The sequence below is a fragment of the Xenopus laevis genome, chromosome 5L, assembly GCF_017654675.1.
Source record: "Xenopus laevis strain J_2021 chromosome 5L, Xenopus_laevis_v10.1, whole genome shotgun sequence".
NCBI classification, from domain to species: domain Eukaryota; kingdom Metazoa; phylum Chordata; class Amphibia; order Anura; family Pipidae; genus Xenopus; species Xenopus laevis.
In genome coordinates, this window is record NC_054379.1 from 101,033,906 (window position 1) to 101,178,084 (window position 144,179).

Sequence of the window (144,179 nt, forward strand, 5' to 3'; positions counted from 1 at the left end):
GTGAAGGAGATAGGAATTTAGGGGGATTGCTTACTTGACAAAAATAAATTAGAGCAGTAACTCTGCACTACCAATACAATTTATGAAGATCTCATTAAATATACAGTGTTCTGGGGTCAAGGTCTGGGAATGAGCTCACTGATCTCCTTTTCTGGAAGCCTGATATAAAGACTGAAAATAGTAAAAGCAAGATGCTCATTTTTCAATACGTATCTCATTAAATCCCCTGATTTCAGGGCATGAGAGGATATAGTACAGGTGAACACAAAACATTCACCCATTAAAAATTTAGCATGACATTTATTTTTAAATTAAAGCACATTTCATAATTACATTTTCAGATATAGACATATATGGTTTCTCTCTGACATACACAGATGTCTAATTGGCTGGGCTGACAGGAAAAGCAGAATATAAATACATTGGCTGCAACAGGTGGCCACATAGTCCAGCTGAACGAGCAAGGCAAAGGTGTTTTTTTTTCAGGAAATAGATAGGATTGCAACTTTACTTCCTATAACTAGAACATTTGGAGGAAGCAAATGTTATAGAACAGTCTTCTTGGGATGTAGAAATGTTGGCCTTTTTAATGAAATTTCTATTTGGCTCATATTCAACATAAATCTACTTTAAAGATATTTCCATCTAATGTTAGGTCTGTGAGACCACTAATACAATATAACTCTATGAAGCAGAAGTTAAAAGGGTGACTCCACTGGATAATAAATCAGAAAGGTAGAAAAATGTGCCGTAAGCACCCAGAAACCCAGGGAAATTTAATTTCTGTTTTGCTGTAAATCCCACTCGTGATGCACTCCCTTGATCAACCATCAATACTTTTATTCCAGCAAGTACTGTGAAATGGAATCTAGCTTTCCACAATAGATAAAAATGGCTTTTATAAAACTTCAGGAGATTTTATTCGTATTTCCAATACAACTTCATTTTTTCTGACTCTCTATTTATAAAGAACCTTGATATTGATTAGCCCACAAAACCAGTGCCAGATCAAACACCGCAAAATCCTTCCTGTGGGAGTATGAAGAACGTCTGTGGAACTTGTGATGGGTAAATTGAGGAAAGAATAATCAATATTTTCCTACCCTCTGGCAACTAAATAATTGAAAAGTTATTGAAATAATGGTATTAAAGGAGAACTAAAGCTCAACAAAGAATAAACAAGTACAATAAGTGTATGTACTTGCATATATAATAAAAATATATAGAATTCAACATTTCTAATCTTTTTTTCGGCTTTACGTCTCCTTTACAGCAACATTTACTAAGTCAACTAATTAATTACATTGACTTCAACATTGGACTGTATTTGTGAAACTTCACAAATAAGAATTTTCAATTCTACAGCACTCAATAGGTTTAATGTGTAAGGAACACAAAGCAAAGGTTTAATCTATTTAGAAAGGTTAGGCAAAAAGAAAAATAAATATAGATGAAAGAGGAAAATTAGTCCCACCCACTAACCAATGCATTACGTGTATGTAAATTGACAGGAACCGGCTAAATACAATCATAAAATACATGGGCCAATATCGCCTGATGATGCGGATGCTTAGTTTGGTCTTGGCCAGAACAGCAGCCTTGACCTTAGACAGATATAGATTGAGCTGTGTGACAATTCTATTGGTCAAGAACAGCATCAATGAACTGATTAGGTCAGACATAATCAAGCTCCCAATGTAAGCTGTTTATTGGTCCAGGTGATAAGTAAGCACATTAGCTCAATTTAGTCAATCAATTTGGGTTTCCACATTGGGCAAAGTTATGCTTGCTTGATAACTGCATAGTGTCAGCCAGATTTAGTTTCAGATGGATGGAACACCATCAAAGTCTTGTGAGTTGCATCAAATGTGTCCTGCATCAGAGGCTCTAGAATAAATGTTCCTATCAGAGAGGCAAAGAGTAGGTCTCATTTACCAAGTACAGGGCAGGGGTGCAACATAGAAAAAGAAAATCACACCCCCATTTTTCCTGCATGCACTCTCTAATAGAATGGAATACATTCATGAGGAAGAGGCTTAAATAAATCTCATTCCTTAATTTTTATATTATTTAGATGTGCAATGTAGAAAGCATCTGTGCGCATGGGATGTTAATAAGCCTACCACCTGTCATAATGGTAAGAACAGGACTGTATTGTGTAGCTATGGGGGGCAGCAATTCAAGCTGGAAAAATGGCTTACATACAGGTTACATTACACATAACAGATAAAACACCATTGTATTGGACAGGGCTTATCCATTATGTGTTAACTAACCGGTGCCTTTTCTCCTTTTTACAGCTTGAATGGCTGCTCACATTGCTACACAGCAAACATAGAATTTTTATCAGTGCAGGACGGCAGTACATTATATTGTAATAACATTGACACACTTTCATTTTTTGGTGTTACTGTTCCTTTAAATGACTGCACCCTGCACCAGAATGGAGAACAAAGACCTGCCTTTCTCCCGTGAATATGGTACTGCAAACATTCGGCACTACTGCATTCTTGAGAGGCGGACAACATAGTGTCAGTATAATGGGAATTCAATGGGGTTGTAATTTTGCACCCCTTCCTGCTCTAGAATATGCACCTGGGGCCTTTGTAAATGAGGCACTGAGTGTGAGGCTTTCATACAGGTTCTACATTACACTTTTCTATAACCAGCATTTGCCCATTTCTTATTTATAGAGAGAATTTCAAAGTGTGCTGTGAGAGCATCAGATCTCAAACAGAAAGAAGGAGTTAGATGCCACAAAAGCCAATCCATCACAATAATACAACTAAAAAGGCCCTTGAGCTGAATGGATATATCCTAACACATAATTCACAATGTGACAAATTGAATGATATCAATTTTTCACGCACTGAAATGTACAGAAAAGTGCCAGTCCCTCAACAGACAGAAAATTGCATTGTATCAGGGGCAAACAGAACAGCATCGATAGCAGTGTCTTACTGAAGGTTATGTAGAAAGTCAGTCTCGAAAAGAAAGTAACAGAAATAGCATTATGTGCTTTTGGGGAGGCATAAAAATCTCATAGAAAAAATTTATTCAAGGTATAGAAACAGTTGCAATGAATGGTTGTTGACTGAGACCAAAAGAAGTTCAGGAGGGGGGGACATTTTAAGGAAAAGCATGGGCCTCCGTTTATGCTACTGTAGGGCAAGCTAGAATGTGAAAAATGTCCAAAACACAAATGGCAGTTATGAGAAATTGCATCATATCCTGGCCAACATTTGTTCAGAAGCGCAGTGAACTTTAGGGCCAAATGTAATCTTGGAAAATACAGAAAGTACCATCCTTGTAATAAATTAAAAAAAAAAAGAAAGCGGCTCAAATCATAATGAGATAATAAATAAGAAAAGAGCAATGGTTGTTTTTTGCAGTGTATTGTGCTTTCATTATATGCGTTTCCTTTGTAAAAAAGACAGTGCTTGGTAAACATTTCAAAGACCAAAAAAAAGGAGGACATAAGTCACCTCAGATAAATGGCAAAACCTACTACGTAAATAAATTATCCACGATAATCAAGTGAAGCATTACAGGTTGCCAGCACATTTTAATTAATGGTACATTGCTCAGTGATTTATTTATTTTTTCTCCATTTTTATTATTAGGACACAAAACCGTTCAGTTAAATATAATTTTCTGTGTAACGCATCAAACATCCTGCTGGCCCCAATTATACACAGTGTATTCACATTAAAAAACAAAACATGAGCTGCCTATGAACAGAACATATTATTGCATTACAAGTATGGATGCACCGAATCCAGGATTCAGTTCGGCCAAATTCTTGTGCCTGGCCAAACCGAATCCAAATCCGAATTTGCATATTTAAATTAGGGGTGAGAAGGGAAATCACATAACTTTTCATCACAAAACAAGGATGTAAAAAAATGTTTTCCCACTTTTTCCTTTCCTGGCCCTAATTTGCATATGCAAATTAGGATTTGGTTTGGCCAAATGTTTCAGAAAGGATTCGGCCAAATTTGAAATAGTGGATTCGGTGCATCCCTAATTAGAAGGTATATGTTTCACTCAACCCCGTTAAAAATGATAGTCTGTGGGTGTAAAAATGAAATGTTTGGTCTCATGATCACTCACAGAATAAGCTTCATACTTTGTTTTATTATTTTTGAACAACAATCTTAAAATATTGCTAAAGGCACCACCACTTAAGGCTGATACAGTATGTGTAAGCTCTTCATTAAAAGGCCTAGATATCAATGCAAAGACTTGAAGCATATTAGACAGTTCACAAGCCTTAAGCTCTCTCTCAGTGGATTACATGTATTTGTAGCGTTCTCGCAATCTGCCATACATATACCTAACAGTGCATCACATTGATTTTAGGATTGGAAAGCAGCAACATTTACAATTGAACCAATATTTTTTAGCCCTTCCTGTATAATACACCTAAAGATCTGTCTTGATGCTTTGCTCCATTAAAAGGTAAATTCACATTCAACTTTCATTATGTTATTATAGAGATGGAACTATATTAAGCACTGTTTTCAACAGGTCTTTTTTTCCCATTATTATTATAAGGCTTCACAGGCTACATACCTTTTTCAGTCTGCAGATGAAAAGGATATGGTTGGTCCAAAATTCTCAAACCAGCAACCAAAAACCTGATAGATTGTAATGCTTCACATTTATTGTTCTACTTAAGTTTAATTGCTTATCTTTCACTTCATGCCCTCCTCTATACACACTTTAACTGGCCTTGCAAACAAATGCCTCATTAATTAAGCCCTAGCAATGGGATAACTGTTTAAGTTCCCAACAAGAGATAAAAATACTAATAAAATCAAAGAAAAAAAAGGACGAGTCTTATAATATCATGTTCTATGCAAACATTTTAAGGTGAACTACAACGCACAACTGAGTGGTGCACATAAAATAAACATACTTCTTGAATCAGTGCCATAAACAAATTACAACGACTGACATTTGTACCATCCTTTATGCTCTATTTAACAAACCAAAGCACATTTTCAAGCTCCTATACAGTTATAGTTATATTGTACACCAGTTAAGCTGCCAAAAAGTAAAAAAATTATAACTTTCACATAAAACTATAGAATTTCCACCAGTGTGTTGCAAAAAGGAACTGGTAATAAAATATCCCAGCAGTTAAAAAATAAAAGATATATACCCCAAGTAAAAGAATTAAAAATATGCAATAGTGTGTACCACTTGTTAAAAACATGATTGGTAAAATATAAAATTACAGCATTAATTTAGAGATCACAGGTGCAAGCATCTGACTGAAATAAGGCACTTCTGTCCAGTAAGCAGCACCTCGACAAGGTTACAAGGGAAGGGTGATGAATCATGTTCTGGTAAAAACAAAGGAGTGGATATGATCCTGGAAGCAGAGGAACATTTCAACAGCAGGGAAGACACAGGAGGTGAGATGTGGAAGTCTACACAGACGTGGTCACTCTGTCAGTGGCATTATTGACCTCGTTTTTGTTGGAATCCAATCCTTTAGCAGCATTCAGGTTCGAACGTATGTTTTCCACAGTCTTTTTCATGTTTTTAAGTTCCCCGGGGTGAGGAGTTGCCCTTCTCAACAGAGTTGCCTAAAAATAAACATCAGATCACAAAAATGAATAAAAATTACAACACTATAGCCTGTTTAGCATTACTCCTTGAACATTTATTTTGGCTATATACGAGTACAGGTATGGGACCTGTTATCTAGAATGGTCGGGACCTGAGGTTTTTCCCGGATAACCGATTTCTGTAATTTAGATCTTCATACATCAAAACCCAATGTGCTGGTTTTGCCTCGAATAAGGATTAATTATATCATAGTTGAGATCAAGTACAAGATACTGTTTTTATTATTACAGAGAGAAAGGAAATCATTTTTAAAAATTTGAACTTTTTAGATAAGATGGAATCTATTTGAGACACCTTTTTGTAATTCAGAGCTTTGTGGATAACGGGTTTCCAGATAATGCATCCCATACCTCTATTACCAACTAGCATTGATATAGTGGTTAAAAAATGGCTTGACAAAGGGGCTTGCCCCGAAACGTTGCACTTCTGGTAATAAAACTTTTGCAAGGTGTTCACCTGCATTCACAGCTTGTGTGCCAGTGTGCCTTTCCTCAGTTAAAAAATGACTGCCACTGGAGTGGCAATGGAATGCATAATAGAAAACATGTAATGTCGATTTAGGATGGATGACTATAGTAAGGGAAAACTTAAAAAGAAGGACGAGAGTTTAGGGGGGTAAAAATTAAGAAAAATTATTAGATTAGAATTAGATACCAAAAAATCATTTTATGAAAAGTACTGCTTATTGATAGAGATGAGCTGCAAAAACAAGGCCTAAATATGTACAGTTATGCAATAGTGCTCCTCTAAGATGGTTTTAAATACAGGTATGGGATCTATTATCTGGAATGCTTGGGAACTGGGTGTTTCCAGATGAGGGATATTCCTGTAATTTGGATCATCATGCTTTAAATGCTAAAAACATTTATAGATTAAGTAAACCCAATAAGACTGTTTTGCCTCCAATATGGATTCATGCAACTAAGACACACGCGAAGATTCAGGGAGATTTTATTGCCCAGCGAGAAATCGCCTCTTCTTTGGGCAGAACTGCCTTCCCGCCAACTAGAACCTAAATCGCCGGCGGGATGGCACTCTGAGTGCTTCATTTTACGAAGTCGCCTGAAGTCGCCTCACGAGGAAACTTCAGGAGACTTCTAAAAACAAAGCACTCCATGTGCCATCCCACCGGCAATTTAGATTTTAGGGGAGATTAGTCGCCCGAAGAAGATGCGATTTGTCACCGGGCAACTAAATCTCCCTGAATCTTCACGTGTCTCTGCCCTTAAGGTACTGTTATTATTACAGAAAGAAAGGAAGGAAATCATATAAAACATTAGAATTATGTTCTCTCCTATAGAGTGGACTCTATAGGAGATAGCTTTCCCATAATACGAATCCTTCTGGATAATGGGTTTCTGGATAAGGGGTCCCAGTTCAGCCTTAGGCTGTGGGCTGAAGGACTCTGCTGCTCTTAGCCTGTGTATTTTTTGCAGGCTGAGAGAAGTGGATCCTCTCCGTGTCCCTGCTCCATTTCTTTGAATCTGATCCGCCTGTGTGCCCAGAGATACCTTCTTTTGCATATTTGGGCTGACCCCTGGCTTCCGCTTCAGATGTATGCATACATGTCTATCAGATTTAGATTAATTGAGCAGGGACATTGAGCGGCTCCACTTCTCTCAGGCTGCAAAAATACACAGGCTAAAAGCAGCAGAGCCCTTGTGCCTACAGCCTTACTGCTGGGGACTAAACCCTTAATTAAACAAATGGTTGGAAATGCTGTACTTCAGATAATGAATTTACTGTACTAGTCCAGTGGTTCAGCAACAGTAATAATAAATGACTTTAGAGTATCCAGTAACTGCCCATCTTCTGATCTTTTAGGGTCAGTGACATCGCACATACATATTGTGTTTTGGTTTGCTGTTAAAAAGTTAAGCGCAAGGGTCATTGGAAATCACCAAACCATTAGAAGAAAATTAAGTCTGTCAAAGATGGTGCTACAGGGAGAATTCTTAATCAATTTTAATGCAGAATGAATTTTCTCTCTGAAGTAGAATGTGAATATTAAATGATTTCTAATCTTGTATCATGCATTTTATATAGTATACTGTGAGCTGGTCCCTAAGCTGAAATAACTGACAGTAAAACAGGAGCTGCACTAAAGAAGATAGCTATTGGGGGGGAAGGCACAAAGTGGTGCTAGTACAGAAATACAAAAAACACGGTATAGTATTTCTACCCTAATTTGTTTATTTTTTTGTCTTATACAAAAAAAAGAACATTTGTTTCTGATATTTATTAAATAACTGCATAAAAATATATAGCATACACACAAGAACGTTTACCGTTTCATCATCATCTTCTTCCTTCGTGTCATCTAAAAATCGTATGGCACTTATTCGGTTCATGGCTCTCTCATTCCAGGTTTCATCTGACATGTCATTTACTAAACTTTCAAAGGCCCCACATCTTTGTAAATTGTCTACAGGAAAATAATGGGAAAAAAATCAATAGAATAAAACGCTCACATAACTCCTATGTGCAGTTGCATTAAACTCCATTATCGTTACATTTTCTTTAATACAGACAGTTGACAAATTCAAGATCTACACTTGATATGATGCAAGCCTGAAACGCGTTAGGTTTCTGATCCTCTGCCCTTTTTTAAAAAAAGAGAAAAAGAGAAATTGTGAGCTGGAGCGGCTAAGTATATTGCCAATTGCAATGTTTACTATAGCTTTCACAACCCACAGAAACCAATAAGCAGGTATTATTTACTGGTCTGCTGGTCTAAAGGCAAACATTTGATTAGCTGGAAATTGGAAAACCCTTGTTTTAGCAAAGCAGGAGCTCAGGAAGCTGACCAGCAGATGAATACCTGGGAAGTCATTAAGTCCACCCAAGCAAGCGCCTTGCAATTCGTTTCTAATTAAACCTAATTATGTGTAAACTGGCTATCAGTGTATTTTACTATGCCATATTAATTTATTGCTTGGTGGAAACAGACAAAAATATATACACTTGTGGCTGTACAAGAAACAGGTCATTGTATTACCTTGGCCACTGGGCTCAGAAGGCATCTGTGGTAATAATACACACGTCAAGATTTTCTCACCACTCTCTGGCTCTACATCAGTTTGAAAAGTGAGCAGAGGCTGAGACTGGTTGTCGGACAACCATAACGCCTTTAACTTCAGTGAGGTCAAAGATAATGGTAAATGAGTCAATCTAAAAAGAAAGTAAAACAAATGTATTAGCATAACAAATAACTACAATCATTTAATATAATAATGCCATTAATGAAATATATGGGTCGTTTTTCACCCCACTCTCTGAATTGTGCTGATAAACTAGAGAAAGGCATCCCAAAACCCTGTAGTGTATTAAAAAAAGGTTAGAACTCAAAGTAAAATGACAGTCGAAACTGAACAATGTTTAGAACTCTATAGTACTGATTATTATATACTCTGAAAATAATATGGTTCATTGTCAGAGAGTGATCAAGGTTTTCAGGATTTTGCCATGAAAGCGTCAAAATCAAGGCATATCTCCCTCTATATACTACTGGATGTCTACCTTAAGAGAGAACTAACCCCCTCTAGGAACAACAGACCTTCTTAACTTCCATCACTCCACCAGTGTATTACATAGAATGGCTCCTCTATTTAAAAATCTGTGCCTAAAAGTAGTGCAATGGAGTTCCCTAGCGTCATCTTCTGCACATTCTCATCCTCATGCTGCACTGCATTTTACACTCAGGTTTTTAAATATGGGCACCTTTTTAACATGTGATGCAATGTTCTTCCTTATTTTGATTTTATTTTGTAAACTGCTTATTTTATCTACTCAATAAACTACCCAAATTTAAAAAAAAAAAAATATGGGCACCTTTCTATGTAATACATTGTGCAGTGAGAAAGAGGTGAGGGGGGCCAATGGAAGACATTTAATGGGGTCGTTTGATTCAAGGTGGGGTCTCCTTTAAAGGAGAAGGAAAGGTTTAAACTAAGTAAGCTTTATCAGAAAGCTCTATATAAATAGACCAGTAAACCCTTAAAGCAATGCTGCTCAGAGTCCTCTGTCACAAGAAACACTGCTTTTCTTTCTACTGTGTACACATGGACTCCTGTATAAGACTTCCTGTTTTCAGTTTAAACCTCCATGGCTTGCGCTTGAGCATGCTCAGTTTGCTCCTCTCCCCCTCCATGCTGTAATCTAAGCTAAGAGCGAGCAGGGAGAGGCTCAGGCAGGAAGTGATGTCACAACAAGCTAATATGGCAGCTGCTATCCTAAACAAACAGAGATAGTGTCTAGAGCTGTTTACTCGGGTATGGAAAGCATTCTAAAAAATAAAAATGGTGTTCTATCTTGGACTGTTGTGGCTAATCTGATGGCAATAAAGTGCCTTGGTAGCTTTCCTTCTCCTTTAAAGTAAAGAGTGCTGGTGAGGTAGCCTACTGCTCTCTGCTGCGATCTTGCTAAATACCTGGATTTACAAAACCTGATAGATAACAAGACTACACACAATGGGGCCAAATATGGGACTAAATATGAGCTTATCTTTGTGTTCAAAAAGGAAAATGTAAAAGACGTTAAATAAAATAAGTGCCTATATAATTGCTTTTGTTGGAATAATGCTGAAAAGACTTAAACATGGATGGGTTTGCATTTAAGAAATTTCTACCAGACTCAGAAAAGTAGTGGAGCAACGTTTCATCAGTGAGGATGTGACTGAAGAAGAGCAAACTTAGGCTCCTGGAGTGGGATGTTATCAGCATTATAATAATACTGACTGAACTTAGAATCTGCAACAAATCTCAGGACACTTTTTGACAGTTTGGAAATATGATTTTTACTCCAACAAGAGTTTTGTCTGGGGATAAAATCCTTGAAAGTGGGAAGCCTGCTCTAGAATACTGAGATAGTCTGAATCTTTATGACACAAGTCTTATATACAAAAAAGAAAAAAACACTTGACAGTACTTTTACCTGTTTCCAGCAACATCAAAGACATGCAGTTCAGTAGCCTGTGCGATTTCAGAGGGAATCCTAGACAATCTGTTTTCACGCACACAAAATACATTAAGACTGCAGCAACCACCAATCTGCAAAACAACATGGGCATAATATTGTTTTTCACAAAAACAGATAACACATAGATGCATAAACCCCAAAAGTCGGAAATAACTTAAAGGGTAACTAAACCCTGATAATAACTATGGCTAGAAATGTATTGAGCCAGCACAAAAGTTCAGAATCACTATATTAATAATGATCCAGGCCTTCAATGTTGTCACAGGAGTTTCCCATCTTGAACTCGCTTATGAGTAACACGCACATGCTAACTGTGCTTTGAGCAGCTGTTGTAGCTGCTCAAAGATATATATTTAGTATATTGTGCATCAGTCCCTAAGCTCGGTATCTGACAGCAGCACAGAGTATGTGCATTGGATCGGTACTGTGGTATCTTTGGTGGCACAGATGTGCACTGTTATGCACTGGGAAATTGACAAAATGTCCAGCCCCATGTCAGATTTCAAAATTGAATATAAAAAAAATCTGTTTGCTCTTTTGAGAAATGGATTTCAGTGCAGAATTCTGCTGGAGTAGCACTATTAACTGATGCGTTTTGAAAAAAACATGTTTTTCCGATGACAGGATCCCTTTAAGGAGGAAATCAAGGAATGAATTCCAACAGTAAGGAAAAATGTCTCAACCTCTTCAAAAAGAAGCTCAGATCCTACCTTTTGGAGCACTATATAATTTTCTTTTCCATTCTTGGCACTTTAAAGGAGAAGGAAAGCTACAAGATGGTTTATTTCCAACAGATTAGCCACAATAGTGCAAGCTAGAATGCTATATTTATTCTGCAGAATGCTTTACCATACCTGAGTAAACAGCTCTAGATCCTGTCTCTGTTTGTTTAGGATAGAAGCTGCCATATAACCTTGGTGTGACATCACTTCCTGCCTGAGTCTCTCCCTGCTCACTTACAGCTCTGAGCTCAGATTACAGCAGGGATGGGAGGAGGGAGGGGGGGAGGAGCAAACTGAGCATGCTCAAGCCCTGCCCTGGAGGTTTATGCTGAAAACAGGAAGTCTGATACAGAAGTCGATGTATACACAATAGAAGGATAGAAATGCTGTGTTTCTTTTGACAGAGGACTCAGAGCAGCATTACTTTGAGGGTTTACTGGTGTATTTATATAGAACTTTCTGATAAAGCTTACTTAATTTTAGCCTTTCGTTCTCCTTTAAGGGCCAATCCCTAAAAGTTTGTGCATTTCTGGCCTCCCGTTTTTAGCTTTCTATAGTATTCTATTACATACATACATACATACATACATACACAGAGTGGAGTTGACAGACACTACAACAAGCAGTTATTTGCCTAACCTGTAAGTGCTGAGGTCAGTGTGCCCATAAAGAGCCCTGTATTTAGGGCTCTGGATGAGCAAGTGATCTTACTGAAACCAGAAGAAAAACATTTGCATTGGATAAAAAGCTATTTCCTTCAAAATGATTTCTTTCACATCTATTTGACCAGTATTGAACTACACACCTGAAAAAAAGTATTTATATGTATATTTTTTATAAATGTGTGCATATTTACTCACCTCTTTTGGCAAAGACATTAATTTATTCCTATCTATGTTTAAATTGCACAGCTTCTTTAATTTCCCAATGCTTCTTGGCAATACCTGGTAATAAGAACAAAATTATTTCATAGTTAATAAGGTGAAGCACAGAGAAAATAGTATGGCAGGCCAGCTCCCAAATTACCACAGGACCAGCCACTTAATTAGCTCATAATTTGAATGGGCTTTATATATTTATCTGCTAAGGAGTGATCAGACCATTTCTGATAAAACCCTCAATTTACAGCTTTACAAAACACAATAAACTACCAACATATTTCACAGTGTTGTAAATCCAGTAAGTGTGTACACTGAATACAGTAAAGAGGACCCTCCAAAAGAGTTACAATCCAAAAGGAGAAATGGCTATGAGACACAGGGTTTGGGTATGTGGAAGATCAGGAAACAGCAAGGTGGGAGATATTGTGGTGTTAAGCATTGCATTTTGCAGCATATAGCATTCACTGAAACTATACTAGGCAGGGCCGGAACTAGGGGTAGGAAAAAGAGGCACATGCCTAGGGGGCTAAGCTTGGGGAGCCAGGCACTTACCTTATATGCAGCCTACCCTTAGTCTGGCAAGTATTACCAGTGGGTGTGCTCTGTGAAATCGAAGTGCAGGGACCGAAGTTACTAACGGCCAAATGGGTTGCCTGGGGCAACTGACAGACCTGGCCTGGCACTGATACTAGGCTAAATGTGTTTTAAGAGACTATTTAAAGAGATTGGAATATGAACATGGATGAAACATGGGAGGGAATTCCAGAAAAAAAGGGTGCAGCCCTAGCCAAGTCTTGAATTTGAATAATGCAAAGGCAATGAGGGAGTTGTTGAGGAGTAGCCCAGAAGTGTAGCAAGCAATTTGGTGAGCACCAGGAGATGGTTAACTTAGGGGCCGATTCATGAAGCTCGAGTGAAGGATTCGACCATCGAATGGGCTACTTCGACTACTACTTCGAATCGAACGATTCGAACTAAAAATCGTTCGACTATTCGATAGTCGAAGTACTGTCTCTTTAAGAAAAACTTCGACCCCCTACTTCGGCAGCTAAAAGCTACCGAAGTCAATGTTAGCCTATGGGGAAGGTCCCCATAGGCTTGCCTGAGATTTTTTGATCGAAGGATATTCCTTCGATCGTTGGATTAAAATCCTTCGAATCGTACGATTCGAAGGATTTAATCGTTCGATCGAAGGATTTAATCGTTCGATCGCAGGATTTGCGCTAAATCGTTCAACTTCGATATTCGAAGTCGAACGATTTTAGTTCCTAGTCGAATATCGAGGGTTAATTAACCCTCGATATTCGACCCTTCATACATCTGCCCCTTAATGTTAGGGGCCATGACAAGACAGTATAATAAGGAAAGGTGTTGTATTTGCAGGGAATGAAGTAACAGCAATGCCAATTTGTTCACTCTTATATTTTAGGGTCTCTACATGGCCTGGTGTTTTGAAAATCATATTTTGTATGCCTATGTTTACTCCGGAGTCTGAAAATCAGATATTGATCAGACCGATCAGTATGTTGATATGATCCCCTCCTGAAAAGATCTCCGTAGTCCCCAACAATGTTCCAATCTTTGAGGCCAAACAATCAGATCTCCTGTATGTTGAACTGGACTTCTGGAATCCATGCCATTCTTATCTGTCTTTTCTGTATTGACTTTACATGCCTTGCTTGTCCTGTTTGTGCCCTGATAAAACACAAAGTCTATTTTACCAGTATCAGTCTTATCTGGCTGTATTAGCTTCCTCCTTGGTGCTCACCAACCACTGGGTTTTGACACGGTAATGGTACAACATTCCAAAAAACAAAGATGTAATTGTCATAAAAAGTGGCTCTAAAAATATTAAAGTGTGGAGATGAATACCTGTGAAAATAGTAAATAAAGCTGCCCAGTGTTGAAGTCTGTGCTCTAGAATTCATTCTGCAGGCACTTAAACAAAATTAGTTAACTCTGTTGGTTAAAAGCCAGAATACTTGAACTGATTACAACTGTGTTGAATAGTGAGCTTGCAAGTAATGTTGGGCGAAAGAACATTGTTCTGGCATGAGTAATCCCCCAGCTATAAAAACAAGCCACAGAAACAGGAAAAGTACTGCCCAATTATCCATCTATGCCCTGAAAGGACACTGAATCGAACATAGCTTTTAGCAAGCACTATCTTTCTGTCAGAACAAATTATTATGTGATCATGACACACAAAGCAATTGGCTGTGATTGTACAGGGATTTGTTACATTATTATCTATGATCATTATCTAGGAGCTACAACATACACATATTTTCTACAAACTGTACTTACCAAGAGTTGGTTTTCTGTAAGGATTAGTTCTGTAAGGCTTTCGCATTCTCCTATACAATCAGTTAACTGCATTAGACGATTCTGATCGACTTTAAGGATAGACAGATTTTTTAATTTCCCTAGAAAATAAATATCGCTACATTTCAGAAACAGTAATGGAAATGGAGAAAATAAAAGATAAAGATGAGATGTAAATAAGCTCTATTTTTAAACATATCATTTACATAAGGCTTTCTTGCAATTTTAAGCCAGCGATTTTGTGTTGGCTAGCAGAACACATAGCTCATTCATCCATTCTGCAACAAAAGCAAATTCTTTGATACAATACATGCCTGCCTGCACGATACCAGAAAATAAGGGCACAGAGTCCTCTTGCAGTGAAAACTGCACCAGGACTTAGCTACAGATGCTTCCATATCTGTTTAAAAATGTAATACATATTTACAAAAAAAAAACCCAAACACATTTATCACATAGGAAACTGCCATTATTTCCTTGCATCACAAAGCCAAGTTAAGAAAAAATAATATAAAAATCTGTAATGTTTTTAACCATTTATGGATTCTAATTACTGTTATTTGCACTCTGCCTATGGAGAAAATTCCTGTCATTCCATGCCATTTACAGAAGATCTCTAACTTGTACCCACCCATAAGTTCTAATATGATTAAAAGTCCAATGAAAGGAGTGAAGGGAGAACATTCTTAGGGTCAGGCCACACGAGCAAATTCTGGGAGATTAGTCACCCTAGTGACAAAATGAAAATCGCCTGGGGGAAGGCACACACGGCGCTTCGCTTTCCGAAGTCGCCCGAAGTTTCCTCGTGAGGCAACTTCGGGCGACTCTGGAAAACAAAGCGCCGCATGTGCCCAGTTCAGGGAGATTGTCCCCCGAAGAAGAGAAGAATTTGTCGCTGGGTCTACTAATCTCCCCGAATCTGCTGGTGTGGCCTGACCCTTAAAGTCAATTATAATTCCAGTAGTTGGATAAACCTGTGTATTCTTTTGTTGTGGTATTATGTCTTTAAATGGAAAATAAACTCTCGTTTTTTTCATATTCCCGAAAGTTTTTCTTTAAAGTAGGAAAAGTAAAACAAACATGCACAGTGGGTAAATCAAAATGATCGCTAGATCTCTTGGACAAGAGCAAATGTTCTTAACCTTTGATCCAAACTTAGCTGCTTTATTGTTTATGGATTGATCCTCATGATGCTTTTTTAACATAACTACATTTTATTCTAAACAACAGAAAGTAAATAGAGATACAGAATACATTACAACAAATGTTAACCAAGCTGTCCCACTACTGGTCAGTGTGACCCCAACAGAATCACAGAATATGCATGGCACAGCTCCATATATATACTGATTTAATAAATCATTAGTAATATCTTTTCACATAGGTCTAGCTTCTATCAGAAGTGATTCTAGCGGTCTTACCAGATTCATGGTGTTTATATTATTTCATATCCTTTATCTATATATTGTAGTCACAATTATGTTATGTTTTTAAGAGAGATTTTCTTCATCATTTGAATCAAGACTCTGCTCCAGTTGAACTTTAAATCCTAGCCGTATATGCATGTGCACACTAAGGGACAGATTTATTATGGAACAAGTTGTGTTTTCCACAAACAATTTGTGTTTTCAAGGTTCTTTTTGGGTCAAAACTCTTTTTCAAGTAAAAAAAAAAAAACTACTTTTTCAAAAAAAGATTTTTTAACTTGCATTTTTTGAGATTTAATATACGCTGACCCCACAAATTGCTCAAATCTGAAAATACACCATCTAAAACCTTTTAAGGTTATGTAGGAGTCAATGGCAGAGGTCCTTTGAATCATTTGAAGATGTTAATAGTCTTCATGATGTTCAAGTTTTTTTAGGTGGGTTTCACTCAAAAACTCAATCAATTGGAGTGATTTGAGTTTTTTACCGAAAACTCGATCAATCAGAGTTCACTGATTCAAATTTTTTCCATTCAAGTTTGTCTTAAATAAGTAACCATTCCAGTTGTGAGTTCATTCTAGGTTTTAAAAAGCTCACATACAGTAGCTCTAAAATTTGACCTTTGATAAATAACCCCCTACAGATAACCTCATCATGAGCCTGTTAATCTGGCTGAATGTGTGGGAGGAAGCCCGAGTACCCATGTAGATACAGGGTGAGCATCCACACTTTTCAGTAAGTGCCTTGATACAGATGCATCCCTACAAATACTAAAAACTAAGCCAATGGCCGCCTTTAAAAATGCCTTTTTTCTAATTTTACAAAACCTGCCAGCGGATGATCTGTATATACAAGAAAATGAGATGGTTTAAAATTAACAAAAGCAAAAGAAATGACATCAAGCAGTTTTTAGAGTGTATGTGAAGTGGCTAAAAAAATAATTGTACACAATATTCCAAGTGGACTATGGTCATGGGCCAGTGCACATCTGTAGTAAACTTACCAATGCCATCAGGTAAAACCTCAATAGAATTATGTGACACTAGAAGATCTGTGAGTGACTTCAGGCCACTGATTTCTTCAGGAAGCCTTTCCAGTTTGTTTTCAGACAGATCCAAACAAAGAAGATTTTTCAGATTTCCTATTTCCTGCACCATAGAAAACAGAATAAAAATTTAGATAAAAAACAATGTTTGAAATAAGCATTGGCATGTCCTATTTTTCTAAATAGGTAAGGCAGTCTACATGGTGCCCTTTAGAAAAATGTGACCTTTGTGAATTCAACCCAACTCCATTTTCATGACTATCTTTCACCCATACACACCCGTACACATTACAAGAGATGGACGCAATGCAAATATTATTTAAGACAGGCCAACATTTGGGCTAGTAATTTCAGTTGGCCATACACTATGGGGCCAATAAATGTTTGTATTTGTACAAAACTTTGCTATCTATAAGCTCTCACAGTCATGCAGAAGTAGTGTTGCCACTATTTGCCAGCAGAGAGACCTAGCGGCGGGGCAAACCCAGCGACATCGGGGCGAGCAAAAGACATTGGTGGGTGAGTCGGTGTCCAATCCGGGGGCATGAACTCGACAATGGGAGAAGAGTTATGACGTGGCAATCACTGATTGACTGATCAATGTGCCATTCATTTAAAAGATCTTTCCAGATTTCCTAAATTGGAAATCCAGATAGGCACTTTTCACCACAGGACAACCAATGTTTCTTCCAATAAGGGTCATCTTCTACAATTTCACAACATGGATGGTGGAGGTCTTGTAAGTGGAAACAGATTTAGCAAAATAAACTTGCATGTACCTTAGTGGAAAAGGTCAACTCATAATATGAGGGATACCACAAACTTTAACAATAAAGAGCAAACCAGATGCCTGAAATTTAAAGACAGGTTCCTTTAAGATACCTTCTAATGATGTTCTAATCATTTGCACCTGGTGCACCTAATTTTAATCTCAGGTATTTAAGAAAGTGAAAAAGATAGGGTGTACTTTTTTGTGAAATCTGCATTTCTATTTATTAAAAGGGCAAATCAACCCCAAAATAAAAATTTGCTTTAAAAAACATAATTCTAAGCAACTTTCCAGTATACATTTATTAAACAATGCTTTTAAAGTCATTTGTAAGAACAGTTGCCCTTGAAACCAGCATTTGTTTAACCCCTGGTTGTTAATCCAGGGGTCTGTTAATCATCTGCTTTATTTTACATTGTATCAATAGTCTGAGTCCCCAGGGCAGAAAATAGAAAGGGACAAACACCGCTTTCAATAGCAATTACATATATAAATAACTTAAAAACCATGTTTAATAAATGTATATTGAAAAGTTGCTTAGAATTGTTTTCTTTTATATTATTAGGCACGTTTTTATTTTGGGGTTGGCTTGCCCTTTAAATTACACATTGGACAACAAAATGTAAATGTTACATATTTCTTATATCACATTTCTATATAAATATAAATAGATTTTTGAATTGGTTTTAAAAAAATAAAAAATTACAATATGGCGTACTTACTTTTTCACATGACTGTAGTTATATAAAGATCTACAAGTCACGTTTATTGTTATCACAATAAGGAGCCTATTTATTATACTGTGTAAAACTAATCTCGAAAAAACAAACAAAAGATAAAGCCAAAAAAATAGCAAATTTATTAAATTGTGTATGCCATCTGAATGCTGGAATTGACACAAGTAAAGGGATCCTGTCATCGGAAAACATGTTTTTCAAAACGCATCAGTTAATAGTGCTACTCCAGCAGAATTCTGCACTGAAATTCCCTTCTCAAAAGAGCAAACAGATTGTTTTTTATATTCAATTTTGAAATCTGACCTGGGGCTAGACATTTTGTCAATTTCCCAGCTGTCCCCAGTCATGTGACTTGTGCCTGACACAATAAGGAGCCTATTTATTATACTGTGTAAAACTAATCTCGAAAAAACAAACAAAAGACAAAGCCAAAAAAATAGCAAATTTATTAAATTGTGTATGCCATCTGAATGCTGGAATTGACACAAGTAAAGGGATCCTGTCATCGGAAAACATGTTTTTCAAAACGCATCAGTTAAAAGTGCTACTCCAGCAGAATTCTGCACTGAAATTCCCTTCTCAAAAGAGCAAACAGATTGTTTTTTATATTCAATTTTGAAATCTGACCTGGGGCTAGTCATTTTGTCAATTTCCCAGCTGTCCCCAGTCATGTGACTTGTGCCTGACACAATAAGGAGCCTATTTATTATACTGTGTAAAACTAATCTCGAAAAAACAAACAAAAGACAAAGCCAAAAAAATAGCAAATTTATTAAATTGTGTATGCCATCTGAATGCTGGAATTGACACAAGTAAAGGGATCCTGTCATCGGAAAACATGTTTTTCAAAACGCATCAGTTAAAAGTGCTACTCCAGCAGAATTCTGCACTGAAATTCCCTTCTCAAAAGAGCAAACAGATTGTTTTTTATATTCAATTTTGAAATCTGACCTGGGGCTAGACATTTTGTCAATTTCCCAGCTGTCCCCAGTCATGTGACTTGTGCCTGCACTTTAGGAGAGAAATGCTTTCTGGCAGGCTGCTGTTTTTCCTTCTCAATGTAACTGAATGTGTCTCAGTGGGACATGGGTTTTTACTATTGAGTGCTGTTCTTAGATCTACCAGGAAGCTGTTATCTTGTGTTAGGGAGCTGCTATCTGGTTACCTTCCCATTGTTCTTTTGTTTGGCTGCTGGGGGGAAAAAGGGAGGGGGTGATATCACTCTAACTTGCAGTACAGCAGTAAAGAGTGATTGACGTTTATCAGAGCACAAGTCACATGACTTGGGGCAGCTGGGAAATTGACAATATGTCTAGCCCCATGTCAGATTTCAAAATTGAATATAAAAAAATTTGTTTGCTCTTTTGAGAAATGGATTTCAGTGCAGAATTCTGCTGGAGCAGCACTTCCTATGACAGTATCCCTTTAACATTCCTTGCTTCAGACCTTGTACAATCCATCAAAGTCAACAGGGAAAATGTTAAGTTCCGGCCGAAGTCACTCTAAGAAAAACCAAAAATCACTGTATTTTCCCAAAGAATTCTCAAGTTGCTGCTTACAGTTACACCGGGATTTGAGAAACAATATGGTCACCAATGTCTGGCAATGTGCAGCAAATCAGAATGCCTTTTTTTTAATGTACACAGCATATATGTTTTTGTTGAATGATTAAAATAAACAAAAAAAAAAGCAGAATGCTTATTTTTCATTTCTGCCTCCAAAGGTGAAGGTTTAACTGCACTGCATATTCACTTACAGGAGGGCCACCTTAGAGAAAAATTGTCATAATATAATAGGACATACCGGAGGTAAATCTGCAAGCTGATTTCCATCTAGCCAAAGGTCCTTCAGTTTATATAATGATCCAATGGTCTCTGGCTGCAATGAAATATATGAAGTCAGTCATTATTAAAGAAATCAAAAACATGGCATATCATGTACCAGCAAGATTACATAAAGTACATTTCATCTTAAACAGAGCATAATTTTGAAAATACAGAAGACTATGGTCATAGAGCATGCCTAGTGCATAGGTAATGCCTAATGCCTAGTGGTTTCAAAATACAGATCTAAAGTTGTAAACCAGCTCACAGTGGTTTGTATAACTACTTTCAAGGAGTCCTTCTACTACCATTTCTTGGCAACAAGAAAAATACATATTTAATTCCAGAACATGGGTTTTGCAAGCACTATTGCATGGAACATAGGGTTAACACTGCAGCTAAAGTAAGGTTATCAGATGTTTAAAGTAAAATCCAAGGACATCAATATAGTTCAGAATGAAGAATGCATGTTACAAATTTCTATTTATGGCATGCCTGCTTTTTGGACATAAAATTCCATTTCAATTATAAACCCAAAATAAACATAACATGTTATTCTTAGCAGCTGCTATGACATTGCTGCTGCTTTTACACTGTTGCTGATTTCAATTCAAAAGCATCTCCCCTACTGCAGAATGGTGGGGTAAGTGAGCTAAAAAATGGGACTTTCTTGAGGCAATAGGACTAGGTCCAGAAGGGGACTCCCCGTGCATCAAGTTCCTGAAATACAACCTGCCCCCTAAAATAGAGCCTGATGGGAACCCTAAACTAATGGAGGAAACAAGAATATCAGAATAAAAGTTTATATAAAGTTTAAAAAAACTATTATATTTTGTCATGAAAAAAAAATAAAAAGATTTGTCCAAAGAACCTCTATCATCCTTGGAACACATGATAAATCTCTTAACAAACCAAGCTTGTATGGTTTAGTAAAAAATAATTCATATTAATGAAGATTCAAAGTCATCTTTTGCACCTCTATAAATGGATTATGGATTCTAGTTATAATAATACAAAATTTGCAGATCATAGCTAAATAGAAACGCAAAGCTCTATATTAGTACTAATATTGTTCTTAAGGATTATCATTATTATATAGTGAGTTAACTAATTACTAGCAGGGCAGTACTGAACACTGTTTTCACACTTCTGTATTTTGAGCCTTGAGATACATATATATAATAAATGAATATATGAATCCTGAAAAATTAAGTAAAGTGGTTTGCCAATCACAGAGCTAAGCTCACTAAGTAACCTGGGATGAATACCATCTGGCCCCGGACCTTTGTTTATCATAACATGTTATAGGTCTCTTTTGAATTTCCTCATGTGTGAACCAGAATTGGGACTATTAATAAGGAAACCTTCATTAACTGGTTCCTCATTTGGGTATATAGGATAAATTATATATATATATATTTGACGTAGTTGGCCAGCTTAAATATATTGCAATATATGGACAAACAATCCCTGTTTTGTTTAAAGGGTATGGCATTTTTTAGTAGCAGAATGCACAAAAAGGTCTGTCTTAAATATATGGGTTGAGTGCAGAGGACCTCTTGTATTTGTGTGTATATATATATATATATATATATATATATATATATATATATATATATATATATATATATATATATATATATATATATATATATATACAAAAATACTGAAAAGGTTTATTATTTTATTAATAAACACACAGGATTTTCGTACCTGCACTGGTAATATCCCCTCTCCTACCACATGCACTGCTGGTTAGGATTATCAAAGATCTCATTGTTCTCTTCCTCATATTCTAATTATATAATTATATGACCTGTAGTAGTCACATAACCTAAAAGCTAACTATGTCCATAAATATATTTAATGCTTTCCAAGTACCAGCTCTCCAGCTGTTGATGAACTGAAACCCAACATAACATCACAAGAAGTCAAGTTGGTCTAAATACCAGCAAGCTAGAGCCATATGGCTGTCATGATTGGTGCCAGAGATGGGCATAGTAGGAGGACTCCAGCACATCTTTCCTCATGTTGCAAGAGGGCTCAAAGTCATCAGAAGTAAAAAAGTTAGCAGTGCAGTAAATACGGTGGGGGTCATTTAGCAACACTGGCAAATGTGTCCATGGGCAGTACCCAATGGCAACCAAACAATTGTTGCATTCATTTTTATACCTGCAGCTGGCTGAAAAAAAAGCTATGGTTTACTGCCCATGGACAAATTTGGTCAGTGGTGATAAATGGGTCTCAATGTTTACACTCAAAGCACTGGGAAAAGACTTTAAGTCACTCTCAAGGGGCACAAGTCACCACTACAAAACAAAAAACGATGTCACAGAGGAAGCCACCAGAGCGGAAATAACTTTAATGAAAATGGAGAAACTTCAAGGCCTTGTTGCACTGCACTAAATTATATGGGAAGGGACACAAAATTCATATACCATGTCAAAGAAAATCCCGTTGCACTTTTTTCATTCCTTTAACATCAATATCAAAACAGACCAGAATGATGAATGCAACACATACACACATACACATACTGCTTACCAAATTATAAAGTTCATTGTTTCCTACATCAAGCTCTTCTAATCTATGCAGCTGTGCAAGTGATCTGCCAATGTATTAAAAAAATACAGTCAGTGTTAAGAATGAACTATTATTATTAATTATAAAGCACAATCACCTTCCATAAAATACTAGAGAGTATGGGGATACAAACACAAGACAGTTTATACATACAAACAATATCATCTCACTGAAGCAGACACACATTTGTTAAAATGCATAGTATAACAGGTACAGTACACAGGTATGGGACCGGTTATCCAGAATGCGTGGGATGTGGTGTTTTCCGGATAAGAGATCGCTCTGGAGTTTGGCTCTCAATACCTTAAGTCTACTAGAAAATCATATAACAATTAAATAAACCCAATGGGCTGGTTTTGCTTCTAATAATGACGAATTACATCTTAGTTGGGATCAAGTACAAGGTAATATTTCATTATTACAGAGAAAAAGGGAAATCATTTCTAAAAAATTTTATTACTTGGATAAAATAGAGTCTATGGGAAACTTCTGTAATTCAGAGTTTTCTGGATAACAGGTTTCCAGATAACCGATCGCATATATGTATTATTAAGTACTCCTCCCTAAAATGTATACAGGGACCCAGTCAGCTAGAAAAAAAAGTTGTTTTATAAAAGGAGAGAGGCAAATGACAATCTACAAAATGCTATTCGTAGATCTCATACTAGAAGTTAGAAAAAATTTTGAAACTGGAAAATAGGGCTACTATTCAATGAGTTTTACAAAGCAAGTAAGTGGGGATGCGAAAAGACCACTGCTTTACAAAATGCTCTTGTTTTTCATTGCTTATAAGGAGGAAATAATGTTAAACTCTTGCCTAGGGGCACCACTATATTTCCCTTGACTAAGCCAGTAAAAAGAACAGCAGCTCTTAACAGACAATTAAAATCTGAATTTTACCCAGTGCTTTTACTAGTGTGATAAGGTTGAATATTAATTCTTATTTGAATTGGGGCATGGGCTTGTCTTTTACTCATGCCAATGCACAGCTGGCTCACAGTATATCTAGGGACAAACAGAATTGTGGCTTAATACCCTGATGCCTGTAAGCACAATTTGAGCCTAAAGTTATAAAAGAAACATTTGTTTTCCCTTGATGTATCTTAATTAATGCATTTCCACAGAAATAAAATTACCAGAAATGTACTTTTAGGCTTGTCAATTCATTTAATATTGAAGCATAATGAGACTTCCAGCCAAGTAATGGTTATTGTAATACATGAAGTATCAGAAATCGTGTAGAAATATTACTTCTTCTCAGTCTACAAATTGTATTTAAAAGATTTTTTTGTGTTTTGTGACCCTTTCTAACATTGCTAACATGTTCTGATTCAAATTCATAACAGGTTGTGCTAGTAAATCCTCAAACTGTCACGTGCATAATTGGCCACCTTTAGAGAGGAACTTCACGATGCGTTTGGTGCCGACACGTCGCAATGAGAGGAAACGCATGTGATGTGTATGGAGAATCGCATGTATGAAAGTAGTTCTTACATGCGATTCTCCTTCACTTCCTGTTTCTTCACAGTGGAGTGGAGTTCCTCCCTTATACCTCAGGAAATCATATTACAATGGGGGCCATCTTGCACTGACTGCTTTAGTAAGAAATAATGCAGTGTAACTCATATGAACTTACTCTGGTAAAAACGTTAACAAATTTTCTCTTAGCTCGAGAGACACCAGGTTGGATAAACTGAAATGAGAACACAAAATTAAACCAGCACTTGGTTTTAATCAGACAAATCGGTTTGGAAAAAAGTAGGATGTATACATTTTAACAGAAAAAACCCCACACCGTTTTAAAGGGAAACTAAATACTAAAAATAAATTTGAATAAATGCAGAAAGTGCACCCCCAAATTAAGAATAATGAAAAGATATACAACAATCATTAAAGGTGCAGTAAAGTGTTGCACAATATGTTGGCGCTATAAATATACTTGATAATAATAATGATTGTTGAGTTAAAAAGGGCAAACAGGGAAACTGAGATTCTTCATGATTAAAACAATAGGCAAATAATATGTTCAGCGCAAGCCCTGTTCATTGAAAACAAGTTAAACAATGTATGAAGACCTTTATTTCAACAGAAACACTGTCCCTGATATCAAATTTACACTTTATTGTACAGGTATGGGACCTGTTATCCAGAATGCTTGGGATCTGGGGTTTTTCCGGATAACAAATCTTTTGGTCATTTGGATCTCCATATCCTAAGTCTAATAGTAAATCATGTAAACGTTAAATAAACCCAATAAGCTGATTCTGCTTCCAATAAGGATTAATTATATCTTAGTTTAGTATACAGAACACTCTCATTAATACAGAGAAAAAGAAAATCATTTTTAGAAATTCGGATTATTTGATTATAATTGAGTCTTTGGAAAGCAGCCTTTCCAAAATTCAGAACTTTCTGAATTCCGGATAACTGATCCCGTACCTGTACAGTATTTTGCTTAAAAAGGTATTTTTAGATCCCTGCAGACCGACCACATTTGCCTAAAGAAAGTCCTTTCTCTTTCTTCTCAAGAATATCAGGAACTGGTTGAGGCTGCTGCCCTGTTCTAACAGACAAGAAGCACTGCAGGGGTCAGAAAGCAATAGCTCCTACCTGTCTGAACTAAGCCCTGCTTTTAGGCTGTGTTCAAGAAAACAGAAACAAGTCTAAAGGGAAAAAAGTGTTAGGTTTGTGTTGACCGAAAATGTTTTTTTAATGTGGGTCTCCAAAATTATATCTTATTTATTTGTATAGAAAACAATGGTGACACTATGGTACATATTTGTAATACACTGTATTTGCTTTATACGCTTTTGTAGAATTCAACCCTCTATACATGAAAGTACCACTGTCTTAACAGAGACAAAACATTATCAATATTAAAAATTCTTCCCTATAATTCCCCCTTAAGCATGGAGAAAAGAATTGCTTACAAGTTTACAAGGTTAGGTGTGCATGAAAAAAACCTCACAATACTCATAAATCAAGTGCTATATCATAAGTGATCACCTTTTACATTGATCATACATAAGTGCTCATTTATGAATGAAAATGCAGTGTGCCATATTTTTTTTACCCATAATACAGCAAATTTTCCCATAATTCCATCACAATTGCAGGAAAGTCGCATCCTCTGCAACTGCTCCCAGTCCACTTAAAGAGATACTGACACCTGTAATTAAACTTTTTTTTACATCCATTATAATATTGGCTTTGCAAGCTACTTCTAACTTTGCCATAAAGTATTTGCATGATGCTTTTACATTACCTGTCTGATCCCCCATGTTCCTGTATGAGGGGGCTGCCATATTTGTGCAGCAGGAGTCCGTTAGCATTTGAAACTGTAACTAACAGGCTGAGATGGGACAGTCAGGTTGGCAAAGTCAGAGTGTCAGGCTTAGGAACTTCAACTAACAATTATATACAAAAACAAACCTCTCAGCAAAAAATGATCAACATGACCTATAGGTAACATTTAATGTACATTCATATGCTAAATTCATTTTTTAGTGTCAGTATCACTTTAAATGGGCAAAAATGCAACTTGTGTTTCAATGCAAGGTACATCTTGCAGTAAAGACTTCTTCATTGATCCCACTCTTGCGCCTATTGACCCAGTCTATTTCAACATTCAGGGTGGCTGTATCGCCAAGGTTCCTTTAAATCAATAGGCACCGTTGATCAAAAGATACACAATGCCAAACGTGTGTTTTTGGACACAAGTACCTTAAAGGAAAACTACACCCCCCCCCCGAACAATGTAGGTTTCTATAAAAAATACATTGCATAGAACAGCTTATGTGTAAAACCCTGCTTCATTTAAATAAACCATTTTCACAATAATATACTTTTTTTTAGTAGTATGTGCCATTGGGTAAACTTAAAATTGTCATTTTAAAAAATAAGGGCCACCCCCTAGGATCGTAGGATTCACGGTGCACACAAAAAAACCAAACATGTTAGGTCACATGAGCCAATTAAAAGACAGAGTTCTGTCTTTTGCTTCCACACTTCTTCCTGTTACAGTTAGAGTTGTAGTATTTCTGGTCAGGTGATCTGAGGCAGCGCACAGACCATCATGAAATGGTGGTTTAAGGAAAGAGATTTAAAAGAGCAATATTTACTTAAATATACATACCAGTTTGGTAAGATTCTTTAATATGTCACTTAATTCATTTAAACGATCTGTTGCTTAAAGTGCACCTGTCACCCAGACATAAAAAGCTGTATAATAAAAGTCCTTTTCAAATTAAACATAAAATCCAAATTCTCTTTTTTATTAAAGCATTCATAGTTGTTCTAAACTCATTTAAAAATCTTAGCTGTCAATCTAATATTGTCTGCCCCACCTCTATGCCTTAGGCATAGAGGCGGGGCAGGTAATTACTTTCACTTTCCATTCAGCACTTCCTAGATGTCACTGCTCTCCACATATTCCCCCATTCTCTTTACCATTTCATTGTGTAACCAGTTCATGGGGATGGACATCAGGTCCCTGATTCTGGTGCACAAACAAGGTTCTGAGATGATGCAAGGCTTGTCTTAATTACAGAGTCCACAAAATGGCTCCTGCCTGCTTGCTATCATTGAGTTCCCAGACTGAAGGAAACCAGATTCAAATAATTTATACAGTGTAATTAAAGTCCATTTTGCTTGACTAACGTGATGAAAAAAGAATTTGGAATAATTTTTTTTAGGTGACTGGTCCCCTTTAAATATTCATTTTGAGGGTAAAGTTTTCCTTTATTGAATTGTGTGTTAATATGCGCTATTTGTCGAGTCCATTTTAGTCCATTTTATTTTTTATTTGTCGAGTCCATTTTAGCTTTTGTAAATGACCCTTATGGCTTTTTTGCTCTAACAAGAACAGCAAATGAGAAAGCAAAACGTTTCTATTCCTATTAGTGTCCGATCAATTCATTATTTGAGCAGACAAGGAAAATGCTTCACTAGCAACATGAACTTTTATTCTGTCACTATTTTATTTTAATGGCAAATGTAAGAGAATTGCTATTCCTTAAAAGAAGGCTACTTCCATTTGAAAGAAGATTTTTAAAACGCACACTAAAGCACAGATTACATTTTGCAAGACTGGTGATTTGGACGAAAATCAGACTAATAATACCAAAATAAAATATATTTACAAGGAAAACATTATATTCCTAGTTCCAACATCCTTATGATCATAGATTAATCATATAAACCTTTCTGTTTCTTCATATGCTAAGCTTTTATCAGTCACCATAGTAACGGTCAGATTTTAAAAGGCTTTATTTGTAGTTAAATGGAGCACCAACAGTAAGACATTATCCAATACTGTATAATCTGCTTTAATCTTTTATATCCTCATATTATAGGACAATAGGACAAGGAAAAAAAAAACTATAAAAAGCTTACATTTTGGAACTATAGTATAATTACGAGAAAATCAACAAATGTAATTTTGTATATAGTATAAAGATATTGTAATGGTTGACCAAATGAGTGCTTTGACTCTGAGTGGTTCTCTCATAGAGAAAAATGCCATTTAAAGTTGTCTATGGCAGATCCTTGCTCAAGATAACAGAAAAGCTCCAATATGCGTTCAAAGTGTTACCTGCTTACTTGCACACATGTCTGGCTTCTGCAGAATGTTTCAAAAAGAAATAAAGTGGGGAAAATGGTAGGGATCTCCAAACCAGTATTTATCTTTGGTTATAATCACTTATTGGAACTTGAGATCCACAACAGTATTTGGGCATCCTGTGAAAATGGAATAATCATTCACAGGGCACTAAAGCAGCTATAGCTATTTGGGCAGAAGTGACTGTCGCTGGAGACAATTCGCCAGTGTTACCGCTTTCAGACACTTCGCTGATTTACGGGCACAGTCGTAACTTCGCTAGCGAAAAGAGAGCGTTGCTAGCGTTCATTCGCACTCTATCACCAGGCGAATTTTCGCTCTGGCGAATGGATGTTACTCCACAAACTCACTAAGATGCGGATTTTACTGAACGTTACCTCTTTCACCAGACTTGCCTTCGCCAGCTCAGACCAGGCGAAGTGCAATGGAGTGCACAGATCTTCCTCATTCTTCTGTTACTTATATCATATTTTTAGTGGAAAAAGTCCCAAAAAACGCTGACGTCTTTTCCTTTTTTCAGAGTGATAGTCCTTAAACAATTTTTTTGGGTAACCGGGTTCCCCAAAACATTTTCTAACATATGGAACATTAACTATACAGTGGGCTCATGTTTAGGGCATTATAACAACTCTATTTTCTTTTTTTAGGTTCCATGGACTTGTGTAATGTAATGTATTTGCTGCAACATATACGTCCATTCAACTTTATAGTTTTCCACCGTATGCAAATTAGCCTGAGTGAAGACCTCTAACGAAGTTTCGTTAGGCATAATTGAACGCTAGCTTGTGAAAGCAACAGATTATTTTGAGCAGCTAGGTCTCTTCGCTCTATAGGTCACTCAAATGGCTATATATACATACATAGATCATTGACTTCAGCCAAACACAGCATTTCTGATACACACAAGTGATTCAATTCTTGTAAATAAAGTGAGGAATATGTAAAATATGCTCATATCCAGCAACAAAATTAAATGCAAAGACCCAACAGCAGAAAAAAATACTCTAGAGCTTAAAAAAGAAATGGAGCACTCTCTAAAAAAGAGAAGCCATGACATGAGCCAGTGAACTCGTTTGTCTCCCACTGCAGAACATTGCTGATATTAGATAGCCCTTCAAACTTGTGCATGTTAATAGAATGTATGTACAGGTGTGGGATCTATTATCCAGAACCTCATTATCCAGAATGCTCTAAATTACAGGAGGTCCGTCTAACATAGACTCCATTTTGTCCAAATAATTAATTTTTAAAAATGATTGCCTTTTTCACTGTATTGATAAAACAGTACCTTTATCCAAACTAAGATATAATTAATCCTTATTGGAAGCAAAACCAGCTCATTTTAAATAATTTTCCAGAAGACAAATTACAGAAAGATCCAGAAAACCCAAGGTCTCAAGCATTCTGGATAACAGGCCCATTCCTGTATTAGAATAAAATATACTTTAGTTCATACTTGACTCAAAGTTAAAGTTATTTCTTTTCTAGATCGGCGATCAATAAAATCCAAACTTCAGTCCTTAAGCTATATTTAAGCATTTAAATAAAAAGGGAAAAAAACATGTTACCAGCTCTTTCACCCACACAAGACATTTTATTTATCTCTCTTAGTTAATTCTTAACTTCTACACAATGACATATTCTTTTCCCAGAGTATCAGGTATAAGTCGATATCAGCTTCATAAGAGGTGAGAAGTCATAAGAACAACTATTCACAGCCTTATGATCCACAGCCAATAATTCTCTGCAAGCATGATGTGAATGGTGGATATTCAACTGACATGTGTACAGGAACACTTCAACTGTAAATGTTATTTTACATCATAGGTTTATTTAAAGAGATATGGGTTATGTTAGAAAAAACCCCTGATAAATGACATTTGTAAATTTGAAAGGTTGGCTCTTGTGAGTAAGTATGGGAAGTGACGGCTGTTACTCAGATAACCAGCATACAGATATCTACCCTGCGTAACTCTTTCACCGACAGGAGAATTTTGCAATTCATTGACATTTAGAGCCAGACAATTTTGAAGATTTTGTGCTCTCACAAAGTTTTTTTTATATTTTTTAAATTTTTCTTTCAAAATCTGCTAGCACTTTTGTGCGATTAGACGTATATAAGACTATATAGAAACACCTAAAAAAAAGTATATCTGAAAGATATTGTATGTTTTGAAAAACTTATTTGGAGAGCCCCATGGCTCCCAAAAATGCCAATACTAAATATATATCATTTTAATGAGATTTCAGAAGCTCCAAGGAACACACTGCCAAATTCCAAGGAACTGCTCCAGAAATATGTTATGTAAAAGGCATAAAAAAGTCCATCCCAGAAATGAATATATTTTGTGGAAAATATATATTCTTGCAAACCCAAAGACAAATATGCCTTTCTACTCCAAACTTTCAAACCACGACGTTTTCAATTTTGATAGAAAATGGTCTTGATAAATACATGTTATTATATTTAACAAGGTGTTCAATAAATGCTTATGATACTAGTTTCATGGCAAGATGCTTACACCGGAAACGAAGAATGAGGAAACGGCACACAGAATAGAATGCAAAAGGGGATATACCCCTATGGATTTATTGTGTCAGACAGCACAACGTTTCGGGGGCAGGCCCCTTCGTCATGCTTACACCACCATAGTTCACGGAGGTGTGCGTCAGTCATATCAAAAGCTCTGAATAACACTGGCCTGTTTGACCAGCACTGTTAAAAAAAAAAAAGCAAAACATGAAATCTTGTTTTTACGTTGTCAAAAAGCATGATGAGAGAGCTCAGGCATGCAACAAAGGAAGTGAAAATACCTCTAATTTCCAGGTTGTGCCTAAAGGTATGCAAGGCTATTAGATGGGTTTCTTAAATAAATGGTGATTATTTTGCACTGTCCTGTCAATGGTTTCTTCCTGTGAGTGACTACTCAAGTTGTTGTCTACTAAACTCCAAAATATGCCCACAAACCTACAAGTAGACATTACACTGAATTCAAAACTCATTATACATATTACAAATAATTGACTTACAACAGCTTGTTTTTTTTTTTAAACAAAAATCTGCATTCCAACTCACACAACATTTACAGCACTAAACATACCACATACCATAAATGTAAAATTACAGAAAAAAAGCTTGGGAAATCTATACCACATGTTCACTCTGGCTCATTCATTAAATGAGTAATGGGTGTAAAATTATCTACCACCCGACAACACCACAACTTTGGTACCAGCATAATTACCAAGAGCCAGAATGAAAAGAATTGAGTTGTGAATTTAAGAATAAAAATTTCACAATGTGATATTGTTCTTAAGATTAATATTATTTATTAATATTATTAATAAAAGGCACTAAGTTTGCCCAGGAGCAGTAACCCATAGGAAACCAATTAGCATGTAGCATTTATTGGTCACCTGTTTAAAAGCAAACTTCTTATTGGCTGCTATGGCTTACTGCTCCTGGGCAAACTTAGTGTCTTCTATTACATATGGGGGTTAGTGTTGTTTATATAGTCCTGTTTTAGAGACAACAAAGGATTTTTATTACAAGAATACCCATGGATGAGCTGGTGAGTAGTTTTTGGAGTAACAAAGCCTGTATTAAATAACTGCAGAAGATAATGTACTCATGGAAGGAATATGACTGATCATAGCAAACCGAGTTGAGACTGTTGCCTGTAGCAAATATCCCATAAGCGATTTCTTGCTATTCTAGCAATTAAGGATAGACAGCCCATGAGAAATGTCCACAATTCAACCTTAAAATTAATTTAAAAACGACAGAACTGAAGAAGATTTTTAATTTTAACCAACCTCATGTTTTTATTTGACCTAGGTCAAAGCTGTTACAGTGCTGATAGCGTCTCTCTGGAAAGAGACAGCATAGTTACTAATGGGCAGAATGATGGCTCAGTGGTTACCAGTGCTCAGTTTGATTACAACCTGGCACTATCTGAAAAAATTGTTATGCTCTTTTCATGTCTGTATAACTTTCCCATTGGCCACACAATCGAAAAACCATAGAAGCATGTTAAATTGCTCCTGATGAATGTAAATGATAATCAGTCTCTGCAATGTGCAATCCAAGTACAATTAAAAGTTCTGTAAATAATCAAGTTAGTCTTTGCTATCCTGCACTCAGCTTCTATTTCCTTCTATTCTCTTCTTGCAGAAGTTGGGTGTCAGACAGATGGAAAATGGGGTGGGGTCTCTTTGTAAGAAGATTATTAGAGCTAACTCAAATAACCGATTCCAGCAGAAACAAAATCTAACAAAATAGCTGACTTTGGCACAAAAGAATGAGCTCTAATACTTCTTCAAACAAAAGGACCCGCCACAAGGCTTTATCAGACTGAACTGCCAATTAAAATCAGACTCCTGACTTCTACATGAAGACAGAATGAAGAGAGACAGATGTTGAAAGGGAGAGTAACAATTATTTTAGAGAATTTTTAATTTATTATATTTAGAAAATGTATTATTTCAGTATGATTAAGCTTATATTAAATTTTAATTTTCACAATAGTTCTCATTTAATGAAATAAAATGTGATTATAAGCAAGTTTCAAAAATACATTCATTAAATATGTATAGCAGATGTCAGTCTTGCTTACTTCTTCACAGTTTTTATTTATTAAAAGCTGGTTTCTGTTAAATTTTTTAAAATTTAAGAGCCACCAGGGCAAGACTATTAAAAAACAGACAGCTTCAGCAGGTGTATTTACAATTAACTTAAAGGAGAACTATAGCGAAAATTTAATACAAGCTTCGGCATACTGAAGTAAGAAACTTTCTAAATACAATTAAATATTCTGCATTGTTTCAGAAATAATCAAGTTTATTTTCATTATTCCTCTATCAGCATCTGTTCCTCTTCATTCTGTCTTCTTGCAGCTGTTGGGTGTCCGATATTCATTGACAGTTAGGTCCAATATATCTTATGGGGGGGGGCACCCTTTCCTATCAGATGTATTAGAGCTCACTCAAATAATTGATTCCAGTACAAACAAAACCTAACAAAATAACTGCCATTTGCACAAATTCTGCATGTAGAGAGACAGGATTTCTAGTGATTGAGATCTAATACATCTTCAAGGCAAAAGGAGCCCCTCTAATACATCTTCTAGGCAAAAGAAGCCCCCCTATACGATATATTGGATCTGTCAATGACCATTTTATACCCAACTGCTGCATGAAGACAGCATGAAGAGAAACGAATGCTGAGTGGAATAGTGAACATAAACTTGATTAAGTTCATTATTCCTCTCTCAGCATCTGTTCCTCTTCATTCTGTCTTCTTGCAGCTGTTGGGTGTCCGATATTCATTGACAGTTAGGTCCAATATATCTTATAGGGGGGGGGGCACCCTTTCCTATCAGATGTATTAGAGCTCACTCAAATAATTGATTCCAGTACAAACAAAACCTAACAAAATAACTGCCATTTGCACAAATTCTGCATGTAGAGAGACAGGATTTCTAGTGATTGAGATCTAATACATCTTCAAGGCAAAAGGAGCCCCTCTAATACATCTTCTAGGCAAAAGAAGCCCCCCTATAAGATATATTGGATCTGTCAATGACCATTTTATACCCAACTGCTGCATGAAGACAGAATGAAGAGAAACGAATGCTGAGTGGAATAGTGAACATAAACTTGATTATTTCAGAAACAGTACAGAATTCTAATTTATTATATTTACAAATTTTCTTATTTCAGTATGCTGAAGCTTATATTAAATTTCCATTTTCACAATAGTTCTCCGGTAAAAACCAATGAAAAGAAGTAATAAACGAATACTGGAAAGTTTCTTATACGGTAATTAAAATTTCTTTAATTACACAATATTTTATTATTTGGGTTTACAGCCCTTTAAGCAAATTTTAACATCTTAAAATCCTTAAGTTTCAGCAGTACACTTTCTTGCACAAAATCTCACAGCATCTGAGGAACAAACTGAATTAAAAGTGGGAAATAGTTTGGGCCTCAATCTAATCTGATTGTATCAGTTTTTTTAAGAGACAAAGTTAGGATGTAACCATCAATCATTTGACTTCAGTTTCTTACTTCAAATTGCTGCATTTTTGTGATAACATAATCAGACATCTAACACAGAAAGGGAATACAGGGCAGATGTTTTTACCAAAACTCAGACTTTAAAACTAAATTCAAACTTTATGTGATGACATCTCATTTCACTCTGTCACTCTATATTTAGATCATCCAGGACAGAATTTTCTCTATGTATAGTCACAACAATCCTAATATTCATAAGTAAATGTTCAACTATAGTGGGTCCATAAAAAAGGTGATGGAGTACCACCAGAATATTAAAAGTAAGTCTTCTGACTTTCTTGCCATGTTTATATTACTTTTTTTCTACATATTTTGTATGCAACACACCACCAACTAGATTCAAACAAATGGCAAATAACTGATCGCACGGTCATGTCATACTCACTTTCCAATATTTTCTGGGAGCACCTGAAGTGAGATGTCATTAATGGAAAGGCAAGTAAGGCTTGCAAGGTCAGGAAAACTGTCAGGCAACCTGTAGAAAAAAACAAAGAAAAAAGCCATTGTATTTTTCAAAATGCAAGTTTTTCTTATAAAATAATTGGTAGCAAATACGGGGGAGAATGAAATCTTTGCTGTACAAGATAAGGACATCAGAAGTAAAAAAATAAAAAATCCATGATCATTTAAAACCACTGGGATGCAAAAAGTAAGATCTTAATGAAATCTCATATTCTTATAAATAAGGTATGATTTTATTTAGAATAAATACATTCATACTATAATGAAACTTTTTTAAAGAAAATAAACCTGATATGAAGAGAATATATATTCAGAAAAAAATCCAAACATGCAAACCTCCCCCATCTACAGTATTTCATGGCCCAAGCATTCCAGAATATGAACCCAAACCTTGCACTAGAGCAGTGTAATCAATGTAAATAAAACAGGTGACACATATGTCTACAAAGGGCAATCTTCCTTTGGTTCTACCTACCTCACTTGCAGGAATGTCTGAAGAAACAACAACCTTAAAGGGATACTGTTGTGTGAATTTTTCAAATGCATCAGTTAATAGTGCTGTTCTAGCAGAATTCTGCACTGAAATCCATTTTTTTTTAAGAAAGCAAACAGATTTTTTGATTTCATTTTGAAATTTGGCATGGGGCTAGACATGATGGGCAGCTAACAAACACATTTGCTGAAAGATTTGTTTGCATTGTTAAAAAAGGCTTTTTTCTTGCTTGGGTGCTATTATCATGTCTACCACTAGGTGGGAGCACAACTTGAGGCATATTGAAGTACAATGAGAAGGGGGGAAACAATATCTCAAAGTGCTGGCTCCTTCTCAAAGCTCCAGATCAGGCGCAATGGACTGAGAGGGCTGCCTCCACACCAATATTACAGCTAAAAAAATACATTTGTTGGTTCAAGAATAAAATGTTAAATGGTAGAGTGAATTATCTGCAATGTAAACAGTTTAATTTAAAAATAAAAAGTCAACCAAAAATATTATGATAGAATCCTTTTAAAGGGGTTGTTCACCTTTAAATGAACTTTTAGTATGATGTAGAGAGTGATATTCTGAGAAAATCTGCAATTGGTTTTTTTATTATTTGTGTTTTTTAGTTATTTAGCAGATCTCCAGTTTGCGATATCCGCACTCTAGTTACTAGGCCAAATTGCCGCAGCAACCATGCCTTGATTTGAATAAGAGACTAGAATATGAATAGGAGAGGCCTGACGAGAGATGAGTAATAAAAAGAAGCAATAACAATAAATGTGTAGCCTTACAGAGCATTTGTTTTTAGATGGGGTCAGTGACCCCCATTTGAAAGCTGTCAGAAGAAGATGGGAAATTATTTCAAAACTATAAAAAATAAATAATGAAGACCAACTGAAAAGTTGCTTAGAGTTGGCAATTTTATAACATACTAAGGTGAACCACCCCTAAAAGTCTTGAGGGAGTGAGAAGTGAGTGACAATTATATTCATTATCGTGCATTCATCAACGACCTATGTGCAAATACTTAAAACATATATAGGATGGCAGGAGTGAGTGGGATAAGTGGGAGAGTGAAAAACCAAAGTCTTTATTTTAAAGAGGCTGAATGATCGCCTAGCTCCTATCCCACTAGACAAAGCAGGATGAAATAGCCTTTTAGGGCAGACACACACGTGGAGATTTGGGGAGATTTAGTCACCCAGTGATAAATCGCCTGTTCTCCAGGCAACTAATCTTCCCTAACTTCCGCTGGCTAGAATGTAAATCGCCGAAGGGATGGCACTCGGAGCGCTTCGTTTTCCTATGTCGCCTCACGAGGAAACTTAGGGCGATTTCAGAAAATGAAGTGCTCCGAGGGCCATCCATCCCACTGGTGATTTAGTCACTCTATATAACAGCTGGATGAAGGATTTCCCAGAAGTGACAAATGCCTTTTTTTTTTTATTCATCTGAAAGTAAAAACAGCAAACCGATTCTGTGAAAAAAATATTTGGCCCACATATAACATCAAATTAAACACTGTATATGTAGTCAAACTAGAACAATGTTGTAAAAGTGTTACCTGGTAAGTGGATTTCCACTAAAATCTGCTACTTGGAGTGCTTTGCAAAACGAGATGCTTTCAGGAATCTCAGGAATTTCTATAAAGCAACATTTAAAAATGTTTTTTTTTAAAAAAAAAACTAATGTACAAATCAAACACTGTAAAATGCATCCTATAGAAGAAAAAAAGGTGTGTGCAATAATTTTCTTCTATTCCTTTAAATGAACACTTCAATTTTATAATAAACCTGGCTGTACAAAAAAAATTTCAATGAAGGTGCTACTGCCTCCATCTATAAATTCAGTCTATATTAGTACACCATTGTGCTTAGACCACCAGGAACTGTAACTAACATTTTTAAGTGAAAAATAAAATTACACTACGCTCCAATAATAGATATATTCTTGACAAAGTTGTTATTAAAGTTATTTTGAATGCTTTATTAAAAATAAAATTTTTAGTTAATGTTCCTTTAAATATCACCAGACTTCCTACTGTCCTTTGGGCGACACACCAACACAATACAGTTATGGGACCTGTTAACCAGAATGCTTGAGACCTGGGGTTTTCCAGATAAGGACCTTACAGTAATTTGGACCATTAAGTCTTCTAAAAAGAATATTTAACCATAAAATAAACCCAATAGGATGGCTTTGCATCCAATAAGGATGAGTCATGTCTTGGTTTGGACCAAGTACAATGTTTTGTTTAATGTATTATGGAGAAAAAGTAAATATGTTTTAAAATTTTGAATTATTTGAATAAAATGGAGTCTATGGGAAATAACCTTTCCATAATTTAAAGCTTTCTGGCTAATGGATTTCCAGATAACGGATCCTATACCTGCATAGAGAATGTGGGTCTGAAGAGTAATTATATTGTGATTTTTGGGTTGTCGGTTTGATTCCAGTTTGATTGCACATATTTATACAATCACCTTATACCTTAGCAAGAGTATTAAATGACTTCATGTTATTACAACAATGATCCAAAAGCTGTTAAAAAAACTAGAACAGATGATTAAAGGTTTTTGTCTTGCATCAAATCTAATAATTGTAATTATATTTTAAAAAGTAAATAAAACCTATGTGCATGAAAAAACACATATCACTTCACCTGGCCTAAATATTACATGACATGCTAAATAATTGACTGCAAACCCCTAAAAATCTAATCCTAACTGGTTTATGTCTTACATGCACTATGAAGCAATAGAAAACAAACCAGGCTAGGCATAATCCTATCTAGCAGCTGCAGAGACTGATTGTCCGTATAGGGCTTCTTTCCCTGTTCTTGATTAAATTTGCTTTTCGACACTAATGAAACAAAGACAAACTATTATAACATAACATCACATGGTTCTGCATTATAGACAGTGTTCCTCTGAATTAAATACACAGACCAGTTTTAGAAACTTGTTTTGCATTTTAAAAACTAAACAAATAGAACTGTGCCTAGAAATATGACACGATCCCTTTTAAGTTATAAGGTATAGGATCCCTTCTCCAGAAAGCTCCGAATTACGGAATGGCTGTCTCCCATAGACTCCATTATATCCAAATAATCCAAATTTTTAAAAATGATTTCCTTTTTCTCTCTAATATTAAAACAGTAGCTTGTACTTGATCCCAACTAAGATATAATTAATCCTTATTGGAAGCAAAACCAGCTTATTGTGTTTATTTAATGTTTAAATTAATTTCTAGTAGACTTAAGGCATGAAGACCCAAATTACCAAAGATCCGTTATCCGGAAAACCCCAGGTCCCGAGCATTCTGGATAACAGGTCCCATACCTGTACAAAGTAAATCTATAACAAGGTTATACTTCAGCTAAATCAAATATAGATGGACAAATACAGGCTATATATATATATCTTTATTCTATGGAATTTGCTTGTTCCATTCAGCTGTAAAAGTAGCCTTTTCTGAAACTGCTCATCTAGTTATCAACATACTATATGTTTGTTGCATATATACTGTATGACTATGAATACAATAATTATTCATACCACTAGCCAATCAGACGCCTGCCAAACAATCTCAAAACCAGTCACTATCCTGTCCTCCTGCCGGTTTTAGTTATACCTGGGCAAAAGCATTTAACTGCCATTATGATAAGTGTTTCTAGGTGTTACTGAGTGTGAATGAAAACATGATGTTGTCATTAGATATCAATAAGTATGTTTCAGACTCACCATTTCGAGACACATCTAGCTCTACCAACTGCATAAAGTTTGCGATCTCTGGGGGAAGCCGTTGTATTTCGTTGTCGCTAAGGCCCAGTTTTCTTAACTTCACAAGTTGGAAAAATTGCTAGAGGGAAACAAAGCACATACATTTTTTTATAAATACATAGTTTCCCATGCATCAGTTTAAAGAAATGACTAACTTGAACTAAAGCTAACATTGCAGTCTTAAGTGTTTATTTACATGAATACAGTGCTGTGGAGTATGCTGCCACGTGTGCTGAAGGCTTTTAAAAGAATCACAGTGCTTTTGTTAGTACGGAAATATGGGATCAGTTATCTAGAAAGCTCCATATGGGAAGGACATCTCCTATAAACACCATCAAACAATTCACATTTTTAAAAATGATTTAGTTTTTCAGTAACCATAAAATAGTATCTTGTACTTTATACCAACTGAGATATAGTTAATCCTTACTGGAAGCAAAACAATCCTATTGGGTTTAATTAATGTTTGAATGATTTTTAGCAGCCTTAAAGGAGAAGTAAACCCCTTATTAAAAAAAAACCTACCCCCGCACCATACGTAGACCCCCATCCCTCCTCACACCAGCCTAGCTGCTACCCCGGGAAAATGCCCCTAACTTTTTACTTACCCCTCGGTGTAGATTCAGGGCATCGGAGTTCACGGGCGCCATCTTCTTCTCCGCGGTCATCGCGAAGTAAGCGCATGCACAGTTAGAGCAATCTTTGGGTTTTTGTCAACTGTGCATGCGCCGAAAGTCAAGAAAATTGTCGAAGTGACAGAAGACCCGATAAGCCCGAAGAGGATGCCGCCCGTGAACTCCAATGCCGTGAATCTGCACAGAGGGGTAAGTAAAAAGATAGGTGCATTTGCCCTGGGTAGCAGGTAGGCTGGGGGGAGGAGGGTCTATGTAGGGTAGGGGGGTAGCGTTTTATTTTATATTTAATAAGGGGTTTACTTTTTCTTTAAGGTCTAGTGTTCCAAATGACAGAAAAACCTCTTATCCAGAAAGTCCCAAGCATTCAGGATAACACTTATTCTGTATAACACTTACATGTCATAAAACTGGGCTGGTTCAGTTTTAAGTGACCAGGAGCACTGGCCTGGGGTATCAGGTAGTGGTTATAATAATTTGGTACTGTGGGGTACACACAATGAAAATAATATTTCTTAAAATAAAGGTACAGGTATGGAATCGGTTGTTCACAAATATCTGAATTAATGAAAGGCCATCTCCCATAGACTCCATTTTAATAGAATAATAGTATTGGAGATCCAAATTAAGGAAAGACCCCTCAACCGGAAAACCCCAGGTCCCAAGCATTCTGGATAACAGGTTCTATACCTGTAGTAACATTTGCAGTTGTTTACAGAAAAAGGCACATAAATCTTGTATACCAATTGTATATAACAATGTCACTAACTCACAAAAAGCTTCCTACAATGATATAAAATATAAAACTAAGTAGGGAATTTATTAAATGGGCTGTTCACCTTTAAATTAATGCTTAGTATGATGTATAGGGTGATATTCTGAGACAATTTGCAATTGATCTTCATTTATTATTATTTTTGGTTTTTCAGTTATTTAGCTTTCTATTCAGCAACTCTCAAATTTGCAGTTTCCACAATCTGATTGCCAGGGTCCAAATTACCCCAGCAACAATGCATTGATTTGAATGAGAGACTGGAATAAGAATAGGAGAAGGCTGGAATAGAAGATGTGTAATACAAAGTAGCAACAAATGTGAATCCTTACAATAGCATTTGTTTTTTAGAAGGGGCCAGTGAACCTCATTTGAAAACTGTAAACATAGCTTTATAACATACTAAGGGGTTTATTTACTAAACTCTGAATGCAAAAATCACTTTTAAAAAATCACGAATCCTTCGGAATTTATTTAACCCTGAGGATGGAAAAGTCTGAATCAGAAAATCTGGCATCTCAGACCTGTCAAGGTTGCATATAAGTTAGGGATGCACCGAATCCACTATTTTGGATTCGGCCAACCCCCAAATCCTTCATGAAAGACCGAACCGAATCCTAATCCTAATTTCCATATGCAAATTAGGGGTGGGAAGGGGAAAACATTTTTTACTTCCTTGTTTTGTGACAAAAAGTCACGTGATCTCCCTCCCCGTCCCTAATTTGCATATGCAAATTAGGATTCGGTTCAGCCAGGCAGAACGATTTACATATTTTGCATCGTTAATATAATACACAGGCCGAATCCGAATCCTGCTGAAAAAGGCCGAATCCCGAATCGAATCCTGGATTCAGTGCATCCCTAATATAAGTCAATGGGAGAAGTCCCAATGACTTTTTGATGTGCCCTGGGTTTCGTGCAATACCCTGAAATTTTCGGGCAAAAATCTGAAAATCGGATGAAAAATCCAGGAAAAAAATCTGATCTCCCTCCAAATTTACGGGAAGATGTAATAATAAATAAGCATAAAAAACCTGAGCATATGTGATTGGCGTTTGTAGCAGAAATATTGAGATAAATTCAGACTTTGATAAATAAACGGTATAAATCATATGCTATTTTTTGATAGAAGTCAGTATAGAAAGTAGAACAATTCTTAGGTGCTTTTAGAACTCACCAGTTATGAAGGGAGGTCCAGCTGCACCGCCCTGAACCCTCAGCTTAGGGAGCGGACCACTGTACAAAGAAGAAGGGCAGGCACTAGCAGAGACCAGTCTTCAAGGCAGGCTTGTCAAAACATAGAGTAGTTTATTGTAGAATTCAAGGATACAACCTCACCGCCTTACGCGTTTCATATCTCTCAGATATAGGTTTGCCTTTGATTAAGTATCTGAGAGATATGAAACGCGTAAGGCGGTGAGGTTGTATCCTTAAATTCTACAATAAACTTGTCTCTGCTAGTGCCTACTAGGGATGGGCAAATTTTTTCGGCTTGTTTCCCGCAAAAATGACGCCATAGACTTGTATGGTGTTGTGCGTCAAAAAAAAAAAAAAGGACGCGCGTCAAATTTTATTTTGACGCCCATACACTTTAATCGCCGCCAGCAACATTTCGTCTAAACGAAACGGGTCAAATTCGCCCATCCCTAGTGCCTGCCCTTCTTCGATAAATAACCCCCTAAGAATTAACTTAAAGGTTAACCATCAGTTTAAGAGTAAATTTAAGGCTTTAAATGGGCAGTCACAGTCCACCATTCCATTTCACTAGGTGCAAATATCTGAGCACTTTTACAGACACCTAACATGAACATACTTTGGGCCCTATTAAAGGGGTGGTTCGCCTTTAAAATAAAAAGCAATATTCTGAGACAATTTGCAAGTGTTTTTACTTTATTATTTGTGGGTTTTCTTTAGTTATTTAACTTTTTATTCAGCAGTTCTGGTTGCTAGGGCCCACATTATGCTACCAACCATGCATTGATTTGAATGAGAGACTGGAATATGAGTAGGAGAGGGTCTGAATAGAAGGAGTAATAAAAAGTAGTAATAATTAATATGTAGCCATGTTTTTTGATGGGGTCAGTGACCCCCATGTGAAAGTAAGAAGAAGCTAAATAATTCAAAAATTTGCTTAGAATTAGCCATTCTATAACATACTAAAACTAAACTTAAAGGTGAACCACCCCTATAATCATTTTCTTTGATAACACTCCTCTGTGTAAAAATCTTGCAAAAGAGTAAGCATTAGCTTGAAAATGCTATAGGAAAATATGGTGTTCATCTTTTACGGGGTTTTTTATATGGTTATTTAAACCTTAACAGATTCACCATTTATTTTACACAGCTTTTTACACCGTTTCTCCTGCATTAGTTGTTTTACACAGCATGAAAAATAGGCCCCTTTATGTATTAGCACCTTTGACCTTTCTACATAACACACCAGATTTTCCAGTGATGAATGAAAACAGGGAAAATTCACCCAAAACAGCAATAGGCCCAATGCATGAGTATACAAAAAGAGAGACTTTAATATCTAAATGCATATTTAAGTTAACACTTGCCAAACATGCAGCAATAAATACCAGTCAAGCCTCTATCTGCTATAAGGTTGACAAAAACTGGGCTGCCCAGATGAAAACCAGCTAGCAAAACGGTTTACTAGCCCTATAACCCCAATGATTCAAAAGCCTTCAAAAGAAGTCAGTAGTAGTTTGCCATCTTTTTTGAGTCAGCAACAATGCACAAGCTCAGAATGGTCTGCACGGCTGTTGAGAAACAAAGCTTAGGGATAGTTGGAAATTCTCAAGCAGAGAATGAGTTGTGTCGTAGAAGTTGCTGCTAAATGGCTAATTAATAAAATCAGTCTGAATAAAGCACCTACAAACTTTAGAAAAAACAATAATTTAACTGTAATCATAAATAGGTACAGCACAGGGGATAAACTGATGGATAGGCAATATTAACAATGCAAAATATGTAAATGTAATCAGAGCTGAAAATAGGGATAATATTAAGCATGAACAAAAATCTGCCAACAATTTAATTAGGACAAAATAACTGTTTTCAGTGCATGCTGTTTATTTAGCAAATTATGTACATGTCGTGTTCTTGTTTTCACAAATATACATATAAGCCATTAACTCTATTTAACCTTTACACTAAAGGAAAGCTTTTTTTTCTTCTGATACAAGCTGGAAATTGCATCCATCCTCCTCTGGATTAATCAGGAGCTTGGCAGGTTTTATTTGAACGAAATGCTGAACCTGATGGATGTGTCTTTTCCAATCTTAACTACTATGTATAATATGTAATTATGTAACTGACAGTGGAATATGACAGACATCTCTGGAAAAAGGTGTCACAACATAAATCTCCAAGGCTATACGTTTCTACTGTTAGCTGAATGGAATCTGAGTGGAGGTAAAAACAGATCCATGACCTTGAACAATGGCACCACTAAACAGTGACCTGAAGAGCAACAGTAAGAATGCACAATTACAATTTTCCATAAATATCTATTCTTTGGTTATACACTATACATATCCCTCTATTAAATGCAGTGGTTCCTATACCTTGGGGCTCATGCAACTGTCTCCCCATCCCCCGAAATCTTCTGCTTAAAGCAAGCAGTGATTGGCCAAAAGGCAATTTGGGTAAAGACATATAAACATGTTGGACCCCTACAAAAAGATTCTGGAAGCCAAATACAGAAACCCATTATCCAAAGCTCTAAATTATAAGAAGGCCATTTCCCATAAACTCCATTTTATCCACGTAATCCAAATATGTAAAAAATTATTTCTTTTTTCTCTGTAATAATAAAACAGTATCTTGTACTTGATCCCAACTAAGACAGAATTAATAATTATTGGAATCAATGCCAGCCTATTGAGTTAGTTTAACGGTTGCATGATTTTCCAGTAGCCTTAGGGTAAGGGTACACGCTAAGATTCGGGAAGATTTAGTCACCCACCGACAAATCGCTTCTTCTTCGGGCGACTAATCTCCCTGAAAAGCCTTCCCGCTGACATTGAAGTGGGTGATATTGGGCTGATCCGATCGTGGGCCCTGGGGCCCAACGATCGGATTGTAATGGATCCGATATGGGTGGGACCGCATAGACGCACAGATGCAGCATCGATTTGACGGGATAACCTGCCTGATTGAGATGTGGCCGCCTTTCGGCCAGATATCGATCAGGGAAGCCCATTGGATGGCCCCACACACGGGCCAATAAGATGCCGCCACGGTCTATCGGCAGCTTTTATCGACCCGTGTATGGAGGCCTTAAGTTGGAAAACTGGGCAGCAAAATGAGGTTCAATGTTTATAAATGCAAGGTTATGCACTAAATGGCAGTGTTGGGAGTTTCCTTAACTGAGAAGGATATAGGGTTTTTGTAGAAGTTGTCTAATTCTAGGCAGTGTCATTCTGTGGCAACTACAACAAATAAAGTTCTGTCTTGCACAAAAAAGGGCATAAACTCAAGGGATGAAAACATAATTATGCCTCTTTATAGGTCCCTGGTAAGGCCTCATCTGGAGTATGCAGTGCAGTTTTGGGCTACGGGGAAAGGGGTTTCGGCGCAAAACCCCTTCCCCTGTAGGCCCCCTCCCTCCGGGCAAATGCCCCGGCGTTTTGCGACGCATGCGCAGTAGGAGCATTTGCCAGTTCAGCTCTACTGCGCATGCGCCGAAAGCCACGAAGTTGCCGAAAAAAGAAATCGGAAAACTTTGTGACTTTCGGGCGCATGTGCAGTAGAGCTGAACCAGCAAATGCTCCTATTGCGCATGTGCTGCAAACACCGGGGAATCCAGGAAGACCGCACGGGGGAACATGGTGTCTGCGAACTCCATGGGAGAGGACCTGCGCCGAGGGGTAAGTAGCACCAGAGGCCACCCCTTCAGACTAAAAGAAAAGAACTTTCATTTGAAGCAATGTAGGTGCTTCTTTACAGTGAGGACAGTGAGATTGTGGAATGCACTGCCGGGGGGATGTTGTGATGGCTGATTCTGTTAAAGCTTTTAAGAGTGGCTTGGATGATTTCTTGGACAGACATAATATCAAAGGCTATTGTAATACTTAAATCTATAGTTAGTATAGATATGGGCATATATAATTTATATGAGGGTATGAAGGGGTGTGTATGTATGTATGTATGTATGTATGTATGTATGCTGGGTTTCATTTGGAGGTAGGGTTGCCACCTTTTCTGGAAAAATATAGGCCTTCCTATATATTTATCTTTTTTCCCTATTAATGACATTGAGGTCAACCATCATTTTTACTGGCCAGGCTGGTAAAATACAGACCAGTTGGCAACCCTATTTGGAGGGGTTGAACTTGACGGACTTTTTTTCAACCTGATTTTACTATGTAACTATGTAAGAAGCAACAGGGCATAGAATAGTAGGAGGAAGTCAGATACTAGCACTAGCATGACTGATTGATTTCCATGAAGCAGGAGGCAGAGGTCATGCAGTAAACACCTCTTTTATCACCTTCACAGTCAAAGAGAGAAGATGAGCTTAGGGTGGTAGCACATGAAGCGAGGCTTATGCCATCCCGCCAGCTATTCACGTTCTTATCAGTGGTAAGGCATTTCGGGGAGATTAGTCGCCTGTTCTAGCAAAGATGTATGGCAGGCGACTACATCTCCCCTTGTGGCACCACCTTTAGAAGAGAAAAGGGGTGGAGAAAATATTGTAAAACAACACATATTAAGGTGCCTATTTATCATGCTTTGTCAAACATTGGACACAAACATCACCAGTGATGTTGCCCAATCAAATTTTCGCTTTTGTTTTCTGACTTGTAGGGGACTGTTGAAATCTTATTGCTGATTGGATCACCAGGGATGTTTTTCTCCAATGTTTTACACAGCATGATAAATAGGCCACTAATAGTATAATTCCAGGTTAATGAGCACATTAACACATACTTTATTTTTAAGTGCTTGTGAATAATGATTCAGTCAAATTAAGAAACACAGAGCAATGCTTTGGAAGTGAAATTACAGCAGCCTCCTGAGCAGGATGTGACAGAGTAATAAGCAAAGCAAATAGAAGACCTGAGACAAACCAGGCATTTACAATCAAGGTCATAAAATATGCATAAGGCTAGGTACTACATAAGACATCTGTCAATGATGCTTACACTCCACCCTGGCACATTTACATAAACAGCATTTCCACAAAATCAGCACCTCAGCTACACCAAGGTCTATACAACATAAGTTTCTGTAAAATCAATTTCATTTATTCATTCTTAACATCATACTGAAAAGCAACAACCCATTTGCTCACATGATAGATTCAGTAGACCGTTATGAAAGCTAAAGTGTATACATGATGAAGGCCAACTTACAGCCAACAGAGCAGGAGAAGTGTAAGGAATAGAATGTGTGCTTTGCAGTAAATGAAAATTGGATCAAAGATGAGGAAATAAAACACTAAAGCTGGCCATAGACGCAAAGATTTGATTGTACGAATCTCCGGTTCGTACAATTTCCGGGCTGTGTGTGGAGTGTCCCGACATTTTTCGTGAGATGGCGATCGGTCGTTCAGTTGATCAGACAGGTTAGAAAATTTCTGTCGGCTGCCGATAATATCTCTGCGTGTATTTCCGATCTGACGATATAAGTGGGAGACTAGCTTTTGACGGACATAACTTTTGTACGATTGCTGTCAGGGGCAGAACGTCTAATCTGTTCCTTTACTACTTTATTTGATCTGAATGGTTAGTGGCAGGTCGGAGATTGCACAGAACGATCATTCTTCCGATATGACGGTAAATCTGCACGTCTATGGCCAGCTTTACAGTTGTCAACTACTGCAAGTCAGACAGAAGACACTGCAATATATATATATCTCAGTGACATCAGCATTTCATAACACAGGGGCCCAGCAATATGTTATAAGATTGTAAGCTTTTTTGGACAGGGTGCTCTTGTATTGTCCCCCCCACCCCCAGGTCGGCGCAAGAAGATTTGAAAATGCTCCAGAGGAGATAATAGAATTATTATTTTATATATTGTTAGCAGTGGGCAACCATGTTCCCCTACTTTGCAAACTTTGTGTGCAGAGTATTAATTATGCTTAACATGCAACAACTCTCCACTGTGCACCTTACGAGAGCCCACAATTTGAGTAATACTACTGATATGTTACATCATCCTGATTGCCACTGATAGCAGTGGTCAAAATGCTTAATATTTTTTCTAAGTTATTTTCCAGTGATTACATAATAGATGCAAAAAACGGAGCACCGAGGAGGCCAGTTGTTAAAAGTTTAAAAAAGTCAAAATTTATTCAGAAGATCCATTTAAAATCTCCATAATTACAGCAGCAAAAAAAACACTTAGGCCGCCCGTTTGACGCGTTTCGTGACTCCCTGCCACTTCATCAGAACAAATAAGATTCAGAATCTGAAATTTCCCACAACACAAAATAGTGAGTGTTTGTATAGGACAAATACAGAGGATATTTTTAAACATTGACATGATTTGTATCAGCAGAAAATACAAGCAAGACTTGCTTCTTGCTTCGTAGATAAATACACTGCTCGGTGCAGCATTGATATGTTAACTCTCATCATCACTATAACAGGCTGCTTCTGTAAGTGCAATAAAAGGAAATGTTCAGACAGACACAAACAATGAAAACTGTCATTTGAGGTTCACAGGGTTTCATGTGTGGCACCTATCACAAGGAATGAGATCAGTGTTGAGAATATACACAGAGAAATCTAGTACTTTGCCTTGTCTATATGTTATTTTGCTAAAGCATAAAGGCTCACATGACTAAGCACTAAAGATACCTTATCAAGAAATGTGGTAGATGGGAATGTGGGCAAGAAACTTTACATTGCTGCACGGCTGCCTGTGTTAACCGTTAGGACATAAAACTGGTCTTCGCTGAAATGCAGTACAGGTATGGGACCTGTTATCCAGAATGCTCTGGACCTGGGGTTTTCCGATAATGGATCTTTCCTTAATTTGGATCTTCATACCTTAAGTCTACTAGAAAACCATGTAAACATTAAATAAACCCAGTAGGCTGGTTTTGCTTCCAATAAGCATTAATTATATCGTAGTTGGGATCAAGTACAAGGTACGGTTTTATTATTACAGAGAAAAAATAAATAATTTTTAAAAATCTGGATTATTGGGAAATGCAAACTGTTTCTTTGCCAAAGTCAGTCACGTGTGTCTGCACCTGGGGCAACACAGTGATTCCAGCCCGATGTTTAGCCCATTCTGGAATTAGTCTAAGGAGCTATACAGTGCCTAAGGGTTTACATGACTCTTCTCAGAACAAAAAGAAAAAGAACAAAAGATCACAGTAACCATCACAATTTATTTGTGTCAGTAACAAATTTCATTCAGAAGACAGAATCCTTGCAGGATGTACAAAAACACAGCATGGTGCATCTTAAGCAGACAGGACAAGGAGATGATGTTGAAGACCCAGTTGCTAAATATGTTTCCCTGGAGTTAAAGGGGGCTCTGTCAAAATTTTAATGGTGTAGTCTTTACTACTATATTACACTGTGTACATTGCAAATAATTCTATTATGTAAGGTTTTAATTCCAAACTAATACAAGTTTTAATATTGATGTGTAAGCACTGGTCTCAATTTACTCTGCAGGGTTCTGTACTTTCAGAAGTTGCCCACACAGCACCATGCAATTCCATTCAAGCAGTTGTCACCTATTCCATCCTTATCTCCCAGTTGCAAAGGACTAAAGGTCCCCATAGACGCAAAGTTTTTTCTTGCTGAACGACCGATTTTAGCGAAGTCCGACCAATCCTTCGAAAGTATCGTGCGGTTAGTGGGATTCAAAACATTGTACATCTTACCATTTTTCGGCCAACATCTGTCAGGAAATTGATCGGCCAGGTTAAAAAATCTTTCTGTCCCAGTGCAATCTATCTATGTTTGCAGGGCCAAGCAGGCAGCTACCCTTTGTTTTCCTGGCAAATGGTCTTTTTAGTTGATGGACAATTCGTACGAAAATACAATCGTTTCGAGATAATCGTGGTCTCACGATGACGATCGGATCTTTTAAAAATCTTTACATCTATGGCCAGCTTTAAGGTCCCCATAGACGCAAAGGTTTTTCTTTGATAAACGAACGATTTTAGTCTAACGATAACGAAAAGATCTTGGCCAACTTTAACTTTTGCTCTTCTCTCTCTTATGCCTCACGTATTTCATCCTTATCTCCCAGTTGCAAAGGACTTAACTTTTGCTCCTCTCTCTCTTATGTGGGTGCTATTATCATATCTACCGCTAAGTGATATATTTGGGACAAGAACCTTCTGACAGCAAGTACAGTAGGTTCTTGCCCCAAAAACAAATGTTAGACTAGAGCATTTTAATAATCGCCTTTAGTAACAGTATTAACCATTAGGCCTCTGGAAAACTGGGCATTATGTCCATTTGTGGTCGGGGAGCTAAAATGCCTCGTTTTCACTCCTAATAATTTTAAACGAAACGCACTTTGAGAGAAGAACATTTAGCTGTAAAAACCTCCACCTGTCACGTCTACTTGTGCATCAGCCACATCACATTTTATATTATCAGAAGCTATGACAGAAAGGGCCTTTTTAACAACTGCTGGTTTTCCCTGAGAGCAGTGGAAGTCAAACCCCACATCCCCCATGTGCTGTATGTAGCTAGGTTTGCCACCCACTGGTAAAACACCTGCCAAGGCTGGTATTACAAATTTACCGGTAAATTTGTAATACCCTTCAAAAAGACCCCTCGGCCTGCCCACGATCCCCTGTAAACTTAAGCTTTTCTGACTTTGTCCCCCGTCTGAAAATTTCAGCGCCGTAGCCACGCCACCTTTTGTATCACGGCCCCGCCCCTTTTGTTCCCGCCCCCCACCGGCCGGTAAAACATTTGGGAAAAGGTGGCAACCTTATATGTAGCTGGCTTGTGGGCAAAATTAAAACATTTTAAAAGACCATTATCCTCCTACAGAATATCCATTCATATAACTTCTTTTCCTGCTTTAGGGGGTAATGTGTATCAAAACTTTAAATAGTCTACTTTATCTTCAAAAATCCTTATGCTCTTTTATATGCATAGTTTCATATGCTCTTTAGTCAAAAGTTACATGCAGACAATTGTTTTCTTAATTTTTTTCTTCAAAACCTCATCAGGTAAGCAGTCTTCACCATCACAAGCACAAAAGGGCTTTTGTAAGACAGGTGGCACCTTATCTGGCAATAGACGCAAAGATCTGATCGTATGAATCGAGGATTCGTACGATTTTCGGAACGTGTGTGAAGAGTCCCGACATTTTTCGTCCAGCGGAGATCGGTCGTTTGGTCGATTGGATAGGTTAAAAGATTTCTGTCAGCTGCGGGTAATATCTCTGCATTTATTGCCGATCATACGATTTTCAGAGGGAGACTCTAGCTTTGGTCGGACATAACTTATGTACGATTGCTGTCAGGGGCAGAACATCGGCTGATCTGTTCTTTTGTGCTTTATTTGATTGGAATGGTTAGTGGCAGGTCGAGAGATGGGGGAAATCCAATCGTATGATCGGATCTTTGCGTCTATGGCCAGCTTAAAGCAGCAAATATTTGCAGGCCTAATTGTATTATTATGATATAGGTATCCACCGAATCCAGGATTCAGTCTTTATCAGCAGGATTTGGCAGAACCCAAGTGCCTGGCCGAATGGAATCCAAAAAATCACTAGACTTTTCGTCAGGCCAACAAGGAAGTACATTTTTTTTAGTGCACGCAGTTCTCTTTCCCTGATTTACATGTGCAGATTAGGGTTTAGAAACGGTTCAGAATTCAGCCAACTCTTTCACAAAGGATTGGGCAGAATTCTAAAATAGTAGATTCCGTGCATCCCTAATATGATATCAGAAACGGGGTTGTTCAACTAAAGGCACACAGATCAGAAGTGGCCTTCCATGAGATTGTTTTGTTCCCCAGCATGCTCAAGTAATGCTCAGCCATAATGGTATAACATTACTGTTTTATGATAATTCATCTTATTGTAGATAATTGGCACAACAATATGGCAAATCTTGGACAGCACTGCCATATCACTATAATACCATTGGCATTCCCTGTACAAGGCATAAGTTAGTAAATGATAAAAAAGTGTTTATTGCTTCATCTGCATTTTTAGTTTGTAGTAAATTTGGTAGTACCTAATGATATGGAAGCATTTCTCCTTTCCATTTAAAAGGGAACCCCAACAAAACATAATAAAAATAAAAACGAATTTCTATTCTACAGGAAGTTTTCAATGATTTTAGTTATTTGTAAGTGTAAAAGCAGTTTCTCTTGGTCCCCCTCATCCCTGTACTGTTTGCCCCAACTCGTACCATTGAAACAATGTAGGGGTAGTTACCTATCTCCCAGGCAATACTACAATTGTCACAATTCCTTGCAAGTTATGAACATATCTATGAAGCAGGATCACAGAACCATGCAAGACATTGTGGTAATTGTATGTACTATATATATATATATATATATATATATATATATATATATATATATATATATATATAATTCAGTAAATGGACCCCTGAATTGTAACATGGAATTTTGACCAACGCACCACCATCAACAGAATCTGAACCGGGAGGAGTGCGTTCACTGTACAAACTTTGTATGTATATATATATATATATATATATGTATATATATATATATATATATATATATATATATATATATATATATATATATATATATATATATATATATATATATATATATATATATATATATATATATATATATATATATATATATATATATATATATATATATATATATATACACACACACATATACATTGTATGTGTATATATATATGAGAAACAATGAGTAAGCAAATTATCTTTTAAAAAATTGGCTTCCCATGTAGCAGCCAAGTTTTCAAGCTGGCTTTTCTCTAAACTGTTACAATTCAGACATTAGTTTAGTCATTTCTAGCAGTGGGACCTCCAAACCTTTGACAGCAACTAATTTATCAAACTGAAACAGCTGCTCTGCATCATAAGCAAATAAACCTTAGAGAATTAGCTATTCATTTATGAGGTTGTAACAGTTTCGAAAGGCACAAGGTTTAAAAATAAACTTAAAGGTGAAGTAAATTAATGGAGTTGGTTTAAATAAAAATGAACAATTATTTTTCTTTTTTTTTTTGATTCCTTAAAGATTGACATTTTTTGTATCTTTAGCTCATGCTTGGCATTTAAACTATCTGGTTGCTAGAAGAGGATTATTATCCAAGCAAACAGGGAACAGTTTTGAAATAAAAATAAACAATAAAAATTAAGATTAACCAAAAGCCATGCAGACAGTCTTTTTTTTTTTTTTTTTTTTTTTTTTTTTTGTTTCTGGGGTCAGCGATACCCAACTTCTGGCTTGTAAGTGCCAGACCCGGAAGGCAAAAACAAAATACAGGTATGGGATTCATTATCCAGAAAGCTCTGAATTATGGGATGGCTATCTCCCATACACTCATTTTAATCAAATTATTCAAACATTACAAAAAAATTGTTCTCTGTAATTATAAAACAGTACATTGTACTAGATCCTAAGGAAGATATAATTAATCCTTACTGGAAGCAAAACCAGGTTGTTGGGATTTTCTTAAATATATTTTTTTAGTAGACTTAAGCTCCCCATAGACGCAACGATTCTTCTTGCCGAACGACCGATTTTAGGGAAGCCCGACTAATCCTTCGAAATTATCGTGCGGTTAGTGGGATTCAAACAATTGTACAACTTACCATTTTTCGGCCGACATCTGTCAGGAAATTGATCGGCCAGGTTTAAAAACCTTTGTCGGTCCCAGTGCAATCTATCTATTTTTGCAGGACCCTTTGTTTTCCTGGCAAATTGGGTAAATTCGTACAATCGTTCTGAGAAGATCGTGGTCTCACGTGGTCATTTTTCGTCCCACGTTGAACGATAATATCTCTGCATGTATTGCCGATCGGACGGTTTTCAGTGGGAGACTGTCACCAGTTTGTCAGACATAACTTTCGTTACAGTTACACGAGTCTGTAATCAAGATGAATCCACAAGCATTCCACAAGCATTTTGTGATGGCAAATTTCTGGCAGTTTGAGTCAAGAGGGCCCACAAGACACATGTATGAGGTTTCCCTTCAGCAAAAAGTGCTGATGCGCAACTAATTAAAAAAAATAATAGAAAAAGAATTACTGCCAAGTGCCATTCATCATTGCATAACAGGGAGACATATGCCTGTAATCACTGAAGGTGTACTGCTGCTGCTAGAAGATGGATCAAAGAACAAATTTGTAAGAGGTTTATAGGATTTTCAGCTGATGAATTGTGCCTTTGATGTCCTTTGATGATGAATGCTTACTTTGAAAAGCATTAATGTACTCAAAGTATGCATATATGTAAATATAAAGCAGAGAGAAAAAGGAACTTCAGCATATGCAGTGCAATTGAATCCATGCAGAATGTATCAACACTGCAGGAAGATTTAGAAAAAGTTGCCACCTGGGTGCCGGCTGAGATTCAGCAGATAAGTTTCAATGCAGAATAGGCAAGATTATGCAGTTACTTTGCTCTGCCCACACTAGGGTTGCCACCTTTTCCTAATTTTCTTACCGGCTGGTGGGGGGACAAAAAAGGAGTGGGGTGTGATGTCAAAGGGGCGTGGCCATGGCGCGGAAGATTTCAAGAAGGAGGACAAAAGATAAGTTTACAGGGGATTGGGGGCAGGCCGAGGGGTCTAAAATAAAGCAAAGCCAGCACCACTGCTTTTATGGTAAATAAATAAATAAATAAATAAATAAAAACAGTATAATTTCACTCATTGTATATACAATCGACATCGCTGACATTTTTTTTTTTACTATAAAACCCTATGTACTGTTTTTATCTATCTATATATATATCTCTCTATATCTCTCTCTCTATATATATATATATATATATATATATATATATATATATATATATATATATATATATATCTCTATATATCTATATATCTATATATCTATATATCTATATCTATCTATATATCTATATATCTATCTATCTATCTATATATATATAGATAGATATACATACACACACACAAACACAGGTATGGGACCTGTTATCCAGAATGCTCGGGACCTAGTGCTTTCGGGATAACAGATCTTTCTGTAATTTGGATCTTCATACATTGTCTAGTAGAAAATCATGTAAACATTTAATAAACCCAACAGGCTGGTTTTGCTTCCTATAAGGATTAATTATATCTTAGTTGGGTACAAGTACAAGCTATTGTTTTATTATTACACATAAAATGATCTCCCCAGTTTCTCCTACTGGCTTGTACCTACTGAGAATGGACAAGCTTAATTTATTTTAGAAATTAAAATCATCTCTTGATTTAAAAGCTATTACTTAAGCGCTATTTTGTTTTTGAATAGGCTGGGTCTTACTCTAGCAAAAATTAGCTTTTCTTTCTGAGAAAGAGTCAAGTTTAATGTGAACCTATGGTCATGTCAACCCACGGTCCTCCTCCCCCTTTTTTTTCTCTATCCCTTTTGTGTGTTATGCGTTACTGTTCTTAATATGACATTATGTAAGATAATTACTAGTAAGTCATTGAATGTTCTTTCTGGAAAAATTTAAATAAAGAATTTTATTTATTTTCTTTAAAAAAAATTAGCTTTTCTTTCTGAAAGAGAGCCAGCTTCTTCAATAAAACACGGAGAGAGTTCTGCTATAATCAGATGGGAGTATGCTAGAAGCACAGTATAATTATTTTTGCCTTAATGATTCCAAATGCTAGGTTCATGATAATGCAACATGACAGACAATGTAATAGCATTATTTCCTCTACAGCTGTCACACATACTACTGAACTAATTCAGTACAGTCCAAAATACCTTATATTATTATAACAACTTCCTGTGCGGCACAAATCACAACAAAAAAATCCTTATTACATTGAAATAAGAAAAAACCTGTACCTGTAATACCTGTATTACAAAGGGCTAGTAATAAATAAGAATGCTTCTATGCATTTTCATGTAATATACTATTTCCTGTCCCTGGTACAAACTGCATGTTTGTTTTAGAGGCTCAAATATAGTTTATACAGATAAGCTGTTGTGTAGTCATGCGGTCAGTCATCCAGGTTGAAATAGGGCAATAGGGAACATCCACATATAATTCATTCTCCTTTAAAAAGTTAATTTTAAAGTTGAAAATGCCCTATTACATTTATTTCTGTATGACAGCTGAAAAATTAATCACAGGCCAGTCAAAAATGGGTTCTAGATTAAAATGCAACTATAATCATGCATAAAATAAAGTTCAAGCACAATAATTATGCAAAAATAATTACTTAAAGGGAATGTAAATGCAAAAAGCCAAAAACCAATTTTTACTTTCTTTAATGAAAAAGAAATCCATCTCCAATATACTTCAATTAAAAAATGTGTATAATTTTTATAATAAACCTGATGGTATACATTGAAATTTTTCTCTCTCTTTTTGTCCCACATATTGCATACCACATTTCTTACATGTGATTAGATATAACATTTTTTGTATTGCAATTGATATATTGTCCTGGAAAATAATAATGCAAGCCCCAAAAAATACAAACCTACTCAAAGGGGTAATTCAAATATAAATTATTTTTTGGATATGATGAAGATAGTTCTATTTTGAGATAATATGCTATTTTTTGCTAAATTACTTAGCTTTTATTTGTAACCTGTTTGTCTATTTGGCCATACATATCATAAGCAGAGTTAACCCGGCAAATAAAAAAAGATGTATATAGCGTAGAAGTAAAATAACCTGTCAATTACTTTCCTTTAGGGAAATGGCACATGGTGTGATTCCAATTGTTTTGGCTTCTGTGTGATTTGCAGTCCATGCAGCAAAATGCTCTGAATTGCCCTGCATTGACTTTAAGGGTAGGACTACATGGACTACATTTTCGGTGCGATACGACGTGCTGCAAAAAAAACGGCACATCGCATGCAATGGAAATAAGGTAAGTGAATGCATTGTCAGATGGTGTCGCAGCGTTGATCAGTCGCGACTGTCGGCTGCAGTTGCTGCGCCTGCATCAGACAGTCGTGTTGCATCAGATGAACGCTGCAACACCATCCGACAATGCATTCACTTACCTTATTTCCGTTGCATGCATGCTTAGCATTTTTAGATGCAGGGTATGCTGTAAATCAGGTAAAATTTCAGATTGTGGATGCGTTCCCAAGGATCAAGTTAAAAAAAACTGCTGTATAAGGAGGCATGGTGGATCCAGAAATTGGATAGTATGACTCTTAATGTGTTAAACATGGAATATGATCTCTCCTATTTTTAGATAATGTATCTGTTTTTTAATATGGTTTTATGGTTTCTCTTCTTTTACAGTATTTAGTGCAAATTAGGATTTGGAATTGGTTCAGTATTTGGCCGAATCGTTCAAGAAGTATTCAGGGGTTCGGCCGAATCCAAAATAGTGACCAACCAAAAAGTTGCTTTGAATAGTTTAATCTACAACATATTAATAAGGACATTATCACTGTAACAAGGTTTTTCATTTGCTAGCCGAGTTTTGGCCAGATGTTGATCGGGTTGCCCATCGGAGTGCCCCATACACTTAGGGTTGCCATCCGGCCGGTATTTTACTGGCCTAGCCGATAAAACACCTGCCAAGGCCGGGGCCGGTATTACAAATTTACCGGCAATGCAGTTGCCGGTAATTTGTAATACCCTTTAAAAAAAGCTCTCGGCCTGCCCCCAATTCGCGCAGAACTTACCTTTTTTTGCAGTGTTCTTGACATCGCTGTGATGTTGCTCCACCCCTTTTGCATCATGCTGTGTAGCCCTGCCCCGTTTTGCATCATGGACTGCCCCCTTTTTGTGCCCGCCCCCCACCGGCCAGTAATCTTTTCAGTAAAGGTGGCAACCCTACATACATTTAATTTGTCGACAGCTAATATCTGCCTGTGTAAAATGCCTTTGTGAAAATGCTCACACACTAGCACTTTTCTCTAAAGGTCCACATAGACGCAAAGATTCTTCTTTGGTGAACGACCGATTTCAGTCCAGTCTGACCAATCTCTTAAATTATTGTGCGGTTAGTGGGATTCGAACGATCATACATCTTACGATTTTTCGGCTGACATCTGTCAGAAATTTGATTGGCCAGGTTTAAAAATCTTTATTGGTCCCAGTGCAAGCTATCTATGTTGGCAGGGCCAAGCAGGCAGCTACTCTTCAGTTTTCCTGGCAATATCGCTTGAAATGGTCTTTTTAGTTGATGGACACATCGTACATTTAAACAATCATTTCGAGATAATCGTGGTCTCAAGATAAAGATTGGATCTTTTAAAAATCTTTACATCTTTGGCCAGCTTAAGGGTCTCAAAAATCACTTCTAGAAGATGATGCACTTTACTAGACTTCCTCTGCAGCAACACACACTTAACCTATGCAGTTATACCCCACCCCCTTTTTGGTTCTGATTTCCTAATAGATTTAAGATTTACAGGTCAGGGACCTCATTTAAATTGTGTACTGAAATACTCAACCACAGATTTATTTTAACTGTACAATGTATCATTACTGTATCCCTTGTGTTTACGTCTTGTAAAGCACTGTGTAAGTTTGTGGTTCTATATAAATACATACATACAAATCACTTTGCTTTCACGTTAATAGCCATTTCATTACTGTAACTCTGAAGAATAGACCTTAATAATAAATGCAAGGAATCTATGTACAGTGCCTTGCTAAAGTATTCAGAACCATGACCACTCATTTACTAATACAAACTTACAATGAAATGCTGTTCTCCGTGACAGGTTCATTTCAAAGCACTAAAAGACTATTTTAAGTGCACCAAAAAATTATAAAGATAAAAAACTGAAATATGATTTATTTCATTCTCACTATCTGCAGCAATAGTCATTTTTAGGATATTACCAGGTTTCCTTGAAATAGTCGGACACGTTCTCAGTTGGATTTAGCTTTTACAGGGCCATTTTAATACATTCACATTTCTATTCTTTAGCAGCTCCAATGTTACACTGGCATTATGTTAGAGATCTTTGTCCAGCTGAACAATTAATTCACTATTTTTAAGCAGACAGAATCAGGTAGTCTCCTAGTATTTCCCTATCTTTCTTTATGAGAAAAAAAAAAGCTCTACATTTCAAATTTTAGTGTGGGATTAAATACATAAGTAAATAGGGCTTTTGCTGAACATTTATTTGAAACAATAGGCAAAAGTATGTTTTTTGTTATGAGCAGATGGATTCCATTCCACGTAGAAGCCCTCTCTTTATACCCCTCCTAAGCTGCAGCCTGTTAGCAGCTATTAAGAGGGCTGCACACGTATTTCTTAGTTAAAACAATAGGAATAAAGTTAATTAAACTTACACTGAAAAGAGTGGTGACACACGTGAAGATTCAGGGGACATTAGTCGCCCAGCAACAAATGTTCTCTTCTTTGGCTGACTAATCTCCCCAAAATGCCTTCCCACCTAAAAGAATATGAATCGCCGATGGATGGCATACAAATGTAGGGGAGATTTGATAATGGGCAACTAATCTCCCCCAAATCTTCAGGTGTGCCACCACCCTAAAGAGGCAGTATTCCCCTTTTTTTTACAAAAGTGACATTTATCCCATTATATTTAGGCCCAGTGATAGGACTAGCAATTAGATTTTGCTGTAGCCCATATAGTATGGAAATATGAACTGTGTTATATAATAAACAAAGTATTCAGTCAACTTACTGAAAATGTTATTGCAATTTTAAGAAACGGTCTACTCTTCACAACAAAAAAATAGTAGGTCAAATCAATGTTACCAAACTGATCCAATTATCACTTCAGTCCAATAATCACTTCAGAAAACATACATCGCCAATCTGCATTTGTGAAAGAACATACACATAACTAAAAAAAAATGTTACTGCTATAGTACGCACGGTCTTGTTTGTTTTGTGTACTCTGCCCTGGAGGTTCTGATTTTAACACAATGTAGCAGAAGCCAGCTAATTAACAGACCTGTGAAGAATCATGGAAGACAAGGAGTGGATCTGCTCCTCTCAGCCAGCAAAAAAAAAAAAACCCAAGCAGTAAAGCCAACGCTCCCTGTGCCCTTAGTGTTAAATGTATCCAGTGACTGATCAGATTGCCAACATGGAGCCAACACTCCATGTGCCCTCAGTCTAAGAATAATTTACAATAACCCTGTCTATTCTCATTTGATAAAAAGCCAAACCATTCTTGAAGCTATCTAATGTATCTGTCAGTACGACTGATTCAGGGAGAGAATTCCACAACTTCACAGCTCTCACTGTAAAAACCCGTTCCAAATATTAAGATGAAAAAACTTCTCTCTTCTATTTGGAATGGATGCCCTTCTGACTGCTGGAAGGACCTACTGGTAAATAAAGCATTAGATTGTATAAATATTTAAGGGGGGCATATATTAAACTTAGTTATTTCCTTAAGCTCCTTTTCACCTCAACTCCAACTTGACCAGTCTTTCCTCATAACTCAAACTTTCCATACCCTTTAACAGCTTAGTTGCCCTTCTGTATCTGTCTGGTTGTTTCCATTCTCTGCATGTCTGGTTATTACTCCTGGCACAATGTGACAGCAAACAGCTGATTATCAAAACCGTTGCAGAACCAACTTCTGAAGCACTGTTCAATCAATTACATTAATCACAAGTTTAGAAACATCAAATATTTGTAATAATATGTACAGGACAGTTACTAAAAATTCATTTTTCACTATGCAAAAAATAAAAAAAAGATTTTGAGCTTCATGTCACCCTTTAAGTCTGACATCAACTGAAGCCTACAGTAGGTTTGGCGCAGCCATAAGAATGAAATTAAGCATGATATCTGACTTTGGGCTCATAATGGTCAGCAATATGAACGAAAGGCTGTAGGCTTGTTACACTGCACAGTATCAAACTATGAAGCTGGGCAATTGTTACTCCATTTGGATTAAACTCTATTTTCTTTCTAAAGCTGTCATAATGCATTCAGTAGCTAAAAGAACAAGTCTGAGCAAATACAAAATCACATTAATCCAGTCTGTTAGCATTGTATCCATTCCAAATGTAGCGTGCAGCTCAGTTTCGACCGTGTGTATAACCTGGATGTTTAGCCTGATTGGCTGACAATACAAGGGCATGTCTGAGCTGAGGAATTCCTGATTGTAGCTGGAACTGCCCAGATGCAAGGTTACAGGATCCCAGGTACTTTTTACAAAAACAGTCGTCATTTCTTGTAAATGTTTATACTACATAAAGGCAAGGCCTATGCCTGATAGCATCTACTTATACTGAAGATTTCTCAAGAAGTGTAAGAAAAAAAACCCCTAGTGTTCATTCCCCTCGTAGTAAGTTAATGTAATCTGCTGCAGAACATGTTATATACAAATAAAGTATATTAATATAACCACTCATAGGAAAGGTTGAAAAAAGAAAAGAAAAAAAAAAAACATTTTGCTGTACAAGAATCTTATAGGCCAAAGAACAAGATTTTGATTCAGTGTTGTACAGAAAGAGAAAATTGCTTATAATCAAAGTGAAGGAACTGGCTCATACCACTATAGAATGGATAGTTACCATCTGTTTAAAGACAAGGTCATGACAAGCGTTACTCATTAAACCAACTTCACTTTGCCACTTCAGCTTTGCAACCACCTTCGTTCCGCCATGTAAACAACCTGAACTGTGTAACCAGCGAGACAGATGGAGAGGGGGAAAAATACCAGGAAGAGCACATTGTAAAAACAAGATTATCACATCAGTCGTTTGAGGGATTAAAAAGAGGCCTAAATAAAACCCTGACTCCAGATGGACATTATTTTAACAAGACAGAAAAACTGAATCAAATTATTGACCTCTTCATTCCGTATTTGAATTTGCAAACATAACCACAAAGTATACCTGCCCCGGACAGATCTGAGCTAATAAAGTGTAACGTGGGTTGGACTCGTCCATAAAGTAAGAACACGTGAACTGTAAAATCCTCTGGATGACCCAATAACATGTATCCTGCTTCTAGTTAATCTAGTGGCTCGCCCACATAATGCTATAGATAGCCTTAATGACAATTACACTAGAGGAAAAGATCTTCAATAAAGCAATGTTTATTATAATTACTAGAGGTGCAATGACAACGTGCAAGTGGGGCCATAATGGACTGTACCATTTATACAACCAACAAACCAGAGGGGAGGAATAAATGCTGTGATCATTTTGTTACACAGAACAGTGTCCTCCCCTTTGAAGTCAATCAGTTTGGGTTCCCAACATTGTCCCTGAACACAGCCCATCAAAAGCAATTCCAATTCTACACGGGACTGGAGTTGCTCAATGACTCGCACATGCCTCTGGATTCCAGGAAGAAAAGTACAAGATGTCAATCAACAGAACATCCCATTGCAGGAGAAAGTCAATGAAGTCGCTGATGGGTGAAATGCAACAATGTAAGAAATGTCACGGGAAGAGCCTGTGGCGCTTCTGATAGACTGCCATCATGTATGATGATGCCACTGTAGCTGTCATGGGCATCTGGGAGTTGTAGTTTAAGAGCATGTATGGCGCCACAGGTGGCCTTCAATGAGAAGCTCCCCCCCCCGACAGAAGCACAGATGGAATGTCTGGCCTGGCGCACTTACCTTGGGGAGTTCCCTGAGCTGGTTGGCGTCCAGGAGCAGCTCCTCCAGACTCCGGCTGTACCTATAGATCTCCTCCGGGACTGCGAGCAGCGAGCGGTGTCTCTTATCCACGGACTCCACATGACGGTTACACCGCCACAAGGGAATGCAATGGAACATCCCCGGGCAAAGTCCGAACAGCGGGCACCCCCGTGCCTTGTGGTGAGCCCGCCCCAGCTGCGAGCAAACAAATCAGTCACTACTACTGGAGGAAATCTGCCGACCCCGACCTCACTGTCAGCATCCAACAACTTGTTGGGCTCCTCACTCCTCAGGTCACAAACACACATACACAGTGCACTCACAACGGCTCAGACTGCCCGCCCCTCCAGTGAGGGGGGTCACTACACCCGCTTGTCTGGCTTCACAGTGATTCGCACCTGCCCAGTCACTCACTCACTGCAGGTCACCGTCCTCTCTCACGGCTCCTAATCACGCGCCGCACTCCCGGAACTTCTTACACTGCGTACACTGAACAGGGAAAAGAACCCAACATGTAACCTTCCTCCCCCGGCTCCCCGGAACCAGCATAGAAAAGCATCTGCTGGAAAGGAGTGCCACTCACCGGCTCTGCTCTTCCCAGGCACCTCCGCCCTCACTGCCTAATTAGCAGGCGCTGATTGGTCATTGGAAGCGGCGCGCTGGGTGTGAGTGAGACAACCCTCCTTCCCTGCATGGGACATGCACCCGTGCATCGGAGTATCGGTCCCTTCGCTGTGTGCTGCCGTTGGTTCCCTTCTCTCTGCTACTGGCGCGCCCCCGGGCTCGTACACCTGAGCGTCTGGTCAGTGGCATTCTCCTGCTGTGCTGGGCGGCAGGGGCTCATTTGTTTATAATTGTTTCATTCGCCCCGGGAGACTTTGCTTCCACCGTCTCACAGCAGCACCTAGTTCTCCAGACATTGCTCCCAGCTGATAAGTTAGACACGAGGGAAAAGGGAGTCACAGGAAAGTTTATGAAGAGTTCACTAAAAGGTAATAATGGCATTTACACCACTCAACTATAGCCTGAGGTGATCACTTGACTTTTAAGAGCCACACTGGCATTGTCATTCCTTTGCCTGATGGCTATTGCAGGCCTCTGGGCAGCTGCACGCCTGTGAGAGAGAGAGACACACACTCACTCACTCACTCTCTCTCGTCATTTGTGGGACACAACACATTTGTTATTGAGTCACCTAAAGTTACATGAGTGCCTTTGAGAAGAAAGGGGTGACATTTAAAAAACCCAGTTCATATGTTATTAGCTAATAGAAAAAGTACAAAACTGTTGTCTTATTAACTAGTTAATTAACCATTTTAGAAAGAAGGAGGTGGGTGTTCACGAGGAAGCAATATGGATGTGGTTTTCCACCTCATATACGCTTTTATGATGTCTGAACTTACGTAGAAAATAGGGATGTACCGAATTTACTTTTTGGCATTCGGCCGAAAAGGTGGGAAAAATATTTTTTTAACTTCCTTGTTTTGTGACCAAAAAGTCACATGATTTCCCTTCCCACGCTTAATTTACATATGCAAATTAGGATTTGGTTCGGCCATGCACAAGGATTCAGTCGAATTCCCAACCGAAACCTGGATTCAGTGCAACCAGACAAGTGTTACACAGTTATTGCAAAATTGCAAACCTTCTCAGTTTCTTCCTTCTCATTAGTAGAGTGAAAAGCTGAAGGAAATTCACAATCACTGGGTGGTGCCAAAAGTTAAACACCCCCAGCAGGTCAGGAGTGGAAGTCAAAATAGGGCCTGACATTTCAAGAACACAGAGGCCCAAACACCCCCCCCCCACACACACACACACACACACACCAGCCCACAAAATAATGACTTGTCTATGACACCTTACAGAAGCCCTTCTGCCCCAGTAGCCCCCCATCTCATTTTCTGCTGATTCACTGCACATGCTTTGTGCTGCTGTCACTTACTGAGCTTAGGGACCCACTCACAATATACAGTACATATAGAATAAAAAAGTCACTGTATAAAGCTTAGTAATTAATATAGATAATTACTACATGGCAGCAAAGAAACCAATGCAACTAGTATCAATTTAATAATCATCCCTGTAGCATCAGCTTATATTACAGACAAACCTCATTTTTTGCTGGATAATTTGTGACAACCCTTAAGCTTAGCTTCTCAACAGCTGCTCAGAGCCCACTGAGCATGTGAGTGTCACAGACACTTTCCAAGATGGTGACCCCCTGTGACAAGTTTGAAGTCCTGGATCATTGCTGCTATTGACAAGCTGAAACTTTAGGCTGGTGCAATAAATTCAATATACAAAACATGCCATTTTTATCCCTATTCATTTTTAGGGTTTAGTTCTCCTTTAAGAAAAGCTTTGTATCTGGCAGGGGCAGCCGTCCCTTTCCATTATCAATATCTGATGGTTCTCCCAGACTTAAGTAAAAAATCTTTAAATTGATATTTGATGAGGAATTGTTTTAGAAAAGAAGGTGTAACAGAACCTAAAGGTAAATGCTATGGAATTTTGAGGTCCAGGAGGAAAAAACTTTTTGAGGACCGGGGGAATAGTGACATGGAAATAAACTCCATTTTAAAAATGTTTTTCTTCTCTGTTTTTGTTGTTTTTAAAGGCTAATTTACAAAAACTGACTTTATTTCACCAAAACCTTGAGAGTGGAGGTTGAGTTTGAATTCTGGTGGATTTCACTTTTACTCCAAAAAAAATGCTATCTTCTCTTTTGTGAATTCTCTCCATGACACCATCCTCACAACTAATGCCCGTCTTACAGGTTACAGAGCTTTGACTCACAATGGAGCAGCCATGGCCAAACCTAGAAAAAGATTTCCCGTAAATTTGGAAGAATCAGAAGCTATAGCCACTGTTATTATGCTTTCCACTGAGTCCTCACTTCCAGTAAATCAAGTACCAGTAAATCAAGTACCGTATATACTCGAGTATAAGCCGTCCTGAGTATAAGCCGAGGTACGTAATTTTACCTCCAAAAACTGGGAAAGCTTATTGACTCGAGTATAAGCCTAGGGTGAGAAATGCAACAGCTTCTGGTAAGTTTCAATCAAAAAATTGAGGGTTTCTGCTCCCATTGGAGGTGCCGGCGTCTCGTTTTTGGATGCCGGCGACCATTCTTGGACGCCAGCGAATATTCTTGGAGACTATTCCAATATTCTATACCGTTTTTGCTATTGACCCGATTATAAGCCGAGGTAGAGTTTTTCAGCATATTTTGGGGGCTGAAAAACTCGGCTTATACTCGAGTATATACGGTACCTGTAGGCTCACACAGAACTACAGTATTTTCGAAAGCGCAATAATCTGAAGAAATCGTCAATGCTAATATTTCACAACTCCATACAAATTTTAAACAAAGTATAAATACATTTTTTATGTTCCAGTTTCACAGAAAACATGCATTTTTTTGTTCTTCCCACCGCAGGAGAATACAAGAAGAAAAGGCAGTCTGTAGTTTTCAATGAGCTTGTACTCACAGTGGTGCAGGCAAACACATCAAGTTGCATTGCACCTGCATACAGGGTTTGCCTGCACCACAATGAGAACAGCCTCATAGAAAATACAGGCTTGCATTTCTTTTTTTGCTTTCCACCACAGGGGAAAGCATTAAAAACACCCCTAAGTACAGGATCTATTTAATTTCCTTTAACCAGCATACTTATCGAAACTTTACGAATTATTTTATGCATAATGTTTTTTACTATCCGCTTCAGATGTGTGGTCGGGTTATGGCTTGTGAGTGATAAGTCCAAAATGCAAAAGAGTGAGTCCCGGGATTGAGGTTCCCCCAAAGTCCAGAAACTTCTTTTAGGGCCCTCCTCTGCCCACACAAAAAACTTCACAGAAACAGACGATGTTGCTGTATCCATCAGAGGGGAGGGGAAATAACAGAAAGTTTATATAGTGTAGTAATTTCAATCCTATATAATAAAGTTGAAGTGTCTCTGCGTCCAGTCCCTGTGTCCGTGGGATTGCGCTACTGCGCATGTGCCCCACGGACCGTCTAGACTAGAACAATTCTGTTTTTATAAATGTTTGACTACATATGTTCTAGCGCCCGTTAATTTAACGGACTTAATGTCTAGTATTAAATAAAACACACCCACAGTGTCCTCCAATACTTATTAAAACACTCCTTCACTGTGACACAGAGAAACATACGATTGTGTATTACACAATTGTGTACAGTCAGTTTGGCACTTAGGTTTCCTCGGCGTCCCTTGGAACTTTGTGCTTTTTTTTAAAAAAAAAATCACGAGCGACGCTTCTCCAAATGGTGGGCGTAAACACGCTTGGCGCTTCTGGAAGTTGAGAGCATAATCACGCTAACGCATTTCGCCTATCGGCTTCCTCCTGAGCGATGACGTTTCCTGCTCTCTGCTGTTGGTTTATCTCCCATCGTTTTTTTCTTTTTCAACAAGTCCCTTCAAAAAACTTTATTTCTCTAAAACACTATCACAAGATTCTATTAACTCCTTACATGATAAAAATGAGACAATTTCCCTTATACAGATCACATTGATGCATATTATTACACAATATATTAAAATCAGTCTAAAATATACACTTACAGTTGCAATTGAATCACTTAAGAATAAACAATAAAAAGGATCTTTTCCATTAAAATTTTGACCCATTACTTTAAAATGGCGATGGGGGGGGAGGGTTTTTTTTGTTTTTTATTCTAAAAAGGCTCTAAGGTTAAAATCCACATTTAAACCTTGTGGAACCAAGGTTATTAACCTATGGATCCACCAACTTTCCCTTTGAAGGGTTTTTTTAACCAGATCTCCTCCTCTCCAATCTTTCTTAACTCTTTCAATTCCAACCCATTTTAGACCTGTTGGATTTTTGTTGTGCTTTTCTAAGAAATGTTTCGACACTAAGGGGCCGATTCATCAAGAGTCGAATATCGAGGGTTAATTAACCCTCGATATTCGACTGGGAACTAAAATCGTTCGAATATCGAAGTCGAACGATTTTGCGCAAATCCTGCGATCGATCGAACGATTAAATCCTTCGAATCGAACGATTAAATCCTTCGAATCGAACGATTCGAAGGATTTTAATCCAACGATCAAAAAATCACAGGCAAGCCTATGGGGACCTTCCCCATAGGCTAACATTGACTTCGGTAGGTTTTATCTACCGAAGTAGGTGGTCGAAGTATTTTTTAAAGAGACAGTACTTCGATTATCGAATGGTCGAATAGTCGAACGATTTTTACTTCGAATCGTTCGAATCGATCGAATTCGATCGAATTTAACCAATTCGATGGTCGAAGTACCCAAAAAATACTTCGAAATTCGAAGTTTTTTACATTCGAATTCTTCACTCGAATTTTGTAAATCTGCCCCTAAATGTTTTATATTTCCTTTCCTTATATTATTTATATGCTCCCCCATTCTCTCTCTTAATTTCCTATTCGTTTTACCCACATATTGGAGGCCACATGGCCACTCCAATATGTAGATCACATTATTCGTTTCACATTTTATTAAATCTTTTATCTCAAAATTTTCCCCAGATACCTTGCTTACAAAATTTTTTGTTTTTGTGCCAAATTGGCATGCCTTGCATAAGCTGCATTGAAAAACATCCCTGATATGTGTCACACTTTTTCTCTACTTTAGTCATACAGGTGTGTATTAATTTTTGTTTTATATTAGGGGCTTTTTGAAATATAATTTTTGGTTTCTTTGGGAGAACTTTTTCCAATTCCTTGTCCAAACTCAATACATTCCAATGATTCTCTATAATTTTACTAATTTCTTTTGACTTTGAATTATATTGTGTCACAAAGCACATATTGAATTTCTCTTCTACTTTAGTTCCTTGATATATTTATTTTTTATATTCCAACATTTTGTCTCTATCCTGTTTCCTCATGTACTCTAGTGTCCCTTGTATACTTTCTTTCCTATATCCTCTTTCCAAAAATCTATTCTTTAAGATTTTTGATTGTACATCATAATCTTTTATATTGCTACAATTTTTTCTTATTCTTCTGAATTGTCCCTTTGGGATATTTCTTATCCATTGGGGATCATGGTTACTGGAGGCTAGGATGTAGTTATTTGTGTCTACTTCATAAAGAAAGTTTGTGTCTGTAGTTTATTATTTTCAATGTATATCTATAAATCTAGGAACTCTATGTTCTTACTACTTTAGTTCAGAGTGAACTCTAAATTGAAGTAGTTCATTGATTTGTTGTAAAAATTTGTGAGTGCATTCCACTGTTATAAAAGTCAATGCCTGTTTAAAACGTGTTTTTCTTGATTTTCTTTCTGGCGTGTGTAGTGTACAAAGAAAATATCCTGCAGTTGCAATTTAAGTACTGCTAGAGTATAGACATAAAAAGCAAGTGGACAGTGTAAGGTAAGGGAATGTAGTCAAAGTTTGTGTAAACTTGCTCCTAAAAAGTACAAAAGGTAAAATGTCGCACTTACTATTTGATTGTTTTGTCCATTGCCCTTTAAACTAAACTCTACCATCTTTTTTGTGTGTCTAAAACAGTACCTACGCTTAACTTACACGTGACTACTTCACTTAAATCATTTAGCAGCCATCTTGTACCTCTTTCTTTATGCTATACGTTTGGAATGCTATAATAGAAATGTGACCAAGGGTGATTATTCAGAGAAAACACAAAACTTGAAAATTGCATAGACCCAGAACCAAAAAACTGAAAAATAGCAAAATTCAGATATTAAATTAAAGCCTTACAATATCTTCCAGAAGGATGCACATTCCTTTTTTGATACTTCTGGCGACTTTTCTAATTTCTGCTAAATTCTCAATAGATGAGTGTATCATTCTTGAGATATACATGGTTTATCAATTGGCTTCCTCAACCTAATATTGTTCCTACTGCAAACAACTCTTGCAGATTACTGACTCGTTCTTGCATCTGCCAGAGCAGACGATGGAATGGAGTATGAAATGGTTGCAACACCTAATACATGGATATATCCTTGTAAGGCCAGCTTTGTGCAGCTTGCAAAGTTCTAACTATAATAAACGATTGTGAAACTTCGTCATGCCACAACATCATTTCATGTTTTCACCTATCATCACATAGTTAACCAAAGCTCTAGCAAGCTGCAGAAAAAAGCTAATGTGAGATACATATGTTTGTCTTGCAATAAATACTGTTTGTAATGATATAATCAGTTAGAAAAGGCTGTAAGGTCAGAGTACAGCCACTGAGGGTATAATTCAGGTAACTAATCTAAAGCTGGCCATAGATGCAAAGATCCGATCATACGAATCATCGTACGATCGGACTTTCCCATCTCCCGACCCGCCACTAGCCATTCAGATCGAAGTCTTACCAGTCAGTTAAAGAACAGATCAGCAATGTTTTGCCCCTGACAGCAATCGTATGATATCTATGTCCAACCAAAGCTAGTGACAGTCTCCCACTGAAAATCGTACGATCGGCAATACACGCAGAGATATTATCGGCAGCCGACAGAAATTTTCTAACCTGTCCGATCGACCGATCTCTGCCGGACAAAAAATGTCGGGACTCTCCACACACGGTTCGAAAATCGTACGAATCCTCGATTCGTACGATCAGATCTTTGCGTCTATGGCCAGCTTAAGCGTTGGTATGACAAGCAGTCCATTATTTAGTGTCACTATGCACTACTTACTGCATTCACAATTTTTTTAGGGGTTATACATGCAACGCATGCATAACGTGCATGTATGTACAACTTATTTAATTAACCATGGTTTCATTATTTTCAATGAATTATGCATGTGTTGTACCTTTTATAGCAGCATGCTATGTAATATTGCTGTCATAATTAATGTGACATTTCAATTTATGTGTTTACCTTTTGTTATCACTTTTGTTTTTTTATCTGTCTTTGAATTTTCAGAAACTAATCTTGGCACTATCTTAAAGGAAAACTACCCCCAAAATGAATGCTTAAGCAACAGATAGTTTCATATTAAGTGGCATATTAAAGAATCTTACCAAACTGGAATATGTATAAGTAAATATTTCCCTTTTACATCTCTTGCCTTGAACCAACATTTTGTGATGGTCTGTCTGTGTGCTGCCTCAGAGATCAACTGACCAGGAATACTACAACTCTAACGGGAAGAAGTGCGGAAGCAAAAGACATAATTCTGTCTGTTAATTGGCTCATGTGACCTAACATGTACAGTTTGTTTGTGTGCACCGTGAATCGTACAAACCCAGGGGGTGGCCCTTTTTTTTTTAAAATGGCAATTTTCTATTTATGATTACTCAGTGGCACATACTAGTAGAAAAGTATGTTATTATGAAAATTATTTGTTAACACGAAGCAGGGTTTTACATATGAGCTGTTTTATACATTATATTTTTATAGACCTACATTGTTGGGGGGTATAGTTTTCCTTTAAGCATATAACTGTGTATAAGTTATTTTTTGCTAAACAGGACAGCCCTTTCCTTAGCACCAAGGCCATATTTACTTTATAGTGTAGGGCCATACTGGGCCGAAATCATCTTGCAGCAATATGCAGGTTGATTTCAGTCCTACCACGGGCAGAAGCCTCTTCTCTGTTCACTGGACCAATCGTGTCAGCTACATTAGGAATATACTCTGTCGATTTTGCAGAAGAAATGCAAGACTTTGCATTTTGCACTGAAATCCACTTGTTCGCACCAGAGCCAACACAATGGTTCTACATGTGAAAGACGAAGGAGATTTCTGCACAAGCTAGGAACTGAAATCGACTTTTGGCCCCAGCCTATAAAGTAAATATGGCCTTGGTGCTAAGGACATGGCCATAGCCATAAGCACCCAAGGGCCTGTGACTGCAGGCATAAAGGAGGGCCTATATGGTAAATAGAATTCATTCCAAAAGAAGAAAGCCCCTCCTAGGTCCTAAATTTGGAGGTGGAGCTGAGGAGAAAGGGATTGTACCTTCAGCCTCTATGATATGCGCAGTACTGCAGACCTGTCTGCACATGCATTGATTACAGGATGAGGGGGAGGAGCTCCGGTCCAGTGCCTACATCAGCATTGGTCCTTAAAGGAACTGTTTATTGTAAACATTAAACTGGGTAAATAGGCTGTGCATAATTTAAAAAAAAAATTCTAATATAGTTAGTTAGCCAAAAATGCAATCCATAAAAGCTGGAGTGACTGGATGTCTAACATAATAACCAGAGCACTACTTTGCAGCTCTATAACCTGTATCTTCACCTGTTAGTGGTCAGAGATTTGATCTGGCCACATGGGACTTAAAAAGCATTCATTTGCTTTTGAATCTAACCTGTGTGCTTAGGATCAAAACTAAAACTAACTAAACAGCTATGTCCCATGTGGCCCCCTAACTGACTATCTAACAGGTAAGAGAGATAAAAAGCCAGAAGTAGGGTTCAGACTATTCTGTTACATCTGTTCACTCCAGCCTTTGTAGATTAAATTTTTGGCTAACTGACTATATTGGAAACGTTTTTAGTTTTGCGTAGTATATCTGTTTTTATGTGGGTTTGTTTTGTGTGAAAGAAACTCTTGTACATGGGAGAAACTTACCTAAGCATTAGGAGAACATGCAAACTCCTTGCAGATAATGCAAGCTATTAAGACACAGTAAAAATTTAATACCGGTATATGTTTTGGCAAACTTCTGTTCTGTTGCAGAATGAAATGTGAAGTATACCTGTTTTACCTAATAAAATAGCAAAAAGTGTATTCTCTCTGTGTACTGAGATAAAGTGCCCATGCTCCAGTGCCTTAATATCAAGTTGCATTAACAAAAAAAATTTGATGAACACCAGCACTTCAATCTACTGGCAAGAAAAACAGTTGCTGTGATTTTCTAATGTGCCCTTTAGTTTGCTAGCACTGATTCTCAACATATCATATGTGCTTATTCGTTCTACCAATTGCTTTTGTCTTAGGCTTGTGGCACACCCTTGTGCATCCTAGGGGCAATTTTATTTACCCCTGTGCCTCTCACTGGACTTTTCATTCCCTTGATATTAACTGTAAGTGGCCCATGGTGATTTGCTGCATTTTACCATTACAATCAAAGTCAAATTGCTTCCACTATACCTGCGCTTTTTGAAGTGTCAGGTGCAAGCTGCTTTCTCACTTCCAAGGGAACTAACTACTGTAGAAAAATTCATGCTGCAGCCCTCCGAAATGGTGACATTTCTGTGTTTATTAGTGCCAAAGACTGCATTTTGCCATTCCAACTTTTCCTTAGAAAAGTCAGTGTCCATTCAAATGTCCCCCTTCTGGAATATCCCCTAGGAGGAGGACATGAACTGCCATATTATTTTTTTAAGCTGTTTATAATACAACGCCTACAAAATACTATATCTATACTACAGAAATACATGTTATAGACATACACCTTGCCAGAGAATTGATTAAAACCGTCTAAACTGGAAGCAGTCATTGAATCGAAACTAAGTTGGTGTGGAATAACGTATTTCATTTCTGTAATGGACAGTTCAAGAATTAAGCTTTCAAATACCAGCAGCCTGAGAGACCACGTGAAGAGATGAGCTATATTAATGATTTAGCCATCTATAAATGATACAATAGTTCTATTAAATGTGTCAGACCATTTTCAGTTTTTTGGCTCTGGCTCACACCCTGATTTTTAATATAAATACAAAATGCCATCCATTTTTTATAGCTAAACCACACTTCTTTCCGTATCTCATCAGAGTCTGCAGATGCATGAGCAGGAAGAAAGCCAATTAAGTATATTCCCCATCTTACTGAGGAATAGAACATGCAGGGTCAGATGTCTTAAAGTGTTCCTGATGTATTAGGCAGAAGTTTGTCATTTCATGACAAAGTTAAAAATGCAAAATAAATATTTTCCCCTAGATTTCAGAGAAAATGCAGAAGTAGAAATACATATCTGAAATGCTAAATGCTTAGGATTTTTGTAATCAGTAAGTGTATATAACCTAAACTACTTTTTTACCTGAGCAGGAACTAAGGAATGCAAAATAAATGCCGTACCCCCACACTTTTCTGTAAAGTGCAATTATCTTTACCACCACAGGTGAATGGTTTATAAGGAGCAATTGGCTGCAGTTTGGCATCAGTTGGTGCGACAGGGCTTGTGCTCACCCCTTTATACATATCCTTTGTACTGTAGCCTATATTTGTCTTGCATCTTAATATAGTAATATGCAGTCTCCTGACCAGGGAGTTAGACATGGAAAAAAATTTACCTCCCACAAGCTTGCTTAGAAATGGTGTGGGTTGAGAAATTTTCGACCCGCATCTGACCCTAACCAGCCCCCTCCCAATCCGCATCTGGCCTGGCCAGCTATTGCCCCCCTATTTATAGACCCGCCCCACAGTGATGTCACAAAAGGGGTGGGCCGGCCCGCACATCACTAGTGTGTAGGCTCTAATATCCTAAGTGTAAAGTGAGAACCTTGCCTCAGGCAGCAGTGTATGGCAATTTACCAGGGGCAGCAATAAGTGTCTGTTTTATTGTTTTTTTAAACTGGAAATTCATCTTTTCTAGTCCAGAGAGTGCACAGATGGAAAGCATGGGTGGTGGGGAGAGGCATTGGGAAAGGTTGCTTAAAGGAGAACTAAACCCCCCGCGATGTTAAGTCTCCACTGGCCCCTCTCCCTGCCTCCCCTCTGCACAGTCTTACCCCAGAATGCTGTCCCCTCTTGAAATAGTGACCACACATGCAGAATGAACGCAGCAGAGCTCACAGGCGCCATCTTCTCTTCAGTAATCTTTGTGAAGTGAGTGGCATATTGGTGCATGCGCTGTTGGAGCAATCTTCCGGTTAGTGACAACTGCACATGCACTGAAAAAGACAGAAATTGATGAAAGGGGAGGAAGAAGAAACGAAGATTACCGAAGAGAAGAAGATGGTGTCCTTGAGCTCCGGGACAACCTTGTACTGTATATGAGCAGTCCTCCCACATAGTAAGATCGAATCTGTTGATGCACCATACACTTGCAGAAATAGATAATAGCAGATTACATTTACAAACCTGCCCAGTCTACAAACTGACCTATTTTTTAGCACATGGATATATGTAGTGATTCTGGGCCTCCATACAAGTTCTGAAAATCATACCTCAGGCCAGAAGAGCTGCGGAAAAAAACTCCCCTCTTCATCTGCCATTGATTTTAATACTACTGCATAACAAAAACCCTATTGAAAACACATGAAGCAGGTTTTGGTATCAATACACTTAAGAGAGTGTTTTGGCAACAAGGTCAGTCTATCACTGCTCTGTGTGCATCAGATGGAGCGCCTTACTTCCATCCTGTAGAATAAGGTGGAGAAGGGAATTTGGTCAACCATTGTTCAGCATCTGAGGGCTGCAGCAGACAAAACACCCCATGTACTATGGGCCATAACCATTGAAAAAAGCTATGAAAAGGTTTACTGCTTTGGTAAAATGCATATGCAAGTGGTTTTATTTTATACATGGCCCCTATCGTATTAATCTGGTAGAAACCTGTTTTAATGGGGGTACTAGGTTGCTATTGGACATCGTAAATGCATGGGGATTAAAAGAGGGAAAACTATGGGACTGGGAGTTAATTCCATATTTTATATAAAGAGGAAGTACTGTCAGATTGATATCTTAAGTATTGTGGCTACTACAGAGGACACTATTTGGAAATGATTATGAGACTGATACAGAGGGTTAGTTGTAGAACTGGGGGCTAATTGTGGGTTTGTTAACTGATGGCCAACCACATATCAAACCAAATTAGAGAGATGGGCTGCTGTGGATGTTAATTCTAAAGTAACTAGAAGGGCTTCTGCCTCAACCTGTAAATACACTCAACATGTAGTAGCTAGGGTTGCCACCTGGCCGGTATTTTACTCGCCTAGCCGGTAAAGATGATGCTTGATGCCAATGTCATTAATAGGAATAAACGGCAAGAATATAGGAAGGCCGGTATTTTTTTCCAGAAAAGGTGGCAACCCAAGTAGTAGCTGACTGCAGCCTACCTGCTAAAAATAACCTTTGCAATTCAGTATTTACTGGAGCCCTCAGTGGTGCATTGATAGTGTATTTAAACCAATACTGTACTAATGTACAGAAAATCTGATTCCACTCCCCAAATGTTGCCTTAAACAGAAAGCAACAGTTCAACTTTCTCCACGGGATGGTAAAAACATCACGCCTGCCATTAGCCTAAAAGTATCCCCTAAACTTCATTACTGGCTGTGCTTTTCCTGTAACTAAGAATGTTTGATTTAGTTGCACTTGCAAAAAAAAAAAACATTGTATATTATTCGTATCTTTGATACTAGCAACCATTGTTAGTTATCCTTACAATACCTCTTGCAAGTAAATATTATTGTTTTGGAACATGAAACTCCAGCTCCTGATTTCCCAATGTACAAGGTAAATGTCAGGGAAGAGACAAAACCAATCTGTTGTACTGCCAGAGGCTGAACACACACTTGCGGAACAGGTTATCTTTGTCTGTTAAACTGTATTGTTCAGCCTCTCTGAATTTCACCAAGAGATAACTTTGACTAACAACATGAATATAATGGTAGATTGTCTTCCTATGCCTAACTGAGAAATTGCCATAAAGCAGAGCTCTCCATGAGAGCCATAGAAGTGTTTAAATTATATCATCATTTTATTATTGTCTGTTGTCCAGAATGCTCTGGACTAGGCATTTTCCAGATAAGGGATATTTTTGTAATTTGGATCTTTATACTTTGTCTACTAAAGAATCATTTAAACATTAAAATAACCCAACAGGATTGTTTCATCTCCAGTAAGAATTAATTATATCTTAGTTAAGATCAGGTACAATGCACTGTTTCATAGTTACATAGAGAAAGCAAATCATTTGAATTATTTGATTAAAGGAGAAAGAAAGTAGTTAATCGCTTGGGGTGCCAAATGTTAGGCATCCCCAAGTGAATGTATTTATTTACCTGAATTCCCAAGCCGGTTTTCCTATCAGCACCACGGAGCACTTCTCTTCCTTGCTTTATTTTTTTCTTAAAATCTGTACTACTGTGAGTAGATTCAACCTTTCATAAGATGTCATTATTCAAAAATCAGGGCCAAAACCTTCATTATCACCCCATAGCCCTGCTACAGGCCCCTTCAAGAAGTGGCTGAGTTTGACCCCACAGGACAAGCAGGCATGGCCTAGTATCACAGCCTAAAGTTGCTGAGTTCTGGGGTGTTATGAAATGCCTCACTTGCTATGGAGTTGCCCGAAGCCTTGTCTTTGTGCTTCAAGATAACTTTTTTTTAATCCTCAGTACAAGGCATTTACTGGGGAACAGTAATTTGTATGTATTATAAACATAGTTGCAATTTTTTTGGTACATAGCCCCGAGCAAGAAGAAGGAACAGACCCCTTTCAAGATCCCAGAGTGATTGGCCTTACTCAAACTAGCTGTACTTATTCCAAAAAAATGGTACAAACTTTTTTCTATACATGTATAGCAACCTCTATTCTCAACCAATATCCAAGTACATGTATATCTATTGGTTTGGGGATTGGCCATGCTTACGAACTAATTTGCCAATGCACCATATGTGCCAGTGTAAGGTGTATTAGCAGGAAGTGAAGATGGGCAACAGTTTCTCTTTACTTCTTGCTGTTCTGATCACTTGATATGTGTGCCCAAATGATCAGAACAATGGGAAGGCAGCCATACCTTGTAATGGTACTTCATATGATATCCATTTATCCAGCTTGTTGACCAGCTGGTTGGGTACTTTACAAGGTCAGGCTGTGTATGGGTGTGTTTACTCAGTAGATGTAGGCTTTGAACTGTTTGCTGCTTTCTTTCTTTAAATAAAATATACCATTGATCTTTCTACATTAACTTACCTCTATCAGTTAAGTTCACTTCCACTTTGCTCCCATTAATGCAGCCACACTGGCTTTTATAAAGGGGAAGGGGGTATACAAAGATTCTGTGCCGTTGACACTTCCCTAAGCTACAACAGATCCAATTGATATACCTGTGCAAATCTGAGTATAAATTATTCTATTTGTGCAGCTATCTCTTTCATTCAAATTTTTTTTAATTTCTGTGCTAAAATGTGTTTTTCTGCCATTTACTAAAGCATTTCCCACAGGGTTTTCACATAATTGTTTTCAGTCAATGCTGAAATGCTGAGATTTCTTTAAAAGACTTTACATTCTGCTCCATAAGTAATTCTTCTTAATTCTAAGGTCCCCCATACACGGACCGATATACCCAACTTACTGGCTAGTGTATGGGGCCCTCCGATGGGCTTCCCCCAATTGATATCTGTCTGAAAATCATCCAGATGTCGATGGGGCATGATTAAAAATCCAGTTGAATCAAGAACCTTATTGGTTTGTTGATGTAGTACTCAGTCCAACCGCCGGTTTTTCTCTCATTGTGATCTGATTGTTGAATTCCCACGATCGGATCAACCCAATATCCCCCACCTCAAAGTGGGCATATTGGGGAGAGATCCACTCGTCTCTGCATGTATGGCCACCTTTAGTAACAATTGTTTGCACAGAGATCCTACTGTCTGAATTGTCTATGTTTATGTATATGCAGGCCAGGATTGCCTCACCTTGGTTGACTTGGGTGACTCCCTTTTAATTATACCTGTTACACAAATACATTCATTAAAGAAAACTAACAACAACTAGGGGTCTGTGTGTGATCTTTATTTTTGATAACAACATACTCTTTCATATAGTCTGTGAGACTGATATTCTAGTCTTGTGCAAGTTTCAGTTAAAATCTTTATTTGGCAGAGAACCAGGGCTTCTCAGAATATTCATTTACAATGGGGGGGGGGCATAACTTTGTCAGATCAGGCTGGTGGTTAGCAGGGACACATTACGAGAGATCAAAACTCGAAAAATGTGTTGTCCGGATCTTCTGAAAATCCTATAATATAATATATAAATGATTTTATAAAACACTTATAAGTGCAGAGTCACACGTGGCGATTTGGCGAGATTCAATCGCCTCTTCTTAGGGTGGCTAATCTCCCCGAACTGCCTTCCCACCGGCTACAACCTAAATCGCCGGCAGGATGGCACTCAAAACGCTTCGTTTTCCAAAGTCACCCTAAGTTTCCTTGTGAGGCAACTTCGGAAAACCAGTCGATCCGAGGGCCATCCCGCCAGCAATTTACATTCTAGGCGACGGGAAGGCATTGCGGGAGATTAGTTGCCTGAAGAAGAGGCAATTTCTAAGGAAAGCAGCTTTTGCTTGTGTTGTAGCCTTTGCCTGTACCTGCCATCCTCTTTGACTTCTGTCTTGTGCAGTAGCCTGCCACCTGCTATGGTGGCCTTTATTTTACTCATAGCCTCAGTTTGGACTCTGTTTACCAGGTAAGGTTTCTACTCTATACCACTACAGCAGACTGCTCTTAGTCCCATCCACTGTTACCCAGCACATGAGCTCTAGTGCACTGCAAAAATCTCACCTAAGGCGTTCCAATTTAATCAATCTACAGCAAAATATTCCTCCATTAAGAAGTATAAGTGAGAGAGGGCAATATGAAGAACTTATTATTCTATTCCTCTTGGAGGGAAAGCCAAACAAGTGGCTTGAGGGATGGATTGATGAAGAAGCCCACTACTGGTTCAAATGTATCTTTGCCATAGGCAATTTCACAAGGGATTTTGGACAGTTTTGTCTAATTTCTCTAATCACCTTTCTTAATACTTCTGTATATGTTGACATGATGTGTTACCTACCCCTCTAATTTCAAGGTATCCTTGACCTGATGCTGTGCTTCAAAAACCCTTGTGCTTGTGGATACCTTCAAGCATAAATAGGTGAAAGATATTGGGAGTATATGTTTGGTCTCCCCAGTGCCAGTTACACCCACCATTAATATCCCAGCGTATGCCTCATTATCATCTGTTCTTGTATCAACCATACAGATTTCAGCTCCTTTATCAGATCTGTAACAGGTTTCTTTGTCAGCTGTTCAGCTTCCAGAACCTGTTCCAGCTTCTTTGCCAGTTGTCGTGCCTCCTGCATCTTTGCTGGCATCTCGGCCCCTGTCAGATTCTATGTCAGCCTCTGCTACTGTGCTGGCTGGAGGATCCCTTTCCACATATGTGCTTGCTGAAGGATAATGATTGACAGTGCACAGTTTCATCCTTTAAAAATATAATTGGTACAAATGGATGAGCCATTAATACCACACTTTGGCCAAAATATGTGTACAAATCATGGCTTTTTATTTGTTTAGCAGTTTGTTTCAAGTGGTTGATCAGTGCTTGCATGTCCTTGTCTAAATCCTAATAAAATCTGACTTACAAGAATACTATTATAAAAATACTTTACCCTTTTTAAAATGGAGTTCTAACTGAAGCTGGCCATAGACATGCAGATATATCCTTATGTCCGACGAATGATTGTTCATTGCAATCTCCCAACCTACCACTACCATTCAGATTAAATAAAGTAGTAAAAAGAACAAATCAGATGATGTTCTGGCCATGAAATGACAGCAATCATATGAAATTTATGTCTGACAGTCACCTGTTGGTATCGTCAGATAGGCAATACTTGCAGAGATATTATCATTATCTGACAGAAGTCTTCGAACCTGTCCAATCAACTAAACAACCAATCGCCATGACACAAAAAATATTGGGATGATCCACACATGGTCCGAAAATCCTACGAAACAAAGATTCTTACAACTTTATCTTTGTGTCTAAGGCCAGTTTATCAACTTTATTGGCAACATGGAAATCAGAGGAATATGCAAATAAACACGTGACTTTGCTTCTAGTCACTGGAGTTAAGTGCATTCACTTTTTCATTTTTAATTTAGGAGTTTATAAAGGTGTGTATTGTATGCCAAAAATAAATGTAAAAGTCGGTGAAATTACATTTTGTATTTATAAACCTCGGTTGATATATGCCATGTAATTTGATTAGAGAATTAAAACATTACAAATGAGTGTATTTATAAAGGTTTCTTTTATTTTTTACATAAAGTCTAGAGAAGTATTTGTTTTTACATTTTTATTTACATTTTTTAAACTTATTTTTACTCTTTAACACCTAAATTTAAATAGTATATTATGGAACTAAAATGGCAATTCACCTTTATAAACATTCCTCTTGATGTCACAGGAAAATGGTAGCCTTGTTTCCATGCTCAGTTTTTGTATTTGTGTGAAATATAGCCAAGCTACCATTCATATGAATAAACAGAACTGAGATTTAAGTGGGATCAATGATCACAGGCAAGAGGAAAGTGTTTGTGGGTTTTGTCTATCATCATTTTACCTCCAGAAATAATTGTCTGCAGACGTAACAAAAAGTGCCTATATAAGTTTTTTTAAGTGTATGCAATTGCTTATAAACTATTAAAATAAATCACTTTTCATATTGTACTTTAGGCAACCAAGAAGACACAACTTTGAAGTCCTGGATTTTCACTGTTATAAGAGTGATCTAGTTTAAATTCTTGGAGAGTACGTTATATTTGTCATTATCACAAGACTGCATTTGAAAGAATCTAAATGATGTTATTTTAAAGAACTACAAAAGACTGCTGCTCAATTGTCCCCTGTGTACTCAATAAATGAAGAGGCAATAGGTTAGTAATTTGAGAAGCGAGTCAAATTTGGAAAGATGACACCTGAGATTTAAGCTCAAAAAGCCCTGATTAAAAGTGATTGTGCTTGGCTTTTTCAGGCGACTGTTGAAAAGCGCATCGCCTCGTGTGGTTAGCACAGGCGTTTTTACATAGGCGCCCATACAAAACTGTCGCCTGCGCCGGTCGCGGCGCTTTGTCGCCGCGACCGCAAACGCGTCGCTATCTCCCCGTGTGGACTAGCCCTAAGAAGGTCTGAAACCCCATTACTGCCAAAAACTTTGCTTACCAAATAAAACAAGGTTGCTACAATGCATGCTCTGTACTATAATGGCTTAATATGGTCAATTTGTGCCCTTTTTTCTGTTCTTTTCTCTAGCTACTGTGGTAGAATATTCAAAAAAGTTGTTAAAAGGTACATTTTGCCTTTAATTTCTCCCCAATAGGACATGTGAGCTGCAACAGGGAATGGTTTCTCTGTGTAGAGAATTTTGCTGTCTGGCCCTGAAAGCTATAGTGTTCCGGAAGGAACAAGCAATCCAGACAATCCATTCCAGTGATCCAGTTCTCATATTGGAGCTCTCTTTCCACAGGAAGGCTGTCCTGTGTAAAGGTATTTAATTGTAGTTAAGTATTAGGAAGGTCTCTCTGAGTGGGGCGCAGAAGAGGAAGGTTACCTGTCTGTGTTAGGAACTCCCACAGTGGCTGGGGGTGCTGCCTGTCACTGCAAGGAGCAGAGGGAGATGTGACCCTCTGTGTCCTTAAAAACATTCAATAAAATTCACCTATGCCCCTGAAGAAGCCGCTGAGATAGATAGGGTAGATAGGCAGGTACTCCTGGAAAAATGGAAGGGAGGGGGTTACAGTCCTGATTGGGGCATACTTTCCTATTAGGAACACTTTGGTGATTCTGGTCACGCTGCAAGTTGGCACAAGACCATCCACTCGTCCACCTGAGCAATTTTATTGAGTGTTTTTAAGGACACAGTCCAGCACTGACGTAGTTAACGCAGTGGGTTTTGTTTGGTCGTGGGAAGTGTGGCACACTAAGGGTGTGTGTGGTTTTTAACCAATAAGTTATTAAAAGTTATGTTTTAAGCTATGGGGAACTAGTGTTAAGCTATCACCAGCACTGTTGATGGCGGTCTGAACTGGGTTGCTGGGAGTTGTAGGACAGGTATTCTGGCTATCAGGACACCTGACTCACACTTCAGTTGTTTTTTGATTGTGATATATTGTATTCAACCTTGCAGACCAGCTATCAAGCAAACATTGTTGTGCAGTGGATGCTAAATTGAACAAGAGTTTGCCTATATAAATCTGTGTTTTTGCCTGAATACATGGTGTCCCTGTCTTTATGCTCCTGATCTTACACTTATCTGCCTACCATAGCTAATTTCCCCCAGAAATTATGTGTACAGGCAGCCAGTTTGTCACACTACTTTTAAGCACATATTGGGCCAGATTCAAGTTGATGAGAAAAAGTCTGTGAAGGTTCTCATTCATCCAGGTATTTTTTTTTCTTTTTGCTTGAAGACATTCCGCTAGTCATCCGACTGGCTTTCTCAACTTTGATTGACCTGTATAAAAATATTTATGGTTATGTACCCTGGAGTCTTACTCCAATCTGCATAATCTGTTTGGTATAACCAACATGGTGTCAGAGACCTTATGGAAGTAAGGTGTTGATTGTATTAGCATGGCTGGAACTATGAGGTCTTATTAAACCGTCCAGTGCAAGATTCTCAAACAACATTGTATGTGGCAGACAATAAGGGACATATTTATCAAGGGTCGAATTTAAAAAACTTCGAAATACAAATTAAAAAAGAATAACCGAAATTAAGTCAAAGTTTTTTTTGGTCGAATAGTTCAGTTTTCGATCGAATAGGTCCGTATTCGGCCAAAATCGAATTTGGCCTATTCCCTAGTCGAAGTACACAAAAATTAGCTCGAAATTCTAATTTTTTTTCATTCGGAAATTCACCTCGACCTTTGATAAATCTGCCCCTAGATGTCACGATCCCCCACCTCTATTCAAACTTGATTTTTCCAAGTTCCCAAAAAAACAAAAGTTTTTTTCTCCTAAAATTAAATCTCTCCTATACATTTTCATGTAATAACCCATGTAATAACTCATGAAATAACGTTTCTCATTGATATGATAGTTTGTGTTTGTTATGGAAATACTGCAGAATGTGATCAGTACAGAGTTGTCATACATAAACTGACCTGATCTGAACTGTGCAGAGAGAGAAAAATCAAAGAAATACCACTTGCCCCTTAAGTCTTGTACTGTGTAACCTGTCCCACCGGTCGATTGGTCCCACTTACCTCTGGACGCGCTGAACAATGGGTTCGGACAGAGGACCTTCTGGCACGTTCACTTCCAGTGTGTCCGCGTCCAACACATGTGTGTCTGACACATTGTTCCAAATAGGAACTTGCACCTGCGTCCAATTGGACCCTAATTAACCCTTCTATGTGTCCATTGGTCCCATTTCCTGTCTTCCATTTTCCTCTCCTTGCCCAAGCTGGCTGCTGTGTACTCAGATTGGGGTGTTATACGTGTGGGGTCGCACAGCGTGGCATAAAGAAGGGGCCGCACAGCGTGCCATAAGGAAGGAGGCTCTATATTGCCATTACGGTCTCCGATGAAGTATGTTTATACCAAACGCGTCAGACCATAAGCTGATGTAGTTCTTCTTCTTTTTTAACGATGTATAAATAAGTGATTTTTTAAAAAAAAACGAATGCGACCGATTTGTGGCCCTGGAAGTGCGCTCCCATACTTTTGGATTCGATACGACTGATTGTCTCCTTAGCGACGGACTCAGGGCGGCAGCACCCGGGTCACATTACCGGAAGGGTAAGCCTATCCTTACTATTTTACATGTGGAAATGGCAGGCATTTGGGTACGAGTATAATCCTTTTGGGATATTAACAGGAGCAGGGTTTGGGGCATATTGCACCCGAACCACTATATTTGAACGGTGAACCAAAGGCAAAAAAGATAACTAACAAACTAAAAGGATAAAGCTTCATAGAAAATTCATAACTCCTCATAATTGATGTATGGTGTAATATTGTTTGAAAAAGTTTTCTATACTGCCATTATACTTATATAAACACACTTGAAACATAAACTAAACAGTAAAATACCAACCAGGTTTGGACTGAGAATCAAAATAGGCCCTAGCACAGGGGTGTCCAAACTACGGCCCGCGGGCCAAATGTGGCCCGCAATCCATTTTTAATTGGCCCGCAGCAAATTCCAAATGTATACCAGAATATGGCCCGCACACAGGGTCAGACTGGCCTACCTGGGCACTTGCAGCGTGCGCTGCGTCTGCACGCAGGGTTTGATTGCGCAGCACCCCGTGACTCCTCTTCCTGATGCGACTGGCCAGAAGAAGGACCCGACGCCTGTAGAAAACAGTGCGCTCATGCTTGCATGCATGTTTAGCACAGCGCAGCAGGGAGCAGCGATGGCCCTGAGACGGCAGCACATAAATATAATCAACATTTTATTGATTCGTAGCAGCCATCTTCCAAGAACTGCCTGGACAGGAGGGAGGTCGGCAGTGTGAGTGAGAAGTGAAAGGGACAGGGGAGAGAATGGTGGAGGTGGGTGAAGGGGAGAGGTCCAGTATGAAGAGAAGAGGGGAGTAAGAAGCTGCTAGGATGGGGAAGTGAAATTGGAGCAGGAGGTCAAGGGAAATAGGGCTCCATGATGAGCAAAGTGGGATTAAAAAAGCAGGGCCCACATCCTATTGTTCCAATGGGGTTAAAAAGCAATTGTAACAAAGCAACACAATATGTTGGACAAATGTAAGGGGCTACAAAGATTTGTACACAGCACTGAATACTATTTGGCCATGCCCTCGTTTGACTTTTTATTACTTATTTAGGGCCTAAATCACTAGTTAGCTACCTCGGAAAGGATATCGGTGTCAGGCTGAATGTCAAGATGAATGGTCGGCCCCAGCACATTTTCACCTCACCAAATCTGGCCCTTGTTGCAAAAAGTTTGGACACCCCTGCCCAAGCATTTCAATTACACAGAGAACCAAACAGCCCCCCACCAGCCACTAAATAATCACTGTCTATGGCATCTTACAGTAGTGATTTGCGGGCCGGCCTGGGACCCGTGGGTTCAGGCCGGATCCTGCACAAAATCTTCGGGTCGCAGGCGGATCTGCGTTGAGCTCTTCTTCCACTCTCCCCACCCGCGACCTAGCGCTTACGGCTTCTGGCGCCAAAATTTATAGACTTGATGTGGCATGGCTCTATAAATCGAGGGGGTACAGCGGGGCGGATACAGGTTGGGAGGGTGGGGGTTGAGAATTTCTCGACCCTCACACCATTATCTTAAAGCAACCACCCTGCCATTTGCCAGAACTCACAGATTGCCTGATACCAACCTCTGGAAATGTTAACTATTGTAGCCAGCTTTCCAGCAGCAAGTAGCTAAAGTGAGCTCTGTATTTTGTCGATTAGCGGCCACTGCACTTTTTTGCACAGGGCACTATTTACCCTAAGGCAGGCTGTTCACAGAGAGAGAGATGTTTCCTATATCTCAGCAGGCAGCTGAAGAGGGTGAGCTACACAAAGGGCTTTGTGCCATGATAACTTCTGTCAGCATTGATTATTTTTCTTTTAAGTATATGGTTTATATAGTTGACAAATTACAGGGAAAAGAGATGATTGGTAATTCTAAATGTACCTGTAGTGTTTTTGAATTAGACAGTCTAACATCTTAAGCCTATATCTCAGAAAGGAACTCATCAGATAGCTTGTCTTCAGAACACTCTGCATTGCAAGTTTGTTTTTTTCCCTGCTGAGAGAGTTCAGTGCCCTTTATTACTTGTTAATGAAGCATTGTTCTGGATGCACAGCTTGAGATCATTAAAACAAATAGTTCTAGTGCTTCTGTGGCTCTTTTTTTCTTTTTTGCAACACAGTGTGTTATTTAATTTGATATAGTTGCATAGTGATTTTGGGTTGAAGCAAGACCATAGTCCATCAAGTTCAATTTCTTTCTGTTTTACTTTATTTGGAAAGCAAATTGTAAGACACCATGAGAGTCTTAAGAAAGTTTAATTCACACTTTTGTGATAATAACATAATTATGATAAATAAATATTTCCTTATGTGGAGCTGGCCTGTTATGTTGAAGAATTCCAACTAGGGATGCACCGAATCCAGGATTCGGTTCGAGATTTGGCCTTTTTCAGCAGGATTCGGCCGAATCCTTCTGCCCAGCCAAACCGAATCCTAATTTGCATATGCATATGAAATTGCGTGCCTTTGTCAGAAAACAAAAAAGTAAAAAAATTTTCCCCTTCCCATCCCCTAATTTGCATATGGGAATTAGAGTTTGGTTCGGTATTCGGCCATATCTTTCGCAAAGGATTCGGGGGTTCGGCCGAATCCAAAATAGTGGATTTGTGCATCCCTAATTCCAACCCAAGGGTCTACTGCAGTTTATGACCACTACTGGGCTAGAGAATAAAATGCAACAACACAATCTATTTTGTTTTTTATTTTAAATGAGAAATATACAAAAGGGCCCCAACCACTCCACCAGATCCCCTAAAAGGGTCCCTGTTCCCTGAACCTGGGACTGAAATGATGGGTTGCAAAGCTGGGTTGTCACATCTGCTGCTGTGATCTCCAACAAGAAGCATGTTTGAAGGGTATACAGTCCTCTGTAGTTCTGTCCCTGAACAAGTCTGTAATAGCCTCAGATACCTAAAAGGATACTAAGAAAATATTTATATAGTTAATCAGGTTGAAAAAACCAAATTCCATCAAGTTCAACCCTTTCAAATGAAACCCAGCATCCATCCATACACACACAAACACAGAGAGCCCTATATACACTGACAAACTATATATACTCATACACTAACTATAGATGTTAGTATTTGTATTTAACCTGGGTTTTTTTGTTATGCACTTGTGACATACTGACATTCATAGCAAACCTTTCATTAAACTGCTCAGAAAACAAACAGCAGTTAAAAAGGACCATTATGTTGTGTTTGCTGACATGTAATACATAGTGTTCAGGAAGCTTGTAATTATTTTCTGAAAGGTGAACTGCATTACAACAGCCTTACAACAAAATACCATGGGACCACGTCACAGTAGAGTTCATTGCCTACAGTTTCCCAGCACTGAATCACGTAGAAAAACACATGAAAAGGAGGCTTCTGCCTACAGTGTCAACTCAGTGCCAGACCAAGTTCATTGCTAATTGATTAATAAAAGTCTCCAAAAAGTTAGCCTTTCCCATTTAATATATAAATAAGAAATAAATGTAGAATACTCATGGGGCAGATTCACTAAAGGGCAACGTGTCTGTCGCTAGCGAAAAATCAGAAATCACCTGACATTGGCAACTCACTAACAGGCATAGAGGACAATTCGCTAGCGAACGAGAACATCACTAGCGTTCATTCGCACTCTATCGCCAGTCGTTACTCTGCAAATTCACTAAGATGTGAATTTTACTGAACATTACCTCTTTCACCAGAGTTTACTTCACCACCTCATACCAGGCGAACTGATAATACGAAGCTAGATCTTCTTCAATCTTATGTCAGTGACATTATATCCTGTATGCCAGAAATGCATTAAAGTTGTTTACAATGGCGACTTTTCTTTTTTTAAAGCAAGATTGCCTTCAAGAGTTGAAATAATAAAGATATATGTGTGAACAAAGGTTTTTAAATAATTTGAGGGGCATGCCACATTTGTTTAAGATTGGGCTCATGTCTATGGCATTAGAGGATCTCTTCTGTCTTTATTATGGCTCATTGGACATTTGTATTAAAAAAAACATCACTATAAAGACGTCCATATGGTTCCCGTCCTATTCAAAATGACCTAAGCGTAAGAGTGCAAGCAAAGTTTCGCTAGGCAGAAATGAACGCTAGCAAAAAAATAGGCCAGCGTTTGGCTGCTGAGACGCAACTTTGCATTTTAGTGAATTAGTGTAGTGGTTACGAATTTGCGTCTGGCGAAGTGGCGCGGTGTGTTACCACTTTTGGAAGCTAACTGGTTGTTGGGGTGAGTGGAAATTTCAAGAGTAGTGGCAAGGAAACCAGGGACACAGTTTTGGCCTAGAGACAGAAGGTGTCCCCACCTGCCCGCCCTGGTTGGCTTTGGTCGGTGGTAGTCAGTTTAAAGACAATGGCACACCATGTGATTAATCGCCAGCAATAAATCTCTGCTTCTATGAGCAACTTATCTCTTGTAAAAGCTTTCCCATGGGCAATAATGTGAATCGCTGGTGGTAAAATCTCATGTGTTGCTTCAATCTCCCAAAAGAGGAAACTTCAAGAGGAAACATCAAACGATTTTGGGAGACTGAAGTGACACATGGGTTTTACTACCAGAGATTCACATTATTGCTGGTGGGAAAGCTTTTACAGGAGATTACCGTAGTTACCAGCAGAAGCAGAGATGTATCACTGGCGATTAATCTCCTGGTGTGTCATTGCCCTAATAGTATGGGCTTATTGTCACAGTTATAGGTTGGGCAGTGGGGTCCTTATCAGTGTGGGTGAATGAGGTTAAAAGCAGACGGCAGTACCACTTCAAAGGGCCTGATTTGCTGTGTAGGGTTCCATTGTTTTCTTCTGAAAATACCTGGAAGATTTTGGTAGCTGGAGACCCTGCATACCTATAGGGACCAAGATAAAGACAGCATATAAGGGTCAGGGCACGCAGGCAGATTTGGGGAGATTAGTCGCCCGTAGACAAATCTCCCGTTCTTCGGGGCAACTAATCTCCCCAAATGAACAATTCGTTGTCCGAAGTTGCCATCCCAGAGTGCCATCCCGCCAGCGATTTATATTTGTCGCCGGGCGACTAATCTCCCTAAATCTACCTGTGTGCCCTGACCCGAATGGGTATGGGCTTCCAGTGGTGATGTTGGTGTTGTAAGACTTCATTGTTGTGAGGGGAGCATCCTATAACCAAGGGCTGACAGAAACAGGCTACTTATCCCAGGGATTTTTATATCCATCTGTTTAAGTTGATTAATTGCTAATGTTATCAATTGAGACAAGTGACTCCTATAGTATTGTATAATGTCTTACTTACTTAAATACCCTTCCAACATCCTTCAGTACAGTATTAAATCTATAAGAGACATAAATAGACATAAATAGACTACACCACAAAATGTTAGAAGTGTTCAAGACTCTCTTGTTATAATAATAATAATATAATAATAAAATGCATGCAATGAATGCCAAATATTCATAGTTATAGGCATACAACAATTAATTAGCACCCTAGATTAAGGGAAACATAGAAGCTTTCTTAATTTGATTCTGGACTTGCCTGCAGATAAAGTGACTTTATCACTTTTACATTTGTTTTTATAAGGTTTTTTGAAGCATCCCCAATCCCTATGATTCTCTAAACTGTCACTGAATAGCAACAGCCAGGCTATATATGTTTTTGGCAGCACTTTTTTCCAGCCCCACTGTAACTGCTGTTCTGGATTTTTAGAGAAACACACGCACAGTTAGTTGTATGAGAACTCTACTAGAAGCTGTGTGTGTGTTTTGGTTCCATGCTTCTAAAGCCTGTTACTGACTCTGCCTTTTGTCCCGTGGTAGAAATGGACAAGGTTATGCTTTGTAGTTGATTTGATTACTGAGCCAGACTCAATAATGAGTAGTGACAGAAATCCCGTTGTTGTATTGACAGTATCTGTTTCGGATGAGTGAACTGTTTCCCATGCACGCAGTGTGGCTTGCCTGTTGCAGCTGTTGGTTTTGGGCACAAGAACTCATTGCTTTGGCAGTAATTTACATTTTTTAATGAACTGTTAGAAACCGTAACTTGTTTTATTTTTTCCAGCTAAATGACTGATTCAAATGATCAGTTAACAGATATGTCCATTCAGGTTCCAGTGTTCAGCAAGGATGTGTATCCTGATTAAACACCTGCACTTTATGTTTAATACAGAGAAAAAGGGTGGTTGGTTAATGACTAAAAGCAATATTCGTTCCTCCAGCTCTTGCTACTTCCTAATGTCCAAAATGCTTATATGCTGTCAATTCTGAAATCTGCCTTACTACACCATCACTCAGTGCTTTGTGGCTATCCTCCTGGTGCACTGGTGGATCTGTTCTGGCCTCTATTGCGGTTTCACACGTGCAATAGTAAGAATACCCTTGTATTAAGGACTAGCTCATGGTACTAAAACCTGTGGTTATAGGTGAGCATTTATACATATACAGCAAATAAATAAGTATACACAGTTATGGGGTAATGTATTAAATGGGTCTTAATTTTGCTACTTGTCTAGTAGCTCATAGCAACCAATCAGCACGCAGCATTTACTAGTCAGCCCCCTGTGAGTGCATTAGACTAATGTAAGAATTTTTATTACATATAAGGCTGAGATCCACACAGTTCCTGGAAACTTCATCACAAGGAATTTTTTTGGGCGCAAGTCTAGAATCACTATGCTCAAGTGGCTGGAGTAAAGTAAAGATTGTCACCTGAAGCAGTGGGAACCGGTTATTTGCAGCAATAAATCACTCTTCACTACTGGGTTATCTGACAGGACAAAGCTTGTACATGCCTGGAGAGGAGAGCTACCTGCCTGAATGTGAAATGTCAACCTTAGTGTTTGTTACAGGAGGAATAATTGTCTGGGGCTGTTTTTCATGCTAATGGCTGTTTTTCGTTATTTGGACAAAGACACCAGGTTCCAGTGAAATTCTTGACATGTCAAGAATCTTATTTTGTGGTAACAGTTTGGGGAAGAGTCTTACCTGTTTCCGTTTCCCATGCACAAACTGAGGTTCTTTCAGGGCCTCGGACTGGGGTGTCCAGGGCCTCCCACCCAGTTGCTATTTCCTCAAACCTGCCTCCCCCTCCCCTGAGGGATGGAGCTCTGGTTACAGGGGTCTTTGGTTACGTAGTGTATATTATAGAAAAATGCAGAATACACTCCAATAAGCAGTTTTGCAATTATTCCGACAGCTCCTGCATTGAACAAGGATCTTGTAGCTCAGTGGTTAATTAACAAAGCAGGAGGCTTCTCCAATCACAAGCCTTCTTGTATAGGATTCCATTCAATGCCAAGTCACAGTGTTTGGCTCCGAAGGGATAGAGCAGCATCCCCAAATCTTCAGTGAGAACCAATGGTCATGTTTATTGTGTTCTGCCTGACATGGCCACAATACTCCCCATTGGGTATATTGCAAAAGTGCAGATACTTTAATGATGCAGTATATTAATTCATGTATTTTAATTTCCCCGTTAATATTACAGGTCTTTATATCCCAAATGCTTTCCCACTCTGTTCTACTGTAAATACCCCTGAGGAATACAAGGGACATGTACCACAAACCTGAGAGGTGTCATTTTTGTTGGACTAGACACACACATATCTGTATCAGACATAATAAATAATATCCCATCATATGGCAGAAAACAGAGCATCATACCCTCTGTAAGCCTGCTTCCACTTGGCCACCACTAGCTCCCCGTCAAATACATTTAGGCACTACTTTACAACTGTTTACACAACCCTAATGGAAAGTAATTCTGAAGCAATAAACATTGCTAATTTGAAAATCACAGTTCTCAAGGGTAATTTCTGCATGGACAATAAATAGAATGTTAAGAATACCGAAAATATTTCATTTTATAGTAACAGACCCCCAAGGGGCATTTTTAAGATTCCCTCCTACCTACAGTATGCTTTTGTTGTCAGGGCTGCCATCAGAAATCACAGGGAACCGCACAACAACATTTGTCTGGGCCCCGCTTGCTACCCCTCCCCCACACATCAGTACGAAGGCCACACAAGACACAAGTGTTAAAACATTAAGTGCCCTCCTTAAAAAAACATTTGTGGCTAGGGCCCCTGATTGTTGTGTTATATCTCTGTTATATCATCTGAATTAGGGATGATCCTGCTTCTGTTATGTTTGGAGTTTTAACGTTACCTTTGGCTGGTGGTACTGTAAGATGCTTTGTCCTTAAACTATTCTGAAAACTTTTGACTGTAAAACAGCACTGTATTACTGTGGAAGACCAGTTTCAGACAAAAAACAATGGAGATTTATGCAAAGATGAAACATATAGCTGGGTCAAATATAGTTCTATAGCAGCCATGGATGAATGAAAAAATTACATAGTCAACACCAACAAAAAGAAGATTCTTCTTTTGTCCCTTCCCCCTAGGTTTGTGTGTTACAGGTATGGGACTTGTTATCCAGAATCCTTCCAGGCCCGGACTGGCAATCTGTGGGTTCTGGCAAATGCCAGAGGGGCTGCTGGTAGGAGGCTGTTTTGGGCTGGTAGGGGGCTGTTTGGGCCTCTGTGTACTTGGAATGGCAGGGCCTATTTTGACTCCAAGTCCAGGCCTGCTAGGGACCTGGGGTTTTCTGGATACTGGATCTTTCAGTCATTTGGATCTTGATACCTTAAGTCTACTAGAAAATCATGTAAACATTAAATAAACCCAAATAGGCTGGTTTTGCTTCTAGAAGGATTAGTTATATCTTAGTTTGGATAAAGTAGATTCTATGGGAGAAAACATTTTCATAATTTGGAGCTTTCTGGATAACAGGTTTCCGGATAACTGATCCCATACTTATACTGAGTCGGCTTGCATCTATTAAACCATGGCATGTGTTTTGGTGTCATAAGGGGCATGGAGCGCTCTATAGCAGAAATAATCCTCTACGATTTTATCATTCTCTATACAGGTATGGGACCTGTTATCCAGAATGCTCGGGACCTGGGGTTTTCCGGATAACGGATCTTTCCGTAATTTGGGTCTTCATGCATTAAGTCTACTAGAAATTCATTTAAACATTAAATAAACCCAATAGGCTGGTTTTGCTTCCAGTAAGGATTAATTATATCTTAGTTGGGATCAAGTACAAGCTACTGTTTTATTATTACAGAGAAAAAGGAAATTTTTTAGAAATTTGAATTATTTGGATAAAATGGAGTCTATGGGAGACAGCCATTCCGTAATTCGGAGCTTTCTGGATATCGGGTTTCTGGATAAGGGATCCCATACCTGTACAATAAATAGCAGAATGCTGTGCAGTAGAAGGTGTAAAATAATTCTTCAATTTCATTTTAAATTGCTGAATGTTATTGACCACACTATACTGTATGTGAAACAATGCAGTACTTAATAAATTTTAACTCTGCCACATCAGTTTGTATAATTATATTACACTCTTCTGTACATGGCACTTAATTCATGTGGCAGTTGGAATCCCACTACAACAGTCACATCCTCACTATGGGGCATATATATCAAAGCCTGCTAATAGAATTCACAGCTTTGTCTTTTCTGGTTGTCAGGGCCACAGGGGGGAGTAATTCACACATTGATAAATATGCCCCTAGAAAACACACAAGTCAACAGAGGGCGGTAAACTGTGACCATTATTTTCACCCTTTGATAAATACGCCCCTAAATTTGTCAGTATCACTTTAACCCAGACCAACCAAACCAGACCAATTTATCATCAAGCTTTCCCTGTTTTGTTTTGAGAGAGGGGGTAGAATGAAAACACAAATCTGATTGGTTGCTATGAGACAATGTCCAAGCACAAACGCAATTGAATTGAACGAGGGCCAATATCTTATTTTGTTCTAAAGCAGAATAAAATCAGTAATTGCCTGTGATTTTGGAGAACAAATACCTATTTTATCAGGGCACTAGCTTGCAGTTCAGACTGGTGCATTGTGACATCTAGTGGCTAGAATGTATATACAGCATATTTTAAAATGAGAACAAATGGAAGAGAGAAAATAGTAAATTATTAAAAAAAGGCATCAGGATGATTTGTAGCTTGGCTACAGTTTAGTCATAGTCATCTCTCTGCAGAATTATGACAGCTAGGAGATTAATAAGTGCAGGAAATAGGATATATTACTTTGTGCAGTGCAGGGAGATCATGTATTTGTCCTCAAATGCGTGTTCAAAGCAAAATCAGCATCAAAGAACCCTGATTTACTATGCCATTCTCATCTAACTTATTAAAGTTTCTAGATGATCTGTTAGTAACTTGGCTGAAACAAGGCAAACATAAACAACATAACATCATAAATAACATTGGGGTGAACATAAAAAATTGTCAATGAATGCATTCAGTTGCAGATCACCATCTATCACTATGAAAATAAACATACAATTAAAAAAAAATTGTCCTGCCATTTATATTTTATATTTATAATGTCCAAAGGAAGCACCACCTATTAACTGGGGACCCCTCGTTATAATTAGCATAGGTTCTCCAGCATAGTCACAAATAAGATCACGGTCAATTCAAAGTCTCAAAGACTTTAGTAGGAATGTCCATACAAGAACACAGGGGGGTGGGGCTTATAAGAATGTGGGCAAGGTTCAAAGCCAAAAAGTGGGCATGTTTAGACATAACATGGAATGGCCTGCATGGACCAGAGGTCTAATTTGTTGTTTTTCAAAGCTAAAGAACAGATGCAAATACCAATTTCTTCTCTGTGGCTAACCTTTCTCTAGTACGGGGTATATCCTATATGAAACAAATTAGACATCTACCAGAGAAAAGACCTTTAACCCCTTTGTGACACACGAAGTGTATGGGAGATTTTTTAGGTTTTGCAGGTGACCCACAGGATCTTGTCATGCAACAGCACAAGATTTTGTGGGATGCTACTAAATCTGATCCCTTAAGGGGTAATGTAACAAAAAGCATAAACTGAAAAATCATTTGCATAAATAAGAACACAAATTAGCCACCAGCTGTGGATCCAACACCATCCGACAACATCTCCCCATGCAGTTCTGCTTAGACTCTTCACTAGCATATGCAGATTTGCCCATGTAAGCTGCTGGTCTGCTAAAACTGCCAGGACGTAGGACTGTTGCAGATCAATTTTCACTATGCTCCATCTATTAATTCTCATAAAGGTTGATACTTTTCCAGCTGTATACATCAGATCAAGTATGGAGGTGTTTGGCTTTAAAGAAAACATTTGAAAGAAGGGGTGCCACTATGGATCTAGTGCTGTAGATTCTATGATCCATGGCCCATAAAGGGTTAAAGCTCCTGCATCCAACAGTTTAGAGGGCGAGTGAACAAAGAGTTAAATCAATTGCAACCTTTTAGAGTCAGTGACCCGGCTTGCTGAAAAGTAGGCTACAACAGGGAAACATGGGGGCTGGGTGACAAAGCAAACTGATTATTAAACTGTCAGTTCTGGAAATTGCTTCCATAAAAATTGAAGCAATTTCATTTTACATTGACAAGGGTGACTGAATACATTGTACTTCTGCTATAATGCAGGTACTTTTTAAACTCTGCCCCCTCTGTTTGTATAAAGATATTATGCTGTTCTGTACATGACAATGATTGTCATGTACGGAACTTAAATTGATGTGGCAGTTGGGATCACACTATACCGGTCACTATTGTACTATATAAAATATTAGTGGATCTAAACCTAAAACAATGAATTGGTGTAAACTTATTTAGAGGGGTCCTCTGAACACTTTTGCCATTTACAATAATTGTTTCTACATGTGGTTTCTGAGATATTTGTAGTGTTAGACCACCAATGGTAGGCACGGTTCAACTGATTTCTATGAGGGCCCAATTAATATACAAGTTGATTTTAGGTTTTCCAATTGTTCTTGGTTTATGTAGTTTAACTTTGATTTTGCTTTAGAATTACCAAAGGATGTGGTTTATATTTTTGAGCTTTGACAGTGATACAATTTGTTGCCTGTTGCCATTAAGTTATGGAGGTTGTAACACGCACACAGAAGAAGAATAACTGCTATTTAGGCTTTTATTTATTTTAACATGTTTCGGGCATCAAGGGCCCTTTTTCAAGTTACACTTGTTCAGAGATATCACAAGTAGGATGTCAGTGATGGAGCATCCAGAGAACCACAACAAACACTTTTTTATTAAATCTTCAACTTGTGTCCTTGAATGTTGTGTACTTAACTTCAATCAACATGAAAAATACACTTGTGTATTAAAGGAACGGTAACGCCAAAAATTAAAGCGGTTTAAAGAAATTAACATAAAATATACTGTAAGCACGCTCTGGTAAAAGCCGTGTATTTGCTTCAGAAGACTACTATATAGTTTATATGGCATTTTTAAATAGGTTTTTATAGCAATAGTAACTCCAAAATCTGGAAATTAAAATATAATGAACTGTTGCTCTTACAGCAAGCAGAGTGTTTGCTTCAAAATACTACTATAATTTATATAAACAAGCAGATGTGTAGCCATGGGGGCAGCCATTCAAGCTGCTGGAAAAAAAGTAAAAAGTTTCGTAGCAGATAGATAATCCCTGTCCTATACATTGGTGTTTTATCTGCTGTTTCATTTGTGCCTTTTCCAGCTTGAATGGCTGCCCCAAGACTACACATGAGCTTGTTTATTTAAAACTATAGTAGTCTTCTGAAGCAAACACTCAGCTTGCTTCAAATCTTGGGGGTGGTACCTGCCCAGTGTCCCCCCCCCCCAACCCTAGCACCCTAAACCCATGCCTCTTCTGCCTACCCCTAATTCCAGTCCTACTTGTTTAAATCCAACATAATATAGCCAAGAAGGCACCAATACTTGCCCACTAAATGCCAGTTCACTGAAGTCTGTGGGAAACAGTTTATACGTAGAGATATCACAACAATGGTGTAGTAGCTTCCAAAAAGATATATTCAGGAATCATTCTATGGGGGTAGCTGTGAACTCATGTATGTACTTTCTTGCATCTTTTTTGTTGCATTATTGCTCGTACAAACTACAAAACATTAATGACAGAAGTGGGCTTCTAGTCCTAAAAAGCTAGGGATTTACCTCCCATGATTCTTCTCTTATAGAGTAAAATGTCAAGTTTTTTTTTTTTTTTTTAATAAAGGCAGTATTAGAGGGTAGGGTTATTGAATCTTTCATGGAGTCCCATCCAAGGACATAATCTGATACAAGTATGATTAGCAACAAGATACTAGGTAATTGAGCAAAGTAACCCATGTACAGTATAGGCATGAGACCCATTATTCATGATTTGGACCTGGGGTTTTCCAAACAAGGGATCTTTCTGTAATTCTGCTAAAACATATTTAACCATTATATAAACCCAAAAGAATTAGAATTGTTTAATTAAAATGGCCTTCCCATAATTCTGTGCTTTTGAGATAACCACTAGATGGTGCTGCATACACATTGTGCAAAACAACTTGCTAATCATTAAGGTCATGACTACTAGTCATCCATATCCCCAAAAGGGTGCTCTATCCTATTTAATAGAGAGCTATTACAAAACTTTTCCAGCCTCTTAACATGACAATTATATCAATTTTTAAAATATTATTAAATAGCACAAATAGTCTGTGCCACTATTTTATTGTGGCAGAAGGTACTCAGAGTACATGGGGCAAGTGTAAATCTAAACTAACTTTATGGGTGTAAAGTATATATTTTCATAATGTGATTAAAGGTAAACTAACCTTACATTTCAGAGTTTTAAAAGATACAGCTACTAAATTATTTGCAGTATTGCAGCCATTTCCAGTTGGCAACTAAAAATGTTGCGATTGTGTGTGGGGGAGGTCACAGACTTTTATCAGGGCCTCACTTTCCATGGCATATCATTTAACAATCTTCAAGGTGGGTAATGACTTTACAAAAACCCTTATAATTTTGGCCCATAATGAGCGATAACAAAATGATGGGAAATGTTTATTAATGGGATACTAGTGGGGGTTCTAGTCACAAACCTGTGGTAACTAAAGAAGAAGGAGAGTAGACCACTGCACACTATCACTTATTTTGACCTCACAACAGAGTTCCTGGAGTAAACAATCAAATGAATAGGCAAACTATACAATTTGCGGAATAACAGACAGACAGACAGACAAATGGCCAATCCCTTGCTTGTGGAGGTAAGTCACGATACTAACTTCACCCAATTGTAAAGAAAGAATGCAACAGGTGGTCTATAATATCTGGATTCAGATTCATGATAGTTCTTGAATAAGGATCCAAAATCCCATTAAAAATATTATTCTTGTAACACTCAAACACTTACATATCCCACAATGTTGGGGAAAACATCAAAATAATAGGCAAATGATAGGAATTTTAATATATACCTTATTAAAATCAGTACCAAAAAAAAAGAAAAGAAAATTAGCACCCAACTCATAGTTTACTTATTATCTATCTTTGCTCCTGCCTTGAGCTGGAGGGGCTGTGGATTTCACTATATTATATCAATTTCCTAGAAAACAGAATTAAAAAGGCAGCATATACTGGATTAACCAAGATATAAGACTAAAGATGGCCACACACGGATAGGCCCACAGGCTGCATGGATGGATACTTTAATACAGGCACTACACGTGGAAATCCACCCAACATACACCTCCCAGAATAGCATGGTGAAAATGGTGTGGTCACGCCCATTTTGTGGCCACACCCCCTAATTACCATGTTAATTTTACATAATTTGGCAGGTTATTGAAGTATGAACACATTTCTGTTTTTATGTGTTATTATAGTTTTGCTAATGAAGGTTAATTGCGCCTTAAGCTGCTAGGCACAGTTTCCCCAAGAGACCTGCTTATCTTAAAAATGGGTTATTTTTTTTGCTTATATTAAATTGTTACAAAAGTATCTGTCAAAATCCAATTAAGTTAAAAACTTATCATTTTCTGGTTGTTCAGTGCAGGAGATCAAAGAGACAGGACATGGCAGTAACAATTCGGTACTGCTGGTTGAGCCGTCAAAATCGGGACTGTCCTGCTCAAAACGGGACAGTTGGGAGGTATGCACTAAGGTCTGGTCTTAGTCTTGATTTTAAAACATTCCATCCACAATATTAGTTATTATGGATAGCCAAACTTGCCCAAGGTATCCACCATCACCAAGAAATGTAGACAACACATTACAGCAGGGATCCCCAACCTTTAGAACCCATAAGCAACATTCAGAAGTAAATGGGAGTTGGGGAGCAACATTAAAATGAAAAATGTTCTTGGGGTGCCAAATAAGTGCTGTGACTGTCCATTTGGTAGCCTCTATGTGGGTTGTGAACCTAAATTGAGGCTTTTTGGCAGTGCTTTGAGGCCACTGGGAGCAATATCCATTGGGTTGGAGAGCAACACGTTGCTCACGAGCTAGTTGGGGATCACTGCACTACAGCAACACATGTCCATATAAAGCAAAAAAATAAGACAAAGATGGACACTAGTAAAGTCTAGCTAACCTATGTTGCAAATTTAAAATGTATCTGATTGATGCCTTTACTAAATAGGAATCAATTAGGTTTGATCAACCTAGTTTGTGATTTCCCATTTTGTCTTCTTTAACCACTCTGTACCCCCTTTCCCCAACATTTTTCATACACCAACTCTGTTACATCAGAACACACAGCAATCCACTTAGTAAAATAATTCTGCAAGCATGGATAACAGCACCGACAGCAGTTCTCACTTTTCTCTTTATTACAATAGGAATACTGGTTTACATACATTAATGGCTTTTGTCAAACTAAAGAAAAATTAAATGTTTACATAATTTTGGCAACACAAATTAGGATATATTAGTATATTTATCTTGGCCCAACTCTGTTTTTGAAGGCTCGCATTGATTTTGCCATCATTGGAGCAATTTCTGAGGAGGAAAAATAGAAGTCAGACTCTGAACATGCAAATATTAAAAACACATTTATGAACCCGATAAACCTTTATATTATAAACTAGTGTCAAATCAAGACCAGGCCAAAGTCTGGGCCATGGCATCTCCTACAGAGCCGCATGCAACAGTCCTGATAATGACTTAAATGCTGAAACTAGCTGTCTCTCAGCTCTGCACTTGGGAGAAAAAAAATAAAAACGATCAATTTTAAACACTGTCCATAGGCCTCTTCTAATGAGCTACACATTGCAGCCTTATCTAGTGTAGAAGTCCTAATACCCCAGGCACAGTGCAGTATAAACCCATGCAGAACTTTCATTTTTACAGTGCTCCTATTTAAATCATGTGTCTCCTAAAGGAGGAGCACTCCTCCAAATATAAACATGTCAGTCAGTGAATAGGGTTTTTGCCAAAAAATGTTTATGCTCATGGCCAGCATTAAAATGTAATTATGGTGAGCATAAAGACACAAGTTTACCTCCTTCTTGTTTAATATTAATAGTGTTCCCCCCGATGTCTGGTTAAGTAGGCATGGGGGCCTTTAAACCATTGCCTCATGGATATCTGATTTTTGACTTGCAATACAAGTCATTTATGTTAAATAGATAACATCTTATACCTGCAAGTTATATTATATTAGATGACACAGGCTAACAAGATGGACTAATCATGGACTTACTTCTCACAGTCTTCTTTGGATCTTGGCTTGGTCCTCCAGAATGGATATTGTTATTAACAACCATGCTAGCTGGTGTGTTTTGCTTCTGAGTTGTAACACATTTGTCTTTATTTTCATTCTTCTGCTGCCTAGGAATTTAGAGAAAGTTTAAAAGTTGGATTTGCAATGTGCTATACATAAATCAGTACCTTGCTTTCTCTGTTGCATGCAGATTGCTAAACTCAGCAGATTATGCATTTAGAGGCCCCCCACCTCCTCTGCACGTAATTTTTGTGCCAGATCCGTGTCGGCGCAAGCATCCAGCAGGCCCTGGGCAAGTGAGGGCCTGGGTACAATCGCACCTGCCGCAACCCCAGTAGTTACTCCACTGGATATCTACTGATCTTGCTTACGCCACAGTTCAGCAAAAACACAAATCAAGTCTATGTTGCAAGGGAGGAAAGCCATCACTGCATCCCTGCATAGTGGTGCACCTGCAACACCCTATACTAGAATACCCCATAAAACAGAGAAGGTGATTAACATGTTGTAAACCAGGTTATATTACCTTCATGTTGCTCTGACTTCTGTAACCAAGGATTAAAATACATTTTGAAACCTGCACAAAATCTAAAATGGATTTGGTCATGATTTTTATGGTGTAGTTTATTTATAAATCACATGTTTACATTGCAAATACATTACCATATAGATTTTTTTCCTGATCAACACATGTATTTTTTTTTTTTAGCTGTAATACTGGTGTGTAGGCAGCCATCTCCGGTCATTCTGCCTAATCTGTGCTTTCGGAAAGAGCCAGCAATTTACAATAGTTTATCTGAAAGCCGTTCCATTGTGTCTATTCAATGTAGTTGGAGGAGTGCCAGTGGGACTTGGATTATTACTATTAAGTGCTATTCTCATATCTACCAGGACGGTTATCTGGTTACCTTCCCATTGTTCTCCTGTTACGCTACAAAGTGGGGGGGGGGTGAAATTTCAACTTGTAGCGCAGCAGTAAAGAATGGCTGAAGTTTATTAGAGAACAAGTAACACGAGTAAGGGCAGCTGGGAAACCTTGTCAAAACCAAGAACATGTCTAGCCCCATATCAAATTTTTTAAAATAAATAAAACACATCAAAAACATTCACTCCTGAGTTGCTGCAGTGAGAGAAAGGAGCATGGATCTGAATTTATCAAAATGTGAGTTTAGAGCTTAATAAATAAAAACCCCCATTCTATTTATTCCTCTGTGATTTTTAGAACCATATTTATCAATTGCTGAATTGGCGGGGCAGGTCCATGCAGGTCTATAAATAGAGGGAAGATGGCGGTTGCAGGCGGGTTTGGGTTAGTAGCGAATTGAGTTTGTGTGTATATATATGTGCACAGGGTTTCTTGTTTTAAGGGGTTGAACTTGAGGGACTTAACTATCTAGGTAAAGGCTTAAAGGGATACCATCATGGGAAAATATTTTTTCCCAAACATAATCGGTTAATATAGTGCTGCTCCAGAATCCCTTTAACCCTCTTGATTAAAATCCTACTTTTAGTGAAGTTACGCAATTTTGGGGTTCTGCTTTTTTACACTTCCATGTATGTAAGAAACATTGCAATGTTTGGTCAGACTATTACAGAGAGTAACTGCCACAGACATAATGGTTGGTATGCAAATAGCATTTTGCCAAACTTTGAACTAAGCTTTCAGATGGGCGGGTTAAAAAAAGTAAAAAGGTTGAACTTTATGGACGTGTGTTTTTTCAACCTAACTTACTAGGTTACTATGTAAGGGTAAAGTGCAAATATTTGAACCATCCCCAAGAAGTGTATTTTCTGTGCAAATTCTAGAGGTGTTATAACATGCAAACCCCAGAAATCTGGGCAATAAAATCTGTGAATGAGTGACCACCTAAAGAGATTTCTATGAAGTGTTTTGAACTGAAGCCATACAGTCAGTGCAGCAATCAGTGCTATAGACGTGCAGGTTTTCTTCTTTGTATGATTTAAGGTCATTTGTTTCGATGTAACAATCTAGAACGAACCATTCAGATTAAATAAAGTAGGAAAAATAAATCTGATGAAGTTCTGGCCATCCATTGATTGACAGCAATCGTACGAAAGTTATATAGACAAATAGCAGTGACAGTCACCCATTGATATCATCATCAGATAGTCAATAAATACATGCAGAGATTATCATCTGACAGAAATTATCCAACATGTCCATTGGACTAAACAGATTCCCATGGCGTGACAATTATTAAGACTCCACACACGGTTCAAAATTTTTTGAAACAAAGTTTCGTACAACTATATCTTTGCATCTATGGCCAGCTTAACACTAGCCCTTTATTTGATAAGTTGCCAGCACTGGATGGATAAAGTTAGGTATTCTTTAGTAATAACATTTCCAATACATCTGATCAAATTAGAGGCACTGATCTGCATCAAACAATTTGTTTCTTCCATTAAACCATTTTTGCACAGCAGTGTTTGGCATTCTGGGAAGCTGCAATACGGCTGTGGAGTGGTAACAGCTGCTCTACCTTTTCTGTTCTTCTGCACTTGCACAGAAGCATCATTCCATCACCCAGGATTATAATTAGACTATACAACACATGGGTCTCCCTTTACAAGGCTGGTCTAAATCAATACTTCCACTCCTTCCTGAAAAAGCCACCAGGATGGTAAGGCTGCTGTATTTAACTCCTTGGTGCTAAACAGGTCTCCGTTTACAGCATGGAGTGCAACATTTTCACCCCACCTGGAAACTTTCTAACGGAGCTGAATGAAGACCATAAAATGATTAACCCTGAAAACAAAAAAATAACTGGTGAGCATCCTACCAATTAGAAGTAAGTCCCAAATAATTCACATTGAACCAAACCAAAGAACCTAATAAAAACCTGACCATTGGTTTCTGTCAACCACAAAAAGCAGTGTATTGATTGTAGGAAGAAGTCGCACTCACAGGTCTTCGCAGGAACAAAAGTGATAATGCCCTCAAAGGCACAACTAACGTTTCGGCCGAATCCACAACCTTTCTCAGCCTTTGAGAAAGGCTGTGGAATCAGCCGAAACTTTTAAGTTTTGCCTTTGAGGGCATTGTTAATAAAATCACTTTTGTCCAGCTAAGACCTGTGAGTGTGACTTCTTCATACAATCTATATCCAGATAGCTCTATATCTATCATATCTTTTTACTTATAATAATAAAACTGTAGTAAGCCTTTAAAAAGCATCAGTATTCGTATTTTATTTGGTTTATGCGGTGGCAATGCAGAAAGGTACTTGTAGAGCTATTAGCACTTTTAACACCACAAAATAGCATCTGAGATATATATTCTAGAACGATTACCATCTGCAAATGTCTTATTGCACTTAATTTAAAATAATCTATAGGTTATAATAGGGTAAAGAAAAATTTAAATGGGGGGGGGGTGGATTTAAAAAATAAAAATACAATTAAAAGCTAAAGTGCGTCACCAGGGCATAGCAAGACTGACTGGCAGGAACAGGCAGATCATGAATTCAATGAGATTTCCAGATCAGGTTTCAGACTTCAGTTACAAAACTAAAATAGTTTATAGTGGCCTAGCAGCAGGTAGCACAGTTAGAAATACAGAGATGGGCGACAATGTGAACTCTTTGTGGTGCACTGTATAGTATAAGAAAAAACATTGCTGTTCTATAATGACTGGGGAACTTAGATTTGTTGTAAAAAGTATTTTTTCCCCCCCAATACCCTAGCATAGTTATTGGGTTAGGATGGAAACACAACAGTACAGTGACAGAACACTATACACATTTCATATTTTTAGACTTGATGTGGCAAACCGAGTAGTCTATATACACAGCCAGAGGGCAACATAGTGAATAAGGATGCATACATATACACATATTTAAACTAGAACAGTTAATGCATAATTTATGATCTGGATGAAACTGTCAAAATTTTTTGAAGCAACCGTGTTTAAGGTTTTAGTGAAGCTTAATAACTGTTTTAATTCTGTACTTCGGTTTTTTCTTGAAACAGGAAATTGCCATAGGTCTCTTTAGTGTAGCTTTTGTGATCTCAAAAGAATGGTTATACTAAAAATTCTATGAACCATTTCTTTGTTCCACCCTATTAATGTATAGCTTGCATTAGCCCAGTAGGGAGAGGATTCTGGGCATTTACTGATATTAGTAAAAAGTATAATGCTGCTACAAAATTAGTCATTGTAACCCACAACTAGTTCACTTAGTTTGTAAGCCTACAGGGCAGGGACTGACTTTCTCTTGTCTCTTAACACACAGCACTTAAACTTGAATACAAGTATACAGTATTTTGTATTTCTCTTATTATGCCATCGCATTGACCCCAGTATGTCATTTTCTACTGTGCAGTGTTGTGTACAAGTAACAAAAAAATGCAAAAAAACCACACACTAAAACTATGCATACTTCCCAAAGAGAAGACTTTTACACCTTTAAATCAATTAAAACTACAAAAAGTGTCTAACAAACACCTCAAACTGATTGAGACAGGGAGTTATGTGGTGGTAGTGTTAGTCCTGCAGATTAGCTTGCAGCCTCTGATTTTGTAACCTTGCAATACCTGTACACTGTGTTAAAGCAAAGGGAAGAAACAAAATTACTTGAGTTTATCGATTGGATGAGGCTGTACAATTGGTCCAGCTGTCCCAAGAATCTCCTGTCGTCGCCGAATATTACGCGGAGGTTTGGCTACACCATTTATATAAGCTAATTTTACCTGACGACCTGAAAAGATAAGAAATCCCACAAAGACGGGAGTTATATAAAACGGGGGTTTCAGTCAACTCTTTCTATTTTACATTTTAAGTTCTCCAAATTACAAGATATTAGATATATACATGGTAGGAACATTTTTTCCCTTTCCCATGGGCACTAATGTAGATGAACGGAGGGAAAACATGCAATACAGACTGGAGAGGAAACTTTGGGCTCACACACTGTATAGTTTTCCCACCTGCACTTACATTAATGCCGGTGGGAACAGACGTTTGGTCAAATGCAGTTACACTTCAAATGGTATTTGAATTAAATTCTATGCAATTTTGTAACATGCATGAATTAAACAACTTTCAATTTTTGAGTTTGTAAATGCAATTGAAAATAGTCGTCTCCTCTTCTAGATGTGCTCTATTGGTAGTCAGCTCTCCTCCAGCCAAGACACAAATATCATGCATATTCTGTAGTTAACAGACCAATAAAGAGAAAAAAAAAAAAAAAAAAAAAAAGTGTACAAGGCATTGTGGAAATGGATAGTTTTGCTGAAGGAGACATTATTTCTTATGCACCATTTCTGTAGTGCAGTAAACAAACTGCTTCCAATTCCATTTACCAATATAGTTACATAGTTACATAGTTAAATTGGGTTGAAAAAAGACAAAGTCCATCAAGTTCAACCCCTCCAAATGAAAACCCAGCATCCATACACACACCCCTCCCTACTTTTAATTAAAATTCTATATACCCATACCTATATTAACTATAGAGTTTAGTATCACAATAGCCTTTAATATTATGTCTGTCCAAAAAATCATCCAAGCCATTCTTAAAGGCATTAACTGAATCAGCCATCACAACATCACCCGGCAGTGCATTCCACAACCTCACTGTCCTGACTGTGAAGAACCCTCTACGTTGCTTCAAATGAAACTTCTTTTCTTCTAGTCTAAAGGGGTGGCCTCTGGTACGGTGATCCACTTTATGGGTAAAAAGGTCCCCTGCCATTTGTCTATAATGTCCTCTAATGTACTTGTAAAGTGTAATCATGTCCCCTCGCAAGCGCCTTTTTTCCAGAGAAAACAACCCCAACCTTGACAGTCTACCCTCATAATTTAAGTCTTCCGTCCCTCTAACCAATTTAGTTGCACGTCTCTGCACTCTCTCCAGCTCATTTATATCCCTCTTAAGGACTGGAGTCCAAAACTGAACTGCATACTCCAGATGAGGCCTTACCAGGGACCTATAAAGAGGCATAATTATGTTTTCATCCCTTGAGTTAATGCCCTTTTTTATGCAAGACAGAACTTTATTTGCTTTAGTAGCCACAGAATGACACTGCCCAGAATTAGACAACGTGTTATCTACAAAGACCCCTAGATCCTTTTCATTTAAGGAAACTCCCAACACATTGCCATTTAGTGTATAACTTGCATTTATATTATTTTTGCCAAAGTGCATAACCTTGCATTTATCAACATTGAACCTCATTTTCCAGTTTGCTGCCCAGTTTTCCAGTTTAGACAGATCACTTTGCAAAGTGGCAGCATCCTGCATGGAACCTATAGTTCTGCACAATTTAGTATCATCTGCAAAAATAGAAACAGTACTTTCAATGCCCACCTCCAGGTCATTAATAAACAAGTTGAAAAGCAAGGGACCTAGTACAGAGCCCTGTGGTACTCCACTAACAACACTGGTCCAATTAGAAAATGTTCCATTTACCACCACTCTTTGTAGTCTATCTTTTAGCCAGTTCGCTATCCAGGTACAAATACTATGTTCCAGGCCAACATTCCTTAATTTAACCAGTAACCTTTTGTGTGGCACTGTATCAAATGCTTTAGCAAAGTCTAAGTAAATCACATCCACTGCCATCCCAGAATCGAGGTCTCTACTTACATTCTCGTAAAAAGAAATTAAGTTAGTCTGGCAAGATCTATTACGCATAAAACCATGCTGGCACAAACTCATAGTATTATGATTTGCTATGAAGGAGAACCAATGCTTTAAAGGAGAACCAAACCTTTTCATTAAAATCCCCAACCCTACATAGACCCCCTCACTGCTCCCCCCAGTCTAGGTGTTACCCTGGGTAAATGCCTCCAACTCTTTACTTACCCCTCGTTGCATCGAAGTTCATGGGCACCATCTTCTCTTCGGGTCTTCTTCTGGTGCTTCTGCAATTTCCGTGGCTTTCGGTGCATGCGCAGTTCGGGACCGGAAGATTGCGCCAACTGCACATGTGCCAATACGCAGCTCTCTTTCCGAAGATTACCGAATAAAAGAAGATGGCGCCCGTGAACGCTGATGCCCTGAATCTGCAACGAGGGGTAAGTAAAGAGTTAGGGGCATTTACTCAGGGTAACAACAGGGGGGGGTCTATATAGGGTAGGGGATTTTAATAAAAAGGGTTTGATCTCCTGGAAAGCGTCTTGGAATACATTTTCTTTTATTATGCAAAAAAGTTTTTGCATGAACATCTTAAGGAATTCTCATTCAGGAGCAGTTACATAGGAGGTACAGTCTAAAATACAATAAAAATAAACAAAAAACTGCAGTAAATACATTGCTCAAATAGGAGGTATAGAGCAAAGCAAGATATGCAGATAAAAGGTGAATGATTGTGGTTAACTTTTTCACCCACTTTCTTTCACATTATACAGTTGCTCATACTAAAGCTCCCCATGTAACATCAACAGCCACGAGAGGTCCGTTAGTTGTACATATATAGTCTCCGTTCTAATAGGAGGGGTCTGAATATTTTGCGTGCTCGCTCAGTGTATTTTTAGTTCAAAACCTCCACCAGCCCTGTAACTACTCAATACAGGGCACATTTACACTTTTCCACCCAGAATTAATATGTACTGTTTTTTATAATTTGATTTACACATTTAACCCTTGTCGACTGCACAAATAAATCAACACTGGCTGGAACCACCCTGATTTAATATTTGGTAGACCTTGGGCCATAATGGTTTGCTTTACAACAACAAAATTATGCCAGTCATATGGGGGGGTGCCTACTGTGAGGCACTGTGTGCCAAAATAGTTCTTGTGCGTGGGCAAATATATTTATAAACTCTGCATAAGCTCTTATAAATTATATAGGACATTTAAATGAAGCCCATGAATCTTTGTAAGAATTACACACTTATATTGGTGTGCAAATATTGACACAAACAAATTCTAACACATATACACTACTAATACTTTTTGGTGGAAAAAAAAAAACAAAAAACATTTAGTATAACTGTTACTTTACCTTTTGGTTTGCCAGAATGAGCAGAACTGATATTTTGCGTTATCATTTTTAGTTTTTCTTCTCTCTCACCAAAAAGCCTTAGGTACATTTCACGCCAGGTCTCGTATTCTAAGAGTTTGTGGCTCTTAAAATCCTTTGCACAGTGTTTTTTCCATAAGGGTCCAGAGTCCTCAATAAAAACCTTTAATAAGAAAAAAAAAATTAATCAAATTCTATGTTGTACTTCTTTGTTACCAACAATCTTTGAATTAAGCAGTTTGCCCAGGACATCTCTAATAATTTTTGGCTTAAGTGTCCATACATCTTAAAGGACAAGTAATGGTAAAGTCACTGGGCAGGGGTGGGACAACACCCAGTAATCGCTTACCTCTTACCCTGGTCCAGTGCATTTATTCAGCAGGACCACCACTACAAAGTCCCCTTCCTACCCCAGGATCCTCTAAAATGAGACTTAGACTATGTGCAGTTCAAAACTATTCCAGATCAAGTCCTGCGCGGAATTTCTAAGACCCAGACCCAACCCGCATATTTACCCACTTTAATAAGCTACCTGACCCGGACCCACAACTGCCTTATCCGCAACCGCCGACCCACTACCAAACAGGAAGTGATGATGCTTCGAACTGGAAGTGAAGTCATCAAAAGTGGCCAGGGACAGAAACAAGTCTTGTAAAACTTTTAAAAGGAGTAAAATATTCCGCAGGGTGCTCGCTTTTTTTGCGGATACCCGACCCGCTGCAGGACTCTAATTCCAGATACTTCTATGCTAGTGTAGGGAATGTCTAGATAGAAAGGATAAGATGGCAACAGTGTGCTGAAAACTACCAAGGGCTGTGTGTTTATTACAAAAGAGAAGCGCCAGCCCAGAGTAATAGGAGGCATTGTGGGTAAATAAATTGCCACTCCCAGTGGCTCTACCCTTTTCTTGTCCTTTAAAAGGACATGTAAATCCCCTCCAGAGAAATTTTATCAGTGAACATATTTTTTGAAATCTTTAGATTTCTGGTTGCTAAAAGGCCAACGGTAAGGCTGCAGCATCCCCTTAATCACATAGAATTCCCTCTCCTCCTCTAACCCCCTCCCTCAGGAATTTGCTTTGGCTGTTGACTTATGAGCATGCTCAGTTCTTCTCAGATCAGATAACTAAACACACCCTTCAGTCTAACAGCCAATGAAGAGATTGCTTGTTCCCATAGAAAATCTAGCTGCTATTTGTTTTAGGAAAATGTGATGGCGCTGGCAAATGGAGGGGGTATATGCAGTACAAATGATGTGGCTTTGGTGGGGAAGATATGCCCAACTTTTATACAAGGTAGGGAAATGTAGGATTTAAACCTTAATCATCTTCTCTCATTCTGTTCATATGCACCTCTCTCCTGAAACACACTCCTCTCAATTTCTGCTCCATAGTTCTCCAGTCATCTAGTGGCTGACATTTTCCACTTCCCCATGTCACATCTCCCATTTGCCAAGAATAAACTGTGCATGCGCCATCACGTATATCTCAGAGTACTAAGGGAACATGCAGACAGGGCGTGCAAGGACAGAGATGGTCATCGAGACAATCACGAGGTGTGACTCCAACGGAGATGCACAGGGCTTTTTTTGTATTCTTTACAAAGGCATATAAGAACATGGTGCTGTATAATGCTGGTAAGAACTTCTACTAACTATAGCCAATATTTTAAACAGTTTTTATTTTTTGACCTGGTTAATAAGGGCACATGGAGTTGTTGCCACTGGGAATCATACCGGGTTACATTCTTCAATTCGGTTTAACTGCTCTGGTGTACAGCGTTCAAGGACAGGTTGAAAAATATCAAATGGTACACCCCCGACTTCTTGAATAGCTAAATACAATTTGGGGAAAAAAAAAAAAAGTTACCACAATCTCTGTAGAGTATAAAGTATGGTAATAAAATGCTTACATTCATACCCACCCCTCTTTACCAATCATTAGCTCTCCTTTCAGGGGTCCTGCTGCATTGAGGAGAGTGAAGAATCTCACCTCAGGCACTAGCTACCCTCAATTTAACAGGGGAGAGCCAACATTTCAAGTTTTTAAATCTGAATTCAGCTCACTCTCACCCATTCCAATGCAAGCATACTGGGCAAGAAGGGGCATGCCTTCAGATGACTTAGGGCGCACCCAGAGTCAGAATTCATTCTTGCTCTGTAGAACATCCAAGTTATTATTTAATGTGACCAAAAAACTAAAATGGTGACCAGGCCTCAGTTACCAACATCTTCTAGTAATTGCAGCTGCATTCACACCAATTGCTGTTATGTTAACCAATTTCTTAAACTGAACTTCCATCTAGTTAACATACAGTATGACTATGTGAACATTCGCTTTTAATCAATCTTGAATGACAATAATTATTTCAACCTTTCATCCACAGAAAACTATACATACTGTAATAAAAGGATTATCTAAATCGTTTAACACCCCCCCCCCCATCTATAAAGTCACAGGTCACCAGTTATAAACACTGGGCAAATTTGCACCTAGTAGTAACCCATAGCAACCAATCAGGGAGTGTCTTTTTTCAGCCAGCTGCAGGTTGAGCAATGTAAGCAGGCCTCTGATTGGTTGCTATGGGTTACTGCACAGGTGCGAATTTTCCCAGTGTTTATAAATGAGCCCCACATTGTTTTCAGACCAAATACCCCCTCTCTCCCAAAGTAGAACTTACAGTCAATATTGTTTTGAAGAACTCGTATGCATTGTTCATATAGGGTTAACATTTTTGGAAGATAAACTATTTTGGATCCAGAATACACCTGCATTTTGGAATTTAACCTGCGTCCAGTAAAACAAGATGATTCACAGCTCTGTTCTGTTAAAGCTTCCGAGAGGTCTGCTAGAACAAAATATATATATTATATTATTATATAAAAATGCTGTACAATAATGGTTGCATGCGCTGAACATATTGATCGCATAAAAAAATAAATGACAATTCATCCACTCCACCCTGTCTCTGCAAAGTTGCAGGTCAGGTCCTAAGCCATTGGTAAATGTTGGCATATATTTTAGTGACTTACCTTTATGGTCTGTAGCTTGTGGTGGCGACAGCATTATGGAATAGTCTGGTAAAAATTTAGGTAGTGGGACATTAAGCAAATCGGATAATGACCCTATCTTGCCCTGAAAACACTGAGAAAATTATTTTTTTAAGTCTTAAATGTGGATTGACATTACTAAATTACAACTTAATGCTTAAGAACACAGAATTTTAAAAAAAAAACAAACAAAAAAAAAAAACACATTTAGTTTATAAGTTAAGCAGTACTGCCAACCATATAAAACAGTGCCCATAATTGAAGGAGACACCCACTAGTTTAAATAAAGAATATTTTGATATTGCTAGAGTGTGTCACTTTTAGAGTTCTAATAAAAGGGTCTCAACACCATTCCAATACAAGATTGTGTCATGTTTTGAGAAAATCTTTGAAGTTCAGTAATACCTTTAAATCCAAATGTGTATTAGGTCACTGTTCCAACTCAGAACTCTTATCAGGCTTCACATTTGCCGAAATATATTTAATATTCACCATCTGTGTAAACCTACATTTAGATGTTGTGATGCACGACACTTTTAAATAGATGACGGGACAAGAAGAAACACAACTTACCTCATTTGTAGGACTTTCAGCTTTTATTTTTTGTTTATCACTATTTGTCTGTGAGATTGACTGTGTGGTTTCAGTCTTGGACAATGTTGTACTGGAGTACTGTTTGCACACTTGAACCTTTCTCGGGGGCTCATTTGATGGGGATGATCTTTTTTTCCTTTTAATTGATATTTGGTCATAATTAAGGTACGATTCGAAGGACATAGTGGGGGAGTCATAGTCATCATCAGAAAATGTAGGATTTGATTTCTTTTCAAGTCCTTCCATTTTATTATCTTTATTTAACTCTCCTTTAGAGGCCTGTATATGGTTTATTTTAGTCATTTCATCTTTTGGAGAGCTCTTTTTGTCTCTGGACAAGGAAGATTTGTGTTTCTCCTGCATTTTTTCAGTGCTTTTCTCTTCTCTAAAAATGTGTGAATTACCAGTATCATGGATGCGCTCTTTTTTACGATTTAGGATTTTCTGAGTCTTTTGTTCCTTAGGCAGCTTCTTGTTAACACAGCTAGCAGCAGTTTTACCAGACTCAAGGCATTTTGTCGCAACAGTCTTCTCCTTAAACTCAGTCTTCTCTCTTGAAACTGTATGCGATAGCTTTTCTCTGATGAGGTCATTACCATTCTTGATTTTTGGTTTATCTTTGCTGGAACTAAAATGGGTTAGCCAAAGGTTGCTTCTGTTAGTGTAAAAACACAAGCATACAAACAGATACCACATCTAAATCAACATGTAACTAACTTTACAAGCCTACATATGACATATGCATGAAAAGCTAAACATAAAAAGGTTCACACACAAAAGACACCTAATTTTACCATAGGTTTACCATACATACAATGGATAATGTTAAAAATAAAATAAACGTACTGTTCTTCTTTCCCCTCCGGTACCAATTTTTTCCACTGAACAACAATTGATTTAGCAACATCTCCCACTTCAGAGTGTTTCCTTAATCCATTCACAGTTTTTCCAATTCCAGTTTCCTATACAAAGCAAAAACATCAGGAACAAAACAGGGTTAAAAAGGAAGCAGCATAGAGAAGAACACTTATTTTGGAGAATGGGCCCCTGACAACCCAGTTTCTACGGATTTAAGGTTCCTTTGTGATATTCAAATTCAGCTTTACGTTTCATTTTAAAAAGGGTGTACAAACTCTGAATAGTAGTCTCTATTGCCATCAAACTTCTGTACTGGACAAACTTGCCGCTAGTGTAATGGGTTTCCACATCTTTACTCCTGAGTATTACTGGCCTGCAGGAGGGGGGCAGTGATGTCAACTAGTTGTTTTCAGATAGATCACCAGAAATAACGACTTTTTCCCCCCAATTACTAGTTTTTATGGGTGGCCTTTTTTCTAATATTGAAGTGTAAAGTGTCATTTTTCACCTTCTAAAGCAGCTCTGGCAGGGGGGGGGGGGGTTGCCGACCACCCAGCTGTTCTAAATTGATACATTTAGTTGATAAATATCTTATTTGTCCCTGCTGAGCAGAATCCATGAGTTTCATCAAAGGCAGCTGTTAGAATTTATACAATAGTTGCTTATACTCCAGAGATGCTGCTAAAAAATGCAAATAATGCAAAATTTTAACAGTTTAGAGTCTGTACCTGAATTATTTTGAGCTGCCAGACAAACACCAGAGACACGAGTGTTTGGAAGGTGAACGACCCCTTTAAAAGACTGAATTGGACAGTGAAGAAGGTCTGGGGGGGGGGGGGGACAGGAAATTTGTATCACTGGCCGATGAAATACCAGCTAGGTGGCAACCCTAAATGGAATATTATTATGTGTGTGACATTTATTCATCATTAACACTGTTTTCAAATGGAAATACAGGCAAGTATGTGAATTTAAAAGCTTACCACAAGAATATCCAGTGTGATGTCAAGCTCCTTTAAGCTGCTGAGAGCTTTGTTAATCTAAGAAAGAGCAAAGAATATTTCCATATTTAAACCATTGTTCTTAAGCCATTCAATTAAGATGAACATACAGTATAAGTGTTTAATAGATGCATTGCTAAAGTCTCAAAAAGGATTTATTCCTTAAGTGCCCATTACATCAAGAAGTATTCTAAAACTAAATGGATAAAAGACCCAACATGGAGGGCACTATATAGTACTGTGGTTAACTGGCAAAATATAGGGATTTGATTATCTTATAGTAATTTGTATTTCCAAGTCACTCTTCATGGCAGCATTCACTAACACCGGGTAATTCCAGCCCTGCAAGATCACTGGACAGGAAAAGGTTAACATGGCAATATTAGCCTCCACCCCCATAGTCTTTGTACCCAAGCAGAACTGAAGGGAGGTTGGTGAATACTACCATGAAGTGTGACTTAGAAATTACAGTAAACTAATCAAATGCCTTAATTTCCATTTCCAAGTCACCACGGAAGCAAATCACCAACACTGGGATCTCCCAAAGCTAAAAAGAAGGGAGGGGCACGGCAGTTTTTTAGCATCAGTATCCCTAAGGAATTTATTAACATTCAATAAAATGGACTGCCTGCAGAAATTTCCTCCAAAATCTTGCTTCTGGGAACGTAACACATCCAACTTGTAATGTTGAATGAAAGTAGATGCAGAAGTCCACCTTGCTGTCTTCCGCCACCCAGGATGTAGCCTTCGCCCTGGTTAAATGTGCTTTAAGGTTCTTCGGAACCTCCCTGTCAGCCAATTGATATGCCAAGACAATACAAAAGCTAATCCACCAACTGACCGTTACTTTGGAAGGAGCCATACCTTTACTTGAGCCTCTAGGGATGAAGAACAACCTTACAGACTTGCACCATGACTTGGTACACTCCAGGTAACGGGAAATGGCCCGGACTAGATCCAGAGCCCTTCACATTCATCCTTAAAATCCGGACCAAATGACAAAATCTTGAGATCTGAATAGAACTGTGAAACTACTTTAGGCAGAAAACCAAAAACTGGTCTCAAAATGACTTGATCACCACAGTATGTTGTTCCTTAGAGAGAGTGCACATATTTCTCCAACTCGACCAGCTGATGTGACTGCCAGCAAAAAGATCTTAATCGTAGCATTCCAATTGGAAGTCTCATCTAAAGGCTCAACCATTAAAAATTTCAAGACCACCGCAAGGTCCCAAGGAGGAACTCTCTGCTCTATGTGAGGATGAAGTCTCTTCAAAGCATAGAAGAACCCCGAGACAAGCAAGTTCTCTGTCCAATGTTTCTCTGTCAAAGCGATAATGCTGAAACTTGCCCCAGCAGAGTGCTATTACTATACCCTTTCTGGAATGCTGAAAATAGGAACTGGACAAGCAAATTAGAATTATGATTTAGCGGATCTGCATTCTTTTCCAAAGCAAAACAATCTCAGACTCTGTAGTACTGAGCCGATGTGAAAGCTTTCCTGGACTATTTTAGTAGGGACAAGAGTTCATCCTCTGCCTCTCAACTAAACAAGTATTAATGACTTACATCTCTGAAGAGGATTGGGCCTTTGACTAGAAGATTCTGCTGTACTGCCAATTTCATGGGTGTCTCCACTGACAGTTGTTGCAATAGTGGAAACCAAGGTTGTCTCAGCCAATGGGGAATTACAGATATGACCAAAGCTCCCTCCCGGTCTATTTTCTGGAGTACTCACCATAGCATAGAGAAAAGGAGGAAACGCATAACCGTAGATTTTGCTCCAATCCTGAAGCAAAGTATCCACCCCCATTGAGGACCAGCAAGGATTTCTTGAAAAAGAATTTCCAACATCTGTGATCAGCTCTGTAGCCATGAGCTCTATCTCCAGTGACCCAAACTTTGAACAGCCAATTAAAAACACTCCCAGATTCAGCCTCCATTCGTTTGGGTCTAACAAATTGCAGCTGAGAAAGTCCACCTGCAGGTTTTGCACATCCAAGGCTGCCAGACCTGCCAAATTTTTCTCTGCCCAACACATTATTTGGGAGACATCTCTCGAAAGACTTAAGACTCCTGGTCCCTCCTAGTCTCTGTATAATCTACAGCCGCAACGTCTGATCGGACCTTCACCCATATTTGAGACTCCTCCGGGCGCAGGTCAACAGTGCCTAATGTACTGCTGGTAACTCAAATATTGGGCGAAATGGTGCGAAGAATCGCCCTTGACCAACCCGATTGTCCAGCATTGCTTCCCAACGTGACCGACCCAACTTGAGGTTTGTCAAAAGGAAGCCTTTGAAAGATTTTCTGGGTCTAAACATCAGTTTACACTTAACTTCCTCCAAGAGATGAAGACAACGATTCAGCCTTAAAGGACCAGTAACATCAAATTATTGTTTTGTTAGTATACAACGAAAAACACCAAGACAAATTAAACTTTCAAATTGCAAAGCCTTTATTAAAGGACCAGTAACATCAAAACATTTTTTTTTTTAAAATTCATTAGTACACAACGAAAAAAAAAACACCTACACAAATTATAGTTTAAAAAAAGCAAAGTCTTTATTAAGAAATAACTTACAGAAACTCTGCTTCCTGTCTTCTACAGAAAAGGCGACCATCCATTGAGCGGTGCTTGATTTCTCCTCCCTGGCTCTCTGCTGCTGGATCCTTTAGCTGCCACATTCTGTGCTTTCTGTAGTGCAGCGGCGCTTGCAGCATGAACTTTCTGCGGATCTGGGTGCCAGTTTTCCTATGGGGCCATGATCGCTATGGGGCCATGATCGCTCTCTCACTGCTGTACAGGCTCAGGCACTGCTGAGCTGCAGGACTCGGCATCCAGCTGTTACAAGACTACAAGTCCCACTGCCGGTAGCGCTTTTGGAGAAGCTGCCCAGCAGAAGGGATGGATGCATGGTTGGACTTGTAGTTTTGTCAGTAGCTGCCTAGCCCCTGAGAGAAAGAGTTACAGCGGGAGCGCGCAGCTCTGAGGGCGCGCTACTGGTTGTCCCAGCAAACTGCGTAAGAGAATCCCCAAATACCCCCGGTCCCCCCTAAATACATTGGCGCCCCCTTTTCAAGTCTTCCTTCTCCCCTTGCCACACAGCCGCCCTACAGGGAACTGACCCAGACTCACCTCCCCTGGTGGAGGGGGATCTTGTGGGGCCCGAGCCTGTACAGCAGTGAGAGAGAGAGAGAGAGAGAGAGAGAGAGAGATCATGGCCCCATAGGATCTGCAGAAAGTTCATGCTGGAAGCGCCGCTGCACTACAGAAAGCACAGAAAACAGCACCTCGTCTCCTCCTCAGTCCATGTCTCCTGCACTCAGCACTGTACCCAAGATAGAGAGTCTTGGTGTTTATTTTTCGTTGTATACTAACACATTTTTTTTATAAAAAATTTGATGTTACTGGTCCTTTAATTTGAGAGCTTGTGATCTTAAGGGGCTGAGGGCTTATATTGCCATGTTAACCATTTCCTGTCCAGTGTTGATATAAAATTATTTACAGTTGTAGCTCCTCAACCCAACATTTTCCTACATTAAATTATTTTGCATTTTTGCATTGCAAATTACTGCTGCTGAAAATTAACCAGTTAAGATTATGTGAAAAAAGGCTTAAAGGGATATGGTCACAGGACGCATTAGAACAGTGCTGCTCCAGCAGACTTCTGCACTAAAATCAGGTTTAGACATGACAGGTTCCCAGGTGGCCTCAGTCATGTGACTCATGACTTGTGTCAAACTTTACTGCGAGTTGGAATGATGCCACCCCCTGCCTTCCCCCCCCCCCCAGCAGCCTATCAACAGAACAATGGGGGCTAACCAGATAACTGCTCCCCGATACAAGATAACAGCTACCTGGAAGATATAACTGGATATTAAAAATCCCACTGCAACTCATTCAGTTACATGTAGGAGAAACAATAGCCTGTCTGAAAGCAGTTCCATCATGAAGTGCTTGCGCCGTCTGAATGCACAGGATCGGCTGCCTACACACCAAAATTACTACTAAAAAAATTAATTTGTTGGTTCAGGAATAAAATGTTATTTGTAAAGTGAATTATTTGCAGTGTAAAAAGTGTAACATAAATAATTACCCACCATAAAAATCATAATCCCTTTAAGAATGAAAAAAGAGATTAGGTGGATATATATACATACAAACACAAATCAAGATCAGTTTTCTGTCCATGTGGTCAGACACAAATGAAGCAGTTACCAAATTGGAAAGAAAAAATGTCCTTCCCAATGCCAAAAGGGCAATAGGACAGCTCCCTGGAGCAATACTGCATCAAAGCCACATTCAGCATACCCAGATTTGATCAGGCAGTTTAGCAGATTACATACATACTACTCAAACACCTAAGCATTAATGTCAGCTCAATTGACAAATCCACTGTAATTTTACATGTCCAAAATGAAATTTCTTCTCCCACTATATCAGCTGGTATATAGTGAACCGAGATGGGAGAGTGGAGAGAAGCCAATAAATAAGCCTTCTGATGTGAATAGTGAAATACTCTCGCTATTTCCTTTTTAAAGCCCCCTGCAACCACTTTCTAAACTATATTTTTACTGTTAATTGCAAATTTGTCTTTGCATAGCAGCTGCATTCTGCTTCACAATATTTATAGGATATTCTTAGCATTTTTAGGTTATTGTTATTATACAATATTTGCCAAAACATATTTGTGACATAACACATTACCATGGACTGAAACATTTATGGTATTTTACCATTACATTATTCGCCAAAACTAGGATACCTTCCTGAAAATGTTGAGGTCTTAGATCTATATAATTATATATTAAACTGGTTCTTAAAATGTGGGGCTGGCCCCCACAGATTGGCCTTTAGGCTCATCCCAAAGGCCAGTTAGTGTGAGAATTGAGAACAGCCCTGCGCACTCTCAGATGCACCTGAAAGCCCAGCTTTAAGGTCTGAGAGTGAATATATATGGATTTACGGTTATATTATTTCAAACTATGACCAACAACTGACTTGCTTGTCTACATTTACTATACTTTACTAGCAGTACTCTTTTAATGACCTAAATTGGACGTTGACCAAAGGTCCTAAAAGGAGGGGTGCTAGCAACACAATGGATATTCAAGTAGGGCTGAACGTTTGAGAACCATTGGTTATATTATCTTATTAAGGGAGGTCTTAAATGCCTGAGTTACTGTTGAATACTCACAATGAGCAATAATTCAGCCAGTCAACATAGCAAGAAAAATGTAATACAGGTTTGAGACCAGTTATCCAAAAAGCTCAGGACCTAGGTTTTACAGATAAAGTTTCTTCCTGTAATTTGGATCTCCATACCTTTAGTCTGCTAAAAAAGTAATGTATACATTAATTAAACCCAATAGGATTGTTCTGCCTCCAATAAGGATTAATTATACCTTAGTATACATTCTGACACGTTTCCAATTCCCAGCACATACAGTAGGTAAATTCAGATGCGGATAGTACATTATAGAGGATGGTAAGCAACTAGAAAGGTAATTTGCTGGACTAGCTAGTCTGTTACCTTCCTTCAAATAATAAAAAGGCTAATCAACCAATGCTATTTGATTAAAGTGTAGCTCGTGCTTATGTGATATTTTCATTAAAACCTAAGCTTCAGGGAAGTAGTCTTTCAAGATGGGTTACCAGTGTTTTGAAAACTTTATTCCTACTATCTTAAAGTAAATTAGTAAAACGAATGAAATAATTACATCTCCACAAGATTAACAGCAGCTACATTTAATTTCCTTATTCCACTAAATGAGTATTACCAATATTCTGCTAATCAGACCATATGTATCTCTGGTATGAAAACAAGTTTTACTTTAAATCGTAGAAATATTCAATATAATAGGAATGGTAAATTACCTTCATATGTCTTTGTAAATGGAGAAGGTTACTAAATATTGTCCTGGGGAGTAGTTAAAAAGTTAGATTAACAGTTTATGGTATAATAGCCAGCTGAACACAAATTACACTAAGATAGTAAAGTTATTTCATAAAATGACTTGATATATATCAATGGCTAAAACCTTGCCTAGGAGGTAAAGCACTGACAGCCATTTATGGGAAGGGCCTTCTGTTATCTAGGAAGCTTAGAATGGCTGAGTGTGCAGTGAGCTCAGGAGCTATGTATGGGAATGGAAAGCTCAGTTTACCGTAGACTATAAATGGGAAATGAAAATGCCTTCAAGTCCATGGATAAAAAACAGGCTGACCTCACAATCTGAAACAGAACTGAATGGGGGAAGCTAAACAGTAGAGTAGCAGGTGTCCTCTGCCAGGAAAATAGTACGGTTTAATTTTAATATTTAATCATCATTTACTTCTGTTATTCTATAGGATCCAGTACTGGATCTTCACATGCATTAGATTCAACCATCACAAAAACAAGAATGCTGCTGTACATACTTCATTTTTGCCCTATATATTCTTACTGGTTTTACTCTGTAATGTGTAGACTAATGGTGTCTGTAACCTATAAGCAGTTGTCCCAACCTATACATTATGCAAAATACATTTCCATGGTTTTATTCTGGTCCCTTGAAAATGTAAATGGGGGTTCTACTGTATTTAATGTGACCACAGAACATTAGCAAAAAATTTAAGCTCCTGTTGAGTCAAATATGACTGGGAAACGTATGATTTGCCATGAACAAGTGATTCAACAGGAAATACTGTAATATCTATATATTAGTTTGGTACCTCACAGAGGGAACCTTAGGGAAAAGAAACAGCTAGTAGTAGCAGCAACTACGTGTCACGGCTACAAAATAGAGTGCGATATTAATTTTGACAAGACACTGTGTAATTTACTGGAGTCAATTCTCAGTATTGTCTATGGCAGGGTATTTTAGAGCCACAAAAAATAGCTGCTACTAGTAGCTCTGGAGCCAAGTAGAATAAGGATTGCAAATGCACAGTGCATCAATTTATAACAAGAGAAAATAAGTAAAACCCCACTCTGAACACCCAACCAATTATATACTGACCGGTGCTTTTGTGCAATAAATATCTAATTTATTACCAGGTGTAACAATCAATAAGTTATCAGCTACTCAATTAATTGTGAAGTGCTTGTGCTTTCGCAAGATTGCGTATCGAGCCGCTTAAAAGTGCTACATGCTAAATGAATAAATATAATAGTTCATTAATTAGAATTCAATTAAGCAATCAAAATAAAACACTTTGTAAATTAATGTAAAATGCACAGTGCATGTAAAAAAACAACTTGGAAAAAAAAAAAAAAGTTGTCCGTGTCAAATACAGTCATATGAAAAAGTTTGGGAACCCCTCTCAGCCTGCATAATAATTTACTCCACTTTCAACAAAAAAGAGAACAGTGGTAGGGGCTTTCATTTCCCTGGAACATTGGAGTACTGGGGTGTTTTCTGAACAAGGATTTTTAGTATTCAGTTGTATGAAATAAAATGTGAAAAACTGGCTGTGCAAAAATGTTAATGTAATTTTGCTAATTTAAATGCATGCAACTACTCAATACTAATTACTTGCAACACCAAATTGGTTGGATTAGCTCCTTAAACTTCATAGGCGGGTGTGTCCAATCATGAGAAAAGGTATTTAAGGTGGCCAATTGCAAGTTGTGCTTCTGTTTGACTCTCTGAGTGACAGCATTGGATCCTTAAAGCAACTCTCAAAAGATCTGAAAACAAAGATTGTTCAGTATAATGGTGTAGGGGAAGGCTACAAAAAGCTAAGGTTTAAACTGTCATTTTCAACTGTAAGAAATGGAATCAGGAAATGGAAGGCAGCAGGCACAGTTGCTGTAAAACCCAAGTCTGGCAGGCCAAGAAAAATACAGGAGCGGCATATGTGGACAATTGTGAGAATGGTTACAGACAACCCAAAGGTCACCTCCAAAGACCTGCAAGAACATCTTGCTGCAGATGGTGTATCTGTACATTGTTCTACAATTCAGCGCAATTTGCACAAACAACATCTGTATGACAGGGTGATAAGAAAGCCCTTTCTGCACTCACGCCACAAAGTCGCTTGTTGTTTGCAAAGCCTCATTTAGACAAGCTAAGGTAATTTTGAAATAACACGCTTTGGACGGATGAGGCAAAAATGTAGTTATTAGGTCATAACAAAAAGCTTTGCATGGTAGAAGAAGAACAGCTAATTCCAAGAAAAACACCAGCAACCTGCTGTCAAATTTGGTGGAGGTTCCATCATGCTGTGGGGCTGTGTGGCTAGTTCAGGGATAGGGGCCCTTGTTAAGGTTGAGGGACAGATGAATTCAACCCAATATTAACAAATTCTTCAGAATAATGTTCGAGCATCAGCCACAAAGTTGAAGTTACGCAGGGGTTCGATATTCCAACAAGACAATGGCCCTAAACACACTTTAAAATCTACAAAGACATTTATGCAGAGGGAAAAGTACAATATTCTGCAATGGCCGTCACAGTCCTCTGACTTGAATATCGAAAATCTATGGGATGATTTAAAGCAGGCTTTCCATGCTCTGCAGCCATCAAATTTAACTGAACTGGAGAGATTTGGTATGGACAAATGGTCAAAAATACTGCCATCCAGAATACAAGAGGTCCTCTGCACTCAACCCATTATCAATATATTTAAGACAGAGACATTTTGTGCATACTGCTACTGAAAAATGCCTTACCCTTTAAACAAAACAGGGATTGTTTGTCCAAGTATTGATGTAATATCTCTATTGGGGTACCCAAATTTATGCACCTGTCTAATTTTGTTATGATGCATATTGCATATTCCATATTCCAATAAACGTTGTCACTGCTGAAATAGTACGGTTTCCATAAGGCATGTTATATATTAAAAGGAAGTTGCTACTTTGAAAGCTAAGCCAATGATAAACAAAACCCCAAAGAATTAAGAGGGGTTCCCAAACTTTTTCATGACTGTAAATACACAATGTAGGCCTTAAAAAAATATATATATATGTGATGTCATAGATGTCTAAAAACAAAAAGTAGAAAGGCACGCAAAATTGGGTTGCCACCTGCCCGGTTTTAACCTGGACAGCCCGGTTTTTAAAGGGCTGCCGGGTCAAAACTGCCTGCCCGGTTTTCCAAATTAGGAAATCTGGGCAGGATTTCCTATGATTGACACAGCGACCAATCGCCATGTCATATCCCTGCTCCTAACCTCATGCCCCTGTAGCGGTCCCGCCTTCCACCAGGCAAAAAGGTGGCAACCCTAGCAAAAAACCTTTTTATTATCACGTTTTGGATCTTAAGAAATGATCTGTGTGATTCGAAACATGCCAGGAGATGAATAAAAGGTTTACAGCATAGTCTCTGTTTTGCATTGCTCCTTCCTTCTTTGCTTTTATATTAACACTTGAGAGCATATTCATTAACATTGGAAACAAACATCACAGATGGTGTTGCTTATAGCAACCAATCAGATATTTTCTTTTCTAACTTGTAGAACTGTTGAAATCTATTTGCTGAATGGTTGCTATGTGCTTGGGTGATGTTTTTTCTCCAATGTTTTACACAGCATGAGAAATAGGCTCCTTTGTCTCGACAGTGTGACCGTGTGGCAGTTGAGCCTGAAAATAATAAAAATTGGAGTGTGCCGAAAAAGCAGTTTAAGAATTGTCTAATGAAGAATGTTGCAATGCAAAGGTTTTATAACTTATCACACTTACAGTGCTTGCTGCACAGGTGCTGTTTTGGGGAGGAGGAGGTCTCCTCTATGACAGCTGCTCTAGGTTGTGACGTTGCCCTCTTATGAATTTGTAACCAATGACCACCTCCTCCCTTTATACCAACCAAGTCACAACAAAGAATGAGCCTCAGCTGAAACAACAACAGGTCCAGTCAGATTCTCACAATATCACTCTCCTATGGAAAACATGTCACTCCTTCTCCCAGCGTTAATCTATTATATAGTGTTGGTTCTTGTATCTGAAGACAGCTACCTAAAAAGGCTATCTTGATTGTTTTTCTGGAAAGCATTTAGGTTCCCCACACTAGGAAGGCAAAGAAATAAGTAAATTTAAAAAAATAAAAAAAAGACACTCAACTTGTAACCTAAAGTATAAATGGTCAGCGGCATCAAATACAGTCTGTATATCAGCAATACTATACAGCTTTCTAATTACAAGTAGTGTCTCATGGATTATGTAATTATTTAACAGATTTTTACAGTAGCCGTGGTGGCCCTGACATTGGAAAACAATCGCTTGTCTCTAGCAGAAGACACTGAAATGAAGACGTGGCAAATGTTGCCTTTAAAGAAACAACCATAGTTGGTAATAAACCAATCTCACATTATTTGCTTGATAAAGAGTCCTGTGTGACTCGAAACGTCGCATTATTTTACTGATTATCTACTGATAATGAGCCAATAAATCACAAAGAAAGTTCACAGAAACAACGTGTCAGTGTGCTGCAGTCTGTTGGATATTGCATATGATTTGAAACCCATGGCAGAGTGGGAAATTGGCTGCTAAGCACCTGGTCCCAAAAGGGAAAAGAAACGGAGGTGAGCGCTTCATTCTTGTGTGGGATATTACATTATTTGAGTCAGACTGAGAGGGGCCTGCACTCTTAAAGACTTATGGATAAATACTGTAAGGAGACATCACAACAAGACTTGTATGTTCCTTCTCCCTTTATCTGTGGATTATATTTGCCTGGAGCTATTAGGTACTAAAAGCACCGGTGTAAACTCGGTAGAGTGCAGACCATTTCAATGTGTTTATTTAGGTATTCAGACCATCTCTCAGCCCAAGAGGTTAGGCAGTGTGTATAAGGGTAAGGGCACACCTGGAAATTCGGGGAGATTTAGTCACCCGGCAACTAAATCCCCCCGAATCTCCAGGTGTGCCCTAACTCTAATGTGTACCCAGTGCTACTTGCACATCAATCATAGTGCAAATGTTGCACCCATTTCAGTAACGGGATATAAATTTGTATTGCATTTGCCATTCCTAATGTTTGTTAAAAGTATACAGTACAGGACTAGCAAACGTGCACAAATTATTAGTGGATGGCAAATTAATTTTAGTGCCCATTAATCAAAATGAGCCTGACTGACTATTAAACTAAAGAAGTAGGCTAGAAATGTTGTACATTGTGTTTTGGGCTTCTGTACAAGTCCAAGGCAACTTCAACCCTTCAGCAGTAAAGATCTGTACCTCTAAAGATGCCCCAGTAGCTCCCCATCTTCTTTTCTGCTGATCCACTGCACATGCTCTGTGCTGCTGTCACTTACTGAGTTTAGGGACCGACTCAAAATACACAGTACATATAGAATATAAATTGTCACAATATAAGTCTGATTAGTAATTAATACAGATAATTACTACATGACCGCTCAAACACCAGTGCAACTAGCATGACAAATTAATAATCAGCCTTGCAGCATCAGCTTATATGGTATACAAACCCTCATTTTCTGCTTGATAATTTGCAATGACCCCTAAGCTTAGTTTCGCAACAGCTGCTCAGAGCCCACTGAGCATGTGAGTGTTGCAGACACTTTCAAAAATGGTGACCCCCTGTGACAAGTTTAAATTCCTGCTTTAACCTAAAGCTGAAGCTTTAAGTGTCTGCTTGGGGGCAAACCCAGACAGGCAATTTTTGGGTTAGGGCTGCTGTAATGTGTGATAGAAAATCAGTATTTAGTGGACTGGGGTATCTTTGGGTCTGTGTACTTAGAATGCCAGTGTCTCTTTTGACTCCTAGTCTAGACCTGTTTGGAGGTGACCGCAACATTATGCATGGAAAGAATATACTTCATTATTAAGATTCCTTAAATTAGTCTTTGCGTCCATTTTTTCAGAGCAACTATACAAGGGTTACATTATATACCACTCTGGGACATTAATATAATGTGCTATGTTGCACAAGGGGGCAAAACCTCAAGAACACATAAGGCACCATTAACAGTGAATCTGGCTCTGGTGGCAGGAAGGGCAAGCTAGAGGCCTACAATAGCCACTTACCATGTACTTTTTTTTTTGCCCAACTTGTCTTGGTGTAGAGGCAGCAGTACACTATGCTATAGCCGTTTGGGCAAGTTAAAAACACTCTACATGGTTTATACAATGGGCACAGCATTCCATGAGCTAGCATGTCCAATTCCAAAGCACTGCATGTAATCATCACCCAGACTTCTGCACAAAGCCTGACGGTTATGTAATGATCCAGTTCTGGCATTTTGGGTAACGGCTCTGCTTTACCTCACAAGGTAACTTGAAATAAATATCTTGGTGCAAACAGCTATACTGAAACATTTCAGGTTAATTTGTGGATCCAGCTTTTTTTTATTACTAATCTTTCTATTCAGGCCCTCTCCTATTCGTATTTCAGTCTCTTATTCAAAGCAGTGCATGTTGCTAGGGCAATTTGGACCCTGGCAACCAGACTGCTGAAATTACAAACTGGAGAGCCGCTGAATAAAAAGCTAAATAACTCAAAAACCACAAATAGAACATGAAAACCAATTACAATTTTTTTCAGAATATCACTCTAAACATCATGCAAAAAATTAACCCAAAGGTGAACAACCCCTTTAACACGCATTAGTCTTCAAATCTGAATAAACACCAATGGAAATGAATGTTTTGCTAAATCACAACATTGTGTGTAGAGGAGGAGGGAATGCAAACATTCAGCTCACAATTGGCAAACAGCAGTGCAAAATGGATCCTTTACACCTGTTTACCATTTTTTTTTTAGCCCACCCACAGGGATTTAGGTCTATGAAGTGGTCAGAAGGTGTCCTGAGACTGGTTTGGTACCAAGAACAGAGAGCACAGGGAAGGCAGGAGAGGGCTGCAAACTCATGTGCCCTGTTACACCAACATGTGCAGCCGTGTCGCTCCGCGCCCACGCACCTGTTCCAATCCTGTACTGCAGCCTCTCTGCTGGGGATTCTATCTGGGTTTCCCAAAACTGCAGCGATATAACAATAAGGAGGGAGCCTTAAAGTGAATTGGGGCGCTAAAGTGAATGGCCCTATAAGTTTAGGAGCATGACTATTGTCTGAGTGCCGTACCTTGCGTGTATCTTGTGCATGGCCGAGTCGCTCTTTGAGCTTCTGGACCCTCAGCACAATACTCTTCGAATCCATCTCGGCAGCTGAACCGGTTCCCTTCTGGGAATTACATGCGGCGCATAAATCACTCCGCGTCCGGCGTTGTTGCTGCTAGAGCGCCATCTCCACACGGTGCTTTTATAGCCCTTGCCACTGTGGGGTGCTGTGTCGCCCATGCGGTGCATAAACTGTCTTGCCTTATGTTTTCTATGCACAGTCATGAGGGGTACCACACGAGATACCGCTGTAAAAAAGAATCACTATGTAAATAACATATATTTCATATAATCAAGGACTTCTATCAAGGGCACAATGTGTTTCCACCACAATTAAGTATGGATGTCACTCATCTTATAAAGCTGATGCCGTTGTGATTTTGGCCTACTGCTGGATACTAGTCAACTGTAGAAAACATTTATATTATTATTCTCAGGCAGGCCACCTGACAGATTGAGAATAGGCCCTAAAAAAAAGAGGCCCAAACAACCCACCACCAACTCAATTTACAGCAGCCCCTGTGGTTTTGGCCAGAATTAACAGATTTCTGTGTCATCATGGACTTGCAATGAATGCTTTACCAAGAACCTGGTGATGAGTTTTGGCACCCAAGATAAGGATATCTGCACACTTTTACAGTCTTGTTACATCAGGTCTGGACTGGGAGTCAAAACAGGCCCTGGCATTTCAAGTCCACAGAGGCCCAACCAGTCCCCCACCAGCCCACTCCACAGTGACTGTCTATGGCAACTTACAGCAGCCCCTCCAGCATTTGCCAGAACATACAGATTGCCAGTCCGGGCCTACATTACATCATGAACAGTAGTGCTACTGCTGGTGGTGCAAACAGGCCTGGAGTTGTGGAAAGGCCACCTAGGCCCAGGCCTAGGGCGGCAGGATTTTAGGGGGGCGGCAAGCTGCCCAACCATACCCGCATTGGTTCTGAAACACTGGGGATGCGCTGGAGATACAATCATTTTTAAATTTCCAGTGCGGCAATCCCCATTGCTCCAGTCCAGATGATGACAGGGGTAATGAACGGCAGTGGGCCTAGGGGCACCCACTATGTAAATCCGCCCTGGGTGTAAATGCACTAGGATGGAAGGTGAAAACATGCACACAGGTGTGCGTCTGGATGGTGGGGTGAGCCCATCTAGGGGGTGTAAATCTTGCACCCACCCATGTGACTCTACTTACATTACTTATGTGACTTCTGAGGAAATTCATGCAAGTTGCTATGTATGGAACCTGCACTGGAAGTGTTTCAGAGCAATACACTGTTTCAGTTACAGTATAAGTCCAGGAGCAGGTTTCTCTTCTGCTTGCCCTATGGCTACTGAATTGCCAGATTCAAGAACAGGGCCAGATGGAAGCTGACCATTAGGATCATTGTTTGACACTGTGGAGGATTAAAATAAAAATACATGCTCCCTTCTAAAAAGGATTGTACTGGCCTGCCAGAGAATCTCCCAGTGGGCCCCAGTCTGGGATAATACTCATAAAACCAATCTTACTTGCACCATAAGCCTGTATTACCTCTAATGTCTCCAGTTCTTGTGAGAGTAGATCCTGGTGACCGGGGGGATGTTTGGGGCTTGCTGTTTGGCCCAATAACAACTAGTCACACCACTTCCCAGTTCGATAATCTCTTATAATTTTCAAAGGCAAAGTGAGGGGATAAGACGCATTCTTTGCTGCCATGAGGACTTTTATGATTCTTTATTCTGTAACAAACTGATAATGGCAAAAGGCAAGGTCAGTCAGGCATAAGGTCAAGTCTATCAGAAAAGTCAGCAAATGGGAGCATCTTTGAAAACAGTGAAATGCCTATGTCAGCAGTAGTGTCCTTTAAGAGGTAAATCTTTAACCACATACAATTCTATCTGGGACCTGTTATCCAGAATGCTCAGGACCTGGGGTTTTCCGAATCTTCATACCTTAAGGGCAGAGACACGCGGACAGATTCAGGGAGATTAGCCACGAGGCAACTAAGGGGAAAACGAAGTGCTCCGATTGCCACCCCGCCGGCGATTTACATCAAATAAAGAATGTTACCTTGTGAAATGCAAACTTATGCACATTCTCATATTCATATATGTTATTTTTCCGTTCAAATAGCCCAACCTGGACATTCTTTGTTTATGACTAAAATCTACCATGCCATTTACTAGTCACTTACAGAGAACTTGGGCCTCGGCTTTGCTGGTCTCTTCACTGAGCCCTGATCAATTTGCTGGCCCAGGGCAGTTCAAGGAATCCCTGGAATAGAAAGTGCCCTAGGCTTATATGATTTTATAGAGAAGGGGAGCACTGGCCTGGGGATCCAGGTTGGGGTAATGTCAGAGCAAGTGTTTTCTCTGCAGGTGCAATAATGACAGAGACAATTGTGATAATGCCCTATACTCCATGTCTGTTAATAGTGGCAATAGTGGCATCTGCCTGTCACTGCACACAGCACAGAACTATGGGCAGCAGATCCCAGGTATCATACAATACAGTAGATATTTGAATAACTGCCCTTAAAAGGTTTTTGTGACTGCTAAACTGTTGACTAAATAAATATGAAGACCCTTGAATGCCCAATTATTAACATTTTTTTGTATACTGCATTGTGCCATGACAGATTAATATATGGGGTCATTTTTGGAGACCTGCAGCTTCCCACCTTGAATACAACACTATGGGGCAGATGTAAGGGTGAAGTGGCTGTCGCTAGTGAAAATTCGCCAGACATACCATCTGCGGGGACATCGCCAATTTACTAACAGGCATAGAGGACAGCTCGCTAGCAAAAGAGAACATCGCTAGCGCAGTTTCACACCCTATCAGCAGGCAAATTTTACAGAACATTACCTCTTTCGCCAGAGTTTCCTTCGCCAGCGAACTGATAAGATGAAGCTACTCCTCCTCAATCTTATGTCAGTGACATCATATCCTGTATGCCGAAAAGTCATAATTTTAAAAGCGGGGTGTCTTTAAAAGCTGTAACTATTAAAAAAATATTTTTTAACTTTTTTACCATTTGAGGGGCATGCCACATATGCTTTAGGGTGGGTTCATGTCTAGGACATAAGAGGATCTCTTTGGTCTTTATTATGCTTCCTATGAATTTGCCCCTATGTGTATTCCTCCCCCTAATCTTGGTCTTCATTCAGTCACGCAAGTAAGGGAGTGGGAGGGCCACAGACTACAACAGTGCCTAGTCCTTACAGTCAGCTCAGCCATTTCCATAGGCAGAACTAATGTCTGAATAAGCACTAAGGCATGTGCTCTTGCAGTTCTGCCCAGGGGAATTGTAAATTCCCCCTATAGCTAGTAAAGGGTGTTAGTAGTTCCATTATATAGGAGATGTTTTTTAGTACACCTATTGGTATAGGTGCATAACGTTACTAATATGTGGTCAGTGGCTTTTGCTGCACAAAACTCTTCTTTAATTAAATCTAAAGACATAGGTGTGCTTTGCCCAGGCAAAATTTACTAAATGTAAAATTGTCATGAGTTATATTAAGAATATCCCATTAAATCAGTCTTACTGTATATAAAACAAATAGGCACGTTCTCTCTTTCCATAACTTTGTTTGTCTGCACTGCAATGAGTAAGCAACTCAGTCCCTGGCTGGGATAAAGGCTCCAGAGAGCTATAGACTGGTGCTTTTGATGACATACTCGTGTTCCATAGCTAAAAGCCATGTTTGTTTGTTTATTATTTTATGATCTTCCCGCTGAAGAGAACAAGCTGACTCAGAAAAAGTATGGAACTAGGACTTGCAGTTTGTTGTAATCTTAAATCAGCAAAACTAAACTACTCTGCACCATCATTTTATATCATACTGCATTTACTAGAGCCAAATTATTTCCGTGTACATCAGCATCAAATTCAACTGCATCGTTACTTCATCTACCAGTGGCGTAACTTGGCAGCATTGGGCCCCCTGCCAAAAAATCTACTATGGGGGCCCAGTCTTCTTCCCCTGACCCGCCTCCTCACCTTTTCGCGCCGCACCTTCTAGGCCAGCACTGCAACACTATTTTAAAGATAAAAGACAAGTAGTGGACGGGACTATGATGCAGCAGACCATGCGACCCAGGCCGTGGGGTCTGCTGTATAGGTAGTTACGCCAGTGTCATGTACATATAGGTCTACCCCACTGTGCTTTCTCTGTTGTCTTGTAATCCATTGTTATACTAGTTATATACTACTGATAACAGACACAGCTTAACCATGTGTCCTCTGTTCTCCTGCACCAAGACTTGTTTCCAATGACATACCTGTTTTAGGCCCTCTTTGTGCCTCAGTCTTCATGCATACTTCCCAAATCTCCCGTTTTTTCACGAGACAGTCCTGATTTTGACAGCTCAGACCGAAAATGTAACTGGACAATTTGATCGTTATGATGATTTCTTTTTAGCAACATCACAAAGTATTTGCATAAAAATATCACTGCTTTCTCTTTATAATACCATACAAACACAATGTCTTAGCCTGATTATAAAAAGATACAAAGCAATAGCAATGGCACCTCCCAGGAGGTGGTGTTGAAGGAGCAAAAGGTGGAGTCACACATAAAGTTCAGTTCACCCAAACGTTGGTCTCTTTGTAATGTGAAAGGGAAGGCTTGAGGAAGTGAGCTGTAGTGACTGGCGCTGAGAAGTGACTGTAGCTCTGGTGTTTTATATCGTTTGAATATTTGACTACATTTGGAAGTAGTTCTGCTCCTGTGCATCAAGCCTACAGACTGGGACAGTAACTGACATCAAAGGGTAAGATAAATAAGCCCCTTAAACTGGTTTTACAAAATGAAATTGCCACTTTGGGGCAGAGTTCCTTAATGAAATTACTGGCAGTTTGGTCTCAGACTAGAAACAAATGAGTTATTGATAATTTCATTAATTTCTTGTTAATACATGCAGCATTTTCTATTCAGGTATTACTGCCTTCAAGCATAAATATGAATCATTATACATAAACAAAGCTATTAGGCATCTTCCCTTGGATTCTGGGTGCTTGCTATAGTTAAACAGTTTGCCAACTACTGCCATGGCTGTAGGAAACAAAATAAAAAATACATCCTTTTTTAGTCTGTAAAATAAAAAATCTATTAAAATTGGAGTCTGGAATACAAATATCTAAAGACAAATATATATATCATCCTACATAAAGTAATATGCATATGGATATCTATGCACTAAAGCTTATTTTACTTAGAGTCTAAAAAAGGTTTAATTCACGTGTTCAGTCTGAGTGCAAGGAGAAATATTTCAATAAATCATATCTATTTTAAACCCATCAACCAGCTGCTCTGAACTCAATTCCCTGCTATATGTAAAATGCCATGTGTATTCTCACCTATCTCAAATTCAGTTCATGCCATGATATCAAGTGTAGCACAAAAAGGGTTGACAGAAGGATTTTAATTGTTTTCTAGCACATACGTGATGTATTAGGGAGAGTAAGAATTTAACTCTTTTTACTGGCATCCACAAAAAAATTGATAGGGACCATACTTGTATATGGATAATAAACTCAAGAGGATTCAGTGGAATGTGTCCCAGCTGAGGGCACTAAGATGACCACTATCTTTGGATGTTCTCCCTGTGAGCAGCACTTTGTGTTTCTATTTGTGGACCTGACTGTGATTCCTTGTAACAGATGCAGCCTCTGGAATGTGAAATGGGGGGGGGGGGAGATGGTTGGGGTAGAGCTGGGGAGGCTGGGCAGACAAGCATTGAACAGCTGATTCCTGGTTTTGCTCTAGTGAAGTTGATAGCTTTAGCACAAGTGGGCCTCTCACACGTCTTCCTTGTAGGCACTGGTTGTTGCAGAAGCAGATCCTAAAGAGCAACATTCTGTTTTAAAACTGACAATATACAGGTATTCTTTTGCATGTTTTTAACAATTCAACTGATGTTTTTGCTTATTTTTCTAAGCAAAAACATGTAAATGTTCTCCTACTCACACCTGGAAGGATTTCAGGTTAAGCGGTATCATCTAATTAACAAGTTTAGCTATTTAGAGTAATACCTTGAATTATGGAGTGCAAATACTGCAAGTTGTAGGCTAAATATTTCTGATAACCACGTTATTTGCATGGGGGTCACCAAGGCAATACATCTATCAGTGTCGTATTTTAATTCATATTAGTTTGCAAATGTAAAAAAATATTCCTTGGTGGAGAAGGGTGAATATTTATTTGTGGAGATATATACAACTTCTCAGATTTTCATCATATACTGTGGAATGGAGGTCTACTTTATTCTGCTCATAAGTACGCATATGCACCTTTAAGCATACAAAATTCTCTTTCTTCCGCACCTCTAAGTCTGCATAATTCTGCTCTTAAATACCCTGTAAATAATTATTGTGCTAAGCACTCCATAGCCTGAATTATTCTTACTCTACAGGACCCAGCAGCACTTAATTTTGTTTAGTTCTTTATTATTCTCCTCCTAAGCACGCATAACTCTACATTTTCTCCTAACCACCCATATTTCTACATTTTCTCCTACTAAGCACCCATAATTCTACATTTTCTCTTCCTTAGCACCCATAATTCTACATCCTAATTCTGGATCATAAACATCCGTGCAATATTCCCCTTCCAAAAAAACATAAATCATTATTATTTTTCATCCACACTATCCCAAAGTCTATATGTTTTGCCTTCTGCAGCACCCCAAGGCCTTCATGATTCTCCTTCTTAGCAACCCAAAGGCCTAATTTCTCCTCCTACAGCACCACTCAATCTTAATTTTTACAGCACCCCTTAGATTTTATTAATCTCCTCCTAAAACAGACCCAGCTCTTATTACGCTACCCCTGAGCGCAACTTCGGATTTTAGTGAATTTGCGGAGCGCTGGCGAAACTACGCCTGGCGAAGTGCGGCGAAGTTGCGCCTGGCGCAACTTCGCATCTTAGTGAATTTGCCCCTAAGGATGTAAAGCATTACTTTATTTAAGAGTTTCCATATATTATAATTTAGTGGTTTGAGGACAAATCATTGGGAGGCAGGCATTTCCAAAAGCAAGGAAGTTGAAAGGGTTGCAAGTTCTACATGCTGATTTATTCTGCTTTGACTTTGTCTCTGATTTCTACCTACATTTCTTCTTCTAAAAAGAAGGAATATGTGGAAACTGCCCATGCTGGTGTTTTCACCCAAACACAGGTATAAACTCATATCCCCTGCTGTTGTTAACTCCAATCCTTAGTTTAAGCCTTACTGCTATACTAAATGCAATGATGTTATAAAAGCACAAATGTTTGATAGTACGTGAAGGCTGTTATGTACTTCCATTGTATTCTTTAACTCTGAAGTAAAAACATTAGCATAGGGCAATCTGTGGGGAGCCCAATTTGTTTTCCAGGTTTATGTATTCTGTACAAGTGAGGGTTGCCATGCTACACACAGTCAAAGACCTCCTAAGGCCAAAGTATTATGAAAGAAGGTTTTCTTCTTGCTTGGCTTTACCAAGTAATTGCCTTTTCACAAAGCAGTTCAGATATTATGTACCCTTATTTTCTCAGACACCTATATCCCTGTTTTATTAATCTTAAAAACTATATGGATCAATAATAGATTAGAACATTTGGTATAATAATGCATGTGTACAATCATCATTATGGCACATTTTACATGAAACAAAAAGGATAGCAGGCAGTGGGTAATGCATAGTTATCATTTGGCCCATTTGTATGGGATACCAAAGTAGGTTTAGAAGTTTAAAGGATGAACCTTATGGCAATCTGTCATGGGATGGATTCATCTGTCCCACATAACTTTGATCAACATGTTATGATAATACATGACTTTGTAAGCTGCTGCAATACTTCATCCTACATGTCAGCAAGTAAAGGAAGGAAAATATCAGCAAAAACTGATAAATTGTTATTGTATTTGTACATCAGTGTATTGAAATGATAATTAAAATCCTATCTGATTTTAGCTTGTCGGGTGAAGATGCTGCAATGCTGCAATTGGCCCAGATGAAGATGTTGCATTTTGCATGTGGCCCAGACCAGACAGTCATGTTGTGTCAGAGGGCAAAGATTCCCTGTTAGCAGCAAAGATTGTTTTCATTAGTCACATTATTTTATTTATTGTATGACTATATCCCACTTTTGTGATGTGATTAGATGATCTGAGAAAAACCCATTGGGCAGTGGTTCTGAGAAACAGCAGTTGCTGCCTCAAGTCAATTCATTTTATGGTAAATCAAAGCAATGGCCTTGTTGCACAATATTACCAGAACACTTTAATTCTGAGGTATTTTACTAAGACCTGAACAGAAGTGCAAGAGCAGTAAGGGTTGCTCATGTAAAAAGCACTTGTGTGTGAAGTCTTGGTGCTCTCTTCACCAAAAGCTGCATAGGACAGGCAGAAAGTACAGGGCCTCATTGCAGCCTGTGTCCACCAGAGCATCTTTCAGACTTTTATGTCTAAACAGAGCTAGGCCAAGGCATCTGGGTGCCCTAGGCAACATTTACAGCCACCTCACTCCCCTCCACAACTTGAGAACGAGCTCACACATGTGTATTGATGACATTTGAGGGGAATGTGCACGGTGGCAGGCAGTGGTGTGGGGAGTTAGGGCCTGAACTAGGGGTACACAGAAAGTAGAAGTATGTGTTTAGTGCCTACACAACACCCCAGGCATGTGCCTCATCTTCCTACCCCTAGTCCCAGCCTTCTGTGTGTAAGGCACATCTGATTTCCACAGCTTGTGGCAGTATTCGAAACTCTGCCATCTTCCATACTCTGCCATGTGTTGTCTGTCACACACAATTAGCACTGGAATAAGTCACAGCATTTTTGTAGTACTAATCACTGATATAAGGCAAACAAAATGCCATTAGCTTTGATTAACAAAATAGTTGATTATAAATATGAAAAATAGTGCTAAGTTTAGTCCATAGTGTTAATGTTCTTTTATAATCCTGTTTACCTGTGACATAGCTTACCTAAAGTGAAATGAATAGCCTGCTAAGGGTGCAGGCCTACTGTAACTAACAAATCTGCACATGGGAGACTAAAACTCCTGTGTCCTGCCAACTACCCACATACAGAAATCCACAATACTTACTATTCACTAAAGTAACTACACCAGAAAAAGTGACGCCATAAATTACTCAGGTGGCCATAAGGGAATGTTTCATATTTCTGTCTGGAAAAGTGCAAAATTGGCAGAATTCTGGCAAATGATTATGTTTTTATCTGCTGTTAAGGAAGACGACTAGAATTTTGTTTAGTTCAGCATTCAAAGTCAGGTTTTTTATAGGCTGGGTTAAATTTGTGCTTTAGATTATACTACTCAACAATTGGGCTGAGATACTTTATATCCCTAACCAAACACTGATGAAGTCATTAGGAAGTTATATATTTTTTGACTCATTCACTATTTCTTTAAACATGATAAGCCTACTAGGTATGCACCGAATCCAGGATTCGGTTCGGGATTCGGCCTTTTTCAGCAGGATTAGGATTAGAATCCGAATCCTAATTTGCATATGTAAATTAGGGGCAGGGAGGAAAATCACGAGACTTTTTGTCACAAAACAAGGAAGTAAAAAATGTTTTCCCCTTCCCACCCCTAATTTGCGTATGCAAATTAGGGTTCGGATTCGGTTTGGTATTCGGCTGAATCTCTCTCAAAGGATTCGGGGGTTCGGCCGAATCCAGAATAGTGGATTCGGTGCATCCCTAAAGCCTACATCTTAGCCTTTTAGAGTCATTTAAGCCCAGAGCTTGACAGACATAAAAAGAATGAGTTGCTGAAATGAACTATGTGAATCACTGAGCTTTTGTTTATGAATTAAAACTGGTAACTGTATTATGCATTTAGATCTTTTCAGGCAGTTGACTGCCCTTAATTTGCTTTTAATTTCCTAGATAGTGGTAATAATAATTAGGCCCCTGTTTGATGTTATCTCCACTCCTCCAAATGTTGTCCATCATGTGTCTCCATGGCACTTGAAATCGGTGGCCATCAAGTTTACTGAACATTCTGAACTCTGTTAGTTCACGTTGTTTTAAATGGAGCACAATAGATCACTAAAGCTGGCCATAGACGCAAAGATACCATTGTACGAAACAAAGCATTGTGTTATTTGTTCTCTTTACTACTTTATTTTAATCTGAATGGTTAATTGCAGGTTGGAAGATTGGCACAGACAATCGTTTATCCGACATAAGGCTAGAATCTGCACGTCTATGGCCAGTTTAACTTGTATATGCTGCAGTTTTGGTCACTAGTAGGTTATTTCTCACAGAGTATGACTCCAAAACCCTTATCCAACTAAAATCTGTTGGTGTATAACTATAAATAATAGGAACGTCTACATATCTGAGTATGTATGTTCAACATAAGATTAGTGGTATTGGAACTTATTTACTGACAAGCTATTTAAGGTGCTTCACTGAAGAAATATATGTTTAGTGAGGGGATAATCAGTCTGAGCAAGGTACAACTCATTGACAGAGACATTCGGAGACAAGACGATAGATGTACTAGGAAGTGAAAATTCAAGATAAACTATGAAGAATGTGCACAGCTAGTAAGAGTATGGGTTTGTCTTATTAGTAATTTGTATGAAAACATCAATATCTATGTTGACATATTTGCAATGGACTGGAACAGAGACAGTTTGGTGACCCTGCAAATAATGGGTCTTGTTAGGGTAAGGTTCAATGTTAGAAATATTTCTGGTGGTATCATTAAAATGATATAATGGTTGCAAGGCAGGGTCAGTAAAATTTGATAAGCATACTGTGTCAATATGTGACTTTAAAATACTAATATTTTCTTCAGGAGTACATCAATTATCATAATATAAGTTTCAATGAGTCATGTGACAGACATTACATCACTAAGCACTAATTATAACGGATGGCATTACTAAGTCCCGTTTATTTAGCGAACAACGTACCCCCCTATTGTAAAATAAAAAAGTGGTTTTATACAGATCATGGAATGTCAACTCGGAGTACTTTATTTATTATAATACACAAGTTTCAGTGAGTGAACCTCCGATTATAAGGACATAATTTGCAGGATATCCATGGATATATGTGTGTGTGTGTGTGTATGCCAATAAATTGTCTGTAACAACTGCAAGAAGGTCTGCACTCTCAGGACTTATAAAAAGTAAAGATATTTATTGTATGGGACTACAATAGTCCCATACAATAAATTTCTTTACTTTTTTTAAGTCCTGAGAGTGCAGACCATCTTGCAGTTGTTATATATTTATATATACATAATATAATATATATACTGTATATATACACACACACACACACTTATGAGTCCAACATGTACTGTACTGGTTTGGAATAGCAGATGTCAGCTGTTAATGGCTTCAGAGTATATGCTGCATCTGACATTGATTTAAATATAGTAAGTAATGTGAGACCTGGTGAAACAAGCTGTTGAAGATATCCAATGACTGACCTTTCCATTTTCCATTTATGACAAACTTTTTACTTCATATAGTAACATATTTATTACTACTTCCAAATGCTTAAAAATTATGTGGCAGCGCTGACCAAATTAGTTTGTAGACAGGATTATTTTAGGTTAGCTGTAGAAAAAGGATTGGTGTATCTTTAAGGAATTACCTACTAAGAAGACTGTTAAGAATAAAGTGCATTCTTATTCCATAACATTATACCTAAAACACAAAACAAATAAAGGATATATACTGGAAGAGGATATGAGATCAACATTAGGATACATATACATTTATTAGAAATTCATTCAGAATTAGGATATTATCTCACTTCAGCTTTCTTAAACCTTAGTTTGTTCACATTGTGGGCACCTTTTACCATGTATTCATGGAAGTCTCTGGGTCATTCACATCCAGGGACTCCAGATCATTAAACAATGTTTCAACTATGTATCCCTTCCAGGTCCGGACTGAGAATTAAAATAGGCCTTGGCATTTCAGGTGCACAGAGGCCCAATCAGCCCACACAGAGGCCCAAACAGCCCCCACCAGCCCACTAAATACTGACTTTCTATGGCACCTTATAGCAGCCCCTCTGGCATTTTCCAGAACCCACAGATTGCCTGATCCCTTCTTCAACCTTCAGAATCTACATATATGGTCAGCCAATAACAACCTGATTATGTAAGCATATGGAAACAAAGCTGTTCCAAACTGTCATTTGTATTGCTACTGGTATAGATGCTAATAAAGACTACAGCATAACAAAGGGGATTTTTTTGTCAGGAGGTCAAGATTTGCAGTATTCCAGACTTTACTAGGCTATCTTAGAACTGTAACTACTTTAATAAAAAAAATGATGACAAACACAGACAAGGGTGTCAAGTGTTTTAAAGGAAAGACAATATAATGTAGTGTTGCCCTGTTTTGGAACAACTGCTGTGTTTTCTTCAGATACACTACTATGGTTATATAAAGAAGATGCTGTGTAGCCATGGGGGCAGCCATTAAAGCACAGGATACACAGTAGATAACAGATACATTCTGAAGAATTCCATTGTATACTACAGAGCTTATCTGTTATCTGCTGTGTATCCTGTGCCTTTTCTCATTTTACAGCTTTGAATGGCTGTCCCCAAGCAAACACACCAGTTTTACCAGTGCAGCACAAAAGTACATTATATTTTAATTACTTTGATACACTTTCATTATTTGGTGTTATTGTTCCTTTAACTTTCTGCAAGGTCTGGTGCAGTAAAAATTGTGAAAGCAACATCTTACATATGTGTCATATATGTCAATGTTCGTGGCTAAAACTAGGACTTAAATGTTTTAACTGTATTTGTTATTTTTTTCAGAAAGGTCTTGGCTGTGATTCCTCATTGCAGTCATGGCACCAAAGAAGAAGAATGCTAAGAAGAATAAGGCAGACATCAATGAGATGACCATCATTGTAGAGGACAGCCCTCTAAGCAAACTCAATGGTTTGAGTGGTCTAATTGATGGTGGGAATGGCTTCAGTTACATTTCAACAGAAGTTACCGATTCTTCCTATGGCACTTCCCTTATGGAAGGGATGAGCAGAATGAGGCAGGACAGTTTCCTTTGTGATCTAACCATTGGTACCAAAACAAAATCTTTTATGGTTCATAAAGTTGTTATGGCCTCCTGCAGTGAATACTTCTATAACATCCTCAAAAAGGATTCCTCAACTCAGAGAGTTGATCTGAATGATATCTCTCCACTAGGCTTAGCCACTGTAATAACATATGCATACACTGGAAAGATTACCCTTTCTTTATATACTATAGGCAGCACCATATCTTCAGCAAGTTACCTGCAGATAAATGCCCTTGTAAACATGTGCTGTGATTTTCTAATGCAAGAAATGAATGTCGAAAACTGCATGTATGTTGCTAATATTGCAGAAACCTATGGACTCAAAAGTACAAAAGAAGCAGCACAGAAATTTATCAGAGACAACTTCATTGAGTTTTCTGAAACAGACCAGTTTTTGAAATTAACCTTTGATCAAATCAATGAATTTCTAATAGATGACTATTTACAACTTCCTTCTGAAATTGTGGCGTTCCAAATTGCAATGAAATGGCTTGACTTTGATGAAAAGAGAATAAAATATGCCTCTGGTCTCATTAGCAATATCCGCTTTGGTACCATCTCAGCCCAAGACCTTGTCAACTATGTTCAGTCAGTGCCTCGTATGATGCAAGATACAGATTGCCACAGGCTATTGGTAGAAGCCATGAATTATCATCTACTTCCATTTCATCAGAACACTTTGCAGTCTAGAAGAACAAAAATACGTGGTGGTTCCAGGGTCTTGGTTACTGTGGGGGGTCGCCCAGCTCTAGCAGAAAAGTCCCTAAGCAGGGAAATTCTATACCGAGATCCTGAAGGTGGATGGAAAAGACTGGCAGAACTTCCAGCTAAGAGTTTCAATCAATGTGTCACTGTAATGGATGGATTTCTGTACATTGCTGGTGGTGAAGACCAGAATGATGCCCGAAACCAAGCCAAACATGCTGTCAGCAATTTTTGCAGGTAAATCAAAACTATAACTTGATTTTTAAATATAGTATAGTATACTAAGTAAATTGTGCTTTAGCAATGAAACAATTAAAACATTTTAGGCTGTTATATGTTCCACCAAAAATGCATTTAACTTTTATAGCCATTCGTTCTGAATATCAGATGCCACACTATCCGCACACTGTCTGCAAATGAAGGTTTTATTTACACACGCCATGCAAAATCTGATAGGTCTTCCCATGAAGGTCACTCATATTTGTTTAAGGAGATGACCTATGGTAGTCATGTGTATGGACTGTGCATTTTGTATTACATTTAGCATGTACAGTAATTTCATGTTTTCATGCTTATAGAAATATTTGCAGCTATACGTTTTATCACTGTTTTCTTTTTTGCTTCAACCATTTTTAGATATGACCCTCGTTTCAACACATGGATTCACCTGGCTAACATGATCCAGAAACGCACTCATTTTAGTCTTAATGTGTTTAATGGCCTTATTTTTGCAATTGGAGGCCGTAATTCTGAAGGGGGTCAGGCATCAGTTGAGTGCTATGTGCCTTCAACTAATCAGTGGCAAATGAAAGCACCACTAGAAGTAGCTAGGTGCTGTCATTCCAGCTCCATAATAGATGGTAAAATCTTGGTCGTAGGTGGATATATAAATAATGCATACTCCCGATCTGTGTGTATGTATGACCCATCTATGGATAGCTGGCAAGATAAAGCAAACCTCAGTACCCCTAGAGGTTGGCATTGCTCTGTTTCACTTGGTGACAGGGTGTATGTTATGGGTGGCAGTCAACTTGGTGGTCGTGGTGAGAGAGTTGATGTTCTACCTGTAGAGTGTTACAATCCCCACACAGGTCAATGGAGCTACGTTGCTCCTCTTCAAAATGGAGTTAGTACAGCTGGCGCTTCAACTCTCAATGGAAAAATCTATCTAGTTGGCGGCTGGAATGAAGTGGAAAAGAAATATAAGAAATGCATCCAGAGCTACAATCCTGATCTCAATGAATGGACAGAGGAAGACGAGTTACCTGAAGCAACAGTCGGGGTGTCATGCTGCTCCATTAACATGCCCAATTTTAAAACACGAGAATCTAGGGCAAGTTCAGTGTCTTCTGTACCAGTCAGTATATAAATACCACCTGAAATAATGTTAGTGCCACTGGTTTTTTTTTTTACACTTCAACCCCTTCTGCCAATTATTTTGAGGTTTGTGATATTTAAATTACTTCAAAAATGTCTTAGGAAAGGAATTATATTAAAGAAACACACTGGGGAATTAAATTATTTACTGCTGCCAGAGATCTTTTTAAAGGAATATCCCATGAAAAGCAAAAGTGGCCACTTAAGTTTTAGAAAGTGCTAATACATTCAAATATTGTATGTTGTGCACAAAGCAGTGAATGATGCATGTTATTTGCTATACATAAAGGCATGAACATTAATTAGGTGAATTAATAATTAGTCCAATCGGAACATAATATTTTTATATTTATCTGAAATCAAGAAGCAACAGATACGATACCTTATCCCATGTGTCCTACAATCTGGAATGCTTTAAAAATCTTGCTTCCAAATCCAGGAAATTCTGCTCCAAACTGGGAATTCGCTGGATTTGTGAGTAGGTTGTGGGCGGTCTTCCTCCTTTTCTCCATACCTCCAACTTGAAACTGAAAAGGAAACTAGCAGAGGGGCAAAAGAGTTGAAACATTTTTACTCTAATACTATTCCCCAGCTGGTCAGCACTAAATAAAAGTAGATTTTGGTTCCAAAGATTCCAGATAATGGGTTCCCTTCCTGTATACATACACATATGCAGCCATATATACTTCCATGAGAGGGCTCTAAAGCTGATTCTTAATAATAATTTGTATACTCAGGAAAGGCCTTTAGAGTGCAATATAAAAAGCCTCTTATAAGAAACATGCACCCTCAGTACCTCAGCACACCTCCATGAGACAGTGGCATAACAATATCTACACACTACAAAGTATATCTGATTATTAGTAACACTGTAATTATTCAGTCCTGTAATAGTACTTGAGAAATACAGCAATGACTGTACAAGGAGGCCAATTCATTTAGAGCTCAGTCATTTGCGATTACAATAACATCTTTATCTATTTAGAACTGTGAAAAAAACTATTGCTATTTAATCCTGTGGATCAATTTTATAACATTAGGCCTGTATTTAACATTCTGTTTGTGGAAACTGCTCAAGGAAAAAATAAACATTATTTGCATGAATCAATGTAAAATGCAGCCTTTTTATCAAGGCAATCTTTCTATTTGATGAAACAACAGCCCCATAAACAACACAATGTGTCCAAAATGTCAACACGTGGCATTGCTATAAAGTGGTGAGTAGGCAACTACAATAAAGTAATATACACACAGGAGTGCTCTATACCCTTCTCTCCCCCATATGTAACAAATAGCACAAATGTCCCCAAGGTGCAGTCTACAGTTGATCAATATATACTAACTTCTGATTGGTTGCTATAGGTGACTAGATTTGTAGCAAATTTTGCACCTTTTATTACATAAACCCCAGAGTCTGCAGTAGATTACTGGCATAGATCTGACCCATTCTATGTTCTATTTTTCTCTTCTTGGGTTGATCTCTGGTGTACATGTAATCTCTCTTATGCTTATAACATGCTTTGTACATAGCATCTGAGATGCTCTAAGGATGGGGTGATAACACCATTGACATTATTTGGCTACAGATATGGTAGTTGAATTATTACACCGGCACCAGGCACTCCAGTTATTGTTACATTTTGCCATTTAGTAACCACTGGGGTAGAGTAGAAAAGGGTACGATATATGTGGCATATTTTGTTATCACCGTGATACCTTTGCATTTATTGTGTTGTAGTGCCATCTGTGTTTCTATAGATATGTTGTGTCTATGTCGGAGTCCATCCCATATAAATGTGAAGGGTATCCTCCCTTTGTCATAGATGTGTATATTTTCTGCAGCTCTCTAAAGCTTTAGGGACATCCTGTGATCTGTAGTTTATTGACAGATGAGGTTGGACATTGTTGATCCAGGCAGACTCTATCCATCCATTTGTTATTGTTGGACACCAACAGCTGTTATGACCCCTTTTGGATGTCCATATTGCTGAGTATTTTTTCTCTTTTCTTG

At 38.3% G+C, this 144,179-nt stretch overlaps 3 protein-coding genes across 11 annotated transcripts; 1 reads left to right on the forward strand and 2 right to left on the reverse strand.

Annotated features, from left to right (window-relative positions):
• Positions 1–4,850: 4,850 nt before the first annotated feature.
• Positions 4,851–63,489, reverse strand: lrrc1.L (leucine rich repeat containing 1 L homeolog). 5 transcript variants are annotated; one of them, XM_018261921.2, is made up of 15 exons: positions 63,061–63,489; positions 62,457–62,672; positions 39,314–39,431; positions 37,135–37,213; positions 35,013–35,102; positions 24,566–24,622; positions 22,891–22,954; positions 20,327–20,401; positions 16,976–17,120; positions 14,528–14,646; positions 12,200–12,283; positions 10,573–10,688; positions 8,639–8,811; positions 7,929–8,065; positions 4,851–5,597 (listed from the first exon to the last, which is right to left on the reverse strand). In XM_018261921.2, exons 2-15 carry the CDS (start codon positions 62,613–62,615, stop codon positions 5,439–5,441), a joined length of 1,575 nt encoding a protein of 524 aa, XP_018117410.1. In that variant the 5' UTR covers positions 62,616–62,672; positions 63,061–63,489; the 3' UTR covers positions 4,851–5,438.
• A 36,059-nt stretch (positions 63,490–99,548) lies between these two features.
• LOC108716910 (elongin-A) lies at positions 99,549–127,168 on the reverse strand. 3 transcript variants are annotated; one of them, XM_018263465.2, is made up of 11 exons: positions 126,987–127,168; positions 113,939–113,995; positions 112,944–113,059; positions 112,077–112,752; positions 111,486–111,597; positions 111,134–111,298; positions 110,190–110,287; positions 108,438–108,618; positions 105,061–105,184; positions 100,443–100,570; positions 99,549–99,739 (listed from the first exon to the last, which is right to left on the reverse strand). In XM_018263465.2, the coding sequence occupies exons 1-11, from the start codon at positions 127,059–127,061 to the stop codon at positions 99,678–99,680; spliced, it is 1,794 nt and encodes a 597-aa protein (XP_018118954.1). In that variant the 5' UTR covers positions 127,062–127,168; the 3' UTR covers positions 99,549–99,677. The 3 variants fall into 3 exon arrangements, with proteins under 3 accessions (XP_018118954.1, XP_018118953.1, XP_018118955.1); XM_018263464.2 differs by having other exon boundaries at positions 111,134–111,301; XM_018263466.2 differs by having other exon boundaries at positions 111,134–111,301; positions 112,077–112,725; positions 126,987–127,167.
• Positions 127,169–131,596: 4,428 nt separating this feature from the next.
• Positions 131,597–143,276, forward strand: klhl31.L (kelch like family member 31 L homeolog). Of its 3 annotated transcripts, none has more exons than XM_018263460.2 (3): positions 131,597–131,783; positions 139,825–141,028; positions 141,428–143,276. In XM_018263460.2, the coding sequence occupies exons 2-3, from the start codon at positions 139,857–139,859 to the stop codon at positions 142,158–142,160; spliced, it is 1,905 nt and encodes a 634-aa protein (XP_018118949.1). In that variant the 5' UTR covers positions 131,597–131,783; positions 139,825–139,856; the 3' UTR covers positions 142,161–143,276. The 3 variants fall into 3 exon arrangements, with proteins under 3 accessions (XP_018118949.1, XP_018118951.1, XP_018118950.1); XM_018263462.2 differs by having other exon boundaries at positions 139,829–141,028; XM_018263461.2 differs by lacking the exon at positions 131,597–131,783 and adding an exon at positions 132,739–132,894.
• The last annotated feature ends 903 nt before the right edge of the window (positions 143,277–144,179 follow it).

Bases quoted from the DNA above. Each gene is read 5' to 3' on its own strand.
- LOC108716910 (XM_018263464.2), bottom strand. From the start codon at position 127,061: ATGGATTCGAAGAGTATTGTGCTGAGGGTCCAGAAGCTCAAAGAGCGA. The intron at 112,753-112,943 runs GTACGTTTATTT...TTACACTAACAG, and splicing joins CCGGAGGGGAAAGAAGAACA to AAGCAACCTTTGGCTAACCC. The intron at 99,740-100,442 runs GTAAGTCCATGA...TTTCCTCCTCAG, and splicing joins TCCAAAGAAGACTGTGAGAA to AAATTGCTCCAATGATGGCA.
- klhl31.L (XM_018263460.2), top strand. From the start codon at position 139,857: ATGGCACCAAAGAAGAAGAATGCTAAGAAGAATAAGGCAGACATCAAT. The intron at 141,029-141,427 runs GTAAATCAAAAC...AACCATTTTTAG, and splicing joins GCTGTCAGCAATTTTTGCAG to ATATGACCCTCGTTTCAACA.
- lrrc1.L (XM_018261921.2), bottom strand. From the start codon at position 62,615: ATGTTCCATTGCATTCCCTTGTGGCGGTGTAACCGTCATGTGGAGTCC. The intron at 20,402-22,890 runs GTAAGCAGTATG...ATTTCATTGCAG, and splicing joins ACAATGAACTTTATAATTTG to CCAGAGACCATTGGATCATT. The intron at 10,689-12,199 runs GTGAGTAAATAT...GTTGTTTTGCAG, and splicing joins TAATGTCTTTGCCAAAAGAG to ATTGGTGGTTGCTGCAGTCT.